The 128,846-nt window shown below is 40.5% G+C and overlaps 1 protein-coding gene across 1 annotated transcript; it reads right to left on the bottom strand.

Annotated features, from left to right (window-relative positions):
* Positions 1-45,301: 45,301 nt before the first annotated feature.
* aacs (acetoacetyl-CoA synthetase) lies at positions 45,302-107,614 on the bottom strand. The gene is made up of 18 exons (XM_061729569.1): positions 107,308-107,614; positions 104,871-104,974; positions 102,355-102,475; positions 101,705-101,818; positions 95,383-95,480; positions 93,742-93,856; positions 92,138-92,219; positions 91,867-92,020; positions 86,473-86,553; positions 83,267-83,391; positions 67,007-67,071; positions 61,965-62,087; positions 50,852-50,965; positions 48,697-48,822; positions 48,415-48,484; positions 46,800-46,858; positions 46,355-46,557; positions 45,302-45,486 (listed from the first exon to the last, which is right to left on the bottom strand). Exons 1-18 carry the CDS (start codon positions 107,444-107,446, stop codon positions 45,349-45,351), a joined length of 2,031 nt encoding a protein of 676 aa, XP_061585553.1. The 5' UTR covers positions 107,447-107,614; the 3' UTR covers positions 45,302-45,348.
* Between the last annotated feature and the right edge of the window lie 21,232 nt (positions 107,615-128,846).

The following is a 128,846-nucleotide window of genomic DNA, read 5'->3' as shown; positions in this document are numbered from 1 at the left end:
ATTTTGTTTACAGGGCCCTTTGGATGAAATAACCGCACCAGGGACTATCAATTACTGCGAGAGGGAGTGGAGCGCATGAGAGGGAGAGAGAGATAGGGAGTGGGTGGGAGGAGGAAAAGGAGTGTAAAAGTTCAAGAATCACCACTGAGGATGTGAGGAGGGAGAGTGAAAGATGGACCGGAGGAGAAGTGGACAGCTGGAAGAAAGGAGGAGATGGACGATGGCAAAACAGGAGCCAAAGAGGTGGACAGGTTTACATTCTGTACATAAGTGGAAGAAATTGAAAGCAAGTTACCTCGGCTCTGATCAAGGTCTGAGAGGTAAAGTCTGGAAACTGTTCAGTGTCATATAAAATGTTGGCAGTGCAGTTATTTACCTGCACATGCAGCTCTGCTCCGAGCTCTGACCCTGGCATGTGGGAAAAGAGATGAGACGGACATCACAGCGCTATTTCACTATTTGTTTAATGCAGATGTTATCCATCAAAAGTAGTTTGTTTACTACAGTTTCTTGGAAAGTAGAGTTTTTTTAATATTTAGAGTTTAATTGATTCAGAATTATCATTGATGCTGATGAAAGACATAAAAATAAGAAATTCTCACTTTGCTGTGATCATATAGCTGTGCTCATACCCTGAATATTACCTCCAGTGCTGTGTAAAAGTATTTGGCTCTCTCCAGAGAGCTTACATGTTTCAGAATTTTAATATCAGACAGAGTTAACCTGAGCAAATACAAAATGCAGTTTTTGAATAATAATTTAATTTATTAAGGAAAAAAGCTATCAAAAACGATTTGGCCAAGGTCTTGCTTTTACTCAGGTTATCGTTATATTACAATGCCTTTTATGATCTGAAACATGCAAATAAGAGGGAAATATTTCTTCCCAGCCCTGTAAATATTATTTTTTTGCTTCCCGGTTGAGTATAAAATCTAACATTTCATGCTCATAGATTGAAAATCTATCTTGATATCTCTCCCTGAATGACTCCAATGACTGAAACAGCTTAGAATAAAGAGTCTGGTCTGATGTATGTTGCGCCACGTTCCCTAGGTGGTCGTTGGCTGATATGACTGAAGGCGAAGAGAAAGACAGAGGGTGGCTTGATATAAGGTTTGAAAAATACTTTTCAGCAAATTGTTTTGCCATTGGGTAAACATCACTGCATTAAAATGTCTCTAAAACCAATTGCCCTCCCTCCTGTGTCCTATACCATGCTGTATTTAATGAAATACGTTTAAAATGCTTTTCTATTCACATTATTTATTAAATAACTCACTAAGACATGGTCTCAGTCTTAATAGCCCCCTTTGACTACTGATATGTTGTGGGATGACGCAGAAATCCAACCTGCGTCATCCCACAACATATTAGTTTCACTGGTTTGGACTGTGTGCTTTGATGCAAAATTGCACACAATTTCATGCAGAATAATGTTGTAAATTGTCCCATCTTCTTTGATGTCCAATCTCAACCACTCCAACTTTAGATGCATGCATTCATACAGCACTTTTAAAACGGCCTGATGGGGAACACATGTATGGAACTGCGACATGGGGATGCAGTGTTATTAAAATAGCTCAGGATGGGTTTGTGAATCGATCTGTCAAATCTATCCGCAACACCAGTTCCCCGACCTTTTAAAATGGAGGTCTCAAACCACCAGATGGCCCTGTGACTAAATGCCAGTGCAGTTTACTGTGCAGGAACCCATGTCTTTTCTTTAATGCATCTTGCTTTCATATTTTGACGTCAGACCTGGATTGCAATAGTGGGACGCAGATGAACGTGGCTGACAGACGCTTTCACCACCTCAATGAACAACCCCCTCCACATTCATTACGTTCAGCATTTCACGTGTGTTTTAAAGTGTGTCAGAGAGAAATGATCACAGGCTCAGCTGTCAGCAAATGTTGATATTTACCTTGGCTGTCTGATTCCAATCTGTCTGCCTGTTTACACTCCTCTGTCTGTTTACCCTAGTACAGTAGGGAAGGATTTGCCCACTTATCTATGTATGTATGTATGTATGTATGTATATATGTATGTATGTATGTATGTATGTATGTATGTATGTATGTATATATATACACATATATATATATATATATATATATATACACATATATATATATATATATATATATATATATATATATATATATATATATATATATATATATATATATATATATATATATGTATATGTATATATATATATATATTACATTATATAGGTGTATGTCAAAATTTGAAGTGGATTCAAAATATTTAATTAAAGTTGTCCTAAAACAGGAATGGATATTGATGGATTGTTTGATTGATTGATATCTTTATTTCAAAACACAAGCACAAAAAATAAAATAACTAAACAATAAATCAATTAAATAAAAAAGAGCAATAATTACTAAATAATAAATGTACCTTTTTAAACAAACAAAAAAATAGAATTAATAAATAAATACCAAATGTGTTCAATGTTGCACTCAAAAAGGAGTAGGGAGAAGTAAAAAGTAAATAAAAGTAAATAAATAAGAAGTAAAAAATCTGTTAATTCCTACCTTTAGGCCATTTAAAGACTCACAGACCAGACCACAATCAAAGAAAATGTTGTTTTTTTTTGTTTTTGCCAATTTATTCGAAGTAAAACAGTTATTCAATTTACCTGAGTATTCGGATCCCCATTTTTGATACTTTTCATTGAGGTCTGGTGAAGTGGTCCTTCTACAATTAGATGGAAGCCATCTGCACTCAAAATAGTTCAGGGACATCATGAGGAAGGCACACTCTGAACTATGTAATCTGTAAGTGTTACTGCTGAACGCCTCAGCATCATTTTCAGAGTGAGAGTTCTAAAGAATTGAAGAGCTGCCAGACAGGATCATGTAAAGGCACGTATCTAGGAAATGATACAACACCATTTCTGCAAACTTGAAATGCCCCATAAGACAAAATATATTAGTATATATTGTCCATTAGCTGGAAAACTACAAGTTTTATGTACATATGACTGGTTTATGGTTAGTAAATGTACTGCAGAGATATCTTTATAGCCATGTGGAGGTAAACACTGGGATGGTCAGAGGGTGGGACTACAGGTCAGCGTGCAGCTCTGGAAGATCTGCCCTGCAATCGTCTACAGAAAAGAAAAAAAAGTGTCATGAATGCGGTGGGTAGGACCCAAATGCAGGAGATCAAGAGTTCCAAAAAAACATGTTTTATTAACTTAAACAAAACCCAAAGCGCTGCTGAACAGGATTGCAAAAAATCCGAATTGCACAAAACCAGACTGGAAACATGCAGGGATGAAACAGTACGGACCAGCAGGGAGGAAGAGAAAGACAAGACTAGATAAACACAGAAAGGCTGACGAGACACAGGTGCAGACAATCAGGGCAGATGGGAACCAGGGAAGTCAAAACAGAACTGAAACACAAAGACACAGGTTTTAAAATAAAACAGGAAATAAATAACCAAACCATGACAAAAAGGGCCCAGAACAGGACAACAAACTACAAGAACAATGGACTGCAATTATGCTCATGAGATACTTCTAATTGGATTGAGCTGAAGAAAGGAAAGACAAGAAGGAGCTAAAAAGAGTGAGGGGCACCACTCAATGGATAATGCCATTGCACCCCTGCAGCGTATCTAGGATGAAACTATGTTTAGGACAAGCCTGCACTAGTGTTGTCTTGCAGCTGCAGCTATGGCCCTAACACACTAAAGTTTATACTAACTATACAGTAGGCTTTACTAAACACAAATGTTTTAAGTTTGGTTCTGCAGGTGGAGGTGGTGTCAGCCTCCTTAAAGGTAGGGTCCCTGATTTTAGAGAGCTAGCAAGATTTGAAAGTGGCACCTCCTCTAAGCCCCGCCCCCTCCTCCCCCTCCCGCCAGCACTCCGTCCAAAGCCACGCCCCCACAAACTTTGGGGAACGCGCATTTGCAGGAGTCCAGTTTTCCAGGACATTTTGGACAGCACATTTTCAACAAAACTACCCCATGTCTCATTCACCTGTAAGCGAGGCCGGTTTTAGGGGGGGCAGGGGTGGGCTGTGTGTCATGCCCACCCAATCAAAGTTATGGGGATCCTTTATTTTTTTATAATTTTATTTTTTTATAAATACAAAAATATGTCAGGCCACGGTTGCCAGTTGGTCTGGAAGAGCGGGGGGGGTTACACTGGGACACTCTGAGCCGAGGAAGACCCGTGGGAAGCGGAAACGGGGGCTGGAGGCAGCTGGAAGCAGAGGCAGGCTGGAGGCAGAGAGACGAGACGAGAGCGCGCATGGGACGGAGGGGGGCGTGGGCGGGACTTAAAATGAAGGCATTTGATTGGTTCTTTCCCCCATGCCAAGCCTCTGGTCCTGGACCAATCCGTTTCATTCGGTGCGCAAATAACAGATTGGTCAGAGTTTTTACAGGATTAAAGCTGTCAGAGAGGTCGGATGTTTTTCTTTCCTTTTTCTGAACACATTATTCACTGGCTACTCTCAGGATGGAAGGACCATTTCACCCAGTATAACAATAAATGTTTTTGAATACGATCACAGACTATACCTTTAACCTAAATAGGCAGCTTGTTCCATAGTAATTTCCTGATAGCAGAAGGCCCGTCCTCCAAATTTACATTTAGGGTGCTTTCACACCTGTCCCGTTTGGAGCAGTTGTTCCGAAACAGGGAGCGTTTCCCCCTAGAGATTGATTGATTTGATATATCTGAACACAGCAATCGCGCTCAGATGCGGCACAAAACATGCGAGCCGAGATCTCCTAGGAGAGGTGGTCTCGGCTCGCTTCCATTCGAGACCTGGAGCGGTTAATTTTTTTTATTTGGAGTGAGAACATAATCGACACAGCAACCGACACAACTCCTTTCATGTGTATGTGCGACCGCGGCGCAAGGAGAAGAGTCTGCGCAGCCTCCACCACCTTCTCTCCTATTGGACACAATTTTCTCTCTTCTCCCTTCTCTCCTATTGGACGTGCCGAGATGTCGTCACAGCGCGGCACGGGGAAATTAAAAAATGTTCGAGCTCGGCTCTTGCGCCACGGCAGCACATAAATGAATGGGATCACCGTCGGCGGTCTGCGCTTTGCCCCCTCTCTGTGAAAGGGGTTTTATAACCACTGAAACTCCTTCCGCATTCATTTCTGACCAATGAGAGAACAGTTGGTTATCATGGCATTTGTTAACAGCTTTGAACCGCTACAGACGGTTGCCTTGTGAACACAAACCCCACAAACGAAACAACTGTATCGATTTAGCCCCTGAATCAGAACAAAACAAATGGGCCACAGGTCTGAAAGCACCCTTAGATACTCTAGGAACTACGAGTAAATGTGCACTCTGAGAAAGGAGAGCTTTATTAGAAACATCAGGTCTTGCTAACGGCTGTTTAGGACTTTATATGCAAGCAACAGAATATTGAATTGGATTCTAACTGTTACGGGTAGCCCATGAAGGGAGGCTAACACAGAAGAGAGGTCCTCTCTCTCGTTCATTACTGTCAGCACTTGCCACTGCTGCATTTTGGATCAGCTGGAGGATATTCAGACATTCATGATAAAGATCATATGGATTAATGTGACTGATGTTAAACTTCAGATCATACGTTTTAACCTTGTTGTCCATGACGTGAGAACAGTAATTAGAAGGCTGCGTTTCTGGAAAAAGTAACAGCCAGTTATAAAATAAATGGTTGTCCATCAGGGTTGGACAGAAAACTGAAGCAGGATTAGAGAAAACCAGAAACAAAAGAGGAAAAAACGGCTCCACAAATCTGTGACAGGAGAACGGAGAATCTGAGACTGAGAGACACAAATCAAACATTTCAACATATCACAGATACAAGTTTTAAGCTGGATTGTTTTCACTTATCGGAACAAGCGAACACACGCTCAGTGTTCTGAGCTGGATAGCGGTTCAAACAAACATCCAATTTGCTGGACAGATTACCCAGGGGGCCTCAGTGTTTGCCACCTGAGAGGGGGTGGGGGGCGACTCATCCAGAAGATGCTAATCAGTTTTTACACACATGCACTTAGCTGGTAAATATTAATTTCCAGCAGACGCGCACCGCAACTGGCAACTTAATTACACTCATTTCACTTTGATTGTCTCCCACAGGAGCACAAACACACACCAACAAACACACACACATTCGGCTGAGACAGTTTGCTCCCAACATTGTGAATTAAGGATATTGTCATATTGGATCATTTCCCCTCTGAATAAGTGTGTGTGTGTGTGTGTGTGTGTGTGTGTGTGTGTGTGTGTGTGTGTGTGTGTGTGTGTGTGTGTGTGTGTGTGTGTGTGTGTGTTTGTGTGTGTTTGTTCTTGTATGTGATGGAAACCAAAGACAGTAATTAGTTTCTACAGCAACATAACACAACACATTGTTTCTAAAATACATTATTCAGGCTGCTGGCGGTGATTCATTTCATATGTTTTGCATTTAAATTTAGACTTTCTTTTACATTGGCTAACGCTGTTTCTCTGCAGACAAAAGCTAAATTAGGGTTGCCATGATGCTCAACATCGCTGAAAGCACAAACAAAAATACCTGTGGAACAAACATAAACCATGTTTTCTTTATGATTTAATTAAAGTTTATAGAAGCTGGTTTAAAAATATGTGAGGAACTGAGTTTCTGCAGTGTCGATGAAGCGAAACAAGACCTATTCAAGTTTGATTTCACATCAGTGCATTTTTCTCTCCTTCTTCCTTTCCTTTTTGCTTTATAATGCAATCAAACAGAAAAGCTTTTGAGTGAAAAACAACTTGAAAGAAAAACCACACAAACTTCAATAAAAAATCATGTTTGAATTATTGAAAGTTTGTAAACTCCTAATTAAATTTTCAATCCAAAAGGTTTGGCTCATGAATCTTTTTTTTTTTTTTTGCTATTCCAAAAGCTTCGTATGCTTTGCAAATCTCAAGGATTCATTTTGCGAAACTGAAAGTTTGTGAATTGTGGAACAAATTGCAAACTTCCCTTTATCATTTTGATATGCCAAGGTTATCAAGTGTGATGAGATAAGAGAAGGGTCATCTTGAGATCACAAGATTGGTGAGGACTGGTGGTTCTGTTTCTAGACCCAGCATGTACTGAAGTGTCCTTAAGCAAGACACTAAACCATCAGTGACTAATTATAAGTGCACCATCCTCTATATGGAGGGCTCACATGAACTAAGAACTGTTGTGTGTTTATAGGTGAATTAGAAACACGTGGTGAAGTGCTTTGTAGAATCTAAAACAAGGTTAAAAAGTGCTTTATGAATTATAATGAATGCATGAATGAATTATAATGAATATATGTGTGGACTAATAATTGTTTAATTTCCTGTTTCCACCTCCAGCCATCCTGGACCAACGCTGCCATGCAGTTTGAGTCATTAGTCTCCACCAACCTCTGGGCAAAAGAACAGACACTAAATACGCCAAATGTTCCTACATGTTCATCAGTTGGTTGTTAACTGCATCTGCCAGCCCATAGGTTGTAAAATCATGGCAAAAAGTGGGTATTTGTAGCTTTATGGTTAAAACGGTTTACGGTGGCTGAAACAATGCTGCAGGGACCTGTAGAGAGAAGTAAAACAGGAAGGCTGCGGGTCACGCAGCTAAACATTTAGTTGAAGTACATTACGATGCCGTGGGGAGGCTATACTGTAGAACACAGAGATCATTCTCTGTATGTTTTTCAATGCAACTGATCCTTTTTAAATGGTCAGTTTCCATTTTCTTTGTTTTTACATCGTCATTTCATACAGCAACACAACAGAAGACTGAAATGAACATGTTAAAGTTTTGCTTGAAAGGTCAGAGAGAGAGAGAGAAAGGGGGGGGTGAGAGAGACCTTCCCTTAGGGGATTTGGTTTTCCGTTAGGGACGGTTCTTGTTTTCTTCTCTTTAATCATTCCAATTTCTCCTGCCGTTTGACATTAAAATGAAGCAAACATTGCTATTTTACTAATTGATTGTTACTTAACATTTCTGAGGTTCAAGGTTCAGACAGTCAAAACTAACACAATAAAAACGCGCTCCTGCAACCTCACTTTACCAGAGCAAAATGATGCCATTAATGTAAGTGAACATATAATTTGACTATCGTTCAACAGTAATTAATGTTAAATACTGGGATTCCTCCCAACAATCCATCCATCCATCTATACCTATTTTCTGAAACCACTAAATCCTATACAGGGTCTGCTGGAGCCTACCCGAGCTCGTTACAGGCAAAAACACACGGGTCCCTCCCAAGAATGTGGCTCATAATTGCTTCAACATACTTTGAAAGTAATAACTTGCATAAAATGTAAAATGTAATGAATTACGATTTGACATTTGGAAAGGAATAGAATGAAGTTTGAATAGAATTACAGGTAGTGTAAACCCTATCACAATAAAGGTGAAAAGTGGTCAAGAATTTTAAGATAAGGTCATTTCAGGCAGGTATTGTTTATTAAGGTGTTTTATTTGATTTCATTTCTATGTATTTATGTCTGAGAATGATGGTGATTTAGTTCTCCTCTGTGTTGTTTGTGAATAAGGGAGTTGTGTCTACTATTGTTTTGTTTGTCATGTATAATGTATGTCTGTTATGTATTAAGTGTTAATTTGTGTGTCGTGTGTATGTCGGACCCCAGGAAGAATACATAATGCTGTTGCTAATGCTAATGGGGATTCTAAATAAAACAAACAAACAAAGATTGAATGTCTGTCTTCAGTGAAAAGACGGCGACAGAATTGTATAACCAGGTTAACCCATGATAAGCAGACAGTCTTAAAACAGGTGTAAACTCATCAGGACATCAAAGACACATTGGGATACTGTCACTCCAGCCTCGTTCAGAGGCGTCAGGGATGTGGCTACATTTGCATAACTGTCCGAATACAACATTTTTCTGGGCGGCGATAAAGGAACACCATCTGACTAGGCTCTAGACAAGGAGCTGAGGGTCCACAAGGATGTTCCCTCACTCTAATAATACTAAAAATACTTTACTAAAAAGAAAATAAAAAAGTCAGGGTCCCACCTGAAAGGGTTTATCATCCACAGAAAACCACCTACTCAACCTCAGGGTCAGTATCTAAAGTGGCAGTGAATGAAGCATCGACGAGCAAAGCACTACAGGTCTGTCCTGTCATTCCTGGGAACAATCTTTTGATGGCATTTTTAGATTTTTAGAGCTGAGCAGCAGATATTTCTGCTCCCCAAGACCGGTGTTTTGACGTAAGAAAGCAGGATGTAATGTGACTCACTGGAGCGAGTCAGAAATGTGCTGTTGCATGTTACAAGATGAGCGCAGCTCATGGACGTACTATGGGTAGCAAACTGTTTTTAATGTGTGCAGACATTCGACCCCTTTTAAGCCTTTGTTTCAGAAGTAGATTTAAAAATTCAGTTAGCGTGCCTTTATTCAGCAGCAGTGCATTAATACTGAGCTCTGCAACATTACTAAGATTTTATGTTCTGCTTACAATTACTTTCATACTCTTACATAACTGATCTGATCAAACTTTTTGTTGAAATCTGAAATATAAAAAGATAAATGCAACTCAGACACGCTTACAATGATGATGTTCAGGTCACTTAGTCTAATTTTACAGAAATATCACTACATGTTTTCACCATCATCCCCACCATGAGGAAGAGGAGGCAGTGCAACACCACTACTGTGTGGGGATGGTGCACTGCTGACCTCGGCTTGCGACATTGCGGGTCATAGGAGGGAATACTTTGAAGGCCTCCTCAATCCCATGCCTTTCTATGAAGAAGCAGAGCCTTCAGACTCGAGGTTAAGCTTTCCTATCTCTGGGGCTGAGGTCACCGAGGTGGGTAAGAAGCTCCTGGGTGGCAAGGCACCACTGGTGGATCAAATCTTCCCTGAGTTCCTTAAGGCTCTGGATGTTGTGGGGCTGAATCTCGGATTCAAGAGGATTAGCTTGTTTTTTTTATCCTGGCCGTGGAATGGTGGACAACTCCCAACAGGGTCCTGAAGGGACCCTGCTAGTTTGCCCAACCAGTCTACATTTGCTTTGTGGACTTGGAAAAAGGCATTACACCATGTCCCTCAAGGACTTCTGTAGGAGCTTCTCTGGGATTGCGGGGAGCCGGAATACCTTATACAGGCTGTCCGGTCCCTCTACATCCGGTGTCAGAACTTGGTCCGCATTGTTGGCTGATTTCCCAATGGGGATAGGACTGCGACAAAGCTGCCCTTTGTCACCAAATCTATTCATTACTTTCATGGACAGAATTTGAAGGCGCACCCAAGGTGCGGAGGTGGTCTGGTTTAAGGGCCTCAGAACTGGGTCTCTGCTTTTTGCAGATGATGTGGTTCTGTTGACTCCATAGGGCCAAGATCTTCAACACTCGCTGAAGCGGTTCACAGCTGAATGTGAAATGGCTGGGATGAGAACCAGCACCTCTAAAGTAGGGTGTAGTAACTCAGGGTGTTGTTCACAAGTGAGGGAAAAATGGAGCGGGAAATTGATAGGCAGATTGGCGTGGCGTCAGCAGTAATGCGGACTCTGCTTCCGCCTGTCGTAGTGAAGAAGCTGAGCCGAAAGTCTGTCCAGTCAATCTACGTGCTTACCATTACCTATGGTCATGAGCTGTGAGTAGTGATCGACAGAACAAGATCATGGATACAAGCGTCAAAAATTATTTTCCTCCGGACCACAGGGTGCCTGGGCTCTCCCTTGGAGACAGGTTGAGAAGTTGATGGAAGTGGCTCACAGTAGAGTTGCTGCTTCTCTGCACTGAGAGGAGCCAGATGAGATGGCTCAGGCGTCTGGTGAGGATGCCTTCTCGACACCTCCCTGGTGAGGTCTTCCGGCCATGTCCCACTGGGAGGTGACCCTGGGGACGACCCGGGACACACTGGAGGGACTACGTCTCTCAGCTGGCCGTGGGATGCCTTGGGATACCGCTAGATATGCTGGACGAAGTGGAGAGGGGAGAGAGAAGTCTGGGTTTCCCTGCTTAGGCTACTGTCCCTGTGACCTGACCTCAGATAAGTGGAGGAAGATGGAGGGATGGATGGATTGATCACTACATTTATTCACGTCCTGTTCTGACTGTGTGATCTACATCACCTGTATAATTTAATCTAGTGTGAACTTTATCCAATTACAAATTGCCACAGACACATGTTTGGAGATACAATTAAGTAAGACAGGGAGATAGGGATCAGATCACTAAAGACGCTTGTCTTGCCTGGCTTGGACCTCACTGTCATCATAAAACGTATGTCACAGCCAAGTTAACCTAACCAACCTTTTCAAAAGGGAAATGCTTGGCAGGAGAATGGAGACTATTTGTAATTATATGTTTTCTTTTGGAATTGAGTAAAATTTGCAGCGACAAAACAAAACAATGATTAATATATATATATTAATATATATATATATATATATATATATATATATATATATATATATATATGTATATATATATATATATATTAATATATAATATTATATTTTTTTATTGAGGTTAAGTTTTTATTTCTTGTTATAGTCCTGAATCTGCTGATGAGGTGAGTTAATCTTGATTTTCAACTCTCAGTGTGGAAAAATGTGGCACCAATATTAAATCCGAGAGCAGATTACGATATCCTGTGATACTAGAATGTTCTTGGACAATTATATTCTAGCTTGGACCAAAAGCATCACTGTATTAATGGATTCAAGGACTACAGATGGAAATTAGCTTGTGGCCAGGCTAACTCTGGTGCAGCCATCTTTTTAATGTACCTGCACATGGTCCTTTAAAGGAGCTTGAGGCTCCTTTTAAGAAATGAGAGTCTCTAGCGCCACCCTTCACCACGACGGCCGTTGGGGGTACTGCAGCCAACAGCGAAGCCGGCACAGGAGAACGGGGAGAACGCGCATGCAGCGTCATGTGACGTCACATCCGCAGCCCAGCGCGGGAAATTCGGGACCGAATTGCAGCACATTTTGCAGCACACAGCCTGTTCAAGGCAAAGGAGAGATACACTAGAGGGCTCATTCTTTTGGGTTTGGAACGCTTCATCTGACATTATTACTAGAAAACTTAAAATGTATACGGATTTTTTTCATAAATCCTGCCTCAATCCTGCCTCAAGCTCCTTTAAATAAATAAATAAAAAAAAAAAAAAAAAAAAAAAAAGCACTAATAACACAAAGATAGCATTCAGTGTAAAAGCAAAGGCATCAGCTTAGTCAATATTAGTCAATTTTAGTTTAAAATTCAGCGTTAATACAAAATTGATTCGCATCCACATTAGTGTTTCAACCCTGTATAAGAAAAGATCTTTGTCCACATTACAAAACCGTAAACGCAGGTCACACCTCCATCCGTGCTCACTTAGCATATGCACGCAAGTGAAACCAGGCTTAAAACTGTGCTGGAAATAATTCACAATGGTTTTGGTAAGTGCAGACGTGGCTGCATAACAGTAGATACCAAAGGAAACAAATTTAGCCTCCATGTTGTTATTTACAGCACTGTTAAGGCTCATCTGTGTGTTGTCGTACAGTGATGGTCACAGCTTTGGCAAATAATGAAGGATACATATGGACATGGTGCAAATCACTGAACAATTTTGTGCAACTAAATTATTGTTGCCAAAAATGTTTATAGTTTTTCTACATTATAACCCAATTCGAACATAGCCCCTTATTCCTATTTAGGGTCACAAGTGTCTGTTGGAGCCAGTTCAAGCACATAAAGCATTTAAAAGCCAGGCACATACTTTTCAACAGTAGGATTATAAGCAGCAGGGTGCTGGTACATGTAGCTTTAACCAAAGTGTCTTTTAAACTAGCAGGAATCATATTTCCATCTAATTTCCATTTTGTTTGTGAAGCACATCGACCATATCAGAGGAATGATCAAGCTGTTAAATCTCGGTCCAGTGTTTCGGATTAATTTGCCAGATTTTCTAAATCCAACCAAAGCAAGATGGAACGTGAAGAAACAGATGAAGGCAGAGGGAGTTAGAAAGCGAGCAAACAATGGCAAAGCAGAGAGAGGGACAAGGAGACAGTGAACTGATGGTATTGAGGCAGACAGGCAGATGGAGAGACGAGTGGGCAAATAAAAGCGAGTTAACCACGGATGGATGCTGTGATAGCAGCGAAAGTAAGCAGGACAGGAATTGTTTAGAGTTGGTTGTTTGGACAGATGGTCGTCTGTGTGCTAATTACAGACTGAGTGCTTGACACTGTGAACACAATCAAAGAGGAAACTGGCTTTATTTGTTCAGCTTCACCCACAGATAGGCATGCACACAGAAAAAGACATTTAGATACACATTAAATACTAACGAAAACAAGTTATTGACGCCAGAAAGACGCATAAGCGAACCCACACAGAAGGACACAAACAGGTACAAGCAGAGACCTGCGCAGAGTACACTCTTACCAAAAATTTGCTATGGATAATGCAAATGAATACTCTTACTTGGTTCCCCTAAGTTTTCCTGCAAAACGTACTTGTCAGCAATTGAAGTCACAAACACCGTATTCATTTCTGACTCAACTGGTACATCTAGCTTCCTTTTATTCCTCCATCTATGCTTTCAAAATCAATTTTAAATGCCCTCTGACTTACCGAAAGAGTAAGTAACAATATTTTATTTTCGTACAGGACCCTCATCTGTGTGCTTTCCATGACTAAAGCCACAATTTATCTCTACTAAAAAAAAGGGAGTCATTTGGAATGATAATGCTCTCTCTTTAGCAGGCATGTGTTGTATTACAATTCTGCTACCAGGTGCAGCAAAGCTCTCTTGTTGGTCATTGAAATGTATAGCCTCCTTTTCCTTGCTCATGGTCCAATGTGCATTCAGGTAAAAGGAGTGGCTCAATCTATCCATCCATCTATTATCTATACCTGCTTAATCCAATGCAGTGTCAATGGGGTCTGCTGAAGTCTATTCCAGCTCTTTGGGTGAAAATCAGGGGTACACCCTGGTGTGTGTTGGTGAGGAAGAGAGAGAGAATGAGCTGCAAAAAATAAAACAAACACGCTATAGGGCTTCATAAACACAACAAGCAATGATGGAGTCATAAACCTTTAACTTTAACCTTTTAATACAGGGTAAGTGTAGACAGAAATTTGGTACAAAATAAGTATGAGTGACTACACCAACATGCCAGCTGTTTCATTTACTCTAGAACAAATACTGATGATTATAGCTCCCTTAAAAGCAGAGCCAAACCATCATTCAGTTGTTCCTGTGATTTAGTGTGAGCAGCTTGACATCATTCTTTCTGTGGCTGCAGCTTTCAAGTTTATATTCTTTGCAATCTTAAGGGCAAGTGTAACAATTACTGGTTTGTGAACATTTAAGGCTTAGTTGCCCTTTTGGATATTACTTTGTGTTACTCCATATTAGTCCTGAGCATTGCAGTGTCTTAATAAGAAAGGAAATCAGCTCTGCATTACAAGCCCACCCTACTAATTCCTTTTCTTCGCTGTTTAAGGCCATTTACAAGCACATTACCCGAGAGAACCATCCAGCACATTCCCGCATCCGTTCACAGCCCAGTCACTTCCAAGCAGACTCATTACCTGGAAACATAATAAGCAGGGGCTTCATGAGGGCCTAACGAGGCATTGGTATTGTTACTAGCGTCTGGCTGCACCTCATCAGACAGCTACAGAATACAGGGTATGAGACCAGATGTTCTGATATTTTTAGTTGATGTCTCTTATTTGTTTCTTTTTTATTCTGGATTTGGAAAGACAACTCGGTGCAGAAAACAATCCCTGCGAAGATATTTTTATCAGTCACTTTCATACAACTGTATGGGTGAATGTGTGGTTGTAATGCAGGGCTTATTTGAAGTAACAACATTAGTGGTGTTGGGAGGTTGTGTTTGGTCCAGAACAACCTCCCAACACGTTCCTACTCAGGTATGTGGTACTGTAAGTGCCAATGTAACATGCAAATGAATACTAGGACCTAAGTTTTCCCAGCAGCACACCACATTGTAAATCACAGTCTCTGAGAAAATACAATGAAAATTTACATTTTTAAAAACCTGAAATCCACATCGGTAGATGTTTAACACTCAATGGTATGGTTGGACACAGGAGCCGTCACGCCAGTGCTAGAATATAATTTAATTTTTTTATAAATAAAAAAGCTACGTCTAAGAAAACACCATCTTGACGTAAGTGTATGCATCTTACTAGATGCCGAAGTGCTGAGGACAGGTAGGCAAAAGGGTGAATAGTTTTATTTACAAATGGATGGTTTGAGTCCTGCATGGATGAAAAAAAAAAAGTTTTAGAGTCTGGTTTTACAAGTTAGACTTGGCTCCCAAATGGTTGCACCGACTGGTAAGTTATGGGGGAAGGTAACTGAGTTCTATCTTCATGAAGATCCTTCAGTACTTGGAGAGAATTGGTGGCAGAGGTAGAGGTGGTGCAGAGCAGCTTTTTTTCCTGAATGGTCATTTAAGCACACATTTGTCTAGTCCCAGTTTCTCTGGAAGGCTGGGACTGAGAGGAGAAAAGATTGGAGTTTAAGTAGATGATACAAGATCGGTCACAAGTGAAGGTGACGTGGTACCAGGTCACCACCAAAGACCACTCCCACCAAGAACAAGAACAGACAAGGAATCCTGAGAGAAATACTCACAATCATAGACCCTGACAGACCTCCGTTGGCAAGAATAGAGAGTGTATGTTCCATCATGGGTCGAATTTTAAAATAAATATTTTAAAATATGCATGCTTTAGTGCAAATGGGCTTTTATCTGGCGCTGGGGAAAGGTGCACAGGTGCATCTTCAACCTCCAACCTACCAAGACATACAGGTTGGTAGACATGCGGAGGAGGGGGAAGTTCCTTTTGACCAAAATGGTCAAAGAAAGGACCAGTCCAAGTCGCTTTCATTTTCAAAGTTTATTTAGTCGGGACAATGCATATTCATGAACACTACATTAAGCAGTGTAAATACACCAGGTTTTAGCAGAATTGCTAGTTTCCACCCGCAGTCCCCACAAACAACCAGACACAGTCACACTCACACCTACGGGCAATTTAGAATGATCAATTTACCTAGCATGCATGTTTTTGGACTTTTGGGCTTTCAGAACACAGTCCAAGATTTACTTTCGTCATCTCTTACTCATTGTTACTTTACATAATTCTTAAAGGGAACCCTGGCTATTAAGACATGTAGGTCTTAAAAGATAAATGTTGGTATCAATTATAACAATGTGATATAAAAAACCTTTTTGATATCTTCATTTTTATAAAATTTGAAAATATAATTTAACTCGTAGGTCGCCATTGTTGTTTACACCGCAATGCATTCTGGGCAGTGACGTCACACGGTGGCCCCTGCTGGCCCCCGAACACTGTTGTGACTGTTCAACCAGATAATCCAGACGCTAAACATGTCATCTGTTCAGCCGTTTCAATTTGAACCCGAGCGCAGGGTCGAGGAGGAGGACAACATTGAAAACCCATCTCAAAACGAGCCAAATGAAGACCAAGAAAGACGGGATGAGGCGAGAGTTGGACAAAATCAATGGTGTCTGTGCAGCAACTGCGTCTCGATGCCAACAGAAAAAGAGAGCGTTTGCTGTCAAGAGCTCGTGTTAGCTAAACAGGTGACAGCGCAATAAAAATCCCAGCCAGATGTGGCTCCACCAAAATGATCAGAATAGTCATTAAATTAAATAATGATGTTCTTGCCTATTTGAAGCGGTCTGCGCCTCCCGTTTCGTCAAACTCCCGGGCCAGTTGCCTCTTGTCTGTCATCAAACGGTGGACCCAGCACGTACCAAAAATTAATCCTTCAAAAAAAAATTGTACGCACAGTGCGTACAGGATTCCGGCTGGCGGCGCCGCTGCATTATATACAGTTTAATGCACTGATAAGATGCGCACGACTTTGATCATTTTTGCAGATCTCCCGTGCATCACAGCACACGACAACTTTCAGCCAGTTTGCCTGAACCGAGACGTCTTATGGGCTCCCTCATCAGCCTCCACGGCCGGGAGAGTGCTGCTCATCTATGTTTTTTAGATACCTGTCCCAGTTAAACTAACGCGGCTTATCTTCCCAGAGCCACCGAACTACGTCATCGCCCCCAGAATGCATTGCGCAGGTAAAACATGGCGCCTCCCGCAGGTCAAAATATGTGATAAACATTGTAGATTTTTAAAGCAATTAGATTATTTTATGTGTTTCTAACAACATATTTTAGTATAAGAGAACAATTGTGGCTAATTAGGGACTACAAGTCTTAATAACCAGGGTTCCTTTTAAGTTTTCTTCAGTCTGTCTTGGGTTTTGAGTTACCCCTAACTGCATCATTGTTCATTTATGACGCCTTGTCCTGAACCAATACAGAGTTGTCACAAGAGGAGACTAGGACTGGAGTCCAAAGTCACTTTTGTTGAGTTTTGCTGATAGGAGGAGCAGGAAACCATAAGAGCTAAAGGACACTTCCTAGATGTAATCAAATGTTCCTTCAAAAACTCATTTGTGCTGCTTTAATTGCACAAGAGTTTGCATTTCATTAGTAAGGCGTTGTACAGACCTTGCATTAAAATGTGTAATGAGATATCTGATCAGTGGACAATCTATAATGCAGATTTCCACACCTGGCAGTGAAGGTACCCAAATGTATGTTGAGAGCTCGGATCCATCCTTCCCACTCTTGTATGCACATAAACACACACAATAGTTGATTTATTCATAGAATGAAGAGCATGTATACAAAAATGTACCAGACCACCTTAAAATGTGTCCCAAGTGACCAGAGCTGAATCTGTCCAGTAATGTATTAATATAGTTGGTATAGTTTGACAGAACTTGGTTTCTCTCTGTAACTGCAACAGACGGCACCATTAGTTGCTATGGTTTGTTAATACTTCGGATCATGTCTAGTTATTTTACTGAATCTCTTCCAAACTCTTCCCACTTATTTTTAACAGCTCTTTTCCTCATCCTAAACTACAGGCGGAGGCAAATTCTACAAACTGAATTTCTCAGTTTGACACTTGGGTGATGGCATTAAAGTATAATTACAGACATATTACACACCTCAATCCAGTGACCTGAACCTGGATAAGGGAATATAATGGAGGGATGGACACACATTTCAAAACATAAATGATATGTATTTTTATTTCATTTCTCATGTTCCTGTTTAAAAGGTGACATTGTCATTTTGAGTGCATGTATTCATGCAAATATGTAGCTATTAGCTCTAGTGAACTGTCAGAATGATTTGAAATGTACCGTGAAAGTGCCGGAAAAGTGCTTGAATTGACCTGGACAAAAAAGAAAATGTGAACTCAGTTTCTGGACATTGAGGTGCAAAGTGAGGCAACTGTTAATGTCATTCACTTAACCTGTCATGGCTTTAACTGACTGACTGTTTTGGTTAATTTCTTTCAGAATGCTTTAGAATTATTAGAAAATAAAAGGAACATTTTTATTGGAGATTAATCTATCAAAAGACCTGGCCAATCAATCTCACAGACTTTAAATAGAAAAAAAGATGGATTATTGATTAAATCATCGTTGTCAAGCTGCGGATGAGCAGGACCCAGATACAGGAGACGAAAGTGGCAGGAGCTCCAAATAACGTGGTTTATTTCTTAAAGGAGCATGAGGCAGGATTTATGAAAAAAAATTGTATACGTTATAAATTTTCTAGTAATAATGTCAGATGAACCGTTCCAAACCAAAAAGAATGAGCCCTCTACCGTATCTCTCCGTTGCCTTGAACAGGCTGTGTGCTGCAAAATGCGCTGCAATTATGGGCCCGAATTTCCCGCGCTGTCCTGCGGATGTGACGTCAAATGACGCTGCATGCACGTTGTCGACGGCGCTCGGCTTGGATACAGGAAGAACATGAGCGCGGTGGATCCAAACTTCTGTTTGGGTAGACATGGATTCTTCCATATCCGGCAAACGACCCAGCGCCAATCAAAGCCCACTAAAAAGTGCTGCCAAGAAGAAAACGAAGCCTTTATCAGAGACAAGTCGCGAGTCGAAAAGAAATGACTAGCAAAAACGGGCAGGCACACGAGTAAACATTGGATACGCGTTTGAGTCATGGAGACAGCTTCAACTTGAATTGGGACTGAAAACAGATGCTGACATGGCTCATTTCCCTACTGACCAGGTAAGATAACATTGTAAGTCATATTTAGAGCTTGATTTGAAAATCACATGAGATTACCAAGGAGTCGGAGTGGCCTAACGTGCTAAGTAGCGTTAGCCGCAAAGAAGTAAGGAGTCCGTGCGCGCTCCCGTGCCGGCTTCGCTGTTGGCTGCAGGAACCCCGATGGTCGTCGTGGCGCTAATGAGTCTCATTTCTTATTCTTGCCTCATGCTCCTTTAAATAACTGCTGAGAAAGAATTACAAAAAAAAACAACAAAAAAGAAAACAAGAGCCTAAACTTAACCAAAAAAACAAAAGCATGACAAAACACACAGCTGGGAGAACAGTATAGATCGGGTGGGAGAAAGAGAAAGACAAGATATACACAGAGGGCTTGATGAGACACAGGTGCAAACAATCAGGGCAGATGGAAACAAGGGATTTCAAGACAAAAACCTGAACGCAAAGACATGGGATTTTAAAATAAAACAGGAGATAAATACAATAAACATGACAAAACCCAAAACTGTGACAATCATTTGACGCACTTCTTCGGTACTCATATCCTATTTATGCATCCATCTAAATCTTACACGAGAAACAGTGTGAATATTAACACAGAATCTGGTTTTAGGAAGAACAAATTTAAATTTCAGTTTTTTAAACAGAAATTTCTTATAACCTCATAAATAACTGTAGAGGTTGGCTATGGAAAAGCTTCCCCCCAAATTCGACTGACACACTAAAAACAAAAATACATTTTAAGCAAGGATAAGTTTGTGTTTTCCTGGCGTAAAACAAATGAATCATGTGCCAGCCTTTTCCACAGACGAGGCTGCTAACCAGACTCACTGTGAGCTGCTAATCCTCCGGTAAGAGCCTGTAAAGCGCGGCAGCTGCAGCAGGCAAGCTGTAACCGGACTGTCTCATAGGACACATGAATCGTCACAGGCAAAGGAATGATACTTAAGTAGAGAGGAATGAAATACATCAGGATATAGTTCATGGTTTTAATTGTGTTTTTTCTGAAATAAAGTGCATGTAAAGGAGGGTCACCCATCTGTCTTAAAGACAGGAACACTTCCACTGAATTTATATCTGGTAATTTGCTCTTTTTAGTGTTTTTCCATTTGTTTGGTCTCCATTAGAACAGGCCAAAAATATATTAGTGTATCTAAATATGTTAATTTACCCACATGAAGACATCCTGAGTGTTTATTAGTCTAATATTTTTGACATGGAAATGAGAAGATTTAATCGGGATAAATGAGTTTATCAGCGTGCTGCTTGTTTCACGACACGACAAACCAACGCCACATTGATTTTCATCCTGGGGGTTGTTTTGTATGTATAGCATACGGATGAAAGACACTGAGCGGAAGGGTGATGCTGGGAAATAAGGCTTGCCTCTTTATATTTTAATTTATGTTAAACACATGTGCACGAAAACGTGCACAGATTTTGACTGTGACCAGGAGTTCAACAGCTTGTAATGAATATTCAGTGAATGATACCGCGTGTGTGTGTGTGTGTGTGTGTTTCGAGTGTGTGTGTGAGAGTTAGACGGAGAGAGAGAGATTGATTTGGATGGCAGTATGGCTGCCTCCTTGTGTAATCCCACTCACCAGGAAACATGCACTCGTGGGACGGGACATTTAGTCTGGCGTGTGTCTTTGGGCGTGTACTCCTCGTGAAGTACCTCGGGGACTCCGAGCGTACTTGTGTTTCGGGGTTAAGCGGGAAATCACCACAGCTAAAAGCAAAAGGTTAGGCTTAAGAGAACAAACACAGAACTTCAGCTGTCGGCTGTTTTCTTTGTCGTTTTTTAATTCTGCCTCCTGTATCTAATCCTCTACAGTTTGTTCTTACTTTTGTAATCACGGCTTTCAATGCGCTTAAACAAAATTTTAGATAGATCTTAAAGTATGAAGATGAATAAAAAATGAGTTTCTATTATGATTTTCTTGTTGTATTCTCATTATTATTATTCACATGAATTTATTCAGAAGAGCACCATTGAACTTCTATTTAATGTCTCTTATCTATTCACAGAGAGGGTAACATTAACACCACTTAAGCAAATAGTTTCTCAAATAAATCTATTTTTCCATTATTGTAAAGCTTAAAGTTGTGAAATATAGAGACTGGGAATAAGATCGAGGGACTCATTTTACTCATGTATTAATAAAATACAATACATTTTAGAAAGCTGTAATGATTTACTAATACTTAAGTTGTTTTTTTGTTGTTTTTTTAATCACTACGGACCAACATTATGATTTCCAGTGATCCAAAGAACAGAAAAATACAGCTCAAGAGGGCTTATGCATGCTCATAAATATATTCATCCACTGGGGGGTTGAGGGGTTCATCAGTCTGTAATAAGACACACCAGGAAGCATTTATGACTCTTATTACATGGATCTTATTAGCACTTGTTTGCAGCAGATAATAAATGAGTTAATTAACACGCTTAGGAGATATAATTGGATAAATCAGCAGAAAGAGGATATGATCAGCTAGTTAAGCAGTCTTTTATTCAGTTACTCGGTACAAGATGCTGTTAGTTAATCCAACATCCACTTGATTCAAGTCAAAACTAGCAACTTGTACTTGTGGATATATTACAAAATACAGTCCACAGAGTTGGAATATTATTTTTTCATCGAGTGTATTAGAGAAAATAGTACATTACTTTTGATAATAAGGAAAACAGATCAATGTGGGGCCCCAAAAAGATGTATTAAAACATGTTTTTAGTTTTAGCATGACATAGACTTAAACAGTAAGAACTGGACAACACCTTGAAGGGGGTTTCTCTCGAAACAGAACGACAAAACCCAGAAACATTTTCAAAAAAGTACCAGATCCGTTTATAGAGGCACATTAGCAAAATCGGTACTTTGGAGCAAAAACACAAAGAAGAAGGCGGTGGCGAACAAAGCTAATGAGTCGCTTTCCCGCTATGGAGCCAAAGGCTCGGTTAGCGATTAGCTCAGAGGGCACAAGGATACTGACACACCAAAATAATCTGTTTGCAGAGAAACAGTCATGTTCATGCAGTCTTGCGCAGACTCCGTCTGCTGCCAACGTATCATTTCAGTAAGTGATTCAGCTCCGTTCATTCACCCAAAATATATTCATCATTTGCGATCCACTGAGTCTGACATCACCCACTGATTGAAGAAATGGGTGGTGTGAAATTTCCAGGATGATGGAGCATTATGAAGGGGTCAGAGAAGCAGCAAAGCAGGCTTTTACCCTGCCGAGCCAACAACAGGAATTATTTTCTGCATGCGAATTAAGGCCAGGGGCAATTAGTATATTTAAGCCTCGGTCCGGCCTGATCGATAGTGATAAAAATGCTTATTGCCACGCGATCAATGCAAAGTGAGTTTGTAAAGAAATCTGAAGATATGCTGACTGGAATATATGGGTTTAAAAGTGCAAAGGCCCCTATCCAGTGCTATTAAAAGCTGCCTACCGACTAGGGGCGGAGCTAACAGCAGGAGGTGCCTAAAAGGGTCTAGGGGCCCCGAACCATGAGGGTTGGTGCTGTCGAGCCATCGAGCTGTTACGTCCCCCGCTGTCCTCCCGCTGCTCCAAGATACTGGTCCATGTGTGTGAGAACATGTACGCTTCCTCATCTCTGTTCATAGTATGTTGTCCATTTATCCTAATTTCTATGCCCTCCTAATCCAGCGCTGGTGTCTGTTTTCCTCGGCGTGGATGACTCTGGCCCAGTTCATGATGTGGTTTTCCCTACCAAAGAAGAAGAAAAAGAAACGCACCAACGAGACGGAGAACAGAGGGACGGTGACTCTACCGTACATCAGAGGAGTCACAGAGAAAATACAGAGAGCCATGCGCAAACACAATATCAACACACTGGTCAAACCACACACAAAACTCAGACAGCCCAAGGACAAAATAGAATACAACAAAAAATGCAACGTAATATACGAAATACCCTGTCAATCATGCAATAAAACATATATCGGAGAAACGGGAAGGAGCTTCAGCACAAGAAGGAAAGAACATCAAAAGGAGTGTGAGAAGGAGACGGGAAAAATTCACACAAGAGCAATAAAAGAAAAGGCACTGCAAGAGACCCACAAGTCAGCTATAACAGACCATTGTAAAAGGGAAAATCACATCATGAACTGGGACAAAGCCAGTCATCCGCACCGAGGAAAACAGACACCAGCGCTGGATTATGGAGGTCATAGAGATTAGGAAACATGGACAACATACTTTTCAACAGAGATGAGGGAGCGTACATGCTCTCTCACACATGGACCAGCATCTTGGAGCAGTGGGAGGACAGAGGGGGGCGTGAACGACCTGTCAAACCTGGCAGGTTGGCCACGCCCTCATAGTAACAACAGCTGATAAGACATGTCACATTCCACCACGTGACACTCTCTGAGGAAGGGGGAGGTTCTGCCAAAAACTGTCAGTAAAGTGCGAAGGTAAGAACTCGGATCCTTGTCTGAAAAAAAGAAAACCAGATGTTGTGGCAGGGTGGAGGAGCAGCCACTCAGTCGATTGGGCACACCTGTGCCCAATCAACCTCTCCACCCTGCCTGGCTACATAAGAAGTGGCTGCACAGCAGCAAGAGGTCTGCTGGGAGAAGGTTCTGCTGGTGCACGTTGGGCGGTGTGATTGAATAAAGAGTTCCTGCACTAAACCCTGTGTCCTCTGTCCTGTTGGTTGGCCCCAGTGGCAACGAGCTTGCTACACTGGCGCCCAACGTGGGGTCCGACAGGATGGAGGAGGGATGCGGGGAGCGGACCCTGGAGGCGCTGGCACAGGTGCTGGCAGACCTGGCAGACCTGGCAGCCCTGTTGCAGGGCCAGTGGGAGCAGCAGACTGCAGCGCTGGAGGCGCTGGTGGTGCAGCAGCCGACAGGCTGGGAAGCAGAGGCTGCAGGGCGCCAGGCGACGGCTCCTGAGGCGGCCCCAGTGACGGCGGGACCTGCAGCACGACCCACCCTGGCGCCACGCCTGAGGTTATTGGCACACAACCTCTCCACCCTGCCTGGCTACATAAGAAGTGGCTGCATAGCAGCAAGAGGTCTGCTGGGAGAAGGTTCTGCTGGTGCACGTGTGGCGGTGTGATTGAATAAAGGAGTTCCTGCACTAAACCCTGTGTCTTCTGTCCTGTCGGTCGGCCCCAATGGCAACGAGCTTGCTACAGATGTGACTAGAGGAGTGATGGAAAGCCACGGTAGCTTCTTCCCCCATGTTTGGATTAACAGGGAAAGGGTGGAGTCAAGTGCTGCTACAGCGGCCTCCCCCATGGCTCTGGAAACCAGACTTCTAAAGTACTCTTAACACATCTGTGGGGGAACAAAACAATTTGTGTTGTTCTCTTTATACACTCTGTGGTCGGAAGAAAGTCAATCATAATTTATATTTTCTGTCCTCCAATCTTGTCTGTTTTCCTTCCCTTCCTTCCCACCTCTCTGTCATCCTTTTTCTAAAGTGTTGACAAGAAATCTCAGCAACACATTCTTGGTCGTGCAAACATTTTAAAAGATGTATTTGACACTGAACCCAACTGACACAACCTGTTCACGGACATTGAACAGGTTGGTTTACACTTGGTCAGCATTGGTCAATGTCGACACTGAAAATCATTTTCAATGTGCTGATGTTTGTCCAGTCAAGGCTCAAAATAAACAACAAATGATAAGTCTGAGCCTTCGTTGAGTTTTAGGAAAATTTCCAAACTTTTCAGGATCATGGCCTTGTACATATTAACATTTTCTGAGGATAAGCGGGAATTAAAAAGCTCATTTGAGAGAACAAAGTAAAACTGAAAAACCAAACAAACCAATATGATGAGTTAGTGCAAAGCAAGCAAAACTGTGACTCTGGTGAACACTACAGTTCTCTGTTGTTGCACATTTCATTTTAAACCCTGAGCTTTCATGTGCAGAAGCCTGTAGCTAGGCATTGAGCTGTTAGGATCAGGTAAAAGGAAGTAGCATATGAAGTGGAAAAAGCTGAATTCCTCATCAGCACCACAGTAAACGGGGGTTCTGTGGTGATAAATAATGCAGTATCCTTTAAATCACACTCTAATAGCTAAGTATGACCTCAAACCTCTCCGTGGACATTTCATGATAAATAAACAGTTTCTATTATTTTGAGAGTTAACCCTGAAAACTAGCTCAGATGAAGGAGTTTAATTGGCCTTCTGTGCTCTCTGAGAGATGCAATTTATAATTTTGCTTACAAAAAAAAAGTCAATATCTGAATGTTCAAATCATAACAGAATCACAGGTCTTTGGTAGCCATAATTAATTTATACTCGTACATTAGTAATGCGTATTTACACCCAATACTAGTGGTATGCTTAATTCATGACACTGCAGGGCAAATAAAGACAAACAGAGCGCACTCAGTCATCTGGACACGGGAACATCAGTGTGAAACTTGAAAATCCTGTAAAGCCTCTCTTAAAGCCTCTCTTCAGGATCCTCTCAAAAGCCCACCTCCTGCTGCGGTCCCTCTGGATCCCGCATGTACCCTTTGTCTATTTCTGGGCCAATTAAATCTGTTCCTCTGCTCAGTTTTTGTGAATGGTCTTTAGATAAATCCCTGAAAAGTAGGAATAAGGAAAATTTCACAGCAGCTCAGAATGTGAGGTAGATGGCTCATGTGAGGCAGGCAGATGCCCCCACAGACACACACTATAGATGTTAATGTTTTATTCTAATAATTCAGAATACAATTTGTGGAAATGTACGTATGCATTTGCTCACCCAATCCACCAAAAGCATTTTGTCTTCAGTATTATTTTGTAGTTGCACTGTCACTCATTTCTAGGCTCAGACTTATTAGGGTCCGAGCACTAACAGTGCCTATTGTATCTGTAGGAATTTTTTTTTCTTCTCATTTTTATTTTTTCTGACGAAATGAGGGCCTTTTTGCCCCCCTAAATGTGCCCCAAAAGTCACCAAATTTTGCACGCAAGCCAGGCATGGCGATAAATTTCATATTTAATGCTTTGCATTAATGGGCGTGGCCTAATGGCTCAACAGCGCCCCCTAGAAAACTTCGTGCCTCAAGCCCCACAATACGGTTTGACGTACATGCACGAAAATCGGTACACACCTGTATCATGTTGCAACTTAAAGAAAAGTCTCTTGGAGCCATGGCCGAAACCGAACAGGAAGTCAGCCATTTTGAATTAATCGTGTAATCAAAATGTATATCAAATGTGCGTCTCGATCCTGCAACGATTGGCATTACTTTTCTCAGTCAAAAGCGTTACCGTGGCGACGCTAGACGCCAAAAAGCGCCCCCCCTTTCATCTGGTTGGTCCATATTTGATAGTTCCTACTTTCTACCATAACTTTTGAATGGTTTGATATGGAGAGTCGTAGGTGGTGTCATCGGACTCGGTATTGAGTACTTGACCTTCATTGGCCTGAATTAGACCTGCCCCTTCTTCTGATTGGTCGATATTTGATAGTTCCTATTTTCTGCCATAACTTTTGAATGGTTTGACATAGAGAGTCGTGGCTGGTTTCATCCGCTAAATGTCCAGGGGCCTCATTTAAAATGGACTGCGTAGGATTCATACTAAAAGTGCACGTACGCTCAAAAGCCAAAAATGCCGGGCGCAAAAAAAAATCCGGATCTATAAAACCGCGTGCACGCAGACTTCCACGTAAGGTTCTCTTTATAAATCACAGTCCAGCTGGAAGGCTGCGCACGTGAATCCGCCTGGTGTCCCGCCCTCAACACGCCCACTTTCTACCGAAAATGGAATCATTTTGCATATGAATCAGCCTGCTGAGCATGCGCAACCTGTTTGGCTTCAGAATGAATGAATGAACGTGTCGAGCCACCGTGCCACTGAATTTCACTGAGATCTGAGATCTAGATGTTGTTGATGAGGAGGAGGACAGGAAAACCACATTATTTTGTGGTCACAGTAAAAGTAGAAAAATAAATAGTATAAAATAAAGCGAGTGAGTGGCAGCATGCCGTTGCAGCGCGGAACGCCGTGAGTTCCCCGGTGCAACAGGGGGACACACGTCCCCCCGTCTTTTCAAAATCATGTTTATTTTCCCCTTACTTTTTACAGTTTAAAAACTAACGGTAGGCTCAGCCTTAAATTGCAAATTATCAAGACACTGTATGAAAGCGATACGAGAACGGCCCCGCAGCCCCGCTTCACCCCCCCCCGCTCCCCCTCCTCCCCTCCCGTCTCCCCTCAGAGCGGCTCAGGGCGGGTTTATGGTTCTGCGTCACCAACGAGCCTACGGCGTAGGTGCGCGTCGCCGCGTACCCTACGCCGTAGGCTCTGCGTCGTTTTAACGCGGGGCCATAATTTAGGCACCATACACCCGCACGTAAAGGTTTCACGCGCCCGTAAAACTCATATATATGAAAACAAATCTGAGTCCCTTTAGGGAAGAAATGAGGGGCTCCGTGGGGCTCCCTAAACGCAGCCCCTCATTTGTTCTGTCCTAAAGCGGTGAAGGAGGTTCCCGGCGTGTCCTGCACCGCGGCTGCAGCTCCAGCAGCACCAGAGTCCTGACTGACAGCTTCACACACAGAGGAACACGATCAGCGCTATTTTATTTTATTTTATTATTTTATTATTTTAAGTCTGATATATTTTGTGATATGTGATGACATTATTAAGAGTATGACATGAATCTGGCTTCATTTCACCACCTCAAACCCTGCGTCGCCAGTTCCCCGTGTCTTAAGTAATTCTTACGGGAGGGTCCTAGTTGCCGTAAAGATAAGCAGATTTTTCGGTTAGTTTTTTCTTTTTAGATCCGAGGATTTGCGTAGAAGGCGGCTTCCGCAACTTTCAGGCGCTTTTTCTGCGCAAGCAAGCTTTATAGATGAGGCCCCAGGCCTGAAGAATCTACATACAAGTCATACAAGCTTCCACTGCAGCACGCTGATTTAGTAAGTTAAGTAATTTTATATTTTCATTGAAATTTGACAGTGGATTTCACACTTTTATATAACGTAGTATAATATATATTTATTTATATATATATATATATATATATATATATATATATATATATATATATATATATATATATATATATATATATATATATATATATATATATATATATGTATAATTTCTCCTTTACAAAAACTTCAAGCGCAACTTCTATTATGGACTCACAAGCGGTCGGCAGGGTATGCTACTGTAGCTGCCACCTGGTGACAGCCGGGATAAGCTGTAGCTGACCCCCGAGAGCCTGAACTGGATACAAGCACATGACTAAATGAATTAAATACAATCCAAGGTGTTTCCTGTGAATTTAAGTGCAGGAAAAACTGGGTACCGTATGTCTCTATGCGCTATTCAGATTGGCTCTATTCTAACCGTGTAGCAGAGTATTTCAAAGAAAAAGGAATGAAGAATGAGAAACCATCTTAGTAGTTAAATAGCATGAAGCAAAGCAGCCCAGCTTGGATGGTTTTACAAGAATTATGAATCCATGCAGGAGATGAGACATCACAGAGATTGAAAATAAACCAGTCTAAATCAGAAAAAGTTAGCAATGTATGAAAATTATTTAAAGAAGCAGTTCAGTGCTTATTCATGTCAGCTTCGTGTCATTTGTGTGCAGTAGTATTAGTATATTATGCAGTTATATTGGTATTTCAGACCTGCAACACACAAAAAAGAAAAAGATACAAAAAAAGAGTATGGAATCAATTCAGTGCCAGTATTAATGAAAATGCAGAAGAAGAAAAAAAATAAAGACATTTCAAATTGGTGACGTTAACAGGTGTCTGTAATGGTGATTTGGTACAAAAGATGTATCCATGAAAACGTGTTTGAGGAGCAAAGATGGTCAGAAGGTTTCTGCTTCATGGGAAGACTGGAGGGGATTCGTGTATTTGTTTTCTAGAATTTTTCACCAATCATTAATAGTTTCCAACAATCTAAATAAATCAGATGACGCCACATCACCAACCATCGTTCAATAATAAATTATGTCACCACATGAGCAAGAGATCACTCTGTAAAGTTTGACTTTATGGAGAGATATTCTCGAATGCTACTTTAAACTTTACTGTGCAATAAATAAGCTACGGTTGTACAGAGGCAACGCTAGCATTTCTGGGCTCAGATGCATCTAGGATTGTCAATCAGTGGTCAGATGAATCGGTATTCCAGGTCTGTTTTTTCCTTTGTTTTTGGTAGGATTTGAACATTATGTGCTTTGAACCAAAGACAAAAAGGATCACCCAGACTGTTATCAGCAATAAGTCCAAAAGCCAGAGTGTGTGCTGGTATTGGGTTGTATCATCATTGCCCTCACAAAAGGTCAGTCACACTTCTGCCACTGACCTTTCAGTCGCAGAAGTTCATGAACGCAGAAAAATATGTTAGGATTTTACGGTAATACATGCTGCCGCCAAGATGACATCTTCCCCTGGCACGTCCACACATTTTGTCAACAAGAAAATGTAAAAAACCACAATCTGAACATGAAAGAAAAACTCAAAAGAAAAGATGGAAATGGAGGAAGGCGCAAGCCGACACGCGTTGGTGTTTTTTAGATGTAACCCATGATAAAATAAAAGTTTTTAAACTTTTTTCAATCCACCAGAGTGCCGGCTTTTTTTTCTTTTGAGTTCACTGTTGCACCTATTGCAAGATCACTGGTGGTTGTAGGGACACCAGCAGCGCTCCTGATATTCTGTTTTTTGCACATTCTGAACATCTTCCAAACTCCGGTTCTTGACCCGTGCCCAATAGAGAATGTTGAAATGTATAAGACAAAATAATAACAGAAACACCTTACTGGCAAAGTCCCCCGAACCTCCAGTAATGGAAAGAAAAAAAAGCTTAATCACAAAAAAGAAAGACTTAGAGGAGCCTTTACTACACAAAATTTGCACCAGAATAAAAAGATAAAAAATAATGTTATCTCAGCTGTACCTCCTAAAATGGGAAAACACCAACCAGGTAAAAGGTAAGGTTTCTGCTATAGAAACCTGTTAAATAAATATTTCTTGCCCTAATATACTATATATTAGGGCAAGAAATATATAATATATAATTATATAATTATATTATATATATATATATATATATATATATATATATATATATATATATATATATATATATATATATATATATATATATAATGTATGTGGAGAAAAAAAGTCGAATTGTTGAGGGAAAAGTCGAAATTTTGAGAAAAAAGTCAAAATGTTGAGATTAATGTTGAAGTACAATCTTGAGAAAAAAGTCGAAATTTCGAGAAAAAAGTCGAAATGGCAAGATTAATGTTGAAGTACAATCTCGAGAAAAAAGTCGAAATGTCGAGAAAAAAGTCGAAATGTGGAGAAAAAAGTCGAAATGTTCAATAATTCAAGAGGAAAAAGTCGAAATGTCGAGAAAAAAGTTAAAATTTCAAGAAAAAAGTCAAAATTTCGAGAAAAAAGTCGAAATGTCAAGATTAATGTTGAAGTACAATCTCGAGAAAAAAGTCGAAATGTCGAGAAAAAAGTCAAAATTTCGAGAACAAAGTCGAAATGTCAACATTAATGTTGAACTACAATCTCGAGAAAAAAGAAGAAAAAAAGGAAAAAAAGAAGAAAAAAAGAGAAAAAAAGAAGAAAAAAAGAAAAAAAAAAGGTCAAACATTTTTGAAAAAGCTCCAGGATCCACTAAAGCGGCGCTAGAGCCGCGGGTTGCCGACCCCCGGGTTAGAGGGTTTGTACAAACGGCCATTGAGAAGTGGGTTTGTGGATGACTTTTAGGTGTCAGCAGCTCGGTTTTGTGTGTTATCAGAACACCCAGCGTTCTCCCCATCGGGTGAGTGTCCACAGTCCATGTCACCAGTTTCTGTTCGTCCCTGGACCATATTTGACTGACAAGTACAGTTATGGAGACGCTTTGACCCCAGCCCATACCCATCACAGTTTCACCACATTAGCTTCTGATCCGGAAAGAAACAATCCGTGTGTTTGTTTGCTTGTTATAATACCCAAGTCTCTGTCATTGGTATTGTCAGATCACACAAGTTTAATTTTAGACAAATATTTTGTAAAGGTCAAAACACTCTAATATGGTACATGGAAAGTTCACTCCCAAATATGCAATAAAACCATCAAAACTTTACATCAAAGCCGTTAGTGTTGAAGGGAAGCAGCTAGTGGCCGAATGCTTGAACTTGAACTCTCAGAGAAAGAGACTAAAGGATAGAGGAAATGAACACAGACAACAGAAAACTGTCTCCAGAGTGAATTGCCAACCTGGCCGGAGCAGGTGTGGAATACACAGCAAACCAGGGTGCATGTTTGTGCACAGGATGAATAAATGTAAAGAGTGTGTGTGTGTGTTTAGCCACTGGGTCAATATCAAGAGTCAATCCTTATCCCTGTGTAATCCAGTTCTCATGATAATGTTGTTTTTTCTCTCACTCTTTGTGTATGTATGTGAAAGTGTGTATACACCAGTGTGTTAAGGACACACACTTTATCCCCGTGCAGTCCAGTGACCCTGATGAACAGAAATGGAAAGACATACCTCATATAGATCGGTGGGCCTCATGAGTTTCCATTCCATTTTTATTCCATCTTTTTCTTTCTTTCTTTCTTTTTTTCCCCAGTTGAATCTCCTTGTGAGTGTTATCACGCAATCAAGGACGCAGATCAATTCAGATAATGGACTAAACCGTGGGAAAATCATCATTATGCTCCATCTACTTCTCACTAAACAACAAACAAAATTAGAGACTTACAAGAAGTGTTTACAAGAAGAAAAGGTCATCTTCACTGGCTTAATAGGTTGTTTCCGATCGTTACATGAAGACATTTTCTTGCTTTTCTTGCGGTTTAATTTTTCTCTCAAGTGAGCTCTTAGTTAAGTAGAGCATTGTTGATTTCACTGAATTTAAAAGTTGAGTTGTTTAAGCTGAATACTGTGTAAGGTTTTCATCAGACGTGGCACTAATATATATATATATATATATATATATATATATATATATATATATATATATATATATATATATACATATATATATATATATATACATATATTATGGCATGCCGTACAGGAAATTAATATTTGAATATATTGAATGAAACTCCAAATATATTGAATGAACCCCGAGTATATTGAATGAACCCGAAATATATATATATATATATATATATATATATATATATATATATATATATATATATATATATATATTATGGCATGCCGTTCAGGAAATTAATATTTGAATATATTGAATGAAACCCTGAATATATTGAATGAACCTTGAATATATTGTAATTATTTTACATAAATAAATTCATTATTGAATGATTATTGTTTCATACAACCAGGTAGCTTTTTTCTGCAGATTTATACACGGTATCTGCAGGGGACTGCAGCTTTGCTGTAGGTGAAGGCCTGCCAGGGTAAAACGTCGCGTCACTTTGGACAACCGCTTTGGTTCCAACTTTGCTGTTCACTCCTGTTTTTCTCAGCCAAAATATGCAGTCCATTCATCCATCCAGCCATGATTCCAGTCATTCTCCAGCGAAGGCAAGCAGCTGTATCTGTCTGACAATCAAATGTTACATCTCAGGAACCAGTGATCCGAGTTTGACAAAACTCGAGAGGCTCCATGTTTTCTGTGCTGAAACTCCAGATGGAGAAGCTCAGAAACAGTTCTTGAGCTGCAGAAAACTGGATCGCTAACATCAGGCTGTACATATTGAAAGTGCTGCAGTCTGTAGAGCAGCTGGAATAACTTGAGAGAAAAAGTGTTCAACAAACGTTAAGTTGAAAGTACCTGTCTTGGTCGAATAAAGTAAACATGTACTTAATTTTATTTCCCCTTTGGGGATTAATAAAGTACTTTTGAACTGACTACTGTCATAACCCAGAGTTTCTGTTGGGTTTTGGTTTTCCAAAGTTCTCTCTACATTTGTTCCCCATTTTATTTTTCTGATATTGCTTGTGAGTTTAAACTTTGTTGATCTGGATTATTTTAGTGCAGTCTATGTTTAGTTCATAGACTGCACAATAAGAACTGGACAATCTCATTACAGAGGGTTCACCATTTTAGTTCAGCTCTTATTACGCGAAGATGACAACTAGTGTTACCTTACGTTTATTCTGATCAAATCTGTTCATCCATTTAATATTGTATGTATGTGTGTGTATGTAGTTTGGTTTTGAAGGAATTCCACGACTTGATCGTTGAAAATATATATATATATATATATATATATATATATATATATATATATATATATATATATATATATATATATATATATATTTTTATCTGTACTTCCAAGTCTGTACTTTCAAGTCATAGCAAAATTTTTGCTGATGTATGTATGTATTGACTGATCTGTTGTAAGCATCTTCCTTCTAACAGAAAATAGGCAGTTTTGGCTTCCAAGCAATAAACATAGCTGATATTTAATACTATGAATGAGTAATCACATTGAACCTCCTTTAAGATAAGGTAATAATAATAACTGTAGATAAACCTTAGCTCTATGGGCAAAGGTGTGGCCTGTATGAGTAGATGTCACGATAACGCATGGTGCCACTCCTGCCAGTCACGCTCCTCTTGAATTTTAAACTGTCATGAAGAAAAAACAAAAAACTGAATGCAGATACATCTATTTGGCCAATCGTAATACTAACCCTAACTAACTGACCCCCAACCCATTAAGATCCACCAAGGTTTAGTGATAAGAAATACTTTTAGATATTTGTTACAGGAGTCATGTACAGCCTGCTTAACTCCCACCAGCGCTGTTCCTGGGATGCAGGTTGTTTCCTCAACAGCAGCACCTGCTGTTTCAAACGGTGGCCTTCCACCCTGCTCCCCAGGACCCCCTGTCCTGGATGTTGTAGACCAGGGGTCGGCAAACTCCGGCTATAGAGCCGCATGCGGCTCTTTAGCCGGAGTTAGCTTTCCTTTTTAATCTTGACATTTTGACTTTTTTCTCGACATTTCAACCTTTTTCTCAACATTTCAACTTTTTTCACGAAATTTTGACTATTTCCTCAACATTTTGACTTTTTTCCTCAAGATTGTACTTCAAAATTAATCTTGACATTTCGACTTTTTTCTCAAAATTTCGACTTTTTTCTCGAAGTACATAATGAAAAATAAAATCTTCCCCCGCTTGCCTTCATTCTAAGGCTTATACAAGACTTTTAATTTTTTGCGGCTCCAGACATATTTGTTTTTTGTGTTTTTGGTCCAATATGGCTCTTTCAACATTTTGGGTTGCCGACCCCTGTTGTAGACAAAGACTGTGCCTTCAACCGATTTGTGCAGACCTTAATGACTAAATGATCATCACCATTAATCAGAATGAGGTGTGTTAATGCAAGGCAGCATCAGGACGCTGGATAGGAGGCCTCGAGGACCAGGGTGAGAGACCGCTGGTTTAACATGAAGACTGCGACGAGCCCCGTATCCCTCGTGCACCGACAGAATGGTGCTGTGCTTGCATTTCAGTGACACTGCAACCAGCGTGTTGATGGTAATCAGCCCCACTGCAAGAACTCAAAATCTTAACAAGAATATTTGTCTTATTTCTAGTTAAAATGTCTCATTTTAGTCAAAAAAATCTCATTACACTTAAAACAAGACTCATCACTAGAAAAAACAACAATTTTCACCTGTTTCAAGTAGATTTTCACTTAAAATAAGTAGAAAAATCTGCCAATGGAACAAGATTTTTTTTGTCTTGTAATGAGAAGATAAATCTTGTCCCACTGGCAGATTGTTCTACTTATTTCAAGTGAAACAGGTGAAAATTGTCAAATAACAAGTTATTTTTGTGGTAATGAGTCTTGTTTTAAGTGTAATGAGATTTTTTTTAACTAAAAATTAGACATTTTAACTAGAAATAAGACAAATATTCCTGGTAAGTTTTTGCATTGCGTGGAGGATCTTCACCGCAGTCATGCACAAAACAGCATTTATTACGACTTCAAGATGACACCTTGCAGTCTATTTTTAAAATGGCAGATTGGAATTTTAAAGTTTCTCCTCAGATGTGTTTGATAGCCGGACAGGAATGCAGTTAATTCAATTTGTTCACGTTTTGGATGCTAATTTTTTTTTTTAAACGCACACATTGCTTTGAGTGAAGTAGTGATCTCTTAAAGTTTTTGCATTTTGTACAGTCAGAGCCAAAAACACAAACTAGTTTAAATAAAGGTGTTATTCTTTGGTTCTGCCAGAAACACCTCCCACTCGTCAGCAATCTTAGCTCCAACATGGGAGAAAAACGGCATGACAACCTGCTCCAACGCCTCCCTCACTTCAGGCTAAGTTTCTGCTGTCACTCATGAAAGGTGTCTCAGGCAGTTAAACTGGCACTATTGGAAAGTTAATAATGCCCCCACAAGCTGAGGGAGAGGCTTTGTGCGAACGCGCGCACACCCTTCACCCAACTAGCAGAAATCAAGCTGTGCCCATAAAAGAATCAGCAGCGGTTGTGTTGACAAAGCAGGAAGCCACCTACAGCTGAACAATCCCAGAAAAAGTCAGCGAGATTGACGGGTGGAATTGGAGAAATCTGTTCATGGCATTCAGCTGTGGCTTGCACTCGTGAATTTGCATGTGATTTATCATTTCCCCACTTATTTCTCTGTCTTTTCTTTACCTTCTGTTTGCCTTCTTGTTTCCCGTTTTCTTGTCTCGCCTCAATCCAGCTGTTATTAAAGCTCCTTTTCTCTTCCCATGATTGCTTCTTCTTCCTCCTGAATTTTCTCCTTTTTTTCCCACATTTTCTGCCCCTGCCTGTTTCTCTCTGTGCCATTTCGATAAAGGGATAAGGAGATGTGTTGAAAGGGTATATTTATCGGGTAGTCTTGTGTGCTTGTATCTTTTATTCAATTCAGTTTTATTTATGTAGCGACAAACCTCATCTGAAGGCACTTCAGCTTTTCAAGGAGCCTAAAATGATGGCACAACCCCAAAGATGATAGAATAAGAAAAACATTGCTTGTTATGCAACTGGCGGTAAATAAAAAGTGATCAATGTTTCCCTCATTTGCATCTTTAAAAAAAGAAACTGAACAGAAACATTTTGAAGTGAAACATTCAGAAATCCGATTCCTCAGACAGCCTTGACTTGAGAAACCCAGTGGGGATGCTCTGACGTTTATTTCTGCATAAATCAAATAATGTTCTACATTGGATTTCTTTGTCAGATGACAGTGAGATAAAGTTTCAGCAGAGACGACCTCAAGAAGAACCTTCGTTATAGTCAAAAGGGCTCTGCTTTGAAAGCAGGCCGTGAATATGCCCTTTCACAGGTTTTCTCCTAAAGTCTGCTTTGTGTGACGCACAGGGAAATTTACCAAATAAACAAATTGTAAAAGTGGATGAGATAGAGAGATCAATACCTTAAATGTTAGATCAGGGGTCGGCAACCCGCGGCTCTTTAGCGCCGCCCTAGTGGCTTCATGGAGCTTTTTCAAAAATGTTTGACCTTTTATTTCCTTTTTTTCTTCTTTTTTTTTCTTTTTTTCCTTTTCCTTCTTTTTTCCTTTTCCTTTCTTTTCTTTTTTCCTTTTTTCTTCCTTTTTCCTTTCCTTTTTAATCTCGACATTTCGACTTTTTTCTCAACATTTTGACTTTTTTCACGAAATTTTGACTATTTCCTCGACATTTCGACTTTTTTCGACATTTCGACTTTTTTCCCAAAATTTTGACTTTTTTCACGAAATTTTGACTATTTCCTCGACATTTCGACTTTTTTCTCAACATTTCGACTTTTTTCCTCAAGATTGTACTTCAACATTAATCTTGACTTTTCGACTTTTTTCTCAACATTTCGACTTTTTTCTCGAAGTGCATAATGAAAAATAAAATCTTCCCCCGCTTGCCTTCATTATAAGGCTTATACAAGACTTTTCATTTTTTGCGGCTCCAGACATATTTGTTTTTTGTGTTTTTGGTCCAATATGGCTCTCTCAACATTTTGGGTTGCCGACCCCTGTGTTAGATAAAGAAATATTAAATTGAAAAAGTGGGATTTTGCAGAAGAAAAAGTACCAAAAGATTCATGAAGAGTCCTGAAAAGGGATGCAACAAGCACCCCTTCTTTAACTTTCCTGGTTTGTATTCATTCTCAAATATTCAAACTATGTATTGGTGCATCAAAGTGCAACAACACGTTTACTTCCAATAGCATTTAAATATGGTACAATGTTTCACCCACCTTCTCGGCCTAAGGTGCAAAAGATGCACCTGTGCATCTTCACGCACATCTCCTCCTTGACCCCTCTGTCTTACTTACAGTTTACAAATTGAGACATCCTCCAATAGATTGTTCTGAGAACAATTTCAGGGTCACAGAAAGGAGGGAGGAGGAGGAGGAAGAGGAGGAGGAGGAGGGGGGAAAATGAAGAAATTAGAGAGGCCTCTGGTGTGAAGATGAAATCTGGTAATGAGGCTGCTAACAGACAGAGGGCAGGGAGCAGGGAGACATGGAGGCGGGAGCTCAAGTCGGTGTGAAGGCCAGTGTGTGATGAGAGGAAGAAGGGAGTGGGGACGAGTGGAGGATGTAAAGGCAGCAGCGATCTTTGGATGTACGGCATTCAGACATAAACACTGGCAAACGCCAAAAGAGCAGAACTAAATTCCCAACCAGTCCCCAACAAGGGAAGAGAAGACACTTCTGCGGGAGGTTGGGTTTCCAGACTCCTCAGGCTCATCATCCTTCAGGACTTCATGTTATTTCTCAAAAAAGGCGGCATACACTATATAAACAAGCAGCGCCGGGGAACTTTTACCCATTTCTTTCTTCAATTAACACATATTTAACTTCAAACACATTAAATGAAAAGGATGTGATTTTAAGTTTGAACTTGTTACTTCTGAATGCATATTTTTCTTGATGAAAATTACAAATTAAGGTCTTATGAAATTGGTAGAAAGTGTTAAGCCTATTTGATCTGGGGTTATTTTTAATTAAACTATGTTTCAGAGTTAGAATTTTTTTTATATATATAAAACCCCCCCCAAAATTTACACATAAAAAAAAGAATTACATTTTTTTCTAACATCAAAGCAACATTTCTGATTGACGTGCAATGATAAACACCAACAAAAAAAATCCTATCCGAGTGCCATTTGAAGATTCTCTATTATTTTTTGTTTTTCACTAAAAAAGGATAGAGGTGCAGGATATTTACATGTCAGCAGAAATATCAGGAGATGTACACTTCCGTATCAGAGTTTAGCTTGAATAAACGATGGTCTGTGGATTCGGGTGTTGTCAAAAGAAAATTTGACTCACACACGGGTCGCTGTGATGACCATTGATCAGCTCCGAGCCTCATGAATGATGCAGATGCTGCACTAATCCATCAACACGGCCAGACGCAGCAGGTATCCCTCCATCAACATTTGACATTTTCTGTCTGGCGTGTCTTTCATCTGCATCTTCCTCGTGTATTGTCTTTTTAACCTTTCCTGAGCGCCTCACACATTGACATTCTGAACAATAGAAGGCGACAGTGACAACAGGATTGTACGGCCCTTTTCTGGTCTTGTTAACGGCTTGAAGTAAAAGACACGCTCACCTCTTCACGTTCACACATTGTTTTTTGTTTTATCCTATACATTAAGAGCATGAACTACTCAACGTGCATCTTTATGCATCACATGCAAAGAAGAGACACCAGGCCAGGAACCCTGGGAATGCAACGCTGCAGCCTCATAGGAGCTTACCAACTTTTGTTCCTTTATAAACTTTTTTTTTTTTTTTTTTAAACACACACATACATACTTAAATATATACTGTATATAAAATTATACTCTAAACAATATGCATTTATCAATGTTTTACTGTGGGGAATTATATTTGCAAGGCTGCAAAAAGACAAATTGTATTCTAATTTGCCATTTCATACACCTGCTATTCAGGAGGACACAGAGACATAGTTTCTATTTGTTTCACTTTACAAAGATTAAATAATCGTGACATGTACTGCAGCACTTTGCACAACTGCTCGACTCAAAAATTAAATAAAGATCATACAATCATTTTGTTCATGTGTAAAGCTGCATTGACTGAGCCTGTGAAGTGGTTTGAAATTCATCCGTTAAGCAGCAGATGCAAAGAACTGCTTTGAGATATAAAGGTAAGGGGAAGGAAGGATTTGTTAACAGTGAATATGAAACCACTCGGTGTTCCTCTAAAGACGCGACTGCAAAAGAAGTTCAGAGTAGATCAGTTGTCAGACTCAGAGTTTGAACAACGCGCTCCATTTCTCAATTCTAGTGTCGTAAATGTCAAGATATTAGCGAAAGCCACATGCGGCCCATATCTAGTCTTTAACTTGTTAACTAAAGCCTCATATGAGTGACACATGCTTCTTTAAAAGCAGGTTTTGTTAGTTTTCTGCTTTGAAGCTCTCAGGTGCGTGTTAAAACAATACCGAACTGGAACAATATCAGTCAATCACTCTGGGACGGGTTACGAGGCCACTGCCAAGCAATATGAAGTCCATTCTGGTGCGGGTAGGATTATTGACAGGGAGAAAATGTTCAAGACCGTTGCCAATCTTCCCAGGAGTGGACCCGAGCAGCAAGTTTCCCCCGAGGTCAGACCTTACAGTGATCAGGGAACCTGCGGGAAAGTCCAAGCAGCTACTCCACACCCCAGACTCCAGGTTCAGTTAGGGAGTGAAATATTGCAGTTAAACTATAGCAATTACACTATTACGCCATATTTGGGAAAGCTGCAAAATGTATTTTTATTTTCTTTCCGACGCCAGTTTGACTAAACATACAGTGGGGAAAAAAAGTATGTAGTCAGCCACCAGTTTTTAAGTTCTCCCACTTAAAAAGATGAGAGGCCTGTCATTTTCATCACAGGTATATCTCAACTATGAGAGACAGAATGAAAAAAAGAAATCCAGAAAATCACATTTTTTTAAAGAATTTACTTGCAAATTATAGTGGAAAATAAGTATTTGGTCAATAACAAAAGTTAATCTCTTAATACTTTGTTATATATCCTTTGTTGGCAATGACAGAGGTCAAATGTTTTCTGTAAGTCTTCACAAGGTTTTCCTCACTGTTGCTGGTATTTTGGTCCGTTCCTCCATGATCTCCTCTAGAGCAGTGATGTTTTGGGGCTGTCACTGGGCAACACGGACTTTCAACTCCCTCCAAAGATTTTCTATTGGGTTGAGATCTGGAGACTGGCTAGGCCACTCCTTGAAATGTTTCTTATGAAGCCACTCCATCGTTGCCCGGGCGATATGTTTGGATCATTGTCCTGCTGATGAAGGAGGTTTTCACTCAAAATCTCACGATACATGGCCCCATTCATTCTTTCCCTTACACGGATCAGTCGTCCTGGTCCCTTTGCAAAACATCCCCAAATCATGATGTTTCCTCCCTCATGCTTCACAGTAGGCATGATGTTCTTTGGATGCAACTCAGCTTTCTTTCTCCTCCAAACACAAGTTGTGTTTCTACCAAAAAGTTCTATTTTGGTTTAATCTGACCATATAACATTCTCCCAATCCTCTTCTGCATCATCCAAATGCTCTCTAGCAAACTTCAGACGGGCCTGGACATGTACTGGTTTAAGCATGGGGAAACGCTTGCTGATTGGGTAATTCAGCAAGCGGGTGATTTCTTCCACTAGGGGAGTTTTTACCTGCCATTGTTTATGTAATAACTGCTCGGGGGTCATGTTCTGGGTATGGGTCTCTGTAAAGCGTCTAGAGACAACTCTGTTGTATTAGACGCTATATAAATAAAATTGAATTGAAAATTGAATTGAACGTCTGGCCCTGCAGGATCTGAGTCCCTGATCGTAGTGTGTTACTGATGGTTTTGTTACTTTGGTCCCAGCTCTCTGCAGGTCATTCACTAGGTCCCCGTGTGGTTCTGGGATCTTTACTCACCGTTCTTGTGATAATTTTTACCCCACGGGATGAGATCTTGGTGGAGCCCCAGATGGAGGGAGATTATCAGTGTCTTGTATGTCTTCCATTTTCTAATAATTGCTCCCACAGTTGATTTCTTCACACCAAGCTGTTACCTATTGCAGATTCAGTCTTCCCAGCTGGTGCAGGTCTACAATTTAGTTTCTCACGTCCTTTGACAGCTCTTTGGTCTTGGCCATAGTGGAGTTTGGAGTGTGACTGTTTGAGGTTGTGGACGTCTTTTATACTGATAACCAGTTAAAACAGGTGTCTTTTGTACTGATAACAGTTAAAACAGGTGTCTTTTATACTGATAACTTATTGTCATTGTCTCACTTATAGTACCCTGGAATGTATTAATTCATTCAGATTCTCTCCCCCCATTCTGTCTCTCATAGTTTAAGTTACCTATGATGAAAATTACAGACCTCTCTCATCTTTTTAAGTGGGAGAACTTGCATAATTGGTGGCTGACTAAATACCTTTTTGCCCCACTGTTTACCTTAACGGCATAATATGCAGGAGGGTTTCAGTGAAGGCGAGGTGACCCAGAACTAGGCGCTGCGATTAATAATAATAATATAATACCTTTATTTATAAAGCGCTTTTCAAAGGTTAGGCCCTGGTCCATGTCGACTTGGCTTTATTGCTCACAGTTGGAGGTTGCAACCTGATTATTATATTGTTTTTGGGTTTTTGCTACATCTGCTAAACAGTATTCAGGGACTTGAGACAAATATTGAATGACGTAAAAGAAGGCATGAGTCATTTTAAAATAAAGCAGTATTAAGCTTAGCAGCATGAGAAACAGAGGGAGGAGAACCAGGTTCTGCTCAAATGTAATAACATTTTAATTACCAGCACCACTGACGCTAATGTAATGGCTACTTATGACTTTTGAGATGGAGGAGGTTATAAGACCGGTGTCATCTCAGTGAGAAATTATCAACCAAAATCGTCAATATCTTCCTGATACATGTCTGATGTAACAAAAACAATTAATCAAGCATGTTGGGTCAGAGCAGACTAGTTTCAGAGTGTATTAGATTGACTGCATCTCGTGAACGCTTAACCACACAGTACCATACCGACACTCGTCCTCTCCACTGTCCTCTAAAACCACAGAGGATACAAGCAAAACATTGCTGAGTTTTAATAAAACAATTTCAAATTGAAACATCTTGGCAGAAGACTCTACCCGAGTGTCACTTCTCCCTCTGTTTTGTTTTGAAGTTCAACGGAGTGGCAGTTGTGAGCCTTCAAACTTACCGTTTAAAGGTTAGAGGAATCTTTAAAAGTGCCAAGTTTATTTCTAAAAAGGAGCCGTCTGTCAAAATGAGTGGCTTCCACACACACCGGCACTCAGACACCGCTTCTCTTCTGTTCCACCCGTCTGTCACTTCCTTGTTCTTCCAACTAAAGCTGAGCTTCCTCTGCCGGCTGGGTCATCACACACCAACGCCTATTTGCTTAGATCTTGCATGTTTTAAGCTGTGGATGAAGATCCCCCCCCCATAAATCTCTAACCAGCATGTAACAGCCTGTCCTAACTGCATGCGAGCGTCCGGCTGTCGCGTCGCACTGCGTGGCATCGGACCCGCTCTGTCCTGAAACACTGAAACATTAATATCTCTGTCCTGAAACACTGAACGCGTTATCGGCCCCACGTTCTACCACGTTCTTTTGATTGACAGCTGAGCGTCGCCTTTTAAAAGGCTGATTTATGGCTCCGCGTTACACCAACGCAGACCTTACGGGGTACGCGGCGCACTCACCGAACGTTGTGCGTCGCCGCGTACCCTACGCCGTCGATTTTACGCGGAACCATGAATCAGCCTTTATTCACTCGCCCGTGCGCTCCTGAAAGAAACTCCTAAAATTACTCCTAAAAGAGTAAAGGGACGAGTAAAAGATGGTGATTACTTGTAATCTTCCTACGTTTGTACTTTCTAAACAGAAAACAAGCTTATTATTCGGTGGAATAAGTGGGGAAAAAACCGAACGGTGACGCAATCAAACAGCGAACAGCGTGGAGTGACCGGGGTGTGGTGTTAAATGCAGCAAACATGTCAGCATGTCAGATCATTACTGGGATGTGGGGAAAAAGCAGAAAACACGAGAAATCCGGCAGGATCCGGGACAAATTAAGCCCTAATAAGATTAAGATAAGATTCTTATTATATCTTATCATCTTATCAGAACCTCCCTGGCGATCTCCCTCCAGCCAGCTCCCACTTTATTGAGGTTCTTGTATTGAAATGACTGTTTCCTACAGCGCTTTCAACTTTTTTTTTCAACTTTCAACCGTTTTTCAACGCGAGCGACAGGAAGAAAATAGAAGCAGGGCGTGCGACAAAAGTCCAGCTCAAAACGGCGCGCTGCGTCGCTCACAACCAGTATGGACAGTGCAATAAAAAATAAAGCAAGGGAACTGTTTTTGACGCTGACGCTGACGCTGACGCTCGCTCGCGTCGCATGCAGTGTGGACACGGTGTGAGGCTCAAGTTTTAAAGCACAGAATCATTAGTTTTTTCAAACTGGCCTAACTTTATTTGGTAGTTGAAAGTTGTCAACAAGGAACGTCACAGTTCCTACAAACAAAAACCTTAAAAAAAACAAAACAAACAAAACCGTAGTAAGGGTCACAGAAAATTTTACTCAAAATCTGTGTTCTTCTGAGTTAAACGGTGACCACAGACGTCAAGCTGCTGTTCAGACGACAGCTGTGGAAATGATCACACTGGGTTTTATACACCTCACTGCAGCGAGAAAAACGGAATAAAAATGACGCTGTAAATCCACTACGAGTAGACGCACAAGAACCAAATACATCCGACATCCAGGGTTACGTTTGCAAACTCTTGGCGTTCATCATAAACACTGCCCCATGTACGAGACTAAAGTGCAAAGTGTTTATCCAATTGTGTTCCCAGTGCAGCTTCTAGACTGTAAAAAGTTACCTGGTGGAGTTTTAGACTTGTTAGTTTTTAGGACGAGGGCAATAAATACAATAACGGAAATAGTGCAACAAAAGAACGCAGAGTTTTGTTCAATTCCAGACCCGAAGGAAAAACCCCCGAAACGTTGATTGAGTCGAAAAGAAGCCGACGTGACTTTAAAGATTAAATTACAGCCGATCTGCTTGCATGCTTGCAATAATCAGAAAAACACATGACAAATGTATGAAAAGGTTTACATTTCAGTAGACAACAGTATGCAACGCTTTTGGAAACTTCATTTGCAAATATGATTCTATTCCCTCTGTAAAAGTGAAATGAGCAAAAGTACTGCAGTCCATCCATTACACCAATAATTATCCTTCAGGCTTTTGCCGCACATTAGTTCAATAAATATATCTTATTTTTTCGTATGTGAAAAGGCCTTAACAGGCTGTACCGATGAGAATACATTTCCTAAAACACGCAGGCTGCAGCGGTGCTGAGAGGAACATTCACACCCTTTTGGATCTGAACCTCCGTTGAACCGTTTGGATGAAGGCTTTGATAAATAAGGACGAGTTTTGACGGATGAAAATCATCCCTGCGAGGAAAAGCCTGTGCTTCTACGTTACTCCATAGCTCCGTGTCCTGCCAGGATGAAACAGAAGTCCTAGAAAATACAGGAAGAGGTTCAGATCGGCTCATTCGAGGTGTCGGATATCGATGACGGCGTTCCTCGAGTTTAGCACGACATCCCAAGCTCCTTCAAGTAAACTCCGACTGGTATGTGAAAGCCCTCGGCGATGCTCGGCTCACTGTGTTTAACTTTTGGGTGATGCGAGACGCAGCTGCGTGCATTTTTCAGCGAACCACCGACAGACGTGGCGCATCACTAGATGATAAAAAACAAACTGTAAAGCCAAAGCAAAGCATTTTCTGCCACGCTTTCACGCTTCCACTGCCAGATTCAGGACACGAGCATTTTCACAAGCACTGACGTTCACGTCGTGTTACACCCAAAGGTTCATTTAGGTTCACTTGTACAACACTGCAAACTTGGAGCAGCTGCGAGATGAAAGTACCTCATGTTTTTAAAAGTTTCTTCCTTGCGTCAACAACGTATTACAAATATATAATTAGTTATTATTTTGAGAGAACACATATTTCCTTTTTTATGCCAGCATAAAGCAAAACAGTACCTCCGTAATGTTCCCCTGCAAATGCTAGATAAGGATAGTGGAAAGGCTGAGCTTATCAGGGTTTGATTTTGTTTGTTTTCTTCCGTTGCAAGTCTATTCCCCGCTTCTGCAAAGTCTCATTTCTAATAGTTTTTCAGCTCGGGAATGTTCTTGTAGAGGTCCAGTGAGTCGGGGTTGGAGAAGGCGCCCCGCTGCGCCACCTCCCGGCCGGCCACGATCTGCTTCACCGCCACCTCCACCTTCTTTCCACTGATGGTGTACTGGTGGGACGAAAAGAAGGCTGTTAGTGGAGCCCACAACCCAACGTCTGCAGCCGGGAACCGGGCGGCTGGGAATTCCACTGCAAAAACTCAAAATCTTACCAGGAATATTTGTCGTATTTCTAGTTAAAATGTCTCATTTTTAGTCAAAAATCTCATTACACTTAAAACAAGAGTCATTACCAGAAAAATAACTTATTTGACAATTTTCACCTGTTTCAAGTACATTTTCACTTGAAATAAGTAGAAAAATCTTTATCTTCTCATTACAAGCAAAAAAATCTTCTTCCACTGGCAGATTTTTCTACTTATTTTAAGTGAAAATCTACTAAAAAAACAGGTGAAAACTGTTGTTTTTTCCAGTGATGAGTCTTGTTTTAAGTGTAATGAGATTTCTTTGTCTATTTTAACTACAAATAAGACAAATACAGGACTGTCTCAGAAAATTAGAATATTGTGATAAAGTTCTTTATTTAATTTTTTTAAATTTTTTTTATTTTCTGTAATGCAATTAAAAAAACAAAAATGTCATACATTCTGGATTCATTACAAATCAACTGAAATATTGCAAGCCTTTTATTATTTTAATATTGCTGATCATGGTTTACAGTTTAAGATTAAGATTCCCAGAATATTCTAATTTTTTGAGATAGGATATTTGAGTTTTCTTAAGCTGTAAGACATGATCAGCAATATTAAAATAATAAAAGGCTTGAAATATTTCAGTTGATTTGTAATGAATCCAGAATGTATGACATTTTTGCATTACAGAAAAGAAAGGACTTTATCACAATATTCTAATTTTCTGAGACAGTCCTGTATTCTTGTTAATATTTGGAGTTTTTGCAGTTGGCGCAGCTGGACTTACAGGAATGTCTTTGGTTTCCAGCAGCAGGGCGGGGACGTGTCGGGCCGACAGGGCTTTGCGGATGGCTCCTCGGATCCTGGTGGCCAGGTCTGGGGAGCAGGCCTTTCCAGGCACCATCTTCAGGAACAAGATGACCCGCTCCTCTCCGTCCGTGTTGTACTGGGGGACGCAAAGGCTGTCCGACACGTCCTCGAAAGCCTCCACTGCGGAGAGGAGAGAGAAGACGAGGAAAAAGAGGACAGAGATGAGAGGAATACGGTGAATAAGAGGCGGGAGATGATGGGAGCACATTCATTAAAACAACAAAAAAAGGATGAATGACATTCTTGCAGAAAAAAGAAATCCAGCGTTTGATCCGTCCTGGGAAACGACTAAGTTCTATCGAGGGCTAACATGGCTGTATGGTAGGATGGCTTATACTACACTCGTGAAGGTAAAGACTCACCAATGTTGTAGATCTCCGAGCTCCCAAAACGGACTCCGTTGGGGTTCAGCGTCCCGTCACTGCAGCACAAGCACAAGTTTAACATTTAGACCTCGGGTTTCTCGTTCCTTCCTGTGACACACTCACTTCCATTATGGTAAAGTTCGAGATAAAATCGATGACTGGTGTCTTTGTGATTGGAAAATATCAACAAAATTAGCTTGAGAACCGAGGATACGATTTGTTGGAGTTTTGCAAATGTGTCCATTTTTGAACTACTCAGCAGTCTGTTATAGGACCAGGATGGACCTATCTATTCTACTACTACTGTCATTTAGCATCTAGCTAACACTTTTATCCAAAGCGACTTCCATCTGAGGGAACAATCACACCATTTCTCCCGGGGAGCAATTAGGGTTAAGGCCTTGCTCAAGGGCCCAAGGTGGTTCATCTTGGTTGCCATGCCAGGGCTTGAACATGAGTCCTCCAGACCCAAACCCACCTCTGTAGCCACTAAACTACCACCACCCATATTCTCAATGGGAGACTGAGGATTAGGTCGGACACTGATCTCCACAGACATCTAGAGAAAGGTTGTTGCGTTGATGGTACCGTAGGTCTCCAAAACATGTAGACAATTGTCTGCATCAATGGCACCTTCATACAGGAGCCAGTTAGTTACACAACTTTACTAATCCATACACACATAACATCACAGATGCTGATTTTTTTATCTTTTGCTGATGACAGTATAGATGGTCTTTCTCATATCTGGAACATAGAATCTGAGCCTGACTTTTTGTTTTTAGCCCCAAAAGAAGGTTATTTTAATCAGAGATGAGCTCATAGGTGATATAAGGCTTGATACAAGTAAAATGGTTACATTCCTGCAGGCAGTGAAAGACTGGAAAACATTTTTTCCCCAGGTACTTCAAAACCCACGATGATCCACTAAACTGTAATATTACGGTTTCTTATACAGCCCTCCTTCTGGTGCTTGAAGGTCGTGTACATCCAATGATGGTTTCCAGTGCTGCCCCTTAAATACTGACATTTGATCTATACATTTCTTTTTTTTTTTTTTTTAAGATTGTTGTGGCTCTAGTGGCCCTTTATTCAAATTGCAGACAGGAAGGGGTTAGAGAGAGAGAGAATGGGGATGACATGCAGCAAAGTGCGCAGGCCGGGATTCAAACCTGCGACCGCTGCAGGACTGTAGCCTCAGTATATGAGCCGCTGCCCCACCCACTGCACCACCGAGCAGCCAATGATCTATGCATTTCTGATGGATTTGATAAGTCATAACCCGTACTGACATGTGTGGTGGATGCTCCTTGTTAACCCAGTAACGCCCTCACCTGTCATATCCACCACAGCTTTACTGGCACATCCTTTTGTGCATTAGTTGTGTTGCATCATCAAAATAAATGTGTTTATATTTTCAAAACAATGCCATTGAGTTTTTTTTAGTTTTTTTTTTAGATCTTTTCATTTAGTTGCATCAAGGTGGAGATCGAATTTCCGTGTTTGGTAAAGGTGTCAAACTAAGTGACTCCGGATTTTGATGCTTCCCTGAACATTTTTTATTTTTTTTTTTACATGCAAACATTTGCATCTTTCAACATGAGCGACTGACCTTCTACCCTGCATCACGACGCCTCCAGTCTTCGGGTTGATTTTACAGTAGTCCCCATGGGCCCACACGCCTAAAAGGAACAGCAGAGTTCAAACTTTTATTCTCATTGCCAAGTGGTTCAAGATAACACTGCAACATAATAAAAAGGACATGCACCGTAGACAAGCTGCATGCTGGGATACTTTCTGTACACTGATGAAATCACACAAGTATTACCTGGTGTGTATGAGGGATGTGTTTTGATAGGAAGGTTTTATGTAAACACGTAGGTGGAATATTTACCAGGATAAGTGGAGAAGTAAGCTTTATGATATTTGCTTCCGTTCTCGTCGTTCCAGAAGTGAGTTGGCTGACAGGGGATTGGCTTCAGGCAGACGAGCTCCCCGCTCTCCCCCCAAACCGGCTTACCTGTTCACACACACACACACACATACACACACACACCAGTCAGATCTTTCAGGGCCAACATTGCTTCTTTTCAGGTGTGCTTCCCCACAACACACTTGCGTGTAGACACACGTACGCCGCCCCGGTGTGTTTCCCCGTGTGCTTTTACACAACCCCGACCTCCTCCCTCTGGGTGGTGTTATAGGCTTAGAGATCGACTACAAAAATCCAGAGCTTTTCCTTCAGAACTGGCTTCAAATCATCCCTCAGTCCAGCCTCCTTTGAGGTGGAGACTCGCCGGTGCGGCCTGCAGAAGGCAGATGTGGAAGGACGGGCCAAAAGAAATCAATGAGAGAAATTCTGATGCCTTTAAAGACTCCCAAAAGATTGTCGATGGAAAATATTGGTTTCCAGTTGCTTCGTCTGTCATTTTTACAGAAATAGTGGAATATAATATAGCACGGCAGGTTTTTTCAGCCATGGATACCCTTCATTCAACCAGAAAGCTCAGTCTTGTTCTGTAGCTGCAGGAAGAGAAGCAAGTCATCACTAGTGTTGTTTCTGGCAGCCTGTTTCAATTTTAGTTTTACTCTCGTCTTTGGGTCAAGCTATCATTTTAGTTTTTGTTAGTTTTAGGCCCAGTCCCAATCCCCCAGAAAAATTTCCCAGAATGCTTTTTGTTGTCATTTGCGGACTGAATCAAAAAAAAAAAACATGGTGGACATTTCTTATTTTTTAGTGAATAAAATCAATATTTTGAGTTAGTTTCTGCATAAAAATGCGTTTTGATTACATTTTTAGCGAGAAATATATATTTTACTTTCATAATATTCACTCAGTGAATGTACATAATCACTCGTTTGCTCGTTGCTGCAAAGTCTTTTTCAAACCTCGCCAGAATAAAGGCTGATTTATGGTTCCGCCTTACACCAATGCAGAGCCTACAGCGTAGGTTACGCGGCGACGCGCACCGTACGCCGTACCCTGCGCCGTAGGCTCTGCGTCGATTTAACGCAGAACCATAAATCAGCTCCCGAGTTCTCATCCCAAAATTTTCGGAGCAAATTTCTTAACAGGCGTTATTTGGATAAACTGAGCCCAGGTTGACGATCTTAACGGTTACTTTTACGCCTGAAAAAATATTAAAACTTAATAAAGTGGCATATTAACAGCGCTGCAGCGGAAATTAAAACAGCTTTTAGCTCTGGGCTTCCTGATATGGTGTGACGTATGTGCAAACGTAACTACGCAGTCGCTTACATACCCGAACGTAAACCACGCAGTGACGTAGCACGCACAATTTAGGGGTAGTGCTGAAAAGTAGGGGTAGTGGGTGTATTGGGACTGGGCCCTAGGGAAGATTACAAGGGCCCTAAAATTTGTGGCTTAATTTTTAGTGGTAGAAAGAAAGGGGGTGTATTGGGATTGGCCTTTAAGTCTCGTTCATTCTCCTTTTAGTCATGCCAAGGTTCAGTCGACTAAAAGTTTGAGCATTTTAGTCTTATTTTAGTCAGAATTGTCCAGGACCATTTTAGTCTCGTTTTAGTCAGATTGTATTTAGCCAAACCCATTTTACAATTCAAACAAGGTTATATTATTATTATATTATTGTTACCTTATAGACTCAAGAAAACATTCATTCCAGATACAGAAGACTCTAATTTGAGTTTACAACATATTTATTTTTCCGCATTTCTCCCCATATTTTTCTTTTTCGACGACACATTGGGTTTTCTTTTCCACGTCTATGTAGGAAAGTGTATCCAAAGATGGTTTCTTCTTCTCTATGTTACTTTGTTTTTGACATTTTAGTCTCGTTTTTATTCATCTACAATATTGCATTATAGATTAAATTATAGTTATCCTCACATGACCAGCATTTTCATGGCGTCTCGTTTTCCTCAGGTGATAAAGGTTCGTTGATGACGATATTTAGGCATAATTTTCGATGACGAAAGCAACTTCAGTCATCACATGTCGCTGTAATCTTTTTACAACTTGATAGTGCCAAAGATGTTCTCCATCTCTGAACATTTAAACGCCGTCTCACCGTCAGGACTCCACGCTTCCACAGCCATGCCCAGATTCCTGGTCTGGATCTCCCCCCGATACACCGGGACGGTGGGGTTCTGACCCATGAAGCAGGACACGATGTCAGTGCCGCCTGGGGATCAAAAACAGAAGCAGACATTGAAATGTTGCAGCCAATGATTTCCCTTCACATTACAGTCAGAAACCTTGGACACGGCTTTATTAGCATTTATTTCCAAAACATGCTGTGAATTGTAAACTTGAAATCCTGAAGTGCCAGTTTCTCTCAGGTTTGATCAAAGTTTGTTTTACACTGACTTCGGATACCTCATGCAACCTTCCTTCAAAGACACGCCGCTAACACTTTCAGGCATCCTGTGCCAGACGCCGCATAAACAGTCCCATCAGATGACTGAGCCTCTTCCAAGTTTCACAGTGGGAATGATGTTCTTTTTCTTTAAATGCTTTCTCTTCCGAGCTCTGTGAACGCGCATCTGATGTGACATGTAAAAGGTTCTAATTTAAGATCTTTCCCAGCGGTACCGTGGCTTGTAAACATGCATTTTAGACAAGCCCAAACAGGCTTTTATTGTTTCTCTTTCAAAAGTAGTTCTTTTATTCCACGAGGTCCGCTTTTCCTGCAGAAGGAAAGCCGACCTCCTGCGGTCACATCCAAGGACGTTTACCGTGGACTCTGGGGTTTCATTAAGAGCCGGGCTTTGGACACAACAGTTACGTCCTTCCTCATCTTGTTGGGTGCGTAGTTTTTTTTCCCCTTTCTTTCCTTTTTTCCTTTCTTTCCTTTCTTTCCTTTCTTTTTGAAGCACCAGTGAGACTAGTTACCATATTAACGGATTAAACCGAACCTGATTCAAACTGTGCTGCAGCCGTGCATCATTGTTTCGTTTTTTTCCATGTTTAGTCACCGGTTCTTGGAAGAAAAAAAAAAAATTGTCATCTATCTTATGCCACTTTTCCACTAGTACCTACTCAGCCCGGCTCGGCTCACCTCCACTCGGTTTGGTTCTTTCCCACTAGGGGTCTAACGTGCAGAGTAGATACTTTTCTGTAACTATTCTGCCGAGGTTCTAAGCGGCTGAGTCGGCTGTATCTGACATCATCACACTACAGGCCAACAATTGGTCGGGAGGTTGGAGTCAGACATCTGAGTCAGGATGTGACATCAGTGAAAGAGCGACTCTGACGGTGGCTTCTTGTTCATTTTATTCGACAAAATGAAAAAGTCTGTTTCATGCAGATGTTCATAAAGCTGGCGGCTGAGGAGAGAATTAAAAAGGGATCTAGACGGCGATAAGGAACGACCAGATCTACCAGGAACTCTGTCACTTCATAGCTGCTCACGGCTCCAACGGAGTTTTCAAAAAGCGTCGCCACTTGAAGTTTCTCCCACTCTCATTTTTTAACTTGATATGAACACAAGCCACAGATCCAGCAGCACATCTATCATCTCCTCCAGGTTCTACATCTTTAGTGTTGTTGTCTTCTTCGTTTAGACACACAATCAAATACGTCAGAGCAGCTTCACTCCAACCTCCTACTTCTGCTCCAGGTGCTGTATTGTTATGGAAGAGAAACCAGGCCAAGTTGAGTAGGTACTAGTGGAAAAGTGCCAATACTGACCTCACATCAGCAACACCACGCTTGTCCTTTCACCTTAGCTTTTGTGTGCATGTAAAGTCACAAACATCAACAATACAGCTTTCTTTTCATGTCACAATTTGCTTCCACTTTCAACACCTGTTCCCCAGCGGTTTCCTCTGCCCAACTGTCTGTTCTCCAGGTCCACCAAACCAAACTCTGTACTCACGCCCATCAACGGAGGCAAAGGCCTCTGAATTCAGCCCCTTTCTTTATCTTTTTTGATTGTTTTATTGCATGGCTAAGTGTTTCAACACTTTCTGCCCTTCATGGATATCTGGCCCTGCTGCCACATAAGTGGACGCACCACTTGACTTAGAACCGGCTCCATCCTGGCACCGTTGCCACACTCAGGCGTCGTTAGCGCGCCGCTCCACCTTCACTGACCTATATAGGAATCCTGCTCCTTTGCAGCAGCTTCCTATAAATGTAATCGCAACACACACTCACACACACACCCATTTGTCTCTTTCTCCCCTCCAATCATCTACTATTTCTGACACGTTCTATTCATCTCCCCTCCCACTGTTCATTCTCTACCTCCCTGCCTCGCTCCTCTTTGTATCACAGGCTACATCCATCCATCTTGTTCCCTTCCTCTCAACTCCTCTCTGCCCTTCTACCACTCCCCCCCCTCTCTTGCTTTTCCTTCCGTTATTTGTACAGTCTCTCGGTTTTTCTGTCTGCCAGGTTCTTTATTAAGCTTTAATTGGCTCCCTGGGGGAAGTGGTAACTTTGCCTTCTGATTAAACACAAACACACTTTTAGTGGGAAGATGAGCAATTATCTTATTGTCACACTCACCGCCTGTAGGTGGGCACGCAAGCGTTCACATGAACACGCGTACTCGGATACATTTCAAGCTAAAAAGCCACTGTGGCTTTCTAGAGATGCCAACCATCTCTTGCTACGTGACCGTATGTACGAACAAGACGATGCGTTGTAACGCTGATCCTATTCTCCCAACAGCAGCAACGATTCTGAAGATAAAAAAAGATTTGCTTTTGTTTCTTTTCTTTTACTGTCTGTGTGTGCAGTTTTGCTGGTGGAGATGCGAGGGCTTTGAACATCCTCCGGGACGGAGGTGGTAGATTTCCAGGACCGGCGGTCCAAACCTCAGCCCCTCCCCGTGCCAGAGCCCCACTCGGGCGGGAAACAACACTCCATTGTCTTCTGATAAGCTCATCAGTGGGTGATTATAGTGGGGAGAAAAAGGCACTGCATGCCATGTACAGAGTGCATTTATTTAGAAGCACTGGAAGAGTGTTTGCGTGAATAAGAACAAAAAAGATCTTCCTGATTACCGTATATGCAGTTATAATTACTTCCAACTTTAATGCTGTTTATTTTTTGTGTAAAAACACAAAAACTCACCTGATCATAATTTGTCTAAGTATCTTGTTCCACCATGCCATCATTTGTATAACAAAAATAAGTCATAATTAAAGCTGCAAGCAGCGATGAATGGGCCCTCGCACCCTTGTGCACGTTCAGGCGTGCTGGAAGCGCTTGTATGACTTGCATGTAGATTCTTCGGGCCTGGACATTTAGCGGATGACACCACCCACGACTCTCTATATCAAACCATTCAAACGTTATGGCAGAAAGTAGGAACTATCAAATATGGACCAACCAGATGAAGGTGGATGCGCTTTTTGGTGTCCAGGGTCGCCACGGTAACGCTTTTGACTGAGAAAAGTAATGCGCATTGTCGCAGGATGGAGACGCACATTTTGATGTATAACACACCTGGGTGCACGTTACGGTTCGGGCCGTATTAACGGCCGAAGAAATGGCATAAATTGCGGCAAAATTACACGATTAATTGAAAATAGCAGACTTCCTGTTCAGTTTCGACCATGGCGCCAAGAGACTTTTCTTTATGTTGCGACATGATACAGGTGTGTACCGATTTTCGTGCATGTACGTCAAACCGTATTGTGGGGCTTGAGGCACAAAGTTTTCTAGGGGGCGCTGTTGAGCCATTAGGCCACGCCCATTAATGCAAACCATGAAATATTAAATCTTTCACCAGGCCTGGCTTGCGTGCAAAATTTGGTGACTTTGGGGCACGTTTAGGGGGGAAAAAAGGCCCTCATTTTGTCGGAAAAATAAAAAGAAAGAAAGAAGAAGGAAAATTCCTACAGATACAATAGGGCCTTTGCACTGTAAGTGCTCGGGCCATAAAAAAATCAATAAATCACAAGGGCCAAGTACCCCCTGACTGCTTCCATACGATGCACCCAGGTGCTGATCATCCTCGGCCCTCTTGTAAAATACAATCTCCCAAGAGCTGCTAATGTTTTAGCAGTTTGCTGCTCAGGTGGATGTTAAGGCAATGCCAAGAGGTAAAGACATAAGAAACAGTCTTAGAGAAGCAATTGTTACCGTGAATCAATGTGGAAGGTTAAAAAATAGTTACGTTGTTTGACCTGAAAGCTAAGTGCCACGTTTGGTAAAAACCAAATACAATGAGACTAATAATAAATGTATCCAGTCAAACTGCTTCAAGATGGATGTGCAAAGGTTTCAATTATAGGGGTCCTTAGAAATACCTACATTTATTTAAGCTGAAGTGTTGTTAAATAAATAAAGGCACAGTGGAAAAAGATAGATGTTGGAGGTGATATTCACCTGATACTCAGACCCACTACTATTACTTTTACACAACTAAACACAGGAGCAAAATGGGCAGTACCAACCTAAACCTAAGTAAAGTGGAAAAAATGGCACCATTAGACCATTTAACATTGAACCATTTACTATTCACAAATCTTCCAACTGCAAATAAGCGACCAAACTAACACTGTTTACATCTGAATATGATCAGGGGGAAAAGCTACTTTAAAGAGGAAACATGTCGTAAGAGTCTCATATTGGGGCATATGTACAGTACTTGTAAAAAGTGTCTGGATGGGAAGGGGGGGGTGGAGCTATGGGGGAACCGGGAAGCAGCATATGGGTCGTCAGACGGAGGTATGTTAGGATTGAGGGATTCCAGCAGTGAATAGGTTAAAATCGCCCGGTGAAGAAATGCATGAATCTGGCGTCCCTGCTGACAGGGTAACGCACGCACGCATGCACGCTAAAGATTACTGAAAAAGAAGAGGTGCAGAGGGTGAAAATGCGCGGTGAAATCTGGGAAAGGGTCCATCACATATGCCTCTGTGACCACCAGTCAGTGGTCACGCAGGCACATATGCTACAATAAGTCCTCACACACACGGATACACACACTGACAGAGCGCTGACCTCGGGGGTCAAGGTTAGTTTGGTTGGCAGCCAAGAGGGCTCCAGCCCGCTGTTGCCCTTGGCAACGCGATGGAAAGCGACTGGGGCAGGGCTTGCTTTTCTCACATACACACACACACAGAAACACACACAGAAACACACAGCGTGTACTCTGATTTTGAAGGGTAAATTCCACTCTAGTGAACTGGATCATATTGGTGCTGTATTGGCTTCTAGTCCTGATCCTGGCTGCTTTATGAACTCTGGGAGAAATTTCAAATAAATTAGCAAAAAAGGATCATTTTTATGCCAATGTGTTTCAAATAATTTCTTTCAGTACTACCTGGGATTATATTAAAAGATAACCCAGGTGTAAAAAAATTACATTTTTAAAAACTATTTTAATCAAAATTATTTTCCAAAATAATCCAAATTTTATATACATTTATAAGTATATTTCATTTTATTTTTTATTTATTCCGATCTTTGAAATACGCAAACAGAAAAAACAAAAAAGTAAAATAACAACAACACAATCATCAACTAAAGCATATTCCATAACCAGAAAGGAGCAGGAAGAAGAAAATCTTATTATACCTGTCCCTCCTTCAAAACCAAATTTAACAATAATAACAGATGGTCTGCACAATTACAATTACTCCGTTAACATCACAAAGAAAGGAAAACAAAAAAATCAAAGATAGATTATCTGTGTCCATACGCACATATTATAAATGACTATTTCATCGATACATTGCTATTTTTTTCTCTTTAATTTTTTTTTTTTTAAACTGAAATATGTTTATACAGCCCTTTAAATCATCATGTAATGAATTCCATAACTTAATTCCAACAACAGAAACACTCATCTGCTTTAAAGTTGTTCGGGCAAATAGATGTTTAAAATTAAATTTTCTTCAACTATCTTCATTATTTGAACTGAAAGTAAACATGTATTGGAAGTTTTCTGGTAAGTGTACATGATTGTGAGTGTCTGTAACTTAACCAAATCATACAAGTTTCAGTAATCTTGATTCAATAAATAATCTGTTGGTGTGTTCTCTGTAATGCGTATTGTAAATAACTCTAATAACTCTATGTGGTTCCACATCTGTCACAGTGACACATTATGATCCCCCAGGAGCGCTGTCTGATTCACTGATAGTGATGAGCATCTGCCAGAGCCTCTATTCTTCCAAATACATCTCCTTATTTACAACAACGTTAGGTACTCCGTATGTCCCCACAACTGAAGCCCAAATGTGGTTTACATGTGATGCATGCAATTTATTTGCTCGCCACTTCCCACGTAAGACACCCTGTGTTCAATCAACAGTTTCTGCAGAAAAGGGAAAGATCCGAGGGAAAGATCAGGAAAAGCTTGGTGTGCCTCGATAAGTAGCTTATTCTTACAAGAGACGACGGTGTGAAAAAAAAACAAACAAAAGCGGCGCGAGTGCTGAGACGAGCAGAGGCACGGAGGGATGCTGAAAATGACAACCCGAGGCAGTCTGCTTCCGTACCACTGTTGTTTTTTTATCTTTCGCCATCCTTCCGCTTTGTGATTGACGCCCGTGTCCGGTCTTTCAGAAGGCACGTCGATGTGAGTCTGCCCGTGTTTGAATCCGGGTGTCTGTTGCATGTGAGGCTATAAGCTACCCCCATTAGGGCTGTCATTCACAATAACTGTGTGCCTAACCGTGCGAGAGTGATGCTCCGAGCTATTGCTCAGTGTGTGTGTGTGTTGTGTGTGTGATGCGTCAGTCACCCAGGTTGTGCTAAATGTTAAACGTTTCAAGAGTCAAAGCGAAAGACAGACAGGGTTCTATTGATCTGTCAGCATCACCAGAGGCTGTGGTCTGTGTGGAAGTGTGTGTGCACGGCTGCTCGCTGAAGAAAATACACAGTTATGTATTATTTATTCCGGTGGATTTTGTGTGTGTGAGTGAGTGTGTGTGTGAGCCCTTTGTGCAAGTCTCACAGCTGCGTTGCTGCTTCACTTGGGATCACGAGAAGTTGCACAAACATATTTACATTTTCATTAATGAGTCGCTACCAACTAGTTTAGACGCGGCCAATAAAAAGCAACATTTTGGCTCGATTTAAATGTGACCGTCAACTCCTTAAACTCCTGCCGGGGTTTGAGTTGACAAACTGCTCCGCGGAGGGAGCAGAGAGACGAACACTGGCGAGGAGGGAAGATGGGGAACGGGAATAGGGCCGGCGTCGCCTCAAAACATTCACGTTTGCACTACAGTTCGGGGAACTACAGTCTTGACGGATGGAGCGGTGAAACTTCAAAGCAAACTTTTACCAAAAAAATGTTGTAGAATATGACCTCCTTCACCTTTTCTGGTCTTTAGGACCAGAGGTGTCAAGTAACGAAGTACAAATACGTCGTTACCTTACTTAAGTAGAAATTTTGGTTATCTATACTTCACTGGAGTAATTATTTAGATGACTTTTTACTTTTACTTCTTACATTTTCACGCAATTATCTGTACTTTTTACTCCTTACATTTTAAAAACAGCCTCGTTACTCTACTTCATTTCGGCCTTTAATAAAAAACTATCCAGTTAAATTGCTCCATCCGGATAGAGTGAATTTGGTTGTGGTTGTTTCAGATGTTCTTGTCCAGTTTTGTTCTTACATCCGTTCCCTCAGATTCCTGCAACTAAACTTGGATGTACATTCCAATAAAGGTTAGGATAAATGATAACATGAACATGAAGTTTGACTTTTTGCACCATTACAATACTTATAGGCAACTAGTCATCATATCTCCTGCTCTCTGAAACACATGTTAATGCTCAATAGTACACATATATGGTTCTTTAATATATTTGCATTATACTAAGATACATTCATTTTCAATGGCTTTTGTCCTTAATGGTTTTTTTCCCCCTTACATTACTTTTACTTTTATACTTTAAGTAGTTTTGAAACCAGTACTTTTATAGTTTTACTTGAGTAAAAAACTTGAGTTGATACTTCAACTTCTACAGGAGTATTTTTAAACTCTAGTACCTATACTTCTACCTGAGTAATGAATGTGAATACTGAAGACACCTCTGTTTAGAACATAAAATCACAGTCGTAGACCAGATTCTCATCACCAATGATGATTTTGCATCGGTTTGACACAAAAGGGTAAAATAGGTCGTGCACATCCAATAGCTCAACAGGTGCTGGTCTCAAAGCAAAGATCCAGGAGAAAACAAGAGAGGAGACGGCACACTTTTGCCCCCTAGTGCAGATTTATTTAGCACATCAATACGTTGTAACGTTTCGAGCGCATTTTGCTTTTCTTCAGACTGAAGAAGAGCATCGGTTTGACACAAAATCTGCTATAAACGCTCTACAAGTTAAATATCCAGATCATATCCAACGTGGGCATAACTGTACTTCAACAGGTACACGTGGCTGTGCAGCGATGAGGCATCTGGGGGTTGAATAATCCCTTCCTTCGTCCAGTCTGTAGTCGACATATTAAACACCACGTTTCCATAAACGTCTTAATGTGATTCAAACGCTCCCGGATTGAGGGAATCGTTTTTTTCCCTCCTCGAGAGACAGTATCTGAATTTTAAACACTCTTCACAGTTTTGCGTCAATAAAAGCCAAGAAAGTAACTTAAATAATTCGACCACTGGGAAAAATGAAAGAATAGTTTTAAACAACAAGAAAAAGTAATGTATAAATAAACTATCGTATAAATAAAACATTCAATGTCCAAAATTATTGGGTGTAGTTGTGTAACCCGTGTCCTGCTAATCAGACGTTTTCCTTCTCCATCAGCGGGAAAGTAAACGTTCAATTAAACTCCAAAAAAAGCTTTAATTTTTACCAATAATCAGTTTTTCTAAATGATAGAATTTGCCTATTATTGACCCCTCGTCTTGGGATCTCTCTCTAGCCTCATAATTTACTCTTCTTTGGTCTCGCTCCGCTTCATCCTTACTGATACGTGACATCGTGCCATAAGCGATACCAAGTTTTCTCTTTTGTATAATAGGGATGGAAGACAATGCTTCCTAAAAGTAAGCAAATATGTAAAATAAGGAGCTAGGAAGCAAGGGGACAGGCCTTCACCGATCTGAGACTTCCTTATTCTGGAGATGTCATTTTAAACCAATGTGAATTCAACACGACATGCGACTCAACTTTCATTTATTTCTCGCTCCGTGCCGTTGTAATTTATTATTTTTAGGATTCAGACATCCTTCAGAATATTTTGCTGCAACAGATTTCTGGGTAACGAGCAGGGGGGGGGGGGGGGGGGGTGGAGAGAGGAAACAAGACGGCACATATCGGACAAATTACACCACCCTCGCTTATACCAGAATTTATTATGGGATGGATAGAAGGCTATTTGTTTGTCAAGTGAGAATCAGAACAGCTAGAAATGGTGCTTTTGCCATCTTTACAAGGATCTATACAATTTTGAGTCTTTCACAGGAAAAAAAAAACAGATACTTTCAATTACTTCCGCTGGCTAAAAACCTGCAAATCCGCTTCATGAAGCTGATTTTTTACACCTTCCCCATCCTTCTGAATTACTGAACTTTTGATTGGTTGCAAGTAGAGGGTTTTTTTCCCCCTTTTTTATTAATGATTTCATCTCCCAGAATGATACATTTTCTATTTCTTACTAAATTTTGGTTCTCGTCCAATGCCTCCACAACACTTATCGAGGCCTCTCCCCCCCAGACTACGGTTTCTAATTTTCTGCTCGACAAGGCAATAAAGAGGAAGAAATAGCAACCTTTTTCTCTCACCTTTTCACCAGCATCCGATGCACTTCTGGAGCTTCTAAACCTTTGAATATTTGGTCACAGCTATTAGAACTCGATAACGGATATCTGCATTGACCCCAGAGCACAAGCACTAATTTTCTTTCCGTTTTAGCTTCATGTCAATTTGTCTCTTCTTTAATGGATCTGATTTAGTTACGAAAGCCACTCGGCATTCGTAGGACATACTTCTCACAACAGGTTAGGGTTATAGACATATATAGCTCGACTTTATTTGAACCTTTAGAGCCCCAACCGATGCCCCTTGAAATAGATGGCTGAGAGTTGGGGCTAAAAATGTTCACCAAAGAAATAGGAAACCCAACAACTCTGTTATTGTGGCTGACTGCCTGATACAGATGATGAAGGTTTGCACCTTCCAAAGTGCAAAATCTTTATTATCAATAAATATTTAAAATTGATACATTTCTTGGTAGTGCAAAAAATAAAATGGGATGGCAGTCATTCTGTACCTAATATATATTGAGAATCTTGGACAGTGTGTGTTAATTCCTTAAAAAAAAAAAAGAGTTTCTCCATCTAAATCAACTCTTTTTAAGATTCCAATCCTATATTCTCTTAAAATGTAATGTTAGCTTCTACTTTGTGGCAGTTCTCAAGAATCACATGATAAGTTCACCTGCCAGCAGTTGCAAAGTTTGTTAAAGCTCCTACAACTGACGCTTTGTTAGCCTTCTGATAGGTCCCCGACTGACTAATCAGAAAAATCATTCTCTGTCGCTACTTCCGGGCAGAATATCCAGTTGGACAAAACAGCCGTCTCTCTGGTTCACATCAATGGATAAAACATAGTTTTTACTTGTTTTGTATCCAAATTTAAATCACTGGATTATCTTTTCAAAATTTCATATTAGTAAAAGGAACACCTGGGAACACACCACACACAGGGTAGTGAGGGTGCAGCGTATTTTTATCTCCAAACTGGCAGAAATCCGATCCGTACTTTCAAAACAAAGTCGGCTCGGCAGCAGGCTACAACCTTTATTTATCTATCTTAAAATGGTTAAGTGGTGTGTTTGGGGCACTTGTGACTCCCGCTACCCAGAGAGAATCAGAGGAATACATTTCATCCCAAACCCAATGGTAATTTACGAAAAAAGCTATGTGAACGGCCGCACTCGTAGTTCAACCCTCAGCTAAACTAATCAAAATAACTAGTTTTCAACAAAAACATCAGTTTTTTAAACTCACAACACGGTACCCAAAGCGTTCCTTTTTATTTATATCTAGTTGCTATTGATTTTCTTTGGTCCAATAATTAGAAATAAAGTGATGTAAAACCCTGTATGGAAGTGGATGGGAGAGATGACAGTTTTGTCTGACCTAGCAACTTGACAAAAGGGTCAATTTTAGACCCAAGATGAATGAAAAAAAGTAAAGAAAAACCAAAAAAAGAAGAGAAATCAGAAGAGTGAGCGTTGAGTCACCTGAGATGGAGCCCAGCAGCAGGTTGCCCTTGATGCAGCGGTAGACGTAGTCGTAGCTCTGAGGTTTGAGAGGGGAGCCTGTGGACAGGATGGTGTGCAGAGACTGGAGGTTGTGCGTTTCCGCTGAACGAGAAAGAGCAAAAAATTACGGAACTGAACAGGAGCAGACACCAATTAACAAATGAATAAAACAAAATGTATTTTCATCTAATTTAAACACTGAATAATTCCTAAAATGTTTTTTTTTGTATCAAATATCATGAGGCATCAGCAACTGAACTGTGTGGTCCGATTTGTAATAAACAAGTACTTTTGGAGCATTGATTTTGTGTTGTAATGGGGAAAAGGGGAGAAGCCTGCAGTTGGGGGACAAAGGGAGGAAGTGTGCACACACACATGCATTATCTATGTCTCTTACACACACACACACACACACTCCCAAACCACATGCCAGTAACACTCGGTGAACTAATCAGCTTCCAGCTACGGCCCCTCGCTCCAAAAACACACACATGCATGCACATACGCAGCAGGAACTCTTGCTGCCACCCACCATGCCTCCAGGTGTTCAGTCCAAATGTCAACGCAGGGAAAAGGGCCTCTCCACTGGGACAGTCAAATCCCCCGTCCCAGTGGACGCATGCACACACGAACACACGCACACACACAACAGCACAGCCAAAAACATCTCCCTTTGCCATGCTCCCTTCCTCTAATAAGGGTTCTAATAAGACTCCACAAACACAAACACACACACAGGATCAGGTGGCCGGGGGAGAAGCTCACATGGAGGACAGACAGCATTTTCAAAAACAGGAACATTTCTGGTGATCATAAGAGCAATGGGAAATGCAATAATTGCAAGCAACACATGTGGATTGTGTTGAAGTCTGGCCAATATGACTTCGCCGGAGTCAAAATCAGAGGAGAGACAACAGGTTTGGACTCACACATATATTTATTTGAAGTTTTACCCAAATTTAGCAAGATACAGCATGCGTTCTGCAGATCAGGCCATCACGCTATGTGTGGATCTGTGCAGATCGGATCTGCTGCAGCACAGGTCGGGCGTATTTACGTTTTCAGAGCTGGGGCTGGTTTCCAACTTCCCGGTCCTCACCTGTTATCCGGGCCTGTCTGATCTCCTCACATCATACAATTATGAAATCTCCCAGGTATGTTAATGCATTAGTAGATCTACAGTAATGTCAAACTTATTAGTAGTTCTTTTAACAATATATCTAAGAGCATAAGAGTGTAGAACGCTCAGTCCCACAATTGTTACACCACTAATTTGGCCCTTAAACGGGACCTATTATGGCATCTACAGTAATCCTTATTTCAAACAGACCTTGAATGTCTTAAAATCAAGCTTTTGATTGCTAAATAAATTAGAAATTCAGCCTCTAAACCATGTCTTTATCATCTCATTCTCTAACCTCATTATCTATGCAGGATTGTTGGAGGATGAGTGGGCGGGGCTATGATAATGAGGCTCTGTGCTGATTGGCTGCCTGAATGACGCGATACACCGCTACGAAAAAATGGCGGAAGCTCCGGCCGGCGGAGTTACACCGTGTCATAACTGCATGAGATGCGAGCGAGCGTCAGCGACAAAATCAATTCCATTGCTTTATTTTCTATTGGACTGTCCTAACTGGCTGCAGCGACGCACCGCACCGTTTTGAGCTGAACATTTGTCGGACGCCCTGCTTCTATTTTCTTCCTGTCGCTCGCGTTGAAAGCCGGTTGAAAGCGCTGTAGGAAACAGTCATGATGAGGAACGGCTGATCCAGTTAGTTGAAATGAAAAGTTATCTCTATGATTCCTCCTCATTTCACTACAAAAACCTCAATAAAGTGGCAGCTGCTGGAGGGAGATGGACAGAGAGCGTCCGATGTCACGCAGTGCTACGATAGTCAGACGATCGCATACAGTTACACGGTTTTATAGTTGTGGGCGTGGTTTGCATTTTGGTTACATAACGAAAATGAGCAAAATCTGAACGGCTCGTAGATCCACATCACACTGGATGGCTCATCCGGGCGGCTGTACAGACACTGCAGAATTTGGTTGCTTTCCTCCTTCTCTGAGTTGGCAGGCTGAGGGGAGACCACTTTATATATGTTAAAGCAAGAAAAAACCTGTTTTTCAGAATAGGTCCCATAATAGGAAAAATAAAATAATGACATACTGTATAAGAAGGTTAGCAGGAAGTTTAATAAGGGCCAACAGATGTGATCGAGGCTTTGTTCCAGAGGTGGAAAAAGTACAAAAATATTGTACTTAAGTAAAAGTACACATTTTCTGCTTGAAAATTACTTAAGTAAAAGTAAAAAGTACCCATTAAGAAAATTACTTAAGTAAAAGTATAAAAGTACCTCAAATTAAATATAATAAAGTACCAAAAGTACATGGTGTAAAATGTACTTAAGTACAAAAGTAAAAAGTAAAAAGTACAAAGTACAAAATTCAAAGTACAAAATTATTTTCAAAAGGATTGCAAAGAAATGAAGAATCCAAGAATTTGCTTACAACTCTAAATAATGGTGATATTATTCTGACCCCTTTAGCGTTTGTTTCCATTAACCCATTTTAATTTCGTCGGCTTGAGCGTCGGCTGCCGCTCAAGGCTGATTTATGGTTCCGCGTTACACCAACGCAGAGCCTACGGCGTAGGGTACGCGGTAATTCAGGCTTCAGTCTTCATCGGTACTCGACGCGACGGGTCGCGCGGTTCCTTCTCGGGGAGGCCGAGTCTCCCCGTCTGCCCCAGGTGTCTCGCATGGATCTATAATATTAACGGTATTAAAGGTGTCTCGTCACGGACCCGCCGCCGGGCAATCACGGGCAATTCACTCGCCCCCTTCCTTCCCGTCCGCCTTATGGTTCCGCGTTAAATCGACGCACACCTACGCCTAGGCTACGGCGTAGGGTGTGCGTCGCCGCGTACCCTAAGCCGTAGCTCTGCGCCGGTGTAACGCGGAACCATAAATCAGCCCCCGCTGTGCTGTTCTCATGGCTTTAATTTGTAGCGAGTAACGACGTGTCCAATTTTAAATGTAGCGGATTAAAAGTACGATTTTTTCCTTGAAAATGTAACGAAGTAAAAGTAAAAGTACAGAAAAATGAAAGTATCAATAAAAGTACAAATTCTCAAAAATCTTACTTAAGTACAATAACGAAGTACTTGTACTTCGTTACTTTACACCACTGCTTTGTTCACACCAGTTCACAGGTACAGTTTAAAAACATACGTGACTTGCGTCTACACCAGCATTTAACGTTAAAACAAAGAACCACCAGGCTGAAAACCTCGCTGGAAATAACCCTTTCTAGAAAATTGTTCTCATAATAGCTCCCGATAGTCTTTGTTGTGCACGTATAGGCAACTGCAGTACAATCACATGCACATGTTGACTGCCGTTTCATCTGCATGTTGTTGTTGTTTCCACCACCGCTAAAAGACATCTGTGCGCTGACCTCCAGTGATGTCAGTATGATGTAGATTGTGTGTTGTCACTTTCAGAAGTTATGGTTTACCCTCCAAATTACAGCTAATAACAGCTGCACAGAGAAACAGCAGCGTGTGTAACACAGCTGGAAAATGCACTTTAATCATTTTTGTTTTCAAATTGTATTTGGGGATTTTATTTATCATTTATTCATTTTGTTGAATTTGTGAATTTTATCTTAATTAGTTGTTTTATTTGATAATTTAAATACCACTAACATTACGTAGCTGTTTTATGTTGTTTTAACCATTAATATACTTTTTATGGATGTTTTTGCTTTCGCGCCTTTTGTACAACGGCAGGCTGGTGCGTAATGTAAACCAGACACACATTTCCTCCTTGTTATTTTACTTGTTCAGGAGCAGAAAGTGCAGAAAAGGGTGCAGAAGAATGCTAAATGTGTTTTTATGTCTTCTGCAGGTATGTTTCCTTTGTTAAATGTAATTATTTTCGCTGTGTTTACCCCACGTATACAGCGTTATGTTTTGACCGTTAGGTGTCACTGTTCCCATATTGGCTATTATGGTTTGAGATTTATTAGTTAAAAACAAAGTGTTTTCCTGTCTGTTTTAATAGTTTTTATTTAGTATATTGTAAGAGTGCATTTCTATGCATTGTAAAAGAAAATCAATTAAATCAGACAGTGCTGTGTTGCATTGATGAGGGAGAAGAAAGTGCAGAAAAGGGTCCAGAAGACTGCTAAATGTGTTTTTATGTCTTCTGCAGAAGCAAATAAATGCAGGAAAACAACTCATCATTATTCACACCTGATCCAAACCTGTTACAAAAACACAAGGGCCGAGGCATGAAGTCACGTGACCCATTGGTTTTTTGAAGTACGATTTAAAAGACCGTTTGTCTTCTCACTGAGCGCAGCCATGTTGATCGGGAAGCCGATGGGAATTCGCCCGCCGTTACGTCAATCAAAGTTAGCGGTGGCTACCAGCTCCTTCATCACATCCCTGCTGAAATATCTGCACCGCTGCCAGCAGATGTAACGGCGGAATATACCGCTTCACATGCTGACTCAGGGGTGAAATCAATAATTACTGTTGCGTTTAGCCGCCGCTGGCTCAGTGCAGCTACCTCGCTAAGTGCGGTAGCACGACTATTAGGGATGAGGAAGTGATAAGGGCGAGCCAATCGGGTGAGCAGACTGTCTGTCAATCGTATTTGGCGTAAATGTATCGCTTTTTATAAGCTCTCTTGATGTGGTACAAAAAGAAAATTCACCATCCTCTGGGTTGACATGGATGTGTGGATGCCAGGCGTAACCATAACAACAGCTTTAAGGTTTCAAATCACACCAAAAAACAGAGAAAACTGTTAGAGAAGAAAGATAAAAGGTCTTCAGTGCTGGCCTCCATTCTCAGAAATGATCAGTGTATTAACCTGATTCCTTCCTTTTATTTATGCAAGTTTAGTTGATGCCGTGCACATCCCCGTGCAGGCCCGTGAAACGTGCATACGGTGTGTGTGAGTGTGTGTGTGTGTGTGTGTGTGTGAGGCAGAGTAAGTCCAACTCACAGGGTTTGAGGTTCCTCTCCTGCAGCACAGCCAGCCACTTGGCCCCGGTACCAAAGATAGTGATGCTGGAGAAGAGACGGAGACACACACAGACATGTGGGACATGTTTTGGTACAAAAACCAGATCAGAGGCACATTTTTGGAGATAATAAAACAGAAAATAAACATAGTTCCGCTTCCCTGGACTAGACGCTGCTTAAGCCGTCCTGCTTGCATGTGCTTGATTCCACATTTTAACAACAGAAACTCCCGGCAACCGAAGCAAAACTGGAAAAGATTGTTGAGACCAAAAGACCAAAGCTTCTCTACTTGCCAAACATCATTTGTAATGTGACTTCCTGACTGGGTTTAATCACAAAATCACACACAGCTTTGGATTTGTCACTACTCTGCCATCGTTATGGGGATGAACAGAAAGGTTGAGGGAAGATTTAATCTTCACACAACCCAGATAATCGCTTTAGGTCTTTGTCGTATTGTTATTTCCCAAAACATACACTTAAATCTTTATAAAGTTGCCAAATGAACACTATTTTACCAGAGGTGGGTAGTAACGAGTTACATTTACTCTGTTACATTTACTTGAGTAAGTTTTGGGAAATTTTGTACTTTTAGGAGTAGTTTTGAAACACTATACTTTTTACTTTTACTTGAGTAGATTTGTGAAGAAGAAACTGTTCCTCTTACTCCGCTACATTAAGCTACGTTGAGCTGTTACTTTTCTTTTATCCCTTTTATCCGCGTACGCGTCAATCTCATGACATCACTGGGTGATTCTTTGGGTAAAATGTTAGTTTTTGCATGTTTTGTCACATTTACACAGACTCAAACACACACAGAGTTTCTATGAGTTCATGTTTGTTCTAGTTCTGCCTGGTTAAAAAAGAAAAGTACAAAGGCTTGAAATTTTGTGCTACTAGTGCTTAATTTATTTTTTTATTTTTTTATTCTCTTATTATTTTATTTATTAAAGTACTTGAATTTACTTTAAGATTATTTTAATTTAAGTTATTTTTTATTCATTTTAATTTATTTTATTGATTTAATTTGCCTGAAGATGATTATTTTGTACTTTTGTCTGTTTGAATGGTTGTGTTAAAAAAATTTTATCAGACGTTACTCAAAAGTTACTCAGTACTTGAGTAGTTTTTTCATCAAGTACTTTTTTACTTTTACTCAAGTAATTATTTGGATGACTACTTTTTACTTCTACTTGAGTCATATTATTCTGAAGTAACAGTACTTTTACTTGAGTACAATTTTTGGCTACTCTACCTACCTCTGCATTTTACATATAATTTCTTGCTACTTTTACATCTGGAGATGAGGGAGCAGAAAGAGCTGCGATGGTTAGGAATGCTGGCGTTAAAGTCGTGCCCTCCTGCCACCGTTCAGCTCAACAAACGGATGGATGTTCCATTTCCGGTGAAGCATAAATGAGGGAGATGACGCCGGACCGCTTCAGTCAACATGACTTTGGCGCTGAACCTTTGGCGGCGCGCCATTTGTTGCTTCATTAAATCTGAACCGAACGTAAATAAAAATCATAAAAAGGGCAGAAGTTACTGAACAGCTTCTGCCCTTAATCCCACCTGCTCCAGTGGAGCCGCTCAATAGCCCGGTCGTACTTGAAAAAGCTGCCAGTGGAAGAGAATGAGTCACCGTGTAAATGCAGAGCGAGGGGAAGCTGAAAACGCGGCTCGTTGATTAAAAGGCAAAGGAGAAAAGACCAGGAGGACAGAACGTCTCACTTTCAGGAGCTCGACGAGGGAGTGATTCAGACAGAATGTTTGCACATTCCAATCCTGGGATTAAATCGTTCTGGTAAAGTTTCTTCTTTGAGAAGGGAAGTCACTCTGACAGGTGCCAACACCTGGAGAACATGAGGACGGCAAGACGTGACAAAACGTCACTTTGGCCCTCCCTCCACATTTAATTTAAAAAACAGAACAAAGTCCAACCCTTTGAATGCATTTCTACCTCCTCTTTCTCTACAGGTTATCCTTGTTGACATCAAGTCGCCTTATATCATCAAGATGACTATTTCTGTCGTTCAAAGATGTGAGAATCTGTCTGAGACACAAACATCTCATCGATAAATCGATTGGTTTCTGATGAAAGATGTGATTTGTTCTCTGTGTGGGAACAGATGCTGCTGATGAGGTGAGTGACCACGGTGGGGGTCAGACGAATGAAGTTAATTATACCTGCACGGGTCCAATGCATAAACATCTTTAAATTATCTAAATTATGATTATTTAAATTATTATTATTGTGCATAAACTTAAAAACCTATACATTATTGTATTGTGATTCATTATCATGAATCATTTTAGAGTAATCGACGTAGTCCATCACACTGAGGCAAAAATTATAAAAAAAAATACAACGAAGGAAATTTTCAAATCTTAACTTCTTTGATGAGTGTTAAAACTGTTTGGAGTGAAAATTAAAATATTAAACAATTATATTTTTAATTAGCTTTTTTGTTTGTTTGCCAAGCTGAACTATTTTTTTAAAATAGTTATTATAATCTATTTATTCTTCCAAATTACTATGAAAATGTTCAACATTATTTTGTTGTATTTTTTACTTTAAAGTTAAAGCTCTTACAATATTAAGAGATGTTTGACATTTCTGCAATGCGAGAGGAAAAGAAAACAGAAGAAAACAGAAAATGTATCTCATGCAAAGAAGAAGAAAAAACATGCCTACATACCAACAAAAATAAAAAACAATGTTCTGAAGTCAATAATATAAATCAGTCTTTCTGCTAATAATATAAATCACTTTGGTAGGCTGGCCATCTGTCATGCATAAAAAGTCCAGTGTTTAGGACGTACTGACATCTAGTGGCAAAAGCTGTTAAATGCATCCAACAGAATAGCCCTCAGTAGACTAGAATAGAGAATGATACTCAAATGCTGTAAACTCACACTGATTTCATGCAAGCTGCTGGACAGAATAAGAGGAGGTTCAGATCAACAGCAGACTGAACTGGAAACGTAACGCAGGGGCTCTCTGTTATGATGTATCCCATACATGCCTAGGTCACTATGAACATTAATAATGTGCATGTTGTTGCAATGCATGTGAACAGCTGCTCCAACACTGCAGCTTCCTATACCTGGTGGTTCATTCTGGACTGTCCGGGAGTTTTCCACATGATGGAATCAGTAGTTAAGCTGCTTCATTGGCAGCACGTGTCCCCAGACTAAGAAAATAAGGTCCGTAGCATCTGTTTCCACAGCACAGGACCCAGACAGTGGACCTGGAGTGTCATAACTTGTTAATCCTCTCACATATGGGAGTCAGTTGGGATTGTGACTCGCATTGGGTAGCGAAAAAGCAATCTGTGGTGTTTATTGGATAAGCCTAAGGTAATGAAAACACAATACTTCTTACCTGCGTGAGCTTTGACACAAATGGAAACGTATCCGGAGTAAGTGATATTCAAGTTCTTCCACGTGTAAGTCCTAAATGCTCCACGATGGAACTTCATTTACTTCAACACTTATAGATTAAATTTATCACATAAAAAATTCAGATATATATATGTTTAGTATGTCTATTTTTAGGGGTTTGCGCAGATACCATTTATACTCGTTTCCCACATCTGGTTATAGCTGTCTCCTTCTGCACATGATAAACTACAAACCTATTTGTTATCTGCTCACACAGTCGATCTCTATTCCATCCATCATCGCTGACCCCCCATCTGCATCTGGGCTCGCTCATTGCTGGCTGCCATGGCAACGGCCTGTGTTCTGATTGGAGGCAGGTGGCCAGGTGTGGCTGCTAATTGGGTGTTTAGGATGGAGGGAGGAGGAGAAGCTGTGACTCTGCTTCTGCGAGCGCGTGACGCCGCGAGCGAATGCGGCTGTTTCAAGGGAGACGTTACTGGAAGCTGCGAAGTCAATAAGAGATGCTCAAAGGCAATCAGGTGCAGGAGCACCTCCGAGCCATTATTGCATTAATGTGTCTCCGCGCGCCTCATGGTGCAGCAGACAAAGCTCCAAAAGCTTTTCAAAATCACCAGTAAGGTGCTGGCATGTACATATGAGCCTCTGCTCCCGTTTCAGGTATTACAAGCTACAGGGAAAGCCATTTGTCTCTATTTTGTGTGTTTAACACGGTCTTGGGTTTCAGATTTTCAAGTAAAATATGAATGATTAAAGAAGGTGTCGTTTGTAAAAGAGAAAAGCTTTGGTTTGATAATGAGTACATTTTCACACTACAGTTAATGCATGTGAAATTAAACAGATTTCTTTCGACCATCGTAAACAGAATCTCTCTATCTGATCTCCATCCACACTTTATCATCTCAGATGGTAAGATGCTAGTTTCTTTTCACATTCAACATAGTATTTGAAAGAAAGAAAAAAAAAGAAATTGAGGCTAATGGCTGTCAAAATTTTAATTGCTTTTTCACAAACAGAGAAAAGAGTGACACGGTGTGTGGGTTTTTGAAACCAAGACCATCCTGGAAGGATGGATAATGACCATTAAGGGCTGGTTTCCATCAGTGGGGTCACCGCATAGTTGTAATTCCTTCCCAATTTGATGCTAATGTCACAAGTGATATGGAGTGGGTTGTTTGCCAAGTCTGGATTGTTATGCATCAGGTAAAATCTTAAATCTCTGCATACTTCTTTTTTTTTCCACCTTTTTTTTTTGAGTGACAGCTGCATTTCAACAGATAGCTCTAATCACTTTATCTCCTTAACGCTTTGGGGTAAATTTGACGTCTGACCTTTAAATAAACGCTGGCAGATCATAGTCATTCTTGCTTACTCCAGTCGACCGGACGGTTGGTGGAGTCAACTAAAACGATTTGAGCTCCGTCTTCAGAAACCTACGGATGACGCCACATATGGTTTTAGTTTATAGCCTAAAACTAAACTATAGGTGCAAAAACATTAAACTATACTCTCATCTTAAGGTAGAAAATTAAAATCTGAATGCATGCATAAGGGATCTTTGCCGTCATGTCAGCACAAAATGTAATATGAAAAGATGGAAGAGACAAGAAGATCTGAGCACACATGAGCCTCAAAAGTCCTGTCATACATTTAAACGCTGTAACCTTTTCCCCGTTTCCACCCAGGAATTCAGCTGATTTTGTTTCCGCTGCGTTATGGCTGGGTAGCGTCACTAAATCTCTTTAGTGCATCGGGGAGGCTGTCAGAGCATTTAGACGCGACAATAAGCATCAATCTTCCAATTCTTTCCCTCTGATTCATGCTTTTTTCAATTTCACAGAGCACCCCGAACGCAGTTATCCATTTTAAAAAACGATCCATTTCATAACTTCATCCATGAAAAATATCACACATCAACATAAAAAGAAAATTAACATTCAAATTTAACCGTTCAAAAGCACTGGGAAACAGCTGAAATGATTACCAAACAACAAATAAGCAATTACATTCAAGGCAAAAGGAGAAAGAACTTTACACTTCCCAAGTGTCTGACAGATTCAGCTCCAATTAAAAAGTCCAACCTCAATTCAGAAGTTGAGGCTTGGAAAAAAAAAAATAGAAAATTATGCCAGTTTCCCCCAAAGGTTTTTTTTTCCCCCCCACATGTAGCTGTGGTTTGTGAAAAATATATCTGAGGTGGCAATTTCAGCGCTTAATTGGTTCAAAAATCTCAGAGTTTAAGGTACGATCCATCTTTCTGTCAGACTGGTAGGCCTTCATTAAATGCTTCTGCGCGGCCACGTTCGCTAACAGTATTCCAACCTCGTTCAATGATGTTCTCTACGACTTCCCTGCAACTTCCGGCACAACTCTAGCAGGGAGGTTTAGACACAAGAACATCATTTCTCACGTTAAATGAATAAGTAAAGTTACTTGTACTGAAATTGCTAATTATTGATCTGAGAAATAATTATTAATCTCTAGATAACCCATTTCGTTTTCATTTTATTTTCTTATTTAAGTTTACAGTCATTGCACTACTACTACTTTTATGTCACTATATTAGTATCTTTTTATTTTTATTTATTTACTTTTTTTTTTTAATTTTATTGTTATTATTGTATGTTTGTATGTTTTATTTTTTGTTTATTTTTATTTATTTTTTGCTATTCCCAAAGGAAACTTAATGATGATAACCATGGGGGGTGGGATGGGGAGAGGGAGAAAAAAAAAAAAAGGTATGTTCATCTGTTTTGCTCTGTATTGTGGAAACAATCTGCCAATAAAAACATATATATAAAAAAAAAATAATTAATAAGTAAAAATCAAGCAAACAATAGCACTGGCTAACTGAGAAGTTGCCCCGTCTGTCTGTCTTAATTTGACCGAATAACCAATTCGTATTTAAAGCTAAAATGTAACGCTCATTCAGATGACGAGCGGGAGTAAAAGCAGAGCTGAACAGTTTGGGGATGTACGCGCAGATCCTGCTCATTAAGGGTGTCTGCAGGCTCACTTCTCTGACTGCTGCTACTTCCCCGTGTCTGTAGAAGTTTCCGTCACATTATTTCTGGTTGAAGGCAGCGTGCCATCTGTAAAGATGTGTCACGCAGGTATTCCTGAGCCCTGCTTTTGCTGACCGCAGTCATTTTTTTTTTTGTCTTCCTTTTTTTAATAAGCCCAGCACCGACGGAGATCGTACAGTAACACGCAGTCATTAACCACATATGACACAATCTGCGACTTTTGGCTGTCGTACAAATGCTCAAAGATACACCGGGTGCGGTGAGGAATAAGGGCTGACAAAGCTCCTCCTGAATCTCCTCCAATTCTTTCGCTTCCGTTCCCCCAATTATATCTCTAATGGATCAAATGTATTAGCAGAGAGAAAAAAAAAAGGGGAAAAAAATCTCGCTAGTCACCATCCTGCACTATAAATGACTAGAAATAAAAGCTGAATGAAATCAACCTATTTTTGTTACAATCAAAAACTACTGATTAAGTCACTGCAAGTAAACCTCCCACACCTTAAAAAAACCAACATCAGTTATTTTAGGGTGTTTATTATCCCTTATAGTCTACAGAAAGACATTAGGTCTCCTAAAATGCTTTCAACAATAAAACTACACACTACATTACAGAAATGTAGAACGTTAAAGTTAAATGCTTAGATAATGAATTTTGCATCCTCTTCTGCATCACATGACATGACAAACGGAGGTGAAGAATACGATGAGCAGAAAAGCAACATGGGCCGGTCTAAAACCACTCACTATGGACTTTTTTTTTTCTCCTTAAAGCCCCCTCAGGTATGGACCCTTAACAACTGTCAGATACTTTTACTCCAGAAATTAGATTGGTATGGCTACACGTTTGTGTCAACTCTAAGGCCACGTTTAATCATAGCCAGGTATTTACAAAACCGGATATTTCCCCCTCTACGTTTTGAAAAATACCATCATTTACATCAGATCGTTTCCAAAATCTCTTCATTTACACGAACCCGCATAAATACTAGATAGACCAAATACGTATGCTGTCCTGCGTAGTCAACCCTCAGCTAAATAGTAGAGGGTGCAGGCTACTTTTTTCATTACACTGACCGGGGGTCGCATGACAGTCGTCTGACCTTCTATGTCATAGACATATATACGTAGACGCCCCATCGAGTGTTCTTGTCCGCTGCTGCGATACGTCAACGTCGCCGCCATATTGGATGTTCAAGACTGCGCTGTAAACTAATACAAGTAAATGGACTTATTTTCATAAAGTGCCTTTCTACAAAGAAATTTACGTTTTACGTCTCATTTATTCATTCACACACGCACTAATATACTTGGGAAACAGTTAGGCACCAAATGTAATATATTTAATTTTCTCAGATGGCAAAAATAAGAACTTTATTGATCCCACATAGGAGTAATTCATGTTATATCAGCTATAGAGAACAAGGTAGTGCCGAAAAACAATATATATCCCCCCTCACAAAAATAAGAAAAATAGAGAAACATATTTTCTCATCAACCAAACATATCTTAAATCTTTCAAATAACAAAATAACATATCTGAACCATTTTTCAGACAATAAAATAACATTGAACCAAAATAACTGAAAAAAATCTGAAAAATGGTTCAAATATGTTATTTTGTTACTTGAAAATTTTTAAATATGTTTATGTAAAATATGCTCTTAGTTCTTATTTTTGCCATCTGAGAAAATTTAATATATTATATTTGGTGCCTAACTGTTTCCCAGATATATTAGTGCGTGTGTGAATGAATAAATGAGACGTAAAACGTAAATTTCTTTGTAGAAAGGTGCAGGTTTACAGCGCAGTCTTGCCTCATCCAATATGGCGGCGACGTTGACGTACGGCTCAGCGCTCGATGGGGCGTCTACGTATATATGTCTATGTTCTATGTACTGTAGGGGCGCAGTAACTCCAAAAGGGACAGTAGCAATGACCGCGACATCCTGAAGTTCTCACGCCATTCCTCCGGGACAACTACAGTACTTCGTTTTCAAAGTTTTCCCACCAGCGAGCGGTTCGCCCTGGTCGGATCCAGAAATCGACGACGACGCCGTTGCCAGGCAACCCTTTGTCCTGGTTGGAGATAAAGTTGATGTAAAATTGCAGACCTCCGCAGTCCTTCTCCTCTGCTCCTCGACATAACACAGCAGTTGTGAATGCAAATGCAAAACAGATGAAAAGTGCACGAACGTAAAAACCAGCACTACTTTAACAGCATCCATCATGATCACAGTGGCCAAACAGACTGTAAACACAGGTCGCACACACGACGCTGGTGACGCCTCTGTCGCATAAATGTGACGTTCTGAAGCATAAATGTTCGTTTCTCTCTGTTTACAAGCAAACGTGAAGACGGAGTTTTTTGCAAATCTCCACTTTGGGCGGAGTTTTCAGAAATGATCGTTTTTGGTGACTTCATGAACTTCGTTTTCGTGTAAACGAACGGCCAAAACGCATGAAAAAGGCACCGTTTTTGTGATCTGTAAACGGGGCCTAAATTATGTAAACTTCAAGAAAGTTTTTTGGCAAATTCAGTACCATAAACTCTCCTATTTTCTGAAACTTTATCATGTATTATCATATGCATTAGGATATTAGAGAACTGGTACACCATCAACATATGTTTTCATAGCATAACACACACACACACACACACACACACACACACACACACACACACACACACACACACACACACACACACACACACACACACGCACATACATGTACACACACATACACCCCCCCACACACACACACATATTTAGTTTGTAAGTTCAGTTATATTGAAATGAATAAATAACAATATTCAAAAGCAATCTTTGAAAACTGCTTAGGGGCTAAATTCAAGACAGACAATTAAATATACTACTGCTCAAAGCATTGGCATATTATAATTTGGAGGCAGTTATCCACCTCATTTTAAAGTCTCACATAACCCTTTCTCAAAATTTTAATTAGAAATCCTGCGAATGAACTGAGGCAAAGCACCCTCAGCTTTTCCGCCTTGAAGAATGTAAACATAACTCCACCACGAGGAAAGAATAAGTGACAACCATCTGTCCCATCAAACTCAAACTTATTCCGCTGCATACTTGCCCATACACACACACACACACTCTTACACTTTTGAATTGTTGAGCATGTCGTCTTTGCTCGCGCCATCGAAACGGCGGTGGAAGAGAATCAATACGCTACTTAACACATCGTGTTTATGGTAATGATTCTGGTGGTTGGAGCCATATTAAAGAGCATTACCAAGACGGAGCAGCCGCTGCAAATATACTCTGTTGTGCATTAGATCTGAAGCTGCTGAGTGTTCAAACATCTTACAAAACAATGACAGTAAATAGGGTCACAAAAGGGCCGGAATGGGAGTTAGGCCGCGCAGTCATTTTGAAAAGCGCTCTGTATCGATTCAAAGGTTTTATTTATCAGAACATTAGAAGAAAATAAAAATCCCCTTAGCCTTACCAGGCATTAAAAGTATTCCAATACAATATAAGATTAAGAAAAAAACACACAGTATCACAGCTTTTTGGTTTTAAAACCATTTTATCAGCAATATTCTGAAGTAGTTTCTTTTTTTTTATTATTATTATCATTATCAGTCACCTACAATGTTGCTTCAGTTCACTGAAGGCATCCATTTCCTTCTTTATGGACCCATTAAAGCATTTCAACTTTGACCAGGACATTGCAACACCCTGATTCTCTCGTACGGGGGAGTTCGCCGTCGTCGGTTTGTTCACGTGAAAACATGTTTATTTTAGAGGGTTCTTTTGGCAACTCTTCCAAACAAACAATAGAGGGAATGCACATGACGTCACAGATGCAACTTCACAGCAGGTTATGCCCACTGAGGGCCCGATTTACTAAAGGTTTGCGTGCGTAAAAACCTGTGCAAACTTGACATCACCCGCAAACCAAAGTGCCAGCTGATCTACTAACAGGTGCAAAGACGACTGCGTCTCTGAAATGCGCAAAATTGCACACGCAATTCAGTTAGTACTTTTGCCCTGATGAATAATCAATATGGGGCGTACCCGGCAGAAATCCTAAATACTGGGAGGGGAAGATGCAAATTGCTCCATTTACCACGCGCAATGAGATTTACCAAGCCTGAAAGTAATTGCGCGTATTGTGATTGCGTCTGTATTTAATACGTTCGAAAGGAAGGTGCTAATCTGCTGCTGCCGTTATTGTGGCAAGGAGGCGACATCCAAAATCAAAGAATACGCAGAGAGAGAGTCTTTATTCTGCTGCATGCTATTTTAAAAATGGTTGCACAAGTTTTATTAAAGGCCACTTTTTCTTTAGTTCTCCGCCTTATATCTTGCACCTTCTCTTATTGTGCCCCCCTCCACTCGCCCACAAGCAGGCCAAGCCTTTGTGCCAAAACTTTGTATTTTATTGATTACTTATCTTATTGAACGTGAAATCATCCTTCGTAAATTACATTTAATTAAAACCCGTGCTTATTAATCACAAAACACAGGTTAAACATCATGACCAAATCCGCTCCGACCCGCTGTGTCAGGATCAGCGCAGACAGACTGCAGCTTCGCCTGAATTATGGTTCTGCGTTAAATCGACGGCCATATGATGGTCCCGTCTGTCACACATTTACTGTCAGTGTTTGCTATATAATAGCCTATATTTGCAATATACTGTGGACATCTGAATAAAAACTTAACTCATAAATAGATGAATCAAAGCGCTCTCCAGCTCTGTGTCTGATTGTCTTTTTCTCCTCAGATCATGCCGAGCACCGCCGGGTCACGCAAACCCGACCAATTCAATATTAAAATCAAATTCAGTCCTGTGGCCCGTTTTTCTATTTCGTATTTTGGATCTGTGCCTAAAATTGAAATATGAAAAACCAGACGTTTTTCCGTTTTTTGTCTTACCAACTGCATTTATTCTATCGCAGGTTTTCTCCGATATTGCGTTTCTTTTGGTAATGTTTACATTTATTTGCTGTAGTTCATGAATGTGTTTATTTGCCTCTTCCACTAATATCTCTAACTCCAACTCGTCAAATTTCATTTTGCGCTTGTGACTTGTGACTGTGCATTCCATCCAGACTCTCCATGGCGCAGAGTTTGCGCTCGCAAACCTTAAGACACGCAACACCTCATTTAAATACTGCTGTTTGCACCTGTTATCAATTGCGCACGCAATCTTAGTTGATCACCCGCAAACCACACGCAAACAGCACGCGCAAACTTTTTCAGTGCACACGCAATTTAGTACTCTTTATTTAGGATCTTAGTAAATCGGGCCCTGAGTGTCAGAAAGACGGAGTGGCAGAAAGACTGAGTGTCAGAAAGACGGAGTGGCAGAAAGACTGAGTGTCAGAAAGACGGAGTGGCAGAAAGACTGAGTGAGTGGCAGCGTAAACTTTCAGTTTGAGCAACTGGAAAACATCTAAAATGGCAAAGAGCTGTTGTGCGATCGACTGTACTCATAGATTTAGTAAGAAATCTGAGTTATCGTTTTACAGACTGCCGAAAAATAAGCTTAAGAGAGACAATGGATCGCTGCAATTCACAGGTTCCCATTTTGTATCAGGTAATGTTGGATTTTTGGGTAGCTAACGTTAAAGCGACACTATGTAACTTTTCCACCTTAATATAATATTTCCAGAGTCATTGTGATGGTACATCAACTTCCAACAGGTTTAATGACACCTCTGTCATGGTCTGAGGGGTCTGTATCGCCTTCACTGGCACTATGTAACTTGGAGGAGCATGGTAGGAACCCTTCCACACTACTGGTAAAGAACTACCGCTTTTGTCCAAAGGAGACGCCAAACTCAACAAAAGCTGAAAGTTACGTTGTGCTGCTTTAAACAGTCAAATCATAAAGTTCGGTGTCCTCATCACTTTTATTTCTTCAACAAATCCTGCCTTGAAGTCGGACCAAGCGTCAAGACTTTTGTATGCCTTCAAGCTTTGCTTCGTGTATTTCCCCGGCGTAGAAATTAAGTACATATAAATATCAGGAAACTGGATTCGTGGAAAAATAGTAATGTCCATGGACCACTGGTTCTTGGTAACTGTATCAAATATTAATGTCCATGTACGGGTCACTGTCAAGTCCAACTGCCTTTAATTTAAGCCCAGATCGTCTGTTATCCCGTCTTCTCCACTAGTTGCAGACATTTTTGCTGATGTTTTTGACACTCAGTGTGAGGGGGGAAAGTGACATCAATGCAGACACACACACACACACACACACACACACACACACACACACACACACACACACACACACACACACACACACACACACACACACACACACACACACACACACACACACACACACACACACACACACACACACACACACACACACACACACACACACACACACACACACACACAAAGACTTAATAGACGGTGCATTCTCTTTTCCATATAAGTGTATAAATCTGGTATCGCATGACCAAATTCATTTCCAAACCCTCTAATTATTATCCATCAAATTCACATTCAGCTCTAATCCTTTTCAGAAGCAGAAGAAGAAAAAAAAACTCCCTCATCATCATATCTGATGTCCTCATTGTCCAATCACGGAAGGTGAACGCCTTCTTGCCAAGAAGGCCGACTCTAAGCTGCGGCCACCGGGGCCGCATTGTACTTTCACCTGAGCTGCTGGGGTTCATCCAAACCTGCAACATCACCATCAATCTCCATGACAAAAGGCTTAAAGGATGGCTGACCCTGCTGACTGAAACAGCCTGTTCAGCAGAGCACAACTTTCACAACCACTGTGAGGCAGCTCATTTGGAGCGATCGATAATGAAGTTTCAGTTGACTTTTGTGCGTTTGGGACGAACTTGGTCTATAGGAAGCTAAAGCTACATGTTGCTTTCTCCAGATCTCAACACACAAATACAGGAATACAACTATATACATGTCTGCTGGGTTGAAATAGGTTCAGAGTTAAGATGTGAGACGCGCGTGTGCTCATTTGTGATATGACTGTGCTGTTTTTAGCCACAGTGAATTGCTGTTTCCCCCCTTCATCTATACTCACGCCATCATCGCTCAAGAAAACAGGGTTTTGTTGCTGATCTTTTCTCCTTCATCCCGTTTTATCAATTAACTAATTAGTGAATGAACTGTAAGTGTTGACTGTAATATCACGATCTTTGTTCTAAATGCAGATTATAAACAGCAGTCATCTTTATTCATGGGTCTTGCTCGCAAGCGTGTGTGTGTGTGTGTGTGTGTGTGTGTGTGTGTGTGTGTGTGTGTGTGTGTGTGTGTGTGTCTGCAATTAGATAAACACATGATTAATTCTGTACTTGTGAAAAGAAAATCTTCCAGAATAACTTCCCCATCGGCTGTATTCTCTCCGAGTGTCAGAGTCCTTAACCCCTAAATGAGTAGACAAGTTGAAGCTTCCAAGAAACCATATTAACTCAAACGTTTGGTGACTAAAATCTTCATGTTTTATTTTTGCTCTGTATTTCCAGACATTGCATCAATGTTTTGATTCCTGGAAGCAGTTCTGTCGTTTTATCAGACCAGGGTAATGAACTTTAAAGCTAAAAAGTACATTTCCAGGGTTTATACTACCACCTCGTCTCAATCTGTAGGAAATATTATGAGATCTACAAACTCAATCTTCCTCTTTTTTAAACTCAAGAAAGAGACCTTAAAAGTTTCCCGGAAGATTTACCACCATATCGCTCCTTCATATTTCTAATGCTCAGTCGGGTGTAGAAAGCGATTTTCTGACTTTGTATACAATTCTACGACTTAGTGAAGGCCTTGCATCTTTCAGCAACCCACGTGCTCCATCCGGTCCACGGCTGTAGCAGAAGTCCAGGTGATGAAGTACAGAACTTTCACCGATTGCAAACTTTTGGTGCAACTAAAGCCGGATTTATGCTTCTTTGTCGAACAGACGCAATACAGAGCCGCACTGCCGACGCAAACTCCCCTCCACAGAGCTCGGCCTCGCTCCGGGAACATGCACCTCCGAAATCTTCCGTCTACGTGACACGGACCGCAAGAGCCATCACTGGTCCGGTTTACTGGATCATTCACGGGACCGGCTTCTGCGAGACTCGTCCAGAGAGCGTCCAGACGTCCCCTCCTCGCCAAACGTCTTGAGTTTACGATGCAATACAGTCATCCCTCGCTCTAACGCAGTTCACCTTTCACGGTCTCGCTGCTTTACGGATTTGTATTGTGTTCTGCATTCTGATTGGCTAAACAGTCTCCCCGCTTCTTCACTTCCTGTGTGTAGATAACTTCGGTCGCTAAGCAACACACTGCAAAAACTCAAAATCTTACCAGGAATATTTGTCTTATTTCTAGTTAAAATCATTACACTTAAAACAAGACTCATCAATGGAAAAAAAACAACAATTTTCACCTGTTTCAAGTAGATTTTCACTTAAAATAAGTAGAAAAATCTGCCAGTGGAACAAGATTTTTTTGCTTGTAATGAGAAGATAAATCTTGTCCCACTGGCAGATTTTCCTACTTATTTCAAGTGAAAATTTACTTGAAAATTGTCAAATAAGTTATTTTTCTGTTAATGATAATCTTGTAGTGTAAGTGTAATTAGATTTTTTGACTAAAAATTAGACATTTTAACTAGAAATAAGACAAATATTCCTGGTAAGATTTTGAGTTTTTGCAGTGCAATGATATGGTCAAATGAACTTTAGTGAGCAGCTCAAGAACAGGACACTTTGATGAATTGTTCATTACAGTTCTCAAATATAATCGATGGTGGTATATCTTATAAGAATCTTTTTGCCCAGAAGAAAAAAGAGTGACAACAACTATCCATGACTATGTTCTTCTCTCGAAAAAACACCTGCACTTTGCGGCGGCGGCGGCCCGTAGGCTCTTGAATAACCTGCCCTTGCATACTCCATCTGCAGAATCACTTGAGGTTTTTAAATCAGCTTTAAAAAACACACTTTTTCTCCCTGACTTTTGATTAGTTTTAGTGGATTTTGGCAAAATTTTATTTCAAAACATATTCTAATTTTTAATTATTTTACTCTTATTTTTTATTTCATTGGATTTCTTGTATTTTGTACCCATCTTATTTTATTTAATTTTATCTTTGTAATATATGCCTTTTATTCAGCTGTTTTTTTAACCTTACAGCACTTTGGTCAACCTCGGCTGTTTTAAACTGCTATATAAATAAAGACTGAGTTGAGTATCCACAAACACAGGGTGCTACATAGTAGTAGTGTGTATTGATGTGTGCATTCACTCTTTTGAGATGCCATTCAATTCAAAGTCATCATATTGGTTTCCTTGACATGTTATCTTTACTCAGTTTTGACATTCGATATGTTTCTATGGCCTACTGGGACTTAGATACAGGCTCATGGGATTGTCAAGTCATCTAATTAAGTTTTATTTGCATTTTGCAGTGTCCCAACATCTTTGGGGTTCGGGGTTGTGGATCCGAGGAGTATTTATCAGGGATGGAGATCCTCCAGGACAATGTGTCATATTCAAAGTTGTGTGGGTGGAATGGTCTGAGTAAGTATGTGGAATTTATAATAGATCAACAACGATGCCTCTTCAGTATTTCCCCTTCAGTGGTTCTTAATATATAATATCATTCTGGACTAACGTCAGATAACTGTCACCGCCATGATGCTAAGGGACGTATTAAGGAGAAAAACAAATGCTTATTTCTCCAAGCAGTTTGATGCTGTGCAGCATGATCACGGTCATTCCCCCTTTGTGTGTGTGTGTGTGTGTGTGTGTGTGTGTGTGTGTGTGTGTGTGTGTGTGTGTGTGTGGACTCACCCCAGCTGGTCCGTCAGGTCCCACATCACGTTGGCCGTCGGCATCAGGGGCGAGCCGTCGTATAAAACCACGGAGGCGCCGACCGCCAGGGCCGACACCAGCCAGTTCCACATCATCCAGCCGGTCTGGAACCAAACACGCAACAGAACCGCAGTGATCAGTGACGCCGAATAACACAGGTCTAAGCTCAAACACTGAAACTGCTGCGACTCCCACGATGGTGTCCATGGTTCTGCGGCGTGCCGGGCCGCCGCCGCCGCGGCGCCATCCTCTTTTTGGTGCTAATAATGTGAACATTGATTTCACTGCATGAAAAGTCTCTGCGCGGCTGATGTTGCAGCTTATACAATGCCAACTACCCAAGTCGCGTTTAGTCAGTGGATTGATTTCTCAGATGACAGAAGATGAATCATCGATTTTAAGCTAAAGCAAAAAAAAAAAAAGCCGAAATTTTCAAGGGAGACGGTCCGACAAAACAAGTTTCTCAAAGGATAAATACTCATTTATGGGAACTTGTTGTGTTTATCTCAACAGAAACATTGATTTTCATCACTGAACACTGTTTGAGTTGTTAAGTGAAACGCACTAAAGCTTATTTTGGATAAAAATAACAAAAAGGAATCCAAAAGTGTGCAGAAATATAGGAAAATCTTTATATGTTTAAGTAACAGTGGAGATAATCAAAGTGTGAGCATTCCGACATGATATTAAAATTTAAGCAGCTTTAGACTAACTTTTTGGAAGTGAGCGAGGAAGCAAATTGAAGCCAACCGAAATAGAAATAGATCAAGATGACTTTTAGGTTATTTTTTAATTGAAGCAGCATTCAGAAGACATCGTTCACAGTTTGCTTGAATGGCTGTGCTTCAAGTTTCCAGCGTAGATCCTCTTTACCATCAGCATGACGGGGGAAAACGGGACTTCAGAACTACGTGACGGTGTCAGAAGTCAAATTGTTATTCTGGGCACAGCGGCGCTTTCTCTGCTTCGGATCGTGGATAGATACGGTGTTCGGGGGGGAGAGGAAGAGTGTGGCACGATAAAGCACTTTGCGAAAACTCAATTAGGTGTATCCGAGGCACAAAACACACAAAGCAGAAGTGAGGACACAATCAGAAGATCGATGCATCAAACTCTGTTCACTGAGACAGAGAAAACTCCCCATCACGGAATCAAAATTAGTTAAATGAAAAACAGCAAGCGTCCATTAAGAGAAAGTCCTGTCGACAGGAACGTGTCTGGTCCTGGTGTGAGGGGATGAGCGGCATGAACCGGCCGCGGGGAATTGGGCTGGGACACCAGCATCCTCCAGTTGAGGAAAGTGTTTTTAAACACAAGCAAATAAAAAAAAAGGTGTCAAATTAGGGGTGTCCAATTAGCGCGTTAATTGCGATTACTTAATTACAGGCATATTTAGCACGTCATGTTCTTTTAAATCGCTCAATCTGTTTTTTAATCTCTACTTTTACTTTTTCTGTTTGCAAGTTGCCTTTTGTTTGATGTTCTGATGTACTTTATGTTCTTGCCAAGTGGATGTAAATAGCTAGGACTCCATCTGTTCAAGTCTGTTAAAAAAATAAATACATTACTTTATGAAGCCACTTTTTTGATGTTATATATCAATCTTTGGATCTGCCACAATAATGCAATGAATTTAAAGGCAAACACCTCAAGTTGAGGGCTTTTCTCTGCAATTTTTAGGTGGGATTAAAAAAAAGAAATGAATTAGATTAATTAATTACAGATCTCAATTAATTTATCGCAAATAATTTTCAATCGATTCACAGAACTATGTAAAATTCATCAAAACGATCTGTTATGGGTCTTAGTATCGGGCAAATGCAATCTCAGATGAACAACACCATGGATATTTTTTTTTCACAAAAGAAATTAAGCAAAAAGACGTTTTAAAAAAGGGAAAAGAAGATAAAAAACACTGTTTCAATTTGATTTAAGGGGACAAGTCGTGGCCAGGTGCTGCTGATCATCAGCCATTTATAAATCCATCACCAACAGGTGATGCCTCTATAAAAGAAGGAATTGTAGAAGTTTACAGTTTTCTGAGATTCAGGTGTCTACTAACACAATGCCAAGGGGGAAAGACATTATCAATGCTCTTAGAGAAGCTACCGTTTCAGTACTTATATTTGAAAAAGGCTATAAAACCCATTTCCAAACAAGCTATTCACGTGGAACGCATGCAAGAGAGTGCAATTTCAAACAAATAAAAAAAAAATCCTATGTGCAGAAGAATACCAACAGAAGTGTTGCCAGGAGAAGCCTCTCCTACTGTATATCAAAACCAGCCAGGTTCACCAAACTGCACCTGAACCAAGGACAAGACTTCTGGAACAACGCTGTAAGGGCAGATCGGGCCACGATTTTATAAATCACAGAATAGTTTAGGACCAAAATATATCAGAAACTTGTTGCTGCCATAGCAACCATTCATAAATCTCAGGACTGCTGGTTCAGGTCTCCTCCGTGTCCCCAGAATCAGAACCACACATGGAGAAACAGCATTCAGCTTCTATGTTCCACAGATCTGAACAGAACTGCAGGAAAACTGAAACTTTCAGTTCCTTTAAATCAAGATCAAAAACTCATTTGTTTACAGCTGCCTTTGACGGAAGTATTTAAACTCTTCTGAATTTAAGTTCAAACAATGTTCATTTTAGTACTCAATTGTACTCTAGTGTAATTCTAACTTTTCTTTATTCTCTTTTTTTTTTCTCCTATTCACTTTTCATATAATTATTATGCAAAGCACCTTGAATTTCCTTGTTGCTGAAATGTGCTTTATAAATAAACCTGCCTTGCTCTCCAGAAGCATATTTAGCAATAACTAAACACAACCCTTCAGCTGAAACGGCTAATTCCCCCCGTCAAGCATCCTCATCGAGGTCTAGATTTAGAGTTGTTTTACAAGTGAGTCACGAACTCCTCAGGTTGTAAAATTATTCCTGAGCGGTGTTCTTCTATCAAAGAGCTTTCCTAGTGTAGGTAGGGCTGAAGTATTTTGTCTGTTTGTCACTCATACTAAAAATGAGAGATGCAGGACAAACAACCAAAAACTCTTGAGTATGAACCACTACTATTTTTACTGAAAAAGCATCTTCGCTGATATAAAAAAAAAAAAAAGAGAGAGAAAAAAAAAAGCTCTGGAAAGGTATAAAATAAGTTGTTTAAAACTGTGGTGGACCTACCGTGGTGTAGTAGATGATGACATCACTGGCGGTCATGTTGCCGTGCAGAACGTGCTCTTTCAAGTGCTGGATGAGGGTGCCCTGAAAAGAGAGGAGAAGCAGGTTTTTAAGTGCATGCATGGTTTTAAATGAACTGTGGTTCTTGTTAGTCCTGTGTTGAAAAAATCGATTTCCCAATTCTAAATTTTTTTTGGGGGGGGGGGGGGTTTATTTTCTTTTACTTATTTATGTATTATTTTTCTTTCATCATTACATTACAACTTTTGGTTATTTTTTTGTTTATCCCCAAAAATGTTTTGTTGGACACGAGAATAACTGGTGCCATGTTTTTGCCTTTAAATATGTTTAAAGGTATGAAAACATTAAAGTGTTAGGTTATAATTGCATAAATTGTCTATATTTCATTACTTTATATACTGTCTTGGGGTTACATTTGCAAAAAATGCTAAAAACCAAATTCTCAAAAATTAAAAACCAAAATAGACCGAAAAAGGAACAAAAAAATGAAATGTGGGAAAAAATAAAAACTATTTCATCCGTCTCTGTTTCCTCCCTGGATCTGTTTGGTAATTCTGACCCACGATGTTTCTGAAAGCAGTTCTATCTGCATTCTGGGAGGTGATTGGTCCTTACAGCATCATTAGCTGCCAATACTTGCTGTTTAATCTAAATATAATAATAGTAGTAATATGCTGCAGAACTACAGTCATATAATTCATGCAACAGTTCAAAAAACTGTTATTTAATAACACTAACCCAAATCGATATTGGAATCGAATCGAATCTTGATCATCGATTCTGAATCTTAAGAATCGGAATCGAATCGATTCTTGACATTTGAATGGATCCCCAGCCCTAGTTCTTGTAAGGAGCCTAACTGGTCACCAGAACCCAGTAACTTCATCTCCTCTGTCCATAAAGTCCAAGCAGGACGTGGAACAAAGACGTTGGACACGGAGGGAGGCAGCAAAGGTGTCATTACTCAAGTTGAAATAGTAATTCCGTTTATTCTGCGTGTACTTCAGCCTACAATAGCTCCACAGAAAATACTTCAAGCTGAGGATTTTCCACACACCACTTATTTTTACAAAGTGCTGTGTAAATTGTCCCCGAGTCTCCAACCCATCATAGCTGGGAAGGTTATTATAGCTGGAGGAGAGCATAACGGCGGGGCCTGTGGGGGGTGGGGGGGGCGTTTTGGCTCCGGGTTTATGTGCATCCTCCTTTTCACAAATCAGGTGCTCCACCTGTGTTCGGGGGGTGATGGGTGGGGGGGGGGCAGGAACTCAGCTGCATCTTCTGGGTCTCGCATGTTCTCGCCACAGAGCGGCAACAAAAGCTAAAAAGCACAACGGCACCGGGGGGCTAATTGGCGGAGGCAGAGAGGCCCGGCGTCACAATACGACATGTTTTCACCGGCACATCACCGCCCAATTATCGGAAACATGGAAAGAGGGAGGTGAAACAAAAAGGAAATTGATGGGCGATGGGGACAAAGCTTGACACAATAAAGGTGTGTATAATTAGAGGAGTGAAGTGAAGCCGTAAACTGGAGGAAAGGGTGATGGGCTCGGAAAGGAGAGGTGGGAACAACAACAACAAAAAAAAAAAAACATATGGAAGCCAACAGAAAGCGATGTCAGAGAAAGGAAATAGACAATACATGTTTTTAATGCATAAATGATTTAAGTGGATAAACCTGCAGCAGAGGGGGAGTTTTTTTTTTAGTTATCTAATGGAGAGTGGTCTTTTTGAAATCATACATTCCCCTGCTGCCCTGCAGATCTGGTTTGTAGCAAATAAACACCATTAATACACTCATTCTGGAGCGAAGGCCATGTGAGATCTGCTGGTGGGAGTCTGCTGCCATCTGGTGGCCGCGGGGAGTATGACAGTGAGGTTCTTTACAAGCTGCTGAAAAGGTTTATTCATCTGCCTTTCAAAGAAATGTTGAAGCTCAGAAGAAATAAGTCTGTACAGGACTGTCTCAGAAAATTAGAATATTGTGATAAAGTTCTTTATTTTCTGTAATGCAATTAAAAAAACAAAAATGTCATACATTCTGGATTCATTACAAATCAACTGAAATATTGCAAGCCTTTTATTATTTTAATATTGCTTATTATGGCTTACAGTTTAAAATTAAGATTCCCAGAATATTCTAATTTTTTGAGATAGGATATTTGAGTTTTCTTAAGCTGTAAGCCATGATCAGCAATATTAAAATAATAAAAGGCTTGCAATATTTCAGTTGATTTGTAATGAATCCAGAATGTATGACATTTTTGCATTACAGAAAATAAAGGACTTTATCACAATATTCTAATTTTCTGAGACAGTCCTGTATGTTTGATAATGTCAAAATTAGTTTAGGGCATATAGATCAATGTTGCATATCACAAATGCAACTTTAGCTGATTTACACCATGCAACATCTTGTATTATTTGACTCTTACTTTGCATTAGATAAAAAAAAACAAAATCTTAAAACAGGAATGATGAGCTTTTCCAAATCAAGTCAAGTTCCTTTTATTGCCACACGGCTAGACCGGTGGAATTAGCCAGATAAGACAGCTGTAACATTCCCCTGATAGATGATGTCATGTAACCATCATGGAAAGCTGCTGATCTCATCGTTCTGATCTTGCCGTTTCCAAGGTCGGTAACTTGATTTCAACCTCAACTCTGACGCCGGACATAAGTGCTCACAAAAAATGATATTCTGCAATCCATAACTTTTTGACAACTTAACAAATTCCACTCGATTTGTTAACTGTAATGACATCTGATCTGGCGTGGGAAAGAATATAAAGCATTCAGCTCCAGATGTCCTCGGCCCCGGACACCAGGGGAATGCTCTTATGAGCCTCAGAATATGCTGCCTCTTCAGGCTGAGGGGGCTTTCTTCATCCCTTCATCCGCATCCTCCCCATCCACAACCTGCTGTTTCTAACGAGGAAGATGTTGCTCATGCCATTTCACCTGATAAGGTCGGAAAATCCCGTATTTACCCAAAACCGACCCTCTAAAACCTGAAAACTACGGTGAGCAGAAGCCTAGCCTTCACTTAGTCCTCTTGAATGTGCTGAAAGGCTGTCAACTTCAAATTAAACTTCTAGACATTATTTAAATAACTGTAAAAAGTGTTAACTGGGATACAAAAATAAATCAATCTTAATCTATCTACTCTCCAAGAAATGTCTCGTAGAGATTGTGCAGTTTTACAAATGTCCTGTAATTGGAGGACTTTCTGGAGAACTGCATTGGACGCCACCCACTATTTCAAATCAGCTTTTCTGAATGTCAAAACTGTAATGGCCTGGAAATCTGTCCTATCATTATGATCCAGCCTGATAGGAGACCAAACGCCCCGCACGGATCATCATCATTTCTCAACATTTCCCAATACGAGTCAGAATGCCAGCAATTTCTCCTTTTCTATTCCACTCATACGGACCTCAGATCCTCAGATCACGCACAAGCACTTTTAAATCAGTTACTTTTCATGACATCGGAGCAACACGGTGGCAGAAAGAGTCTGTCTCTAACACTGATGAGCTCTGGTTTTGTTTTTCATGAGCAAAACTAAGCACATTATTATCTATCAGGCGCAACTATTTTAACTAATTGAAGTTTCTCCATTTGAGAGAGGAAAAGCCGCTGACGTGAATCACCGGTCCAGTGATCGCATTCATCCAACATGCTGAGGTTGACCTTTGGAAACCGCTGCAATTACCGTACGTGCAGTGATGGACGAGGCCTCGCGCCGCTCAGCCACGTCCAGTCGAACCAGAGTTCAGAGCGGAAGAGCTAAATAAACAACTAATGAGATGCACTTTTTGAGAAGGAAAAAAAGCCCATGTGGTTCCTGAAAGCATCAGTAATCCTGCAGCCACGGTGATGATGCCAACATTCACTACAGCTAGATCAGCTGATGCAGGATGTTTAAGATCTTTGGAAGTGGCCGTCCCAGAGTTAGCGATCCACCTCCCTGATACAGACCTGTCATGTAAAACACCGACCTCCACTGGCCCAAGTGTGCTGTTCCTTATCTATTCATCTATTCTCCATCCCCAAAGCCCGTACAGTCTTTGGTTGCAGCGCCTTCCGGTTTGCTGCAGCTAATGACTGGAACGCACCACAAAACACTTTAAAACTCTCTCATATCACACTGTCTTCAAACTAAATCTGCAACAAATTACAGTTGACTCTTGCACTTGTTGATCAGGCCGACTTGCCACATCCCATTGTCTTAATATTTTTCAATGTTATTGTATTTAAATTTATTGTACATATGTATTATACTGTTAATATGCAATTTTACACAACGTTGTTTTTTTATTTCTAGCACTGTCCTTCCCCTCTCTCCTCAAAGTGCTGATGGCGGCCCAAAGTAAGGGGCAGCTAGGAAGGAAGGGGAGGAAAGTTTATAATTGAGGACTTATAATAAAAAGGAAAAGAGGAAAATGTGAAAATATGTGCACTGCCGGTCGGGAGTTTGGACACACTCTCTCATTCAAGTCAATGAGGCGGGGGGGGGTTCGGGCTCTTGACTGGTAGGAAATATACCAAATTAAAAAGCAAATTAAAAGGGAAAAAGAAACAAAAAACAAAATGAATGAATTTAACTCCGCTCCGCTCTGGCTCTGCTGTCCAGACTGGTTCCGCCCCTTTTTTTTATTATTATTATTTATTTATCATTTTTCCTTATTTATTTTTTTATTATTTCATTTTTTTTATTTTATCATATTTTTGTATTTATTTATTTATTTTTTTTGCTGCTGTCTCTCTCCTAAAATAACCATCATTCTAGAAAACCACCATACTCATACACACCCACATACACGCCGACATATAAGAAGAATTCTGAGCAAAAACATTGATTTTGTTGTTTTGTTTTTGTTCTGCTTTGTTTGTCTGTTAAAGTAAAAAAAAATGACAGCGTAGACGTGGAAACTATCCGGCTCCTTTCAGCTTTAGAGGGTTCACTAACTTTTCACTCCGGTAAAGTGAATATTCCCCGGGTGTCTTCCAAGAAGACAAAACGTTATAATCGTCTCTTTTAATTTAGATTTCTGTGTTGTAGCCAGGTGGACGGGCCCCGGGGGGCGCGGCGGCAGATGTGACTCATTTCTGGATGGGAGACAGCTGTTCCCAACCCCTCCGAGGGCAGAGTGAAGCCGTTATGCAATACGTTATGAAAAGGACAAGCACAAAGAGATCCACGGGTCGGGCAGGGATTGCAAAAAACCGAGACGCTTCATTCTTGATTTTATCTCACTAAAGTCCCCAGCAGCCCGTGGGAAACGCCGCCTTTGCGCCGGCTAGGTGAACAAATAAAGAGAGAGAGGGATTGGTAGCACATTCAGGAGTGTTTTCTGTTGCTTTTTTTACCCCAGCTGAGTGCACCATACATTTGGGAGCTCCCGTGGTACCGGAGGAGTACATGATGAAGAGAGGATGGCTGAACGGAAGCTGCTCGAACTCCAGCTGGGGAAGCTGGTCGCCCTCGCCCCGCCCGGATGCCAGGAAGTCGTCTATAAATACACTGCAAAAAGGCGTGAAAGACAAAAAAGGCACGTAAGCGAGAGAGAAAAACATCTGCTAGCGTCTTTTTCCGTCATCAAATAGGAATGTTTGGATGCAGCTATTCCGAGATGCGCACCTGTTGGGGATCTTGGAGAGGTCAGTTTGGTGTCTGGAGCGAGCGTAGGGAATTACGACTATCTTCTTCAGGTCCGGCAGGCCTACGATGGAGAGAGAGAGACAGAGAGAGAGGCTTGATGCTTTTGTGTTCTCGTAACACCATGTCCTTGTTTAAGAGCCAGAAAGAAGCCCGGAGGATTCCCCAAGGGAGTGTTGTTGCCCGATGATGCAACACGTTTATGTTTCTAAAAGAAATCCCTGAAAGCAAAAGTAACACTGAATATTTATGGGATAGCATGCACATTACTAAACATGAATCCCTCATCTGCATGAATTCTTAAGACCTGCAGAACCCTTTTTATACCAAATCCTCGGAGGACTCGACTGCCACAAAGTGGTCAAAACACGTCCAACTCAGTAAAAGGTCTCGTCTCGACGGCAGCTTTTAACCACCGCCAGACAAGGAACTACATTTATTTAGCATTAGCAGATGCTTTTATCCAGAGCAGAGGAAAACAATCAGGCCACAGTGACAGATCGCAGGAAAGTGGGACGCATCCAAGTGCAGCCCGGACAGGTAAAGCCCACACCGGTTTTCAACAGCTTCCTGATCTCCTCTCAGACCGGTAAATTCGGGCATACACTGTGCGATTGTCGGCTCGTTTTGAACCGATTTTCCATTTATTTGGATCGGGCCAGATTTCAACCCAATCGTTGGTTGTGCCTCGTGCAGTAAACGTGGGGTAACGACGAGAGATTAACACCTCACGACGAGCTCCCGAACACGAATCGTGTGCTCGCAAGAAAATCAAACGTGTTTGAAATCCTGGTCGCTCCTCATGAAGGAATCACACAGTTGAAGCAGCTACGACCCGATTGGCCTCATCCTTTCACAGAGAGCATGCGCAATCTCTGATGTCACGTCAAAAACTATTATTTGTAGTTTAAAGTGTTGCAAATTCACATTACAAATCATGTTTTAATAGCAAAAGAAAAGACCGCATTTCCCACGTCTGCCCAGCCAATTCCTTGTCCAATCACGGCGTTGTCTAATCTTCATTCATTTATCGCCACACAGAATGGCACAAATTGCTAAAGGCTGATTTATGGTTCCGCGTTACACCAACGCAGAGCCTATGGCGTAGGCTACGCCGTCGATTTAACGCGGAACCATAATTCAGGCTTAAGGCAGCGCGTTTGTTTTTGCTGAGCATCTTCGGTGTCTCCCACTTCGGGGTTCCTCCTCTTCCACTTCTTTTTGACGTTGCAGTTCCAGTAACAGAAGTCTGATGTGAGTATGATGATCGTATAGTGTGAGCAGACGGAGCATCAGAGCATCGGGTCGTACAGTGTGAGACCATAAATCGTGGGCTGTGAACTTTTGAACTCAGCGATCTAGTCGTGCAGTGTGAGATGGGGCTGAATCAAACGATTTAAAATTTCGCACAGTGTATGCCCAGCTTAACTGGTTCCACCCCCGAGGAACGATGTAGGAGACCAGTCTGGACTGGGATCGCCCTGCGTGAGGACAGCGCCGGGCCGGTCTGTTGTTCGTGTGAACCTGTACGATGGCGGTGGTGTTTTAGGACGAATGTAAGGGTGTGAGAAAGTGCTGCGGCCAACCTTTCACAACGCTGGTCAGCTTCTCCATGTGGTCGTGAGTCTTGCCGTTGTAAACCACAGCGGCAACAGAGAAGATCAGTTTGGGCTGGATCTGAGAAAACCTGTCGAGGACTCCCTGAGGGCGAGAGGGGAGAGAGGAGAGATAAATAAACTCGATGAGGGACAGCCTCAAATCTTCAGGAAGAAATACAGCACAAAAGGTCATTGATACTCATGTTAGATGAGTTTTCCATGGTTTTCTCTCACCATGGAAAACCCAAAGTTTTCCATGGTGAGAGTTTTCTATTTGGTAAACTTGAGAAAAAGCTATCAATCCTTTCCGTGTCCGGGCCCTTTAAGTTTCAGCTTTGCAACCACACTCCCCCCGGAACCCAAAGACTTTGGTTTCCTGGACGCTGCCCGGCGGCTCATGGGAATAACGCCGCCGGATCGCTAGTTGGCATCGTTTATGGTCGGAACTACGACGGTATCTGATCGTCTTCTTTAGTATAAAAAAAGTTTTTAACTTTATTAATTGATCCACTGTATATTTATATTTACGTACTTCTTACAGATATCTCATTGATTTATTACACTTGATTGTTGTTCTTTTAATCTCTTTATACACTGACTCCTTCTCATATACATACATACATACGTACATAAATATATATAACATCAGGATAGAAATTATATATATATACACATACATACATATATATATATATATATATATATATATATATATAGATAGATATATATATATACACATATACATACACACACACAGCAAAAACTCAAAATCTTACCAGGAATATTTATCTTATTTCTAGTTAAAATGTCAAAAGATCTCATTATACTTAAAACAAGAGTCATCATCAGATAAATAACGTGTTATTTGACAATTTTCACCTGTTTCAAGTAAATTTTCACTTGAAATAAGTAGGAAAAATCTGCCAGTGGGACAAAATTTATCTTCTCATTACAAGCAAAAAAATCTTGTTCCACTGGCAGATTTTTCTACTTATTTTAAGTGAAAATCTACTTGAAACAGGTGAAAATTGTTGTTTTAGTCTTATTTTAAGTGTAATGAGATTTTTCTTGACTAAAAAGGAGACATTTTAATTAGAAATAAGACAAATATTCTTAAGATTTTGAGGTTTTGCAGTGTATCTCATCAGGAAAGACATGTAATACCCTGATCTGCCAGAGGGGGCAGTAACGCACCAAAAAAGCAGAAAGGGTCCAGATAACAGGTGAGCATAAGAGAAAGGAGGAGTTGCTGTAGGATGGAGTCATTTATCCTCTAAGACCTGCTCAGAGACTGATGGCCCAGTGGAGCTCAGAAAAATAACAATAAAAGGAGTCACTAGTACTAGTGTAGTCGTGCACTAGTGCACGTCCTGCCAGTACTGACAGATACTGGTGGGGCTTATCATGCAAGGAGCCAGGACAGAAAAAAAGAAAGCTTTATCTAAAGCAGCAGATTAAATACACTAAGATTAGGTTATGTTTATGGGCTAAATGCTGTTGACATTAGGACCTTAAACGCTCCACTGAACACCGACGGGCCACCGAGCAGCCGCTGAAACGCTGTTGCCACTTTTCAACAACCAGGTTTGAACTCTGCATAAAGGAAAAGGAAAACGGAGCTGTCCTCACATTGACTCCGAAGTCGACGGACGTGGAACTCCAGATGGCTCCGATGCTGGCTGCGGCTAACATGGCCTCCACCGCGTGGACGCCATTGGGCAAGTAGCCTGGAGGGAGAGATGGGGGGGGGGGGGGACAATGTTTGTATGTGTAAATAAACATTCAAACATTTTAATCATGAAACTGTGAAATGTTGCAGACAGAAAAAATTCTTAAACACAATGACATCCATTGTTTTTTGTTTTTATTTGGACTTTTGCATGTAGATTAGCTGAAATCGGTAGTTAACCAAGACTTTGCAACATTTTCACTTGACAAACTAATGCAGAAGTAAAAAAGAAAGCATCTTCTCATCCAGCTTCCGTCTCACACAACTCCTCCGAAAAAGCAGAAATGAAAACATTTGATTCTACAAGAAGTCTTCACTAATGGATAAAGGAACCGTGCTGCAGGTCAATGCATGCATTTCCTTTGAGCACACAATCAGAGTGACGGAGAAACACGGAAATACTCCCAGCTGCTCAATAAAAAACAAAACAAAGAAGCACGAAAGCACAATAAAACACATTTCTGCCAATAACCAATTCTGTGTTGGTCTGAATTATAGTCTCCTGAAAACTCATCTGAGTCCCTCACAATTAGATACTTAATGTTTTCGCATCAGCATCAGGCTTTATAATGAGACTGCAGACTTTTATACCCGGTAGTTTGTATAACGGGAGGATGGGACGAATAAGAGGAATCCATTTCTTCCAGATTAGTTTCTCCTCCCCGTTTCCTGCCTGTTCCCCCCCTCGCCTGTGCCACATCTCCCTTTAGGTTTCCACCATGGTGCTTGGTTCCAAACATTCAGGCCGGGTCACCTGGAGGAGACTGAAGGTCCTGGAGAGTCGAGGGGGAAACCTACAGCCATCGTCTCAATGATGAATTCAGCTCACGATATGTGAAGCGAGGCATTAGAAACATCTTAAAAGGACACACTGAGGAGATTAACAACATCTTGGATAACATTTTCTGCATGACAAAACGCTGTCACATGTAAGGTGTGATTAACTATCTCATAACTAATTCCTAAAGGATTCTGCTGTTCACTGCAAAAACTCAAAATCTTACCAGGAATATTTGTCTTATTTCTAGTTAAAATGTCTAATTTTAAGTCAAAAAATCTCATTACACTTAAAAAAAAGTCATTACCAGAAAAATAACTTGTTATTTGACAATTTTCACCTGTTTCAAGTAAATTTTCACTTGAATCAGTAGAAAAATCTGCCAGTGGGACAAGATTTATCTTCTCATTACAAGCAAAACAAATCTTGTTCCACTGGCAGATTTTAAGTGAAAATCTACTTGAAACTGGTGAAAATTGTTGTTTTTTGAGTTTTTGAGTCTTGTCTTAAGTGTAATGAGTTTTGAGTTTTTGCAGTGTGCCAACGCCGTCCAAGACGAATCGGACCACATCTACAGAGTCTTGACCTCACCGTGTTTACGCAAGACTCAATATTACAAAAACATGTCCTTCCAGGGATAAAAAAAGAGATGTGGTCATCTCAAATAGCTCTAATTTATCTAGTGTGGGCGTGAGACAGCGATCCGTCAGACCATTTTCACCTGTTTCAAGTAAATTTTCACTTGAAATAAGTAGAAAAATCTGCCAGTGGAAAAGATTTATCTTCTCATTACAAGCAAAAAAAATCTTGTTCCACTGGCAGATTTTTCTACTTATTTTAAGTGAAAATTGACTTGAAACAGGTGAAAATTGTGTTTTTTTCCAGTGATGAGTCTTGTTTTAAGTGTAATGAGATTTTTTGACTAAAAATGAGACATTTTAACTAGAAATAAGACAAATATTCTTGTTAAGATTTTGAGTTTTTGCAGTGTTGTACCTTAAAACTTTTGACCACTGCGGTGAATCACTGTTCAAGATAGCTTTGGTGAGCAAGCCTGACCTGCCATTACTAATGAAGACGTTAAAAAGTGTCGATACAGGAGCCATGACGCTACCTGAGATTGTTTCTGTGATAAAATGCGTCTAATCTAAGTCAATAAACCAATAACCCAGCCGGTAGTTCCAACCGGGCGGTCCGACTGGTCAAAAGGCAGCCAGCAAGCATCACCCTCTGAGTCCTGACTCACCGGTCCCGTCTGGTTGCTACGCAGACTCCTGCCGTAACCAGGAAGCTTATCCTGGCAGGATGACACATTCATCTGACGGATCCCCCACCCTTGCCACGCTGGCTCCACCGGCCCGGCCCGTAAATTACCCTCTGGCACCGCAGCGGGAGGAATTGCCCCATGAATCATAATCTAACAACAACAACAGCACTCCCGCGTTTCGTGGCCGTCGTGATGAATCACGTCTTGCTGCTCTCGCGTTGTCGTCACCCTCTGTAATGCAGGAGACGCCTTTGAACCGAAGGATGACACACTGAAATCTGAAACAGCACCTGCTGTGATGGAGCTTTTTTTCTTTGCACCAGAAAAATTAAAACAGATGCGCTTCTCAAAGACTCTTTTTGGGGGGTTTAGACTTTAGGCTTCAGCCCTGAGGGTTGCCAGATGCATGGGTCTTGAATCGTGAATCCTTCATACGACACTACAAGTCAGTTACCTGTTGTATTTTCTTGTATATTGTTTTGGGAAAAGGTTTTTTAATTCAATTTTAACTTTGTAATCAGTAGGTTTTTTATTGGGTCTCTTTACACTGCAAAAACTCAAAATCTTACCAGGAATATTTGTCTTATTTCTAGTTAAAATGTCTAATTTTTAGTCAAAAAAATCTCATTACACTTAAAACAAGAGTCATTACCAGAAAAATATCTTGTTATTTGACAATTTCCACCTGTTTCAATTAAATTTTCACTTGACATAAGTAGAAAAATCTGCCAGTGGGACAAGATTTATCTTCTTATTACAAGCAAAGAAATCTTGTTCCACTGGCAGATTTTTTTCTACTTATTTTAAGTGAAAATCTACTTGAAACAGGTGAAAATTGTTGTTTTTTCCAGTGATGAATCTTGTTTTAATTGTAATGAGATTTCTTTGACTAAAATGAGACATTTTAACTAGAAATAAGACAAATATTCTTGTTAAGATTTTGAGTTTTTGCAGTGTAGGAAACAAATAAAACATCCAGTTTGTACAGTCTAAAACCCAGCAGTCCTTTTTATTTTTAGATCCTTTATTTTTAGTTCCTCATATTGAGGATGAACTAGTAAATGAAGGCTGCTGATGGCATTAAAGCTGAAAACAAACAAACAAACAGCAGGACAGTGTGGGGTTTAACCAGAAAAGGCGGCCACTTTAGCTTAAACACACATCCCTCAACGATGAAAATGCTGCTTTAGTTGATGAGAAGAACAGAGGGATTTTTCCTCTCTGAACCGCTCGGAGGATGAAAACGGAGCTAACGAACGATAACAGGGAATGAAATCAAAGAGTGCACGAATGGAAAATCCGTGTGCACGCGTGAGTGCGCATGAGTCCGAGAGGCTGCTTTCCCAGTACTGACCAGGCCGGGCTTCATCAGCTAAGTGCTTATATATCTCCTGGATTACAGGCCCTGACAAGACACTTTAGCTGCAGCTGGAGGACGAGGCCGCCGCTGCCTTTGACACACTAATGGGAGAGCACACGTTAACACACACACTCACACACTCACACACACACACACACAGATCTGTGGGAAACGTGATGAAGAGGAAGGATGCATGACGTAGCTGGTCTTCTACAGCTCCATCCTGCCTCCCATCACTCTAATGAGACTCCTGCAGAGCTTCAGTCCTTCAGCTAATGTCCCCCTTCTGACGCACAAGCCGCTCGTTCCTTGACAGGACGGTTCAGTGACATTGACCAGCACCTTGTAGATCTTCAGAACATTGCTACACCAAATTAAAGCAGGAGGGGACACGTGAGAACAGGGAAGTACACCTGGAACCGGTTCTAACCCACCACAAGTCTCACAATCCGATATCTGTATTCATGCAAATCCAGTTCACTGAAATTGTCCATTAATCGTGACAAGAGCTGCACTGCAAAAACTCAAAATCTTACCAGGAATATTTGTCTTATTTCTAGGTAAAATGTCTAATTTTTAGTCAAAAAAATCTACACTTAAAACGAGAATCATGGCCAGAAAAATACACTTAAGACAAGACTCAAAAACTCTAAAAAACAACAATTTTCACCTGTTTCAAGTAAATTTTCACTTGAAATAAGTAGAAAAATCTGCCAGCGGGACAAGATTTATCTTCTTATTATTATAAGCAAAAAGAAATCTTGTTCCACTGGCAGATTTTTCTACTTATTTTAAGTGAAAATCTACTTGAAACAGGTGAAAATTGTTGTTTTTTCCAGTGATGAGTCTTGTTTTAAGTGTAATGAGATTTATTTGACTAAAAATGAGACATTTTAATTAGAAATAAGACAAATATTCTTGTTAAGATTTTGAGTTTTTGCAGTGTGCCAACGCCGTCCCAGACGAATCGGACCACATCTACAGAGTCTTGACCTCACCGTGTTTATGCAAGACTCAATATTACAAAAACATGTCCTTCCAGGGATAAAAAAAGAGATGTGGTCATCTCAAATAGCTCTAATTTATCTAGAGTGGGCGTGAGACAGCGATCCGTCAGAACTTTGGCATGAGTCAGACATCGCTCTTCATGACTGGATCAGAGAACAGAAAACCAGCAGAGCGTCACAGGGCTGTTAGCAGGTTGATCCTGGAAGGTTTGTGCCCCTTCAGACCCGCACGCCAAAGACTTTAACGGTAAAATGTCAGTTTCATTTATTTTGAGGCAGATAATCCCCAGGAACCGTTTAATTCTTGCAGCAAAAACCACCCAAAATAACTCCGGATACCGTCAAACCCAAGTCGACACCCCACCTTTGACCACGATGTGACAGTCGTCTTGACAACCACAGAAACCTGATCTTCTGCATATTTTCACGCAGAGACGGAAGTTGTCCTGGTGCCTGCATTCCTGCAGGCACCAGGGAACGCAGGCTCTTGATTTCTTATGAATTACATCAGAATATAGGCGGCGCATTTACTCCCGTGATGGGGAACATTTTCTTAGTCATCATTGAAAAAGGGCAGGATTGTAACCCTTGTGTCTGCACTTGTATCATACAGAAACGTTTTGGCACATTTCAGAGTGACAGTTAATAATAAAACTAATGTTTTTCTCAGAGAAAAACATTTAAAAAAAATACTAAGTGTTGAAACAGTTCCACTCGGAAAATTGAAACCTCGGATATCTGAATTTCTCATTTTGACAAAGAAATAAGTAAATGAATTAAGTGAAGCATCTGCTCATAGAGGGTCAACACACGAATCAAGGTTATGTCTCCACATCCTGTAGGGGTACGAGGCTGTGTGTTAACCCCACTGTCACCTATAAATAGATGAAAAAGCTCAATATGTCCTGTTGCACATTTGCACAACATTTCATTCTAACTCATCTAAACTTCTGAGTCAGTGATGAAAAATGACAAATAGTTAGAAAGTATTGTCTTGATAGATGCCCACGCTGGAATTCAGACTAAGTTCTGGCACAAGAACAACAGGTTTAATCTGGTAAAGTCAGACTGTAAAACATCATCCCTGAACCTTTTTTTTTTGCGACACGCCCCAGAGGATCTGTTTGTTTGAAAGTGGATGGAGAGAAAAGAAACAGGCAATGAAAACTGTAGGTTTGCTGTGTCCAAAATGTTCTTCTTAATCATTGTCCCCTTGATTGAACATCAATTCCCTCGAATCCAAACTTCACCATGAAGTCATACTGTGGTTATACTTCACCTCCTGATACCGGGCGTACACATAAGTGGACATCCCTTGTTTTATTGCCTGTGTCATAACGTTTATTATTGCTTTCTGATCTTATGATGCAGGTTAGAAACCGGTCCGGACGTTTGGCTTGCTTTTGTTGGGCAACCCTTTATGTAAACTCCAACTGGTGACGAGGAAATGAGACTAGAATGGTTTTCCAAAACTGCTCTGACGACAGATCAGATGGATGGTGGATGTATCATCCACTGGGAGGGTTAAAGTTGCTGCAGTGGTGTATTTGAACCTCTGAGAACGCGAAGGATGCACACAAGAGTCAAACCCGTGGACAAAAAAAGAAGTAAAAGCGCCAGAGAGAACACAAGAGAGGAAGATAAGTGGATAAAAATTAGCTTTTAAAGGGAAAGCAACATCCACCGCGTAGTTTGGCGAGTGTACAACGGTAAGTATATAGTTGGATGTCGAGTTAAGCTCAAACCCAACTCCAAACTCTCTTTTTTTTTCTCAATGAAAGACAAAGAGTGATGAATGTGTGTTACTCACCTACAACCCGGTCTCCGGTCTGGACCCCCATCTTCCTCATGGCTGCAGCAAACAGAGCCACGTCCCGCCTCAGCTCCCCAAACGTCACCTTCACGATCTCCTCGTCCCCCTCTCCTGGCAGACAGAGATCCACGGAGAAATTAGGTAAAAAATAAGGAAAATCATTAGAATATGGTTGGAACTGAACGATGGAGACAAAAGTGATTCCTCCTGATCGGGCAGGGGCGGCGACACGGATGAGAAAAGCTTTCTTATCTTCCTAAGTAATCGTTTTCTGACATTCACAGCAATTCCACCAATGGCTTTTCTTATAAATGACATTACAGCTCCTGAGGGAGCTGGTGCATGTGCAAGACCCCGCTCTCCCACCTATAAACACACTCACACACACACAAACAGGAATGAAGACCTATTCAGCCGTTTGGGGACCTGAGCTGCTGAGAAAGGAGCAGAAGTGAGTGACCAACTAACCCCTGCACCGATGCTGAGCACAGCTACACCTTAAATCGTCTCCGTCCATCTCCAACGTTCCATTCGTTCGCACATTTAGCAACAGAACATGTAAAGGGGACAGGTAACACGCACATCTTCCCCTGCGGCCTCGTTTCGCCAGCGTAAACTCTGCACCCTTCACTCTAGTTTACGCTTACTTGCAGCATAGAGAGCCACTTTGTCCTGGTCTTCGTGTTTGAGCAGGTTCTCCGCGTAGTTGAGCCGAGCCCCTTTAAACCACTCTGGCACGTCCGAGATCTGCTTGGATACGTCCACCACCTGACAAACACAGCATGAAAACACAAAAAAAGTTGTGGTTTTTTTTCAAAAGAAAAGGTCATAGCTGCATAGGGCTGGGCGATATGGACCAAAAGTCATATCTCGATATTTTCTAGCTAAATGGCGATACTCGATATATATTGATATTTTTTCTGTGCCATAATTGGGGTTTCCCCCAAAGCATTATAGCATCTCTGTTAGCTTCATATTTTTCTGAGGCAAACCCTTAAAAAAAACAGTCAGTTTTAATACAAAGCCTCGTGCCAAATGTCACACAGGTTCCTTTATTAACAGAGGTCTGCACAATATCAAAATGTATAAAACAAATGAAATAAAAATAAACTGCCTGCATATATAGAATAAAAATGCTTCTTGAATAAAATAAAACAAATATCCCTTTCTTGCATAACAATTAAATTAAAATACACTGTGCAATTAATACAATGTAGACAGTAACAGGCAGACTTTTCCACTGAGGTTGACAGTTGTGTAAAGAACAAAAAATGTGTGCAAATCTCAATTAAAACATTCAAGTCAATTTGTCACAAAATAAGCTATAGCAAAATCATACTTTTTATTTTTTTTTAATAATCGATATAAACGATATTGTCTCGTACCATATCGCGTTTGAAAATATATCGATATATATTAAAATCTCGATATATATTGCCCAGCCTTATAGCTGCACTACGGTTCTGTTTTTCTTGCCTTGGGGTTTTCACTGGATTGCCTTAATAACCATATTTCTTGTTTATCCACATTTATTAAACTCTTTTTGTCATTTTCTCCTTTCTGGACAACCTCTTTTACTGTGCTTTAAAACAATATAACAGAAGACTCAAGACGACAGCGGGAGGTGACATCCCACAGTGCATGGGGTTTGCAGGAGGTTTAGCTGACTGGTTAATGGTGTCCTTTATCTTCATGCCTCCTTAAGCAAATATTAAATAGATTACACGGGTGAGAGCATGTGGTCACAAGTTTACACAGGAGATAGATACCCATGTGTACAGAAGAAAAGTGTGCCAGCAACATGACACGCCATCAGACACCATTTATTACCTCACAAGTGTCTCCATTCAGAAACCGAGCAACAACAAAGTATCGGTGCAGAGATGTGGAATAATTAGCTGGGAATGCTTCTTTTTTCTCTAAGTGGCTATAAGGTCTGTGACTTTCACACCTGGGGGGAAATGACCTTGGACGGTCAGCTAAAATTAGAGAGATATAAAACAGGTGTTTGTGTTTGCGGTAAACTTTTACACGAGTCATTATTCAGAAAAAACGGTTTTATTTCAAAATGTTTTATGCTCATATAAAATGAACCTTTTCTGATAACAACAAAGTCTGTTCAGCGACCCATAGTACAAAACAAAAACAGTAACCATTTTCCAAAGCGAATAAAACCAGGATTCATTCTTGTACTTCATTCACTGTTCAGTTACTTTTCTGTGTGTGTGCAAATAGAGAAAAATAAAGATTGTAGATTTGAATTATCAGCAAACAGGTTGTCTGAATTTGTAAAGATCAGAATGATGATTATAATAATGCTAGAATATTGTAGATAAAACTCAATCCAGTCAACAAATAAAAATGCCAACCACTGATCCACCTTGTGAGGAGTGGGTGTTACCATGAACCTACTGTGCTTCTCCAGAAATGTCTACACTGCAAAAACTCTAAATCTTAACAAGAATATTTGTCTTATTTCTAGTTAAAATGTCTCATTTTTAGTCAAAAAATCTCATTACACTGGAAAAAACAACAAGTTTCACCTGTTTCAAGTAGATTTTCACTTAAATGAAAATTGTCAAATAACACGTTATTTTTCTGGTAATGACTCTTGTTTTAAGTGTAATGAGCTTTTTTGACTAGAAATTGGACATTTTAACTAGAAATAAGATAAATATTCCTGGTAAGATTTTGAGTTTTTGCAGTGTAAAATCTCCAGCTGAGCACAGCACACCCCATTCCAGCAAACATTTGTATTTGGGGTCCACCTGAGACATGAATGGGCTAAAAAAAAAAAAAAATGGTCATCTATGGGTTCCTTGTGAACGGTTACGCTCGTGTACATGAAACATGAATGAAAAGGGGCCCAAACAGGTGCCTTATCTGAGTCCAAACTCCACATCCTGTCGGGATTCGAACCAGGAACCTTCTTGCCGGGAGGAAAAGCGCTTAACTGCAATAACTGGATATTTCAATCCATTTCAGTTTTACACCTTCAAGTGTTTTAAAGAAGTTAACACACAACTCTGCAGGCCGTTAAAGTTAGGAAGCAGAAGCAAGACCAACTTAAACAAACACAAAGATGTGCATTACATTGTCAGTAATGTTGATCCTTTTAAGTAAAAATCAGAATTCAAAAGAAAAAACAGCTAGTTGGACTCACCTCCTCACATGTTTTCGAGCAGACTACTCCACAGAAGCGCCACACTTCTGCCCAAAACTCTGCATAATTATCCACCGACCACTGGTAAAGGTCACTGTAGTTGACTGGAATACAGAATCAGGCATTACAACACAGCACATTTACAAGCATCACACATTAATATCAATATAAATAAACGAAGAAAAAAATAAATTAATAATAATATTATATATACAAACAAATCAAAGTCAGGTGCAAATCTTATCTACAGAGGCGGGTCAGTGGGAGTTTCCTTCTCAAGTGTGAATAGTCATCAATCTTATAGAATGAGCTGGTTATGGGAGTGCCATATGTGCTTACTAACTTCATCAACACGAGATAAAGGAAAAGTACAGCTTCAGAGTTAATGGATCAAAACTCATTTCAATCTTTTTAGCCTTTGTTTCTTTATAGAAGAATTACAGTATTGAATCTGCATGATTCTTTGAGCTACTTGTCTTAGTAAGCTTTTGTAATTTAGATATAGTATATATACACTGACATTACAACATTCCTTGACACCTGACTAGATCCATCTGACAGTTTTGAGGTGAAAGTCTCCTTCTTCTTGCAGAAGTCCACTCATGGCCGGTTCTGAGGCGGCGCCACAGGGACGCGTGCACCGGCTGGAATCTGACCGGCCCCCTGAAACACCCATGCCCCGTCACTCGTCTGTCCTTTGTCCGAGAACAAGGATCAGATTATAATTGGGTGCAATTCCATTCCCCAACAGTTAAATGGTACTTATGGCCCAAATAAGAAACCCCACCCTCAACAAATCTTACAGAAGAAGCAAAAAGGGAGCTGGAGACTGTTCTCCATTTTTACTAAAACACTGAAACAGCAGTCAAAATGATATACAGAATTTGTTAGCAAGTCATAAATCTTGATGTCTGGTGGAATTAATGACCAAAATTAATCACTTGAGGGATTAATAACATATCGGATGAAAGAACATTCACTCACTGCTGTTGCTTATCTCATCTCTGACAAACATTCACATTAATAAGTAGCAGCTTATAATGTTTGAACAGTATCCAATATTTATTTTGCATGAATATTAGTACTTTGCTCCTCACATGCTGTGTATATTAGTCTATTGGTTCAAGTTTGGTGAGGAGCTTAGCTGTCTGAAAGTTTTTTATTTGCATTAAGTGTTTAAACAAGGCGTGAATAATGAAATGCATACATGGCTAACTATTTTTTTATTTTTTTAAGGTGTGCCAAGATGTTGGAAACACAGTTAGCCCCTTTGTGAGAAATGTGGCCCCTTGATGGCTTCTTAGAAAAATCCTGAATTCACCACTGGATACATGGAGGCTGCAACCTCTATAATAGGTCTGGTGAGAAAGTAGTAATAAAACCAATTATTAGGCAGAATGACTACAGGACTGTCTCAGAAAATTAGAATATTGTGATTTTCTGTAATGAAATTACAAAAACAAAAATGTCATACATTCTGGATTCATTACAAATCCACTGAAATATTGCAAGCCTTTTATTATTTTAATATTGCAATCATGGCTTACAGCTTAAGAAAACTCAAATATCCTATCTCAAAAAATTTGAATATTCTGGGAATCTTAATCTTAAACTGTAAGACATAATCAGCAATATTAAAATAATAAAATGCTTTTGTAAAATTTCAGTTGATTTGTAATTAATCCAGAATGTATGACATTTTTGTTTTTTTTTTAATTGCATTACAGAAAATAAGGAACTTTATCACAATATTCAAATTTTCTGAGACAGTCCTGTATAATAGGTCTGGTGAGAAAGTAGTAATAATTATTATCCAGAATGACTATATTTCAGATATGGAATCATCAGTCAGTAAGATTAATTATGATTTCACCTCACACACACAGGTTTGAGCTCAAATCTGTTCATTCAGACAAGCAGGTTTTCTAGCAGTCCTGCAGAGTCCTACCATTTAAAATGACAATAATTATTGTATTTTTCTCCAAATAAGAAGAAAATAAAGAAACAATTGAAACGGGGTCTGTATTCTCCTGCAGCTCTGCAGACTGAGGATCCATGCAATGATCCAGGCATGAGCATAATCTGCAGTGTTGTAAACAGAAATGGGCTAGGGAAGGGATTGGGGGCTTCAAAATGATGGTATAGTCATTAGTCAGCAAATGCAGATGTCTGATTATTGCTTTTCAGTCGACATGGCCCTTTAAATCCTGCGATTTTGCCTCTGCAGCTAGGCTGCAAAAGGCTGCTCTGCAACGCACGCTTCAAACACTGGTAATAAGGAGGTACTAATGCCGACGAAACAGCGGACACTATTTCGGTTTCTTTCTATCCTGCTCAACGTGAAGCTTCGTGGGCTCAATGAAATCCGACTTATATTGTCTCCAACACTTCTATATCCGTCTGGATCCTCCTGCGTGGCTCCCTCGCCTCTACTCACCCAGATTAAAGCCGTAGTTGGAGTTGACCTGCTTCCGAAACGAGTCCATCCGTGTGTTCATCTTGGAGTCTGGGTACCACAACACCTTGCTCTCCATATCCATTATCTTCTCGCTCTTCCCTTCCATGTCTTTGGACATCTTTGCTGCTGCTGCGGTTTGTTTTGTTTGCTTTTTTTCCTCCCAGACGGGCTGAGGTAGTTGTCTTGGACAGGAGCACACGTCCCTAACGAGATCAGCGGGCTGCTGGTGCTGTTTGCAGGGCTTTGGGCTGCAGGGAGAGTCAGATAACTCTGCTGTCAAAGACGAGCGTGGGGCGCTCAAGGAAAAGCCAAAAGACCACGCCCCTGACCACGTGACTCAAGATGCGTTCACGTGCACTGCTCACCCACCGGTGACAGTTATTAAAAATACTAATTAAAGTGTATTGATATTTTGGGGGGGGTTGTAGATTGAAAGAGCATACGTTTAATCGTATTAAATGGAATATATTAATATAGTAGGCTATGAAAAAGCATAGATGATAGCACGAGGAAGCTTTCCTCTGAACAAAATAAATTTTTTCAACAACGATCTTTACTGGGTCCTTAAAAGTTCCTTTTTACTTCTATTTTTCATCTCTCTTTGTATATGTATGTGCAAAAACAAGCGTGTTTTTCAACATCAAAGTGCTGAAATCACAGCTATTACAATCGAGTTATAAAAATGTCACAACAGAATTAAATAAAACACGACATATCACAGAAAATTGAGGCACATCTTATTTTTCAAATTTTCCAAGACTCCTTGAACCTGTTCAAAAATACTCGTGAACATTTTTTAAATTACAGTTACCAAGTTGTTGTTATATTAAGGTATTATGAAGCTGCTAATAGAGTTATGTCTTCATTAAAGAAAAAAAAATAGACTTAATTCAAGAGATACCATTTAAATTTAACACCAACTCGTAAACGTGAACGCGCATCCCAGAGCCGGTGTTCTGTCAATTTCTGCTGCTTTGCCAAAAAATGCTCCCTAATGGTTTTCTACCTTTGCAGAGCTACAATTTTCCTGTGTTTTACTCTCTAAACCACTTCCTTTTCCCCCCAAGTAGTCCTTGTCACTTGCCAGGCCGTCATTGTAAATAAGATCGTGTTCTTAATGACCTGCCTGGTTAAATAAAGGCGAATGACTGAATGAATATCAAATAAAGTGATAGAATTGTTGTTTTTTTTCTCTTTATCTCTTTATGTAATGCAATTCATGTCATGGGTAGTGTATTTTGAAGAATCAAATACTCAACATCCCATATTATCCATTTTACATCGTTCAAGAAATGATGGAGGTGGCACTCAAACTTTGAAAAATCGACTGTGCGCATGCGCAGAACCACAGAGTAGCATTTCTCGGCAGGGAGCAAGGATTGGCAGAACACCGGCCGTCCCGTGCTCGCGGGAAAGCGTGCAGCCAGCATGCGGGCCGCTGATTGGTCCGCGGGGCTGGTCCCACATCAGCCGACCACGTCGCTCCACGCCAGAGGCGCGGCCGCGCCGCCGGATTGGCGGTCAGTTTGCTCAATGGTCTGCTTGTTTTTTAACAGCAGTCAAACGAGGAAGGTTGAGCAACCACGGAGCATCAGGAACGAAAGGTCGTTTTGAGAGGTGTGCCCAATCGTAGTGCTAAAATAAAGACCCTCCTCATTACGTGGTGGTGTCATCGGTGTCTTCACAAACTTTGAAGCCTATCCTGATCCCAAACCCTGTGATCCCCACTGGGCCCTCACAGATCCAAGATTAACAATAGATTAACAAGAAAACCCAAATTTGATTTCAAATCACAATCTTTTGAATGAATGAATTTGAATGGATGAATGGATGAATGAATGAATTAATTAATTAATTAATTAATTAATTTTTATCTCGAACATGTATATAAAAATGAAAGTAAAAATAAAAAAATAAACATTTACATCTTCATATTCACATGTTCGAAAAAAAAAGAGTAGGAAGAAGTATACACTTTTTCCTAGTTCCTACCCCTTTATAACTCTATGGATTTACATTATTGCTATTATTATATCTACACAATATCCATATAAATATAATTCATATAAATACTACGTAAACATGCCTATTATTACATAATTATCCATATGAGTATATAGAAAATAGAAATATTACATAAATATTATATCAATATCTAGAAAATACGGGCAGCACAGTGGCTTGGTGGTTAGCACTGTTGCCTCACAGCAAGAAGGTCCCCGGTTCGACTCCCAGGCCCGGCAGGCCTCTCTGTGTGGAGTTTGCATGTTCTCCCCATGCTTGCGTGGGTTTTCTCCGGGTACTCCGGCTTCGTCCCACAGTCCAAAAACATGCATATTAGGTTAATTCTAGGTCGTCCTCAGACGAGCCGTCCATCGTTGTCTCCAGTCATCCCGATTCTCCATACATCTTTCCAGTTTGCTGGTACTCTGGGCCCCTGCATCCTTCTTGAGTATGTCCACATTTTTGGTGTAGGACGTCCTCTTGACCGGCGCCCACAGCACCAAATTAATTGGTGATTCTAAATTGCCCGTAGGTGTGAGTGTGCATGGTTTTGTGTATTATGTGGCCCCTGTGATGGACTGGTGACCTGTCCAGGGTGTAACCCCCGCCTCTCACCTGAAATGAGCTGGGAGCAGCAGACCCCCGTGACCCTGCAAAGGGTAAAGCGGGTATAGATAATGGATGGATGGATATCTAGAAAATACAAATATTATATAAATCTATATAAATAAACTACATAAATATCCCTATAAATATATATGTGCTACATACCCAATAAATATATAACATATATTACATAGTCATAACTATCCCTCTCAACATATAATATATACTACATAAATATCCACATAAATATCTTAACATATCTTAAGCAAGTATAATATACAGTTTTTCCCTATTTTATTTGATTCTCACATAAAATAGGGAAAAATAGTACAATCTATTCAAATAGTATGTTAGTATTTGGATGGGGAAATGAATAGATATGATGTGACTGCATTTTTAAAGGGCTAAATCTTAAGTTAAAAATGGCTGGGCACAGATTTCCACCTCATTTGAAGATATTGAGACTGAGCCAAACCTTCTCAATGATAATGAAGTCGACACTAAAGCAACCTGTCATCACCCTAACTTAGCCCCTTAACCAGCACATAATAAATATGTGAGATAATCTCCATTCTCATCCTGACAAGAGTTTCTTTTTTTTCCTCACACTGCCTGGGACAGAAATCCTCATGTATATAGTTTTCCATTAATTCGCAATCTATAATTTGTCTATTACTGTTTGTAACTTTTTTAATCTGGGTTCAGTGAGCAAAAAAAAAAAAACGAAAACAAATTCCCTGTACGGCATGTTCATGCTTGGCCAATAAAGCTTATTCTATTCTATAATTATGTTTGGGACCCAAATCAGGAATGATCAGTAAGTGTCTAAATGAACGCATTGACACAGTCCACTGTTATGAAAGAGCAGTACCTTGTGCACCTTCAGCGTGGGAAATAATACATAAAACTGTAAATTAAAAAGGCAGAAATAAAAGACAAAACCAATTAATAGTCCATATAGCATTACTGATTTGCAGGCACAACTAATGCAAAAAGAACTTGATGCTCATCCGTTTGTTTTTTACAATTGAAAATATCAGTCCATTGAAGTAAACCATGGAGCCTGATTTGTGTACATTTTTTAACAAATAGTTGCCCTCATGTTCTTATATATTCTTATCAGTATATCAGTTTCCTTACTCTTCGATCATTTAGCTCTGTATACTATATTTCTGTTACGCCATCACATGCTATCAAAAGACATGTTTTAGGAAAGGCCGGGATTTGAAAATATCCCACACTTATACAGAGTTTACCTTTATACAGTTTCCAAATACTGATTCATTGGATTAAATTGAACTGCAGCCCTACTTAAAAGTCTCCTTTTACTCAGAACACCAGATGAGAATCCAAATCAACGATGCGGCCGTGACATCTACTTAGAGAATTTAAAATGGAGAAACAGAATTTCTGAATATATCAAAATGTAATGCTTAAGAAAGCAGAAAAGGAAGCTTTCTCAAAAAAAGGTCACTAAATGTCAAGTCCAGAATTAATTTCAAGCCTTTTCTTCTAAATTTATGTCAAACATCTTTATGTGTCACCTCACAGTGTCTGAATTGAGGTCTTTGTCTTTAAATTTATTGAGCATATGGATCTTGACTAATTTTGCTGCAGATGTGTTAATTAAGCTGATTTAGTTTTGACCAGATAATGATTTTTAAGAAGCACTTTTTGGAAGTGTTGACATAATTATGGTCCACGTTTATAGTGTGAAAGTGCTCTGATGTCTTCACTACTCACTGAAGTCTGCACCAACATTTCTTTTTTTTTTTTATCGTATTAAAATCGTATTAATCTAATGAACAATGATCATAAATATAAACATATATTCTCAGTGGGTTTTAAATTTTGACAAAGTTACAAAGCTAATGCATGGTCTCTTTCCAGGAATGTATAATGTGGATAATTCTTCCTGGAAATCCATCTCATGAAATAAGAGATTTTTCCAATTTGAGGATGTTTGTTTCCAGCAAATAGACAAATAATCAAATTATACTCATTATAACAAAATAAACTGTAATAGAGTTAATCAACTGAGCCTAAAAGGATTAAACCTTTCGTTGCCAGTTTAGGGAGCAGCCTGAATATGTCAATCCTACCATCCTTTAGTTTAAATAATCAACTAAGTAAAAAAAGAGAGATAAATAATTCATTCAAATCTCAAATCCCTCTATTCACATTATGAACATTACCAAACAAGGTTAAACATGTTTATTTCATTTTGGAGACTTAATATCATAGAAACTCATCTCTGACCATCTTATCATCAAAAATGAAATTGTCCATATTTTGACTTAACTTAAAACCCTTAACTTGAAAAAAAAGAGTAAATTATGAAAAAAAATTTCAAACAACAAAGACAGGCATTTCATTATATATATATATATATATATATATATATATATATATATATATATATATGTATATATATATATATATATATATATATATATATATATATATATATATATATATATATATATATATATATATATATATATATATTTATATATATATAATTATCTGCACTTGTTTAGATCAAATTGTCTGTGATGTGTGATTTAAAAAAAATGGAAGCCTTGCAAAAAGCTTAAGAGCTTTTAAGAATAAACCTCACCAGGAAGTAATGGCTGAGTTTGACCCAGCGACTGCAGTGTTGTAACTGAGATGGACTTTCCACACGATGTGAAACCCTGACCTGATAAGAATTCTGCAATTATGCCACCACAGTTTTATCTCCGACTGTTTAAGTAAACGTTCTCTCCAGACCAGCCTGTGATTAACATCTTATAACAAATACCAACAAAATCAATTATTTTGTTCACAAATATTTTCACAGTGTGAAATATGCAAGTCCGGTTTGGACCGACTGTCTCACGTGTGGATTTGTCCTCTTTTCTCTGTCTGTTTTCCACATCAAAGACAACTGCAGCTTCCAACATTTGAAAATCTGTGTGCACGAATGCAATAATATGGTCAAAAAGAAAGAAAAAATGACTTCCTCATAATTGTAGCTGTTCCAATTTCGCAACTTTTTGCGACACACTCGTGGCGTTTTCTCATCCAACTTCACCAGGAAGGTTTTTCCATCAGTTTTGAAGGACTTTCTAGATATGATGAGTATTTATCAGCTGCCTTTAGCGAATGGGCAGACTTATCCCAAACCATGTCAGCCGGGTTCAGGTCAGGTGATTGTGGAGCCCAGCTCCTCTCATCAGAGATGGTCACAAGTCTTGTTTTGCAAGTCCAAGTCAAGTCTCAAGTCTTTGTGGGGTGAGACTTGGTCAAGTCTCAAGTCTTTGGTCACGAGTCCAAGTCAAGTCTCAAGTCTCTAAAAAATAAGTCTCACGTCTCTTCTGGTTGTAATGAGCATTCTATCATCTGATGCTATCCGGTCTGCTTAGTGCTAAGAATACTGCACAGCTATATCTGAGATATTCAAAGCATTAACTGTATTATTATCATCACTCCTTTATCTATTAGCATACAGTATCAGTACTGATTAGTTGTTTGTTATATGATCACTTTAAACAGGATATTGTAATGCAGTGAAGAAAACACACAACGAAAGCTTTCCTTTAAAGGAAACTGTATTCTTTGAACATGAACATACAATTACAGTATGTCTTGCTGCCCTTTTGTGCAGGCTCAGTGGGACCATAATATGAACACATATAGAAAATGTTAGGAAAAGTTGTAATTAACATCCTTCCAATTAGTGCAAAACATCACACTTTAGCTAAATGTAAACAACTTGTAAGCAAAACACTTAAAGGTACTTTAAACATTTGTATATGTTACTTCTGTGCCATTTGCAATTAAAAATGTGTTCACAAAAACAAAACAAAACTATTGCTGCCATATCATCTGAAATATACTGTAAGTCTATAAACTGGTGATATTAAAACATGACCTATTTTGTTCCTAAAGAGATATCTACCATTTGTGAAAATTGGCACCTTTCTTTGTATGACAAAAATGATTCCTTGTATAAAAGTAAAACTCATAATGGAATATTACTGGAGTTATTGGCTATCTTGACTCCTTTACTAACAAAACAGTAACCTTTTTGTGGAAACAATCACCTGTGTTGTTTTGCCTAGAACAAAATATTTAACAATAATAAACCTGCAATAAGATCAGAATGGTTTACCTGATTCTTCTCTTAATACACTAGGTATGGGCCACAATACATTAACAAGCTTGTAGGTGTCCTCCAGTGGCCTACTGTAAGACCTAGAAAAGTATTATGCAACAGAATGGTTACATTTCAAAAAGATCAAGCTGGACAATGTCTCTGCACTAAGCCTGGCTCGGTGAGGGCGCATTATAAGGCCTCCGTGACTGAATACCCTCTCCACTGGTGCACTGGTAGCCGGAACAGCGAGCACTCTCATAGCCACAAGATAGAGCCTTGGGAAGACCTTTGCATGCCTTTTCCAGAAACCTAGGCAGTCCGCCTCATCTTCATCAGATGACACCTGGAACAAATCAGCTCAGCCTTGACAGATGATACATGGTCACCCATCTTGTTGCTTTTCTTCCTGTAGCCAGCGAAAAGGTGTGGAGTTTTATCAGGTGGCTCATCCTTATCATCCTCTCCACTACTGCTAAAGTATGGTGACTTTCCGAGCCTCAGCCAAGACAATGTCTGAAAAAGTTGCACAAAAATCATGGTTAGTGACAATATTATGACGTTGATTGATATACACTACTCACAGTGGTGATGGTTAAGTTAATGAACGATAAGTAAGTCTAAATGAGATTTTACTGATGTTATTGAAAGCAAGAAAAGATTTGTGTGCCTGAAAAGTTGGGAGGAGGAGGAAATGTATATAATGAATTGAATTAAGTATTAATTTGGTGCCCTGAATGATGCATAATGTGATGATAATAAAACACTCTTGACTTCATCTGGTGCAAGGACATCTTGCTCTAGCCAAAAGAAGCAGAATGATGGGTCTAGTAGTGCAGACATCATGTAGACCCGTGATTCCCAACCCCCGGTCCCCGGACCGGTACCGGTCCGTAGAGCCGTTACTACCGGGCCGTGGAATGGCTTGTGTTCCGATCATAATTAGGGCTGCAATGATTCGCCGACGTTGTCGACAAAAAAGCGATAATCAAAATTGTCACCAGACGTTTTTTTCCCAATGGAGTGAGGCATCTCACTTCACTTCACCTCATACAATCTCTGCCGAGAGCAGCGCTGCACGACAGGGTCTCAGCAGCTTTTCTTTTTTTTGCGTGTCAGCGCAGTTGCGGGTAACAAAACTTGGCACTGGGGGTTCTAGGATTTTTCTGAAACAGGGGCCATTATGGGGCCAAATGTAACCTTCACGGGCCAACAGTATTAAGCCCCTTTCACATAGCAAAGCGGGACCGCCGCCGGCTTTCCCATTCATTGTGTATGTGCTACCGCAGCGCAAGAGTGGACCGCTCTGCTGGCGAGCTTGGCGGCGCGCGAGGGGCACCTGCCACGGGCGTTTCACCTGCCTGCGCCTGAATTGAACATTTCTTAATTTCATCGCGCTGTGAGGGCATCTCGGTGCGACCAATAGGAGAGAAGGTGGTTGTCATCCTGCTGAGGACCCACTCCCCAACAGGCTGTCAAACTGCTCCCTGTTCAATCTGAAGTAGACCTGGTCATCATGGAGCTGTAGCTCCAACGAGCCTGGATTCCCCCAAGTCTTCTCATGAGGATTTCCTGGACCCTCCTTGCTGCTGCTGCTCGTCTCCTCCTCAGAAGAACTAAAGCCAGCATCCCCCCTGAAATAAAAACGGTCCAAATCATCCCCCCCCTGAAATAAAAACGGTCCAAATCATCCCCCCCTGAAATAAAAACGGTCAGAATCATCCCCCCCCTGAAATAAAAACGGTCCAAATCATCCCCCCCTGAAATAAAAACGGTCCAAATCATCCCCCCTGAAATAAAAACGGTCCAAATCATCCCCCCCTGAAATAAAAACGGTCAGAATCATCCCCCCCCCGAAATAAAAACGGTCAGAATCATCCCCCGTGAAATAAAAAAAGTCCAAATCATCCCCCTGTAAAACTGCCATCCCCCCTTTTCATCCCTTATGTCATTTCATCAATGAATGTGGTTTTACTGCTATTTCAACATTTAGAGTCATCACCAGAAAAATAACACCAGAAAAATAACTCATTTGACAATTTTCACCTGTTTCAAGTCAATTTTCACTTGAAATAAGTAGGAAAATCTGCCAGTGGAACAAGATTTATCTTCTCATTACAAGCAAAAAAATCTCAGATTTTTCTACTTATTTCAAGTGAAAATCTTTGAAAAAAAATTGTTGTTTTTTATTTACTTTTTGTATGAACAGCAGCAAAGTTGAATAAAATATCTATTTTTCATTGAAGTAGCCATCTTTCTCGTGTTTATTATCATTTGCCACATAATTAAAGCAACCTCATACTAAATTTAAGAAAACAATTTTTGCATTTTTTTGTCATATAATTTCATCCAAAACTTGTATAAATCGAAATGTGTTTCTTTGAGTGGCAGCCCTGTCATGGCTTGGCGGACAATAAGTAATGGTACCCGACCGGACTGAACAGCGCCATGCACAGGTGCTGTATGCAGGTTAGGTACAGTCAGCTGCAGAGATGAGCGGACCTCAGCAAACCTCCATGAGCCGTTTCTTTACTGGTTGTTCGAGTAAAAGAAATGGTGATGAACAAGTAGAAAATCCTACCAAAAAGAAAAGCAAAAGCTTTAATCGCAAGTACGACATTATGTATATAAAATACGGATTGTTGCAACGGGCGATTTGGAGGCGCCAAACCCATGTATTTTATGTGGAGAAACGCTCGCCAACGAAGCAATGAAGCCATCCAAGCTTCAAAGACACTTAAATACAAAACATCCTTCTCTCAAAGACAAACCAGTGGATTTTTTCGAAAGGAAAAAACGTGAGTTACATTTGCAGAAGCAAGTTTTAAAGGCCACAACATCAGCTAACGTCGCTGATGATAGCCTGCATTTTAAAATGCATAGTTTTTTTCTAAAATGTTTATTAAAATTGACATAAATTGTCAACCGGTCCCTGAGCTTTTTGTTTATACTTCTGCTGGTCCTTGGCTCAAAAAAGGTTGGGAACCCCTGATGTAGACCATATCTCCAAATGGAAGATTTCCTGCTGCAGGTTGAGCTGAGTCATCCATTCTGACATTTGCAAAGATCCCCTGGAAACGGCGTTGCAGTGACTTCTGGAGAGCTTTCACAAAACCAGCCAGATGCCGAGTTGTATTCAGCATACTGTTGAGGTGCTGTTGAGTGAGAGAACGCAAGGCCGAGCTGCACTTAGAGTCACCACTTTCTCCCCTTGTGTGAGGTCTGTTGCTTGAAGAAATAGGGCCAAAATTTCCACAAGCTCTTTCAGCTGACTCAATTCTCTTGCTGATAAGCACAGACCTTTATGTCCTTGGGCTTCCAGAAGAGTATTAGGCTTTGAGGATCCTGGTCAGTGATTGCCTCCACAAGGCGGAGAGTTGAATTCCAACGTGTTGATACAGCAGAGGGGATGCTGCGATTGGCTCCATACTCTCGCTCAAATGCTTCTTTCAGCCCACATGTGGGATGAAGTAAACTGCAGAATTTTGTTACTTTTGCCATTGCACTGTTCAGAGTCTTAGTCTCCTTCAGTCCATCTCGCACAACAAGCTGTAATGAATGTGCGAAGCACTGTAGTCGCTGTTGACGGCAGCTGCTCTGGATAGATTCCACATCGTCCTGGAAATTCTCACTTATATCCTCCCATAAGTTGCTGTTTTCCAGGTCATCTTCACCATCTTCACTTTCAGTAGTTGTTGCAGAGGGGAAACAAACTGTGAAGGCTTTCTTCATATTTGACGCATTGTCACAGATAATGTAATCTAATTTGTGTTTTATATTGAAGTTGTCACATATCTCTTCAAATTTCTCACTTATTCGTTCTGCAGTGTGTGACCCTGTGAATCGTTCACAACTTAAGAGAACTGTCTGCAGGCTTGGGCTGTTTTTCTCTATTTCCATGAAGTGAGCTGTTACCCCTAAAAAGCCACGCATGCTTCGGTCAGTCCAAATATCAACAGTCACAGACACATTGTCTGTCTTTTCTGGTTTGGATTTGATCTTGGACTCTTTGTCTGCTGCTAGCTCACTTAGGCGTCTGGTTACGGTGCTTCGACTTACTGGGCAGTATCTCTCCTCTACCATTGACATAAAATTCTTGAAGCTAGGCTTGTCAATCAAAGAAAGAGGCAGATTGCATGAAATGATGAGATCCTGTATTATGGATTCAGTAATGGCCTTCTGTCTGGGATGGCCCTGGCTGTATATCTGCACACCTTTTGCCTGAGTCAGGAAAGAATCAAGGCTGCTCTGTCCCTCACCACTGGCCAGTTTCTTTGCTTTGTTGAATTCAGAAAACCTAAGATGAACAACATGGAAAATGAATGAGGCTATTAATTATAGTAATAAGATCTGGATGATATTGCTATCATATTTATGTGTAGCAAAACACAAAATTAACACCGTTTACCAGCCAAATGCTGGTCAATCATGCAAATGGCTGGTACTGTATGTTGCACTCACCAGCCAAAATAACAATGATAATCTATTGAGTGGCTGGTAAAATTTCACTGGATCTCTAATGATATCTTTTAAGTCTGCTGTAAATTAACACATTCCTCTATCCTCTCACTCGGACCCAGTGTAATGGTAACCTGATAAACCTGTAACATTAACATTATGTGGCCAACAATAAACCTGTAACCTGCCTATAAGCCGACAGTATAACTATGTATGGATTTTTCTACGTTTAACGCCAGAAGATGGTGGCAGCAGAACGTAGATGATTACCCGACCATTTTTTTACGTCATGTCAACGCCACTCAATGCAAACAATTGTGACAAGCAAATGAACACTTACTCATCTTTTCAAATATTCAATTACAAAACTAGTAGCAAGCTAAGTTAACGTTACGTAGCTGATGCTGAGCTAAACATGTTTGCTAACCGTCCTGTGCGCTAATGTTACTGACCTATCCGGGTGAGTTTTCAGGTGCCTGATGAAGTTGGATGTGGTTGAACCAGCATCCTTAATTTTGGCACTGCAGAACTTGCATTCAGCGCTTCTTTTGTTGATGGCGCCGTCTTGTTTAAAGTTTTTGTACCCAAACGTAATTACAAAGGGTACAGCAGCAGCTGTATGCCGTACGCCATAGTGTTACCGTCATCTGAGGTACTAGTGCGTGAGGCGCGCACCCGAGGCGTAATATGGTTACCATGGTTATCATGACAAAAAGGAAGGAATGACATTAAGCTTGTCAGACGTTTAAAAGTTTCCTCAATGTTAATAGGCCAAAAAAATAAAGATTGTTCACGAATCCCAAAACACGAGTCCGAGTTGAGTCTGAAGTCTTTTTAGCACAAGTCCAAGTCAAGTCTGAAGTCTCTGTGTCCTACGACTTCGACTTCGATCGCTGCCTCTCATGCAAGTTTAAAACCCCTTGCATAGACTGCACATGGGATTTTGAGTCACTGTCCTCTTGAAAAACAAGTGATGGTCCCACTAATCTCAAGCCAGATGAGCTTGCTTGTTGCAGAATACCAGGATGGATATCCTGGTTAGATGTGCACTCCTTTTTGAATAAATAATCAAATGAATCAGAGGCATAGCACCCCCATACCATCACACCCCACCCCTCCATGGTCCACAGAAGGAACTTCAAATCCAGGCACCATCCATTACCCTTTCCTATGTTTCAAAAAGACCAGATTGCTGAAGCAAAATGCTCAAATTTAGATTCATTACACCAAACAGATACCCACTGGATTACTGTCCATTCCTTGTGTGTATCGGAAGCAAATTTCTTCTTTGTATTGGCTTCTCTCAGTAGTCGCCTGATTCACACGATTCTTCTGAACAGTTGCCACTGCAATGTGTCTGCTACTAAAACACTGTGAAGCGTTCATATAAACTCGGCTCAGATGTGCCCTTAATAATGTAGACTTTGAGTCTTGTATCTTTGATGAACTCATCTTCACCGACAGAAGTGAGTTGTGGTTTTCCTGACTCCAGATGATCAAATGAGCCAGTTTTATCACTGCGATTAATGGTGTTTCTACAACTCCACTTGAAAATAAACTCAAAGTTCTGGCAGTTTAATGAACTGACTAATCTGGATTTCTCAAAGTAATGATGGACTATCTTTCCTCTTTACTTAGATTAGCAATTTTTTGGCATAAAGTAGAAAAATGCAACTTGTAAAACAGATAATGACTGATCAATAGTCCTTGCTAGTTCTCTCCCAGTTCTTCATCTACACTGGATCTTCAACAGACAAAGTAAACGTCTTCAAGCCACTCACCAAACCCAGAGCCGGGTCAGATGTAAGGGTTTAGGTAAATATCTCGAATATAATGATAATGATAATTCAAGCCGGTTTTTGGCCCTTATGGCTTGCCAAATACCATTGCGTGAGTCACGCGGAGATGATGTTATGGTTTAAGTGTATGAACTGATCTTTTTCACAGCCCCCAGAACGCTCAGTCTCCCTGACATTGCCAGGACAACAATAACTACAACACAAGCCTTGTCGAAACACTGCGTTAAATCTTGAGGTAAAATCTCCTTAAAACCTTGAAAATTAATATTCGAGACTCCTTTAAAAAAAACAGGGTCCCGATGGGAAACGTGGAACCGCCTTCACAGAGGCAGGTTGCTGAGGTCCGCTGCGGAGTGGTAAAGGGGCGTGAAGTGGGGACCTGGGGTGGAAGTGGGGCGGCCTCGTCTGGGTGGCTGGGCCAGCTCAATTGGTTCAGCTAGATCCAAATGAGCCGGTTTAAGGCGATCTACTGACACACGTTCCAGTTTACCTCCCATGTCCACAACAAAGTGCTTGTCCCCAGGCTCCACCACACGGAAGGGGCCCTCGTAAGGTGGGCGAAGGGGTGCCCTGTGTCCATCGACATGGACGAAAACATAACCTGCGGACTACAGGGAACTGGGCAAATGGGAGTTCGGCAATCCGTGGCAGGACGTAAGGAGCGGCGCGAAAAGCCTGGCATTGTCGAGCAGGGCGGTGCATTGGATTGCGGCAGACCAAGGGGCAGTGGTGCTGGGAATGAAGCTCCCTGGGACCTGCAGTGGCTGACCATAGACCAGCTCCGCAGAGGAGGACTGGAGGCATGACCCACGGTAGTCTGTCAACCCAGGAACTGTCCTTGAGGCTGGCACGCAGGGAGGCCTTCATAGACCTGTGAAAACGCTCACAGAGGTCGTTGCTCTGTGGGTGGTAGGCCGTGGTGTGGTGGAGTTTAACCCCCAAACTGCTAACTATGGCGTTCCACAGCGCAGACATAAACTGAACACCACGGTCGGGGAAATGTTAGAGGGGGTGCCGAAACCGGACACCCAGGTGCCAATAAACGCCCGGGCCATTGTGTTGTCCTGTCCACCATAGTCAACCGTGTGTGTAACCCTGTGAGGGAGGCAGGGGACCAACCAGGTCAAACCGTGCTAGAGGAGCCTTAGTGTGCCGATGAATTTTGGCGCGCTGGCATTCGACGCATGTGTTTGCCCAGTCTCTGACATCTTTTTTAAGCCCATGCCACACAAACTTGTTTGCCACCAGCCGTTGCGAGGCCTTGGTTCCTGGGTGTGAGAGGCTGTGAATGGCGTCAAAAACTGTACACTTCTCAGGGATGACAGGTCTAGGCGAGCCTGTGGAGACATCACAAAGCAAAGTTGTGCCAGCTTCATTAAACCTATGTCCTGCAGCTGCAGACCTGTAGTTGATGATCGAAAGGCCTGCACACCAGGGTCTGCAGCCTGGTCCGCTGCCATGTTGCCGTAATCTAGGGCGAGGTGGACTGTTCCTGCAAACACCCGCGAGAGGCAGTCCGCGACATGGTTGCTCTTCCCTGCCACGTGTTTGATGTCCGTCGTGAACTCGGAAATGTAAGTCAACTGTCGCTGCTGCCTACCAGACCATGGCTCAGTGATTTTAGACATGGCAAAGGTAAGCGGCTTGTGGTCCACAAAAACTGTGAAACGGCGCCCCTCCAGTATGGAACGAAAATGTCGGATAGCCAGGTAAACACCAAGTAGCTCACGTTCAAAGGTGCTATACTTCTGCTCGCTGCTGCGTAACTACACACTTGTAGCCACAACTGCACTGAGACACACAATGGGTGATGTTCCTGTGTGTGTGTGTGTGTGTGTGTGTGTGTGTGTGTGTGTGTGTGTGTGTGTGTGTGTGTGTGTGTGTGTGTGTGTGTGTGTGTGTGTGTGTGTGTGTGTGTGTTTCTCCAGCTGTCGGAGGCCATTGTGAACTGTGGTGCTCTGGAACAAGTGATTCCCTATCTGGCTGGCTGGCGTGGAGTCCTGCGGTTGCCCGCGATCATGATGCTGGGATATCTGGGATATCAAAGTGCAAGCCACGCTATGGCTGTCATCCGCTCTAAGGTGTTAAAATCTCTTCATGTGACCCCTAAAACCCTCATGGCTGTTATGTAGGTCACATGTATTGAGGCCACCCTTGTTGCTGTGTGTCCTTCTGTCCTGCAGGGGGTGTCCCAGCTGGCCCTGTGTCTGTCTGAGGAGTCTGAACAGAGGATCCAGGCGACAACAGTGTGGTCCATCGGCCAGATAGGCAACATACCCATGTTCACGCAGAAGCAGTGGCCAAAGCTAACCTGCTGCCCAAACTACTGCAGTTGTACATTGACGCCAGCAGCTCGGATGAGCTGCAGTTCCAAGTAAGAGATGCAACACACTTTCCTCTAATGAATGGACGAACAGCCTCATCGCCACAGAAATAAAATCAAAACTGTTTGCAAATGTTTTTTTCTTTTCAACTGTTTTTTTTTCTGATTAACAGTAAATTGAGTGAACATGATATTGACTTTTATCTGTGATGCACTAAAAGACCATCTTGTGACATTTCAGAGTCAGACAGCTCTGAAGTGCACCTGCCTGGCGTTTCTGCAGCCACTGCTCCACGACGCTCCCAGCAACATCCTGAAATACTTCCTGCCAGTACAGCAAGGTTGGGAGCGACTCTGCAACCTCCACTACACACATTCATGGTGCAGGCAGCTTATTCAGCACATCTCTGTCTCCATCTTTTAACAAATGTACATTTTAATAATTCCTCACAACCACCAACAGACAATCTTTGTGAGGATTTTGCAGACCACTTTGGAAGTAAAATTGACAACATTAGGTCCAGTCTTTTACCACATCAAAATGTCATTTTTAACACATCTGGACAGTTGCTTTTATCCGAGGAAACACTGGAGAGTTTTGCCCTGGTTGATGCGAGGACCCTTGGTCGAGTTTTCTCCCAGGTAAACCCAACAACCTGCCTTTTAGATCCTATTCCCACATCACTTTTAAAGACATTTTATGAATTCTTTGAGGAACAGATTTTAAATATAGTAAATTACTCTCTTCAGACGGGTGTCTTCCCTGCCGCCTTTAAAATGGCGGTGGTGAAGCCCCTTCTGAAGAAGAGCAATTTAGATCACAGCATTTTTAATAACTACAGACCTGTATCCAACTTACCCTTTTTAAGTAAGATTTTAGAAAAGCTGGTTTTTAACCAAGTAAATTATTTTTTAATAAGAAACAATATTTCAGAGAAATTTCAGTCTGGCTTTAGGATGAACCACAGCACCGAGACAGCCCTTTTAAAGATTTTAAATGACATCAGGTGCAATTTAGATAACCGCAAACTGACAGTCTTGGTTCTACTGGATCTTAGTGCCGCCTTCGATACAGTAGTAGACCATCACATTTTATTAAACAGACTGAAGCACCTGGTGGGCCTCTCTGGTACTGTTTTTAACTGGTTCCGCTCCTATCTCACAGATCGATCTTTCTTCGTAAGTTTGGATACATGTTCCTCCAGAATGCATGAAATTAAGTGTGGGGTCCCCCAAGGGTCAATTTTAGGTCCGCTTCTTTTTAACCTTTACATGCTTCCCTTGGGGGACGTCATCAGGAGACACGGCATCAGCTTCCACAGCTACGCTGACGACACACAGCTGTACATCGCCGTGTCTCCTGATGACACAGGGCCACTTGATGCTCTTTTTAACTGTATTTTAGATATTAAGTCATGGATGGCAGATAATTTCCTACAGCTCAACCAGGACAAAACAGAGGTTTTAGTTATTGGTCCTGAAGGCCAGAGAGAGAAACTTTTACCAAAACTACAAGATTTTAAACCTTCGAAATGTGTAAAGAACCTGGGTGTTATTTTTGACTCTGAGCTCACTTTTATTCCACACATAAAGAATATTACGAAGATAGGTTTTTACCATTTTAAGAATATAGCCAGAGTCCGCCCGTTTCTCTCTCAGGCCAGCACGGAGGTGCTGATGCATGCTTTTATCTCATGTCGTTTAGATTATTGTAATGCCCTGCTCTCTGGTCTTCCTAAAAAGAGTATTAAGAACCTACAACTATTACAGAATTCAGCCACTCGCGTGCTGACGAGGACCAGAGGGCGGGAGCACATTACACCTGTTTTAAAATCGCTGCATTGGCTCCCCGTCCGCTTCAGGATTGATTTTAAGGTTCTTTTACTGGTTTTTAAGTGTCTTAACGGTCTTGGGCCATCTTATTTATCTGACCTGCTTTTACCGTATCAACCCTCACGGAGCCTGAGGTCCTCTGGCACCGGCCTTTTAACCATTCCCCGAACCACGACCAAAACCCACGGTGAGGCTGCATTCAGCCATTATGGCCCCTCTTTATGGAACAGCCTGCCAGAGAACCTCAGGACCGCAGAGAACGTTGATATTTTTAAAAGGAGGCCCAAGACACACCTTTTTAGCTTGACTTTTATCTGATCTCATTTACCTAGTCTTTTCAGCTATTTATTGTATTTATTGTATTTACTTGTTTAGCTTTTTTTATTATCCTTAAACCTTTAATCCATTTTAGTGACTTTGTATTTTATGTTATTTATTATTCATCTTAAGTTTTATATAGATTTCTCTAAAATTTTACACTTTTTAGGCATTTTTTACTTTATTTTAATCTTTTAGTTTTTAGCTCCAGTGTTTCCTCAGGGGGGTCGTCCACACTGGGAGGTGTGCCTGCTCCGCCCATGGGGGTGTCGTCATGGGGATCCCTCAGGCCTGGGTAGCTGGGGGTGGGACTCCACCTTCTGTGTGGGGTCTGTCCTGGTCTGTCCGGGTTGGGGGGGTCTCTGTGGCGATGCTCCTTGTGGTCATGGCCGGTGGAGCCTCTCGGTGTGGACGGCCACCCATAGGTAGTGTTTTCCTCACCTGGATCGTTAGTGCTAAGCCATGTCACCAGTCCACTTTAATGTGTGTGTGTGGGCGTGTGAGTGTGTGCACATGTGTATGAGTGTGAGTGAGGGTGTGTGTATGCGTGGGGGGTTGGGGGGTGGGGTCGTATGGGATGTTTTAAATTGTACTTTTGATTGTTATTTTATTTTGTATGTAAAGCACCATGAGTTGCATTTACACTGCATGAGTTGGTGCTATATAAATAAATAAAGTTTAAAGTTTAAAGTTTATAAGGTGCTGCCTCACGACCGCGAGACCCGCCGTCTGTTTGTGACCAGCGGGGCACTGAAGAAGGTGGAAGAGATTGAGGCCGAGCCCGGCTCTGCTCTGCAGGAGCACATCAACGCCATCAAAAACTGCTGTATGGTTATTTACATTTTTTTTTTTTTTGCACAATCTGTTTATTGGAATTTTCTAATAAAACAACATTACAATGGCATTGGTCAATGGAGTAATGATGCAACAAGCAAGAAGCAGCCAAGATAAAAACAGAATAAGACCAAAAATAAACCAAGACAGGACAAATACTACAAACTAAAGAACAAAACTCAAGACGAAGACTAAAGACAAAAAATAGCTTAATAACATAAAAGTATATAAATACAGTATATGAATAATAACACAAAATAATAGAGAATAAAGTAATAGCTGTTGGTCAGTTCGGGATCTGTCATGTCTCAACTATATCACTGAAATATGTAGTGGGTCACTTGGGAATCGCTGGGAAGTCCAGCTCTCGAACATACACAAAAAACGGGTCCCACGTCTTATAAAATCTTCCAAAGGAGCCCCTCAAAACGCATCTGATCTTTTCTAGTCTAACAAAATTAAGGACTTCTCTTATCCATACTGTGTGCGAAGGAGGAGTTGGAGATTTCCACTTGAGTAAGATCAAGCGTCTCGCTAGTAAAGTAACAAAGGCTATAAAAGTAGCTTCTGAGGAGGTGAGTGGTATTGTGGGTGGAGATGTACCAAACAACGCAAACATCGCGTTAGGCTCTATTACTTTATGGGTAACCCTTGATAATGATCCAAAGATTCCTCTCCAATAAGAGTGTAAAGCAGGACAGGACCAGAACATATGCACGTGACTTGCCGGTGCCTGGTGACACCTGTCACTAGTTGGGTCCACCTCCTTGTAGATCTTAGAGAGCCTGACCTTTGTGAAGTGGGCACGGTGAATAATTTTACACTAAGTCCATGTTTTGCGCAGATGGAAAACTTATGGACTCTGTCAAGAGCTTCCTCCCAAAGATCCTCTGAGATCTCCTCTCCCGGGTCTGTTTCCCAAAGTGCTTTAATTGAATTTAAAGAGACAAGACGAAGAGAATGAATATGAAGTGTGACATCATTCCCTTCAGGGCAGGTGCCGGCTTAAAGAATGACTCCAATGGAGAATCTGTGGATGCATTAAGAAATTGAGGGAATCTACTGTTAACAAAACTGCGAATCGGAAAAACCCTAAGAGGTGTTATTTGGGTAGGCTAAATTTCTCAGATAACTGTTGGAAAGATGCAAAAGTGTCATCTATGTATAGATCTTTAAATGATTTGATGCCAAGACTAGACCAGAAAGCTGGTTTTTTAAATTTGATGTTTGATGTTGATTCTTGGATTAATAGTTTATTGCTATTATTATTAATTAACTTATTTACATGGTTTCTTATTTTGTGGTAAGGGTGCTTATATTGTATTTCATACAGTATCTCTTTGTGTAGTCATTTGTAATTTGTTAAGCATGTACATTGGGTGACATGTTATCCTTTAAATTAAAGACAATGGTAAAAACAATGCTATCCAATTTCTTTTGTAAACATAAATCCCTGGTGGAGGGGGCCGCCACAAAATCTCGCCTAGGAACCCACATTGGGTAGGGTTGGCTCTGGATAAATGTAATGTAATGAGCCTCCGATACGAAATAAAAGGCATCTTTAGGGTAAGGTTGAGTGTCATCCTTAATTTTACTTAAGATATGGTTTTTAGATTAAAGAGGCTCAATTACAGGCCTACTTGAAAATCTTGTACTGAGAGTTTGGGAGAATCAGAATCAGAGGCATCACATTGACAGTTTTCTGTCCAATAGATGGCAGTAGAATACAATGCTTTCGTTTATAAAGTTTTTTTTTTATAAATAAAAAGGTGAATTATCCATCTATCCATTCATCCATTTTGTACTCTTCCTTCATCCTTTTTAGGATCAACATAAAGTAGTTTTTTTTTACAGTTTCATAAAAATAAATCCCTTAAAGGTTTGTCCACAGGAAATGCCTTCTTCAAAAGCCCAGTAAAGTTATTTAGGGAACTTCATTTTGAACTTAATCTCTCAGATTTTTTCTGCTTATTTATGCAAGTCTAATGTCTTTTCATTTGTTCTATATAAGCCACCTCCATATAATGTGGGTCAGAGAATTATATCCCAGGAGAAGCACATACATGTTTAAATACAATAATTAAAAAAAATCATAGAGATACAAAAATAGGAATTGGAAAATTGCTAAAGACATTTTTTGGGGGGGGGGTGGGGGAGGGTTATTGTCAATATATGATAAACTCTTCCAATAATTATAATTTTTTTTAAGACAGATTTTCTGTGTATTGTTTGATTTGTCATAACCAAAGACTGGTCATAATCGTGGATCATAACTTTATTGTGACATCACATGATTACACACACACGAATATTAGACTCTAATGCATAATATTTAATAGACAGATTTGTAGGACAAACCCCATAAGCATATTTTTAATACAATAATTTAAAAAAATCATTGGGATACAAAACAGAAATTGGAAAACTGCGAAAGATATTTTTTTTTCAGCATGTTATCAATGTCTAACTAGTAATTGGGTTAAAAAGGTAGAGGACACATTTTAGTGTGCTACCATGTATACTGATGAATAAAGTGGTTGTTATTATTATTATTATTATTATTATTATTATTATTATTATGATTATGTTTTATTATTTTTTATTATGTTTTAATATAATAATAAAAAAACAAGCATAGAGATACAAAAAAAGGAGTTGGAAAATTGCTAAAGACATTTTTTTGGGGTGAGGGGGAGGGTTATTGTCAATATATGATAAACTCTTCCAATAATTTTTTTTTAAGACAGATTTTATGTGTATTGTTTGATTTATCATTATCAGTGTGCGTCCGTGTATACTGATGAATAAAGTGGTTATTATTATTATTATTATTATTATTATTATTATTATTATTATTATTATTATTATTATTATTATTATTATTATTATGTTTTAATACAGTCATTTAAAAAAATCCTAGAGATACAAAAAAAGGAATTGGAAAATTGCTAAAGGTATTTTTTTTTGGGTGGGGGAGGGTTATTGTCAATATAGGATAAACTCTTCCAATAATTTTTTTTTAAGACAGATTTTCTGTGTATTGTTTGATTTATCATTATCAGTGTGCTTCCATGTATACTGATGAATAAAGTGGTTATTATTATTATTATTATTATTATTATTATTATTATTATTATTATTATTATTATGTTTTAATACATTAATTTTAAAAAAAGCATAGAGATGTTATTATTATTAAGTGTTT

The sequence above is a fragment of the Cololabis saira genome, chromosome 9, assembly GCF_033807715.1.
Source record: "Cololabis saira isolate AMF1-May2022 chromosome 9, fColSai1.1, whole genome shotgun sequence".
NCBI classification, from domain to species: Eukaryota; Metazoa; Chordata; class Actinopteri; order Beloniformes; family Belonidae; genus Cololabis; species Cololabis saira.
Note: the sequence above shows the minus strand (reverse complement) of the source record. Positions and strands in the feature narration are given on the sequence as shown.

Excerpts from the sequence above, each read along its gene's own strand:
- aacs (XM_061729569.1), bottom strand. The coding sequence starts at position 107,446 with ATGTCCAAAGACATGGAAGGGAAGAGCGAGAAGATAATGGATATGGAG. Across the intron at positions 83,392-86,472 it reads TCATCATCTACTACACCACG|ACCGGCTGGATGATGTGGAA; the intron begins GTAGGTCCACCA and ends GTTTGGTTCCAG. Across the intron at positions 46,558-46,799 it reads CTCGGAGATCTACAACATTG|TGGAGGCTTTCGAGGACGTG; the intron begins GTGAGTCTTTAC and ends TCCTCTCCGCAG.